General features: G+C 43.9%; 1 protein-coding gene across 1 annotated transcript; it reads left to right on the forward strand.

The window, feature by feature from the left end:
* The first annotated feature begins 12,329 nt into the window (after nucleotides 1–12,329).
* Nucleotides 12,330–89,361, forward strand: LOC126259258 (proton-coupled amino acid transporter-like protein CG1139). The gene is made up of 10 exons (XM_049955893.1): nucleotides 12,330–12,437; nucleotides 39,198–39,304; nucleotides 62,900–63,033; nucleotides 69,620–69,763; nucleotides 69,910–70,182; nucleotides 80,134–80,218; nucleotides 80,512–80,784; nucleotides 81,289–81,467; nucleotides 84,410–84,585; nucleotides 85,382–89,361. Exons 2-10 carry the CDS (start codon nucleotides 39,242–39,244, stop codon nucleotides 85,627–85,629), a joined length of 1,575 nt encoding a protein of 524 aa, XP_049811850.1. The 5' UTR covers nucleotides 12,330–12,437; nucleotides 39,198–39,241; the 3' UTR covers nucleotides 85,630–89,361.
* The last annotated feature ends 54,818 nt before the right edge of the window (nucleotides 89,362–144,179 follow it).

The raw sequence follows: 144,179 nt of genomic DNA on the forward strand, positions 1-144,179 counted from the left end.
GGGACTGATGACCACATCAGTTGAGTCCCATAGTGCTCAGAGCCATTTGAACCATTTTTTGCCGCCTTCTGACGTCAGGTTCAAATGGTTCAAATGGCTCTGAGCACTATGGGACTCAACTGCTGAGGTCATTAGTCCCCTAGAACTTAGAACTAGTTAAACCTAACTAACCTAAGGACATCACAAACATCCATGCCCGAGGCAGGATTCGAACCTGCGACCGTAGCGGTCTTGCGGTTCCAGACTGCAGTCTGACGTCAGGCATCAAACGATAATAGTCTACGGTTACTGTTACAGCACTCCTCTCCTAGAAATCCCTGAGCACTTTAAGAGCGCTGTAGGAGGAGGAAAGAGTAACGTTTAACGTCTGGTGGACGCCGAAGTCATTAGAGACGAATCCCAGACTCCGATGTGACTCACATAGTTGAGGCAATCACCTATGGCGTTTACGTTACGCAGTTTGTGGACACAGCGAAAACTTTACATAACTGTATAACAGTAGCCTGAGTACGACTGCAATGACTTAACCACTGTGGCACCTAGCTCAATTACATTTATATATACGTATTGGTTGAAAGTTATGAAATCTCAGTCTTGTTCTTGTTTCATGCGTCTCATTCAGTGGAGAGGGAAAGCCCTAAAACCACTGTAGCCAGTACATGTTTCGAACAAACCAACTATTGAAAGAAAAGTGTGATAAGCGCTGAAGCTGAAATTCATCCGCTGAGAAAATTTTTTAGCTAATCAGCGGAAGGTGCAATACTCTTAGTAATTTCCTCGCGCTATGAATTCTGAAAAAAATATTTATTTGCAAACTAAGTGCTCGTTACTTGCTATGTTGTTCTTCATAGCACTACTTGGGATTTAGGTCGAAGATGGATACCTTTGTCTCTTGTGTACTAGCCGACAAGCCCGCCATTGCCAGTCTATCCAGTTTGCCAATTTTCTATTAGAAACGAAAAAAAAGAACGGCGTCTGTAGTGTGATATCGAAAAAAAATATTATTCCCATGTATTCCTAAAGCCACCTTTGAAATTACGAAAACGTTTCTGTACGCTGGGCGTAGATGCTTCGCGTGTCTGCAACGCGGTTTTGTAAACGTCTCTGTTAAGTCTGTAGACGGCTGTTTGTTTTCACCTACAGCCGTTTGCGCTTCGAAGTTCGAATCTGTCAAAAGCGCTGTCATATGTCAGAGATTTCCTTTTAAGGTGACTCGACTATAGCAGTAAAGGTTGAATGTATTAAAACTTCATGCATGATGTGGCATTTTATCACGCATCTCAGAGTTTATGACGTCATATCTCTTGGACCGTGTGCCGTTCAGTTTAAGCACATTCAGCGGCATATGAACGTACTTCCTGAAGAATGTTTAGTGCATAGAGTCATTACCAAACAAGTAATGACTATGAACGTTATGGTCACTGCGGCACGTTTTCACGCTTCTCAATATTTATGATCCCGGCATTTGTGTGGAGCGACTTAGGGGAGTAACGGAGAACCTAAGTCTAGATGGCTTGACGAGGATTTGAACCAACATCATAAATGATAAAATTTTGTAGGTACAAGCAGTCTGCAAAATTTTGCTGCGAATATAGTTAGTAACACAGAAGTAATACATTTAACCGTAATACAAGTTCGGCAGTTTCTCACGCATCTCACTGGTTATGATGTCATATCTCGTGAATTGTGATAGACAGATGGTTCTTACCTCCAGAGCGATAGTTGCGTTATAGGAAGGGGTATGTGGACCAAGTTTAGTGGAAATTGTCTAGGGTTTAGGAGGAGTTGTGGAACTTACAAACATTCATACATCCATTTTCACAATATGTACGCGACGGAGCCGTTTTCAAACTAACCATCCCGGCATTTGTGTGGAGCGATTTAGGAGAATAACGGAGAACCTAAGTCTAGATGGCTGAACGAGGATTTGAACCAACGTCCTCCCGAATGCGACTCTTGTTTGCTAACAACAGCGCTACCGCACTCGGTAGTTTATTCAGTCAGACTAATGACGGCACAAAATGCAGTAAGAATTGAAGTCCGAAAGCAGAGAAGCGTGCCTAAACTCAGTTTCCGAGTGGACAATCGACGAAAAAGTCAAAGTCCTATACTAGAAACAGCTGATTTCGTATATTAACTGCCCAACTAAAGATGCTCAAGTCCCAAAAGTATCTCGAAACAGATTAAAGGTTCTTCGAGAACAATCGTGAACCAAAATTCGGCACTGAAGCTCACTGATTTCTAGTAGGCCCGACTGTGGTCGAAATTTTCTAAAGTATGTTGTTACAGATCATCGAAGAACTTGGAAAAAATTTTCTCAGTATGACAGCACTCCAGCAAACTCCTATGAGTGTTAGAAATCAACGAATATGTTTTATCAACGAAACTTGTGGCCATAAGTCGCCCAGAACACCACACAAACTAGAGTCACAGGTACCTGGCGAACCGCGCGTCTCGTTGCATCGCCGGTACAAAAGTCTCAAAGCACTGTTGGAACAATTGTGATTACGTCTGAAAACACTGTAATGAAGTTGAATCTGTGTCATGTGTGAAACTATCAAAGACATATACTTCTGTTTATAGACAATGAGCAATCACTGCAATAAGCGTGAATGATGGTACTTTCCCACACGAAAACTAGGATGGTTGCTTCCACAAATTCAAATACCGGGTGATAAAAACGTCAGTATAAATTTGAAAACTTAATAAACCACGGAATAACGTAGACAGAGAGGTAAAAATTGACACACATGCTTGGAATGACATCGGGTTTTACTAGAACAAAATAAATAAATAAATAAATAAAATAAAAAAATAAAAAAACAAAGTTCACAAAATGTCCGAAAGATGGCGCTGGACAGCAAAAAGTCAGTGACTGTGCATGACAATCGTGTATAAAAGGAGCTGTAGTGAGAGAGAGAATCTGATGCGCCAGCAGTCGCAGCAAGTTGACATTACCTGAAACGGCGCTTTTAGTGAAGCTGTATTATCAGAATCGGGAATGTGCTAGTTCAGCGTTACGATTCAATTGCCATAGGAAGGGGATTCGAACGGGTAAAAGGTCCGTTGACTAATGCAGCTGTGCCGAGAATGATTTCTAAGTTCGAAGCCACGGGTTGTTTAGAGGATAGACCCCGTAGTGGCCTACCGAGCACAATGCGTAATGCTGCTGAGACAGTTCAGGGAGAAATGGAGACTGTAGCGGGTTCGTCTATGAACGGGGAAGTCAGCGCTCGTGCAGTCGCACGTCGCACCGGCATTCCATACACTACTGTTTGGTTGGCACTTACGCGTAACCTCCGATGCTATCCGCACAAAATCCATCGGAATCATGAACTGTTACCTGGTGATTTAGTGAAGCGGAGGGCATTTGCGGTGTGGGCGTTTCAAAAGATGGCGGAAGATGACGATTGGTTGAGTAACGTGTTGTGGACCGACGAAGCTCATTTCACGCTCCGAGGGTCTGTCGACGCCCACAACTGCAGAATATGAGCTACCGAAAATCCTAGAACTGTCGTGGAAACTCCATTGCACGACGAGAAAGTCACGTTATGGGTTGGATTTACCACATCTACCGTTATCGGTCCTTTTTTCTTCGAGGAAATGAGTGATTCTGGTTTTGTAACTGCTACCATAACGGGTGAAAGGTACGCCGATATGTTACAGAATCGCATCATCCCCAGCCTGGCTGATAAACACCTGCTGGAACGTACGATGTTTATGCAGGATGGCGCTCCACCCCATATTGCTAGACGCGTGAAAGATGTCTTGCGCGCGTCGTTTGGTGATGATCGTGTGCTCAGCAGTCACTTTCGTCATGCTTGGCCTCCCAGGTCCCCTGACCTCATTCCGTGCGATTATTGGCTTTGGGGTCACCTGAAGTCGCAAGTGTATCGTGATCGACCGACATCTCTAGGTATGCTGAAAGACAACATCCGACGCCAATGCCTCACCATAACCCTGGACACGCTTTACAGTGCTGTTCACAACATTATTCGTCGACTACAGTTATTGTTGAGGAATGATGGAGGACATATTGAGCATTTCCTGTAAAGAACATCATCTTTGCTTTGTCTTACTTTGTTATGCTAATTATTGCTATTCTGATCAGATGAAGCGCCATCTATCGGATATTTTTTGAACTTTTGTATTTTTTTGTTTCTAATAAAACCCCATGTCATTCCAAGCATGTGTGTCAATTTGTACCTCTCTATCTACATTATTCCGTGATTTATCCAGTTTTCAAATCCATACTGACTTTTTGATCACCCGGTTGATTCTTTCTCTCTGTATTGTCGAAATGAGCTAATGTTGCATTTCACATCTTGATTTCGAGCCGATAAGAGACTGTTAACCTTGTTCCATCTTCCCCCCATTCCTCATAACATCTACAGTTATACTCCGCAAGTCTTCTTTTTTGTGATGCGCAACAGCTCTCTCTGATGAGCATCTTCCTCAAACTCTTGTATTTAATAAACAAAACTGTGACAAAAAGCGCTGTTTCTCTGTGGATTTTCTCTACGATCCTGCCTGGATAGGGTCCAAGATTGACTACAAGTACTGAAGAATGGGCTAAACAGGAGTTACAGGGCCTTTTTGCAATGAATATCCGTCTGGCAACTGCCCGTCGTGCAACTTCTTTTATATGGTCTTTCCACCAAATGTCGTTCGGATTAAGTAGTCTCTCGTATTTTACAGTTTTTAATATTTTCATTGGTTTATCGAGAAATTTGTGGTCTGCCGTGTGTCTTTCTGCAACACCTTCCATATTGACGTTCAACTGCCAAACATTTATCCTCTGCAGATGCTCCTGCAAAACATTGTCCGCGAACAGTCTTCTGATTATGTTCTGTATGGGACACGGCATTGAGCTCAAGTATGTTACCGATTGTAATTCTTTTGAGGCTCTTTGGCGTATCAACGTGCATAACCAATATGTGGTAATGACGTGTCTGATTCTGCGAAGATGTAGAAAGTGCGGGAATAGTGGAAAACCAGTTAGTATACTGCAAGAAATAGGTGTACAGGGAAAATCCGGTGCTGGGCGACGACCACCACAATCCGTTCGTTGTCCCACTTACGAGAAAAGTAATGCAGGGGTCAACAATAAACAGAGACGATGAAGACGACATGTTGTAGGTGTCCCTACGGCCAGAAGTAGAGACTTAACGGAGTCTTACTGAGATCACTGTGCTATGATGCGCGGCTTTCTCTCACGGGTAGAACCCAGTGCGCAATATTGTGACGAAATGTGTTCCGTATGGCACTAACGGAATTTTCTTTTGTAATAGCAATGTAAACGTACCTTTGGAAGGGGGATACTCTCTGGGTAAGCTAGAAATAAGAACGTTATGATGGTTCTTTTATAGTTTTTACGGTTATCCGGTTTCCTCAGCAAATTTCTAAATTGGCATTTTTTGTCTCCGACAATGGCATTTTAAATACAATGTTATTACTTTGTTTCCAGAGCCGCTGGGAATAGTTTTGGTGTTACAGAAGCTCCTTGCTTGACCCCTCTTTCCTTGTCTCACAGCCTCACTATTTATCAGTGGACAAAAAAAGATTACGCACATTAACCGTACTGAAAACGTAATCTCCTCCAACGGCTACGGGACGTTTCGTTGATATTACAACACAACCTACCCTCTGCCACACGTTTGCGATGATTTGCAGGGCATACATGTAAATTAGTCTGCCTCTCAGAGTCAACGACAGTAGATCCAGATGGATATTACAAGTACCTCCATTTGAGGCACCGTTACAGCGAAGGAGTAATTGAGGATGAGAAGACCATTCAAAGAAGAACTGCACATTACGTCACGCGGAATCGTTCTGGCAGCGCAATAGCGTCATTAAGATGGTTAACCCAAACGCAATTCCAGACGCAATAAGAGAAGTATTGTGTAGCGTAGAGAGGAGTAGGTTGAAATACCCAAAGCATACGTTTCAGTGAGAGTCAAGCAACCAATTACTTGTGAAAATTTTATTTGCCCGGCTCTGAGGATATTGCTAATGACGGAAGACAATTTTTTTTCATTTCTTCTCTTTTGCTTACTAATTTACTCTGTAAGTATATCTCCGACGGTTTAGAATATTTTAGTTTTGTTCTATAGTACGAAATATATATTTTTTGCTTTATTTATACTCCTATATGAATTTCTTTTTAATTGAATATGCAGAAATTTCAGCGTATGTCTCATCTTCTTCCACATTTGTGAAATGCGCTGTGTAATACTATACGTAATAGGCAAAACTGTTATATGAATTACGATGGGAGAGCGATATCGATAGTTGCAGTCGAACGGTGTCAGTCAAATGATGTGCTGTGGTGATAGAGGCGTGTACGTTCCGTAATCGTGCGAGACAGAAACACATCAAAATTTATGGCTGCGTTCTTATTTTGCGGTCACAGTTACAATCTAATTTCGACGTGAATGTCTTGAAAGAAAACGTAGGACTGAATACTGCGAACTTTTTGAAGTACTATAAAGAGCAACGACAATGTAGCCGCGAATGGACAGTGATTGTCGTGGTTAGAACGGAACTGTTTGCACTTAACTGAGTTCCACGAATGAATGAACTTTAAAATACTGATCTCAACGAGCTGCCGCACGCGTTGAAACATTGACTATCGCCGCGGAAGCTTTCAAACTCGTTAATACGTGAGAAGGGTGAATTCATGATGCTAAAAGCGGATGGGCCGTAGTTTCGCGATCGGCGAGTCAAACTGAATTTTATACTATTTTAAAATTATTTACGGGACATTGATCACAGAATCGTGTGTGTAAGGAACGTCGTAATCCCACTCATTTGAACTTGGATGTGAACAGAAATAACAACGTGTAACTGTCCTAAGAGCAAAGAAGTGATACGGAGTATAACATTACCACCTGGGGAATCATACTCCCAGCAATAGAACGAATCCGAGGCAGTTTTATGACTGATGGGGCTATAAAACTTATGCCTCCAGCATCAACCAGCCGCCGTTGACGTTAAATAGCAACGAGCACAGATAAGATGCAACGCCAAGCATTCTGCCTTTATAAAGAGCCAAAGCGTCTCGTGTAGTTTCCACTATAATTTCTTTCTCATTTGTGACAAATTTTTCAAAATAATTTTCTTCCTTAAAAATAAAATTAATTTCAATGAAGTTTATTTTGAAATGTGTTAACATTGTTGATTCCACGATTAACATCAGTCAGTTTCATTTTCTATTATTGGTGCATAGGTCTGTAGAGTTTTTTCATAAGTCTAATAAACACAATAGATACAAATAACAGACTTTCGTCATCAATAACACATTCTTCTTCAAATTTACAAACTTTGCTAACGCTGGGGTAACTTTTCGATTCCGGGGAATGGAGAAATCATACGGTTTTGAGGCGAAGAACTCGTCGAGCCATAAACAGAGCGCGCATTTTCATTCGGAAAGGATGCCCATTGAAGGTTCTTCGACAGACGGTGGAAAAGATGAAAATCTGAGGGCGCAATACCAGGTGAATAAGATGGGGGTGGAATGACTTCCCAACCCTGTTCCTGTAGTGTTCTTTGTCAGTCTAGCAGCTGAAAGCAGCTACGTATCATCGATACGCTGTGCCCACCATGCGGAGCAATCCGTCGATTCGTCCATCCAGCTTCCTGCAAGACCACAATGCGACCCTGTTCAAATGTCTGAAGCTGTTCAAGAGGTGTACATAGTCGTCGATGGAGCATGTTTGTATCCTAGAATGAAGGTTGCTAGCACTGTCCACCTCTAAACTTAGCACAGCTACTGCCTGCAGAGCCAAAACAGTGGGTGCACGGAGAGGCCTCACACCGATGATCGTGCTAAATGAACCACTAATACTACAGCCCCACGTGCCACAGAGTACATTCCTTGAGGGTCTTGCATATCTTCTGACAGTGTGTTTGTTTAAAACAGTCTGCAGTCGACTGTTATTTCAGTAGAGCTGTGCTACCCCATTTTATCCTTAATCCACCATCGCTTCATATCTACATCCTTGTGGTCGTAGAGACACGAATTAAGCCTATAGTAGAAAATGAATGGCTCTGAGCACTATGGGACTCAACTGCTGAGGTCAGTAGTCCCCTAGAACTTAGAACTAGTTAAACCTAACTAACCTAAGGACATCACAAACATCCATGCCCGAGGCAGGATTCGAACCTGCGACCGTAGCGGTCTTGCGGTTCCAGACTGCAGCGCCTTTAACCGCACGGCCACTTCGGCCGGCTAGTAGAAAATGAGTCTGATACTCTAGGGACGGCGACGGCCGGAAGTAGGGTAGTAGGCACTCGTATCCAAACCATACAGTGGAACACGGTTCCACTTTTCCACAAACCGCCTATAACCATAGTGGCCAGTGTCGCTAATCCGCCGTGCGGGTATCCCAGTCTGGCCCACCTCCTTGTCTAGAAAGCTAGTGGGCTGCGTATTACGCGAGTCCCATAAAACAATGTAGTCAAGCTTATGTAATAAAAGGATATAATCCAGCCCACAGCTGCCAGTGCGTCAGCTATAGTCTTCTCATTTTCTACAAATTGCGAATATAACAGGAGAAGACTGTGGAGATATGCGACGTACAAGGAGGTGACAAAAGTCATGGGATACCACCTAATATCCTGTCAGGCCTCCTTTTTCCCGGCTTAGTGCAGCAAGACAAAGTGGCATCGACTCAACAAGTCACTGGAAGTCACTTGCAAAAATAATGAGCCATGCTGCCTCTATAGCCGTCCATAATTACGAACGTGTTGCCGGTGCAGGATTCTGTGCACGAACTGAGCTTTCGATTATGTCTCATAAATGTTCGATTGGGATGCATGTCGGACAATCTGGGAGGCCAAATCATTCGCCTGAAGCGTCTAAAACGTCCTTCAAACCAATCGCGAACAACTGTAGTCCAGTGGCATGGAACTTTGTGATCTGTAAAAATTTCATCGATGTTTGGGAACATTAAGTCCATGAATAGCTGCAAATGGTCTCTAAGCAGCCGAAAATAACCGTTACCAGTCAGTGATCGGTTCCGTTGGATCACAAGGCCCAGTCCTTAGCATGTAAACAGAGCCCACGCTATTACAAAGCCACCACTAGCGTGCACAGTGCCTTGCTGACAACTTGGGTAAACAGGAGTAATATCCGGCGTTCCCCAAGGAAGTGTTATAGGCCCTCCATTGTTCCTGATCTGTATTAACGACATAGGAGGCAATCTTAGTAGCCGTCTTAGATTGTTTGCAGATGATGCTGTCACTTACCGTCTTGTAAAGTCATCAGATGACCAAAACGACTTGCAAAATGATTTAGATAAGGTATCTGTATGGTGCGAAAAGTGGCAGTTGGCCCTGAATAAGGAAAAGTGTGAAGTTATTCACATGAGTACTAAAATAAATCAGCTAAATTTCGATTACGCGATAAGTCACACAAATCTGAAGGCTGTAAATTCAACTAAATATTTCGGGATTACAATTACAGATAACCTAAACTGGAACGATCACATAGATAATATTGTTGGTATAGCAAACCAAAGACTACGATTCATAGGCAGAACACTTAGAAGGTGCAACAGGTCTGCCAAAGAGACTGCTTACACCACGCTTGTCTGCCCTATTCTGGAGTACTGCTGTGCGGTGTGGGATCCGCATCAGGTGGGACTGACGGATGACATCGAAAAAGTACAAAGAAGGGCAGCTCGTTTTGTACTATCGCGAAATAGGGGAGATAGTGTCACAGATATGATACGTGAGTTGGAGTGGCAATTATTAAAACAAAGGCGTTTTTCGTTGCGACGGGATCTTCTCATGAAATTTCAATTACCAGTTTTCTTCTCCCGTTGCGAAAACATTCTGATTTGCACCCACCTACATAGAAAGAAATGATCATCACGATAAAATAAGATAAATCAGGGCTCGCACAGAAAAATTTAAGTGCTCGTTTTTCCCGCGTGCCGTTCGAGAGTGGAATGATAGAGAGACTGCATGAAGGTGGTTCATTGAACCCTCTGCAAGGCACTTTATTGTGAATAGCAGAGTAATCACATAGATGTAGATGTAGATGGCTTCGTGGGGTCTGCACCATACTCGATGCATACCATCAGCTCTTACCATCTGAAACAGAGACTCATCTGACAACGCCACTGTTTTCCAATCGTTTAGGGTCCAACCGACATGGTCACGAGCCTAGAAAAAGGCGCTGCAGTCTATGTCGTGCTGTTGGCAAAGGCACTCGCGTCGATTTTCTGCTGCCATAACGCCAAATTTCGTTGCACTGTCCTAACGGATACGTTCGTCGTACGTCCAATATCGATTTCTCGGTTATGACACCCAGTCGCTCCCGGTCGTTAAGTGTAGGCTGTAGGCCACTGCGTTGTCCGTGGTGAGAGGCAATGCCTAAATTCTGGTGTTTCGGCACACTCTTAACTCCGTGGATCTCGGAATATTGAATTCCCTAACGATTTCCGAAAATCTGTTAATTCCCATCGTGCAGCAATAATCACGTCGGAAATCTTTTCGCCTTTTCATCTGAGAACAAATGACAGCTCCGCTTATTCATTGCCCCTTTATACGCTGTGTATGCAATGCTACCGCTAGCTGTATATGTGCATATCGCTATCCGCCTCAGTGTTACACTCCTGGCCATTAAAATTGCTACACCACGAAGATGACGTGCTACAGACGCGAAATTTAACCGACAGGAAGAAGATGCTGTGATATGCAAATGATTAGCTTTTCAGAGCATTCACACAAGGTTGGCGCCGGTGGCGACACCTACAACGTGCTGACACGAGGAAAGCTTCCAACAGATTCCTCATACAAACAGCAGTTGACCGGCGTTGCCTGGTGAAACGTTGTTGTGATGCCTCGTGTAAGGAGGAGAAATGCGTACCATCACGTTTCCGACTTTGATAAAGGTCGGCTTGTAGTCTATCGCGATTGCGGTTTATCATCGCGACATTGCTGCTCGCGTTGGTATAGATCCAATGACTGTTAGCTGAATATGGAATCAGTGGGTTCAGGAGGGTGATACGGAACGCCGTGCTGGATCCCAGCGGCCTCGTATCACTAGCAGTCGAGATGACACGCATCTTATCCGCATGGCTGTAGCGGATCGTGCAGCCACGTCTCGATCCCTGAGTCAACAGATGGGGACGTTTGCAAGACAACAGCCATCTGCACGAACAGTTCGACGACGTTTGCAGCGGCATGCACTATCAGCTCGGAGACCATGGCTGCGGTTACTCATGACGCTGCATCAGAGAGAAGAGCGCCTGCGACGGTGTACTCAACGACGAACCTGGGTACACGAATGGCAAAACGTAATTTTTTCGGATGAATCCAGGTTCTGTTTACAGCCTCGTGATGGTCGCATCTGTGTTTGGCGACATCGCGGTGAACGCACATTGGAAGCGTGTATTCGTCATCGCCAAACTGGCGTGATGGTATGGGGTGCCATTGGTTACACGTCTCGGTCACCTGTTGTTCGCACTGACGGCACTTTGAACAACGGACGTTACATTTCAGATGTGTTACGACCCGTAGCTCTACCCTTCATTCGATCCCTGCGAAACCCTACATTTCAGCAGGATAATGCACTCAGATCTCTCACCAACTGAAAACATCTGGTCAATGGTGGCCGAGCAACTGGCTCGTCACAATACTCTTGATGAACTGTGGTATCGTGTTGAAGCTGCATAGGCAGCTGTACCTGTACACGCCATCCAGGCTCTGTTTGACTCAATGCCCAGGCGTATCAAGGCCGCTATTACGGCCAGAGGTGGATATTCTGGATGTATGCACCCAAATTCCTTGAAAATGTAATCACATGTCAGTTCTAGTATAATGTATTTGTCCAATAAATACCCGTTTATCATCTGCATTTCTTCTTGGTGTGGCAATTTTAATGGTCAGTAGTGTCAGTAGTGTATAAAGCATCAGCTTGCTTTCGCAGTACACGTACAAACGTCGCGAATTACTGCCGGCCTTCATGTTGTGGTGAGTCTTTGCGAACGTGTGTGATCGGTCATTGAAAGAGGTACTTCTACGTAGAGAAACGAACACACAACGAATGGTTTTCGCCGGCCGTGACCCTAGTTAATCCCGCGACCCCCGCGCAGTCAGGAAGCGAGCATCCGCAGCCTTGGCGAAGCGCAGGAAACTGCGAAAGCGGAAAGTTCCTCGCGGTGACTCTTCCAGGTAGAGAGCCACCTCGCGCGCCAGAGACGCGGGCGATCGCCGGCCACCGCGTCACGGGCGATATCGCAGGTGGTGGGGGGTGGGTGGGCGCGTAAGGTAGCCGCCGCGCTTAATAGCGGCGACGGACGCTGGCCGGCACAGTCCCGCTCTCCGCCGCGACGCCTGCACATCCGGAGGACGTGACCCAAGTGCTTACTTATCACTACCGGCGCTGCCATTCATCCAGGACCAGTCAGCCACGGGAGCGGCAGCAGGTGAGTCGGGGAACGCGAGGAGATCCCTGCACCGGTACCGTATCCAGGGGAATCTGTGTACGTGAGTCCAGTGCCAACAATGTGACTCATTACAGCGGAGTGAGGGTGCTCCCCGAAAACTGTGGGAAGAAGTCGGGTAAGGCATTCGGTCACAATGCCAGAAATACAAAATAGAGGAAAGGAAATTCGCTTCTTGTACGTGACTGTGATTCCCCTGTAGCCCGTTTTATGAACGTAACGAGTGAACTAAAATTAATTATAAAAACTTGATCTTCCAAATTGGATATCTTTTAAGTTCTAGTTCCATAAAAGCAGTATTTACCAGCGAGCATTAAGTATCTGAGACCGTACGGTTTGTCTAGCGTAATGGTCATAAATTATATAAATAAACCTTCCTCATGAATCGGTCTATTAAAGGAAATCGGTCTGTTAAAGGAAATGAGGAGGTATTGAATAGAATTGGGGAGAAGAGGAGTTTGTGGCACAACTTGACAAGAAGAAGGGACCAGTTGGTAGGACATGTTCTGAGGCAGCAAGGGATCACAAATTTAATATTGGGGGGTAAAAACTGTAGAGGGAGACCAAGAGATGAATACAATAAGCAGATTCAGAAGGACGTAGGTTGCAGTAAGTACTGGGAGATGAAGAAGCTTGCACAGGATAGAGTAGCATGGAGAGCTGAATCAAAGAAGTCTCAGGACTGAAGACCACAACAACAACAACAAAGGAAGTTCTATCAAAATCCCTACAGAACTTCCTGAGATTAGCGTCCACATACGGACTTAAAAACGCGAAGGGGGATTCTAATTTATAGTACGTGTAGATTATCCCAATACATGTGTGGCTGCAGCCATGCTATCCAGCCCGGTCCAATCAATGTTGTACAACAGGAGCAATAATTAAGGTATCCAATAAAAATGAGAACCTACTGAAAAATGGCACGATCAGTTTAAACATGTTTCGATAACGGATTCCCTAAAAATGTACATGTTTTTCTGGCATGCACACGTGAACACCTTGCTGTAACTGTTTCTGCAAGAATGTAATTTCACAGAACCAGAATCTAAAATTATATTTAAACTAAAACTTAGTTCTTTTACTAAAACTTGTGTTGCTTATAGCTCTGATTATTAGTTCGTGTTCTAGTCAGGCAACCTGTGACATGGAGGTAAGGGTCTGATTGTGAAATATTAGTAAAATATAAAATTTGACTCAACCAGATAAAACACTTTATGTTTCGAGAGCACGGTCTCGTCTGCACCTAAAACATAAAAGAATCATTTTTAAAGTGAATACATTGATAACTTAAAACACAAAACTTTCTCGAATCAATGACAAAACGGGTTTTGCGACATCTGTTCCATTATCATTAATTGTACTGCATACCTCAATTGTTATTTTATTTTTTCGTAAAACAATTCATTAGCTTTGGCTAGGCAGTGTGCCACGATTTCTTCTGATATTATTCTCTTCGTGCATATGTTCTTCACGTGGAGAGGAAGCGACTACAACGTTGCAAATGTCTACTACCAATAGCACTCGAATCTTTTAAGTACTACCTTCATAGAAACAGTATTTACTAGCGACGGGCAGCATTAAGTATCGCAGGCCGTAGGATTTGCCTGGCGTAGTGGTCATAAATTATATAAACAAACCTCTCTCGTGAATCAATCTATCAAAGGAAGCCGTATCAAAATCCCAAGAGTACTGCCTGAGATTAGCGTTCATATACAGACAGAAAACGCGAAGGGGGACTTTAATTTATAATACGTATAGATGACATCAATACACGTGTGCCGCTGCCGTGCTGTCCAGGCAAGTCTAATCAGTGTCGTACAAATCGTTCAAATGGCTCTGAGCACTATGGGACTTGACTTCTGACGTCATCAGTCCCCTAGAACTTAGAACTACTTAAATCTAACTAACCTAAGGACACCACACACATCCATGCCCGAGGCAGGATTCGAACCTGCGACCGTAGCGAATGTCGTACAAAATGAGTATTAATTAAGGTATCCAATAAAAATAAGAATGTACTGTAAAATGGTACAATCGGTTGAAACCTGTTTGGATGAAGAATTCGCTAAAAATATATGTTTTTTCGTGGCATGAACACGTGTACACATTTCTGTAACTGTTTCTACAACAACGTAATTTCAGAGAACCAAAATCTAAAACGACGTTTAAACTACAAATACGTTTTGTACTAAAAATTGTGTTGTCTATAGCTATTATTATTAGTTCATGGTTTAGTCCGGCATTCTGGGACCTGCACAAGTGTAAATAGCAATTTATTTACAACTGAGAGAGTGTAATAAAACAGAACAAAAGTCAACAGTGTAGACTGCCACAGAAAAAAATAATTGCGACTACCGAAAGCAACGGTGTATTGGCCAATGCTCATGACTCATTTACGAGAGGATTGGGTTCAGATCCTCGTAAGATAACCCTCATTTCTATTTGCAATGATTTTCGTGTGAATGTAGATATCATTCTTTGAACAGGGAAGGTAAACGGCTAATTCCTTCATTCTGTCTTTTCAGGGCCAGAGCTTCACTCGAATGATCTCTACGAAGATCGTTAAAGAAATTCCTTTTGAAATAATTGCAGAATGCATCCGTTCATATATAAAGCCTAATTACTGCGTATCGCGTTATTTAAGCCGCTGAAATTTGTACTTTTCCTATAAGTAACCGAGCAAGGTGGTAAAGTGGTTACGACTCTGGATTCGTACTCGGAACGCGGTGGTTCAGTTTCCATTTCAGTCACTCAGATTTACTGCAGGTTTCATGCGAGCCCTGTTTAATCGCATAAGCCAAATGCAGAGATTTCAGAACGGACATCGCTGATATTGTGCCAACCCAAGCTTTAGCTCGGTCGCTAATGACGATGTGGTCGGCGCAATAATTTGGAATAACAGAACGCCTGTTATTTTAATCTGATTAAATTTATTCATTTGCTACGCATTTTTATGATAGCCTTCGTACTTCAAGATTACAAATGTAAATACCTCTCTGATAAACGTGGATACTGAATGCATGTATTTAGCCGTCCCTCTAGTTGCACTTTCACTTTAACTAGCAGCAGAATTCCAGATACAAAAATGGTTCAAATGGCTCTGAGTACTATGCGACTTAATTTAGAACTAATTAAACCTAACTAACCTAAGGACATCACACACATCTATGCCCGAGGCAGGATTCGAACCTGCGAACGTAGCGGTCGTGCGGTTCCAGACTGAAGCGCCTAGAACCGCTGGGCCACAGCGGCCGGCGATTCCAGATACAAAAAGTGACTGTCAATGGCAGTCGATTTATACGTCAGGTTCACTGGTGCTGAGAAGATGCAAGACTATACAATCTTGGGACGTCAGGAGTCAGTTGTGCTGCAACATACATGGGTGAAAAGGACACAAAGACGTTACTTGCTTTTATGAATAGGTACTGCAAGCTGCTAATCATTACAAATATTCAAAACCAGAGCTACTATACACAGCAAACAAAACAGTATCGAGGAAATTAAAAAGAAATAACTGAGAAATAGACGGGAAGGAAGGTCCCGTTGAATAGTACAGCGTTATTCAGAGCCTGCAGTTACTTATGGTGGCTCTTCAGAACGTGGGCCGCGGACCCTTGCACAGCGAAGTATCGTCGCCTGCTGCGAGTGCTCCAGAATGTCTTGAGATCTGCACGTATCCTTGGCTGTGTGATACTCCCCAGAATACATTTTCATTCCATTCCTGATTTAGACACGCAGAAATAAAGTACTCACATGACATCAAATAATCTGCTGCTATATTTGGTGGTAGGACTAATTATGCAACATGACCACTGCCGCTATCCTATCATCAATCAGAGTTCTTCTTCTTTGACACTACATTCTTCGATAGTAGGGCAAAGAAGCCTGAAAAGACGTGGAGAAGCCGACTCTCCTATCGCGGTAAACCCTAAAAGAAATCCAGATTATCCAGGATGAAGGTTAGGCATGAGGCCAATAATCACACAGTAAAAAAAGTTATGTTACGTAGCTACAACATGAACCAACTATGTTTAAAGCCGCAAGGGTCTACTGAAAAATGTGCAAGCACTCCACCTTACCGGAACCACACAAGAAAATAATTTATGCGTTAAAATGAAAAAAAAAAAAACAAGGAAAGTGAAGATGAATCACAAAGTAAAGAAATGTAGCTACTCAATGACGAGCAATCGTAGATCACGATGTAGTCCGCATTTAACGTTCGGTCAACACCTTCTGAACGTTTGTCGTTATGTTCACATAAGACATAATAATTTGCTTTAAACGTCTCGCAAACCAAGATCGAGGTCACTGGAAACGGAACACTTGCTTGGAATGAATGAGGATAGTGGCACCAATAGGCATTGTCTTGTAAAAGCCGGCCGGTGTAGCCGAGCGGTTCTAGGCGCTACAGTATGGAACCGCGCGACCGATACGGTAGCAGGTTCGAATCCTGCCTCGGGTATGGATGTGTGTGATGTCCTTAGCTTAGTTAGGTTTAAGTAGTTCTAAGTTCTAGGGGACTGATGACCTCAGAAGCTAAGTCCCATAGTGCTCAGAGCCACTTGAACCATTTTGTCTTGTAAGGAACTGTATCAACATTTTCCTCAAATGAGATGGGAAGTCCGTTGCACACCTAAATTATTGTTTTGAATACTGCTCCTCACTATCAAGATACAAGCCACATGTGGCTAGGTTCACACAGAGTCATAGACCATATATAGTGAACATAAGAGAATCTATTCGCAGATGATGCCACCTGAACTGGCGATTTCGAAAACCACTGGATAATTTCACGAAATTTCTTTACAACTAATGCGAACTGTGCTAAATGGCTCTGAGCACTATGGGACTCAACTGCTGTGGTCATAAGTCCCCTAGAACTTAGAACTACTTAAACCTAACTAACCTAAGGACAGCACACAACACCCAGCCATCACGAGGCAGAGAAAATCCCTGACCCCGCCGGGAATCGAACCCGGGAACCCGGGCGTGGGAAGCGAGAACGCTACAGCACGACCACGAGATGCGGGCGCGAACTGTGCTGTTCTCGTCACAAGTGTACTGTCCAAACCGTTCACTTATCCTCTCGTGAGCCTTCCATAGCATTAGCCTGATCATTGCACTATTAACATATTTTACACAGTCCAATGTTTGTTAAGTACAAGTATTAAGAAAGTGCAGAGTAAACAGCTATTGATAGTAGGGACTTTCGTTGATCCTTCAAAGCCTCGAATATATCGCCGTCTCTTATCTGTGCAATAGATTGTAAGTACTGTGAAATTAAGCTGGGAATAAAACGCAGAGCTAAATCGCTGGGAAAGCGTGCCTAACAGCCATGCTTCCGTTTCATTCAGTCGCTCTCATGATTTGAATTTCACATCTGCGGGTTAATTTATTCTAATAGCCGTGGTGCTACAGTTCTCACACGAAAAAATTACAACTGTATTTCCACTCGTTTACATCTACTTGTTTTTCTGTTACTTTGAGCAATGTTTGCGAACTAATCTTAATGACTAGTACTGACGAAATTAGACTACGCTGCACAGAATAAATTGGCTAGGTGATAAACCAGCTAAGAGCTAAACAGGAAATCTGGCTGGACGATGGCTGGAAGGTATACAGTCGCAATATCAGAAGAAGAAGTGAAATTTATGCGGCTGCACGCCTGAAATTTATGGAACAATCATTGCGCCGCGAAAATATGAAGATGCACACAGGAAATCTTAAGATTGGAAGTTTTATTACTGGCTCGCCCCCCTTTGTTTTAAAACGTGTTTCTTTTCTCGAAGTCATTAAGCAAGTAAGTAGAAAGCATCAAGGGGCGTCGTTAATCTTGCATCTCACGCTAAACTGTAGATGTGTTTAATATAACTGTCTATGTGATTCATTACCTCAAACTTCAAAACTGTCCGCCGAACCAGGACTCAAACCCGGAGAAGAGGAACGAGTGACAACTTAGTAGTAGGTCCGCGAAGCAGGCTCAAACAGTGCAACTGCAACCCTAGAACTTAGAACTACCTAAACCTAACTAACCTAAGGACACCACACACAGCCATGCCCGAGGCAGGACTCGAACCTGCGACGGTAGCGGTCGCGCAGTTCCAGACTGTAGCGCCTAGAACCGCTCGGCCACCCCGGCCGGCATGAATTGTAGTCCTAGGGATTTAAACCGCCATACAAATGTTATAGCACAGAATGGATACATAGAAGCACATAGAGAACATTATTAATAGTTGTTTCGTGCCTCCCACGTAATGATTTTTTAAGATGGTCAACATTAATATTTCATATACGAAGGGGTTTCAGCGTGTGCCTTGTTGTGGTCTCAAGAAGCTGCGTCCAAAATTTATCATAGTGTTCCCAGAATGAGTTTTCACTCTGCTGTGGAGTATATGCTGGTTTGAAACTTCCTGGTACATTAAAACTATATGCCAGACCGAGACTCAAATCTGGGACTTTTGTGTTTGAGTCCCGACCCGGCACAGGGTTTCAATCCGCCAGCTTTCAAATCAGCGCACAGTGAAAATTCGCTCTGGGAACAGTCGCCTAGGATGTGGCTGAGCAACGCCTCCGAAATATCCGTTCTTCCAGGAGTGTTAACCCCGGAAGGTGCTGAAGAACTTCAGTGAAGTTTGGGAGATTGGATATGAGTTAGTGACGGATGCAAAGGTCCTAAGTTCGAGTCATGGTCCGGCACACAGTTTTAATCTGGCAGAAAGTTTCCAAGAGTGCAGACTCAAGTTTCGGCCCAATCGGCACGGGCAGTGCCTTAGATTTACACAAAGTACGCTATTTGATTCGTTGAAAAATATGAGGCAGTATTATACAGTGTAAACAAATTCTGCACACAACACGTCAGGAGCTCGCAGTGGAAAATACCAGAAGTAGTTCCTCAACGCACTTAAAAGCATATAATGCTTTCAACTATTATGTACTCATAATTGTTTTTAAATACTGCTGAAAATACTTGAAAATCTGAGTGAAATTGTGTGGCTCAGCTGTATTTAATAGTTCTGTCGAGTATTGCTTCCTTTAATAACAACGAGAATTAATACTGGAAATGTTTTTCATTCATCACGCTCTACGTGGTACTTAAACATAGCTTTCGCAACTACATATATACTCCGAAGCCACCGTTCGGCGCGCGGCGGAGGGTACCCCGTACCATTAGTAGTCATTTCCTTTGCTTCTCCACTCGTAAATAGAACTAAGTAAAAAGCGACTGTCTCTATGGCTCCATACGAGCTCTAATCCCTCTAAACATATCTTCGTGGTCCTTATGCGAAATGCACGTTAGCGGCAGTAGATTCGTTTTGCAGTCAGCCTTAAATACCGGTTCTCTAAATTTTCTCAACAGCGATAATCGAAAAGAACGTCTCCTTTTCTCCAGTCATTCCCATATGAGGTCCCGAAGCATCTCTGTAACACTCGCTTGATGATCGAATCTACTTTCTTTCTTTCGCTTACGCCATAGTCCCGCAGCGATCGCAGGGTCGGCGTGGTTAGAATGGATTTGGCAAGGTTAGTTTTAGGGGTGGCCGGATGCCTTCCTGCCACCACCCCGTACCCCCAGGGATGGAACAGTGTACCCCAGCTGTCTGCATCTAGTGTAAATCGTGAAATAGTGCGAACGTGTTTCAGATGTCTGTGACGCGTTAACTAAGGTGGAACGTGGGGACCAGCCCGGTATTCACCTAGCGGGATGTCGAAAAACCGCCTAAAAACCACATCCAGGCTGGCCGGCACACCGGCCCTCGTCATTAATCCGCCGGGCGGATTCGACCCGGGGCCGGTGCGCCTGCCCGAGTCCAGGAAGGAGCACGTTAGCGCTCTTTTTTTTTTTTTTTTTTTAATGAAACAGAAGAAAAAAAGTGCTAGAGGAGGAATCGAACACGAGACCTCTGGTGTAAGAATCCGAGCCCTAAACACCTTTTTTTTATTATTATTTTTTTTTGGTAAGTGCTCTACCAACTTGTTTTTTTCCGCTGCCAACCTTTTATATATATATATATATATATATATATATATATATATATATATATATATATATATATATATATATATATATATGGACAAAAGGCGTCTTTCAGTTACAACAAACAAAATTAGAAAATTACAGCCGTAGCAACAACAGAACAAGAGTTCCTTCTAAACTATGAAAAAGAAATTGAAACTAATAGTGTGAAGATAGATAATAACGAAAGAAAAATTTAACCAAATCCCGCACGCCATTCCATGTGCATGGCCCCTCGGCGTACAGATTCCATGTTCCAAATTGTTACAACATTTCGCGGCGTGTGGAGCCCCATGTCGGCGGTCATCGTCTGCCCGGTACTCCCCAACTGTGAGGGGGGTTGTCGAAGACACTGCGCAAATAGTTCGCAAATAGCTGTCGGTATCGGGGTGTACACTCAAGTGTGCTATGACTGTCCTGGAGAAATTGCCAGTAATCAAGCACCATCTTCTCATCATCGCCAAAGAGGTAGTATATGGACATGCCTTTAAACCATGTGAGAGCGTGAGTCTTCGCAGGTGGGAAATAAGTATCCTCTGGACAAAGGAGGAGCCGTGGCTCAATTGTGCGAGGCGCGATACGTAGGTAGCAGGCGAGGATCTTCTGCACTAGCAGCCATACCTCTAACGCCGATCCACATGTTAAACGGTGTTCGTCAGTATCCACGAGGTGGCAACGTGGGCAAAGGGGGGAATCCGTCATCCCAATAGCGTGCAGCCGTTGTCGTGTTACAACCTTCCCGTTCACCACCTTGTACCACGCGGCTCGTACCCGCGTGGGGAGGAACGGCTTCTGGACCGCTCTCCACACCGCCGGCCATAGGGTCGTAGGGCTCTTCCTCTCAATCACATTCCGAGGTATGGACCTTAGCAGCAGTCTGTAAACGTCTCTCGCCTTGGGAGTGCGAGTGTTGGGAAGGTCTGGGTGCACGTAACTATATTCAAGAATAAATGCCGAGAGGTGCGAGAGTGAAGGTGTAATGTGCGCAACCGTGACAGGTGGCAGAAGAGACGCCGGCAGCAATTCCTCTAACAGACGTCCCGTAAGGGAAGCATCTTTGTGGGTCCACAATTTCATCATTGTGCACAAGTATAACGCTGTAGATCTTGCTCGTACATTTATAAGTCCCAGTCCGCCATCACGCGGAGGGAGGGTGAGTGTTTCGTAGCGGACTTTGAATAGGTGTCCGGCGGTAAGGTAATATCCAAACGCTGCTTGCAGTCTGTGTGCCATCGCTGTCGATATCGGTAGGACCTGGGCCATGTGGATCATCTTAGTCGCCACGTGAAGGTTGAGGTATTCCACACGCTGTAGGAGGTCCATCCGCCGAAGTAAGTTCCGGCGAACTTCTGTGCGTATGGCCTGTAGTAATCGTGCATAGTTCATTGCAGCCGTGCGGCGCACATCCTGTGTAAATGTTATGCCCAGGAACCGGATCTTGTGAACTAGTGGGAGTGGGGCTAAAGCGTCCTCCTGTAGACCTCTCCCAATCGGCATCGCTGCCGACTTGGCCACATTCATGAGGCTGCCCGCTGCCAATCCATAGCGATTGATCCATTGTATCACCGATCGTACCTCGTCACCAGATCGGACAAGTAATAGAAGGTCATCGGCATATATCCTGCAGTGAAAGGTGTGATCCCTCAATGACATTCCCGAGAGCCTGTTTTTCAACCCTCCGACAAGTGGTTCGAGTGCGATCGCGTAAAGGATCATGGAGAGTGGGCATCCTTGGCGAACTGACCGTCGGATCGGAAAGGGACCCGCAATCCGTCCATTCACCAGTACACGGGATGCAGCTCCACGGAAAAGGCGCTGAAAGATGTCGAGAAAGTCAGGCGGGAAGCCCATACGGGCCATAACGGAGAGAAGGAACTTGTGGCGAACTCTGTCGAAGGCATGGTCGAAATCAATGGAGATCAGAGCGGCTCGAAGGCGACAGGATGTGGCGATGGCTATTAAATCCCTGCATTCGCTGGTTGCCGTTTGCATGTTGGTCACTCCGCCCTGTGTCGTTTGCTCCATTGAGAGGAGTAGGGGCAGAACCTGCTTTATGCGGCTGGCGAGTAGTCGGGCGAAGAGTTTATAGTCCGAGTTGAGCATTGTAATGGGCCTGTAGTCCTCGACCGTCCGACCTCTGGAAGGCTTGTGTATCGGTATAAGGAGACCTTCCACGAATGCAGGTGGCACGTGGGAACCGGGGGTCATCAGTTCTTGGTACATGCTGATCCATCGGGGCATCATTAGATCGCGGAAAGTCCGATAAAACTCGAGCGGCAGTCCGTCTGGCCCGGGAGATTTGTTGAGTGCTCCCTTGTTAAGCGCGTCCTCGATGTCGTCCCGTGTAATTCCACCTAAACAGCGTCGCCGCTGCTGCATTGTCGAGGGTGTGCGACACGTGCTGCAGTATGTCGTGATCGTCCGCTTCCTCTTCCTCTGTATTCACCTCGTCGTAAAACTGGCGATAGTGATCTGCAAAGGCTTCTGTAACCGCGGCCTGAGTCAGTACGACCCTACCACCCGGCAATACGAGGTCCGTGATCAGCTGCTGTCGGCGTCGGCGGCTGTCGAGCACGATGTGATGCATAGACGGGTTTTCTCCTTCCGCTCGGTCGTGACGTCGCGATCGCACGACGACCCCCTCCAAACGTTTCCTCGTAAGAGACAATATTTGACCTTTAATTCGGCGGCTTGCCATTTGTCGGTTTGGAGATGGTGGTTGGCCGTCGAGTTCGCGAAGCATCGTGTAATAAAAGTCCAATGTGTGACGACGCCAAGCTGCGATATCTTTACCGAATTGAGTTAGCACACGCCGAAACGCTGGTTTTGCACAGTCCACCCACCATGCTAGAGTCGAAGGATATCGGGGAAGACGACGTTCGCAATCCAGCCATGTGTTGGCGATAATTCGACGGCATTCCGGGTCTTGAAGATGTGCCACATTCAGCTTCCAGGGTCCTCGGCTGCGCCATATTCGCTGCTGTTGTAGAGTGAGTGTGCATATGAAAGCGCTATGATCGGAGAAGGCAAGCGGCCAACGTTCGGCGTCCAATACTCCCGGCGCTAGAGCTCGTGAGACATAAATGCGGTCGAGGCGACTGGCCGAGTGACTAGTAAGGTATGTCGGCCCGGGACGATCACCGTGCACTGTCTCCCACGTGTCAGTGAGAAGCAGATCACGAACCAGGAGCCGAAGTTCTTGACAAGTCGAGAAGCGTGGGACTTGGTCTTTGGGGTGGAGCACACAGTTAAAGTCGCCGCCGAAGATATTGATCGTAGCGGCTGATGAAGAGGGGGGCGATATCCTCCGAGTAGAACAGCGATCGTTCGCGGCGTTGGTCAGTTCCTGATGGAGCGTAGATGTTAATGATGCGTGTGCCCAGTGCTGTGATCGCCAGCCCCCTTCCTGACGGAAGGTAAGTCACTTCTTCGATGGCAATTCCGTCGCGCACTAGGATTGCCGTACCGCTGCCATTCCGGTCCGCCGGTGACATATGTGTCACGTAACCGTAGAAAACGGGGAGGGCCGCTATATACACTTCTTGCAACAGGGCAATGTCAACATCCGAAGAACGAAGCATCTCACGCAGCAACTGGATCTTCACTGCCGTTCGTATCGTGTTGAGGTTAAGCGTGGCGATACGATATGCTTGTTGCCGAACCGCAGGTGTTAAGTTATCCATGAAGACTGGAATTGCCTATGGCGCTTCTGACTCTATTGACACCTCCGCATCCCCACAAACCTCACCTGCCGTCCTTTCTAGAGAGCCGGCGCCAATGGCGTGGGCCCTGTTGGCGTAACTTGCATGGTTTCGTTGTCGTCGCGGTCATCCGCCCACGTCGGGGAACTCAATGCAAGATCTGCTTCCCTAGCGTCCTCAGGACTCGGCCTGGGTGCTTGCACTCCAGAAGGTGGTGGGCAGCATCTGTCCTGCATATCGGCATCCGATGTTGCCACTGTAGGTATAAGTGGTTTGTCCTCAGTTCCGTTCGGTGGTGCCACACTGCAGCAAATGGCGGCTGCCTCTGTGGTAGCGTCGTCATTGAAGGTGGAGTCTTCGTCCTCTGGAGGCTGCGTCGCATCCCGTTCGGAAGTTGCTCTACGCCTCCGCTTCCGCCGCTTCGGGGAGCGTTGCTTCCTGGAGTGTCCTTCTGTGTCAGACGACGGCAAAGATTCCCGACGTTCCGGCACAAAGGCAGCTGTAGGCACAATAAGCGAGTCTACGGCCATGCTATCGTCATGTGTGTTGTTATCCGTCGACGGGGGCGGCGGCATCGGAATTGAATCCGGAGCTTGTGGAACGGGTGTGTCGTCATCGCCCTGTATTGGAGGATGGAGCCGCGACCCAACAGTGGATGTCGGCAGTCGTGGTGAAGTGGTAGCTGTCGTGAGGGCTGCTGCATAAGTCACGGGAAGCAGCGTCAGCTGCGATGGCGGGTCTGCGTCAGCCGGCGGCAGTTGCGTGATTCGACGTTGGAGACATTCTGATCTAAGGTGTCCCTCCTTCCCACAACCAGAGCAGGTCTTTGGTTGCCCATCGTAGATGACGATGGCACGGCAGCCACCGATAGTCAGATATGAAGGTACATGTCTTTTAAGTTCTATTCGGACCTGGCGGACTCCATTCAGCACAGGATATGTCTGGAATTGCGTCCATTTTTCCGCAATATGATCACGGACCGTGCCGTAGGGGCGCAGCGCTGTCACGACGTCCTCCGCCGGTAATTCGAAAGGAAGTTCGAAAATTCTGATCGTGCGAAGTCCCATGCCAGAATAATCGACGTGTACAGTCCCCACATTGCCATCAGCATGGCAGAAACGGAGGCCCTGTTTCGTGTCCCGAAGGATCCGTTCACATGTTGCGTCGTTGATGATCTTGACATATACGATACTACTCACAATGGACAAGTGAATGCCGAGAATGTCGGTCGCCGGGATTTTAACTTCTTCTCGTAGAAATCGTTCGACTTCGAGTGCTTTGGGCCGTGCAAATTCGTTGCGGAACGTAAATTTGAGCGTCGATTTTCTGTATTGGTGCGCCATGGTGATCTATATGTTGAGTACGGCACGCGCGAAACGGCCGAGTACGATGTAAACAACACAAGCGCTCGCTCCGCGGCAGGAACACAAACAGCGCGTCCTCACCGCAGCACAGCCAAAGGCCAACTGCTCTCGGCTACCCTGGCGGGTTGCTTGATGATCGAATCTACCGGTAAGAAACCTAACAGAACGAGTCTGAAGTGCTCCAGGGTAGTGTTCTAATCCGGCCTGGCGGGGATCACAAACGCTAGAGCTGTACTCAAGAAGCAGTAACGCTAGTGCCCTATATGCGGTCTGCCTTACAGGTGAACCACACTTTCCTAAAATTCTCCCAATAAATCGAGGTCGAACATTCGCCTTCCCTACCACTATCCTTACATGCTTATTCCATCACCTAAAGCATCGCTGTAGCTTTGTGCTCCTGTCACATTACAGTTCTTGTAAAGAATACGAATATTGATGAATTCTTGGGCTATCAACCAAGTGGTGGCGTCGTCTTGTCGCAACGTTTCAATGAGTTTCGTACCCATCATCATCATCATCATCATCATCTTCGCTAGAAGGTGATGGATACTAAACTCATTGAAACGTTGCGACAAGACGACGCCACCACTCGGCTGATAACCGGAGAGGAATTCATCAGTGGAATAAGCCGAGAAAAACTGCAATCGCATAGAATACGAATGTGTCCATAGAGTTCAAAACGGCTCTGAGTACTATGGGACTTAACATCGATGGTCATCAGTCCCCTAGAACTTAGAACTACTTAAACCTAACTAACCTAAGGACAGCACACAACACCCAGTCATCACGAGGCAGAGAAAATCCCTGACCCCGCCGGGAATCGAACCCGGGCGTGGGAAGCGAGAACGCTACCGCACGACTACGGGCTGCGGACCCTTAGAGTTAGAATCAGTCTTACTTTCCACTGTCTTTCTGACTAGCGGACGTGATGTGTTGACGTGACGAAGCTACAGCAACTGCAATATCTTTGCGTTACACGAGAAGGAATGCAGGGCAATAAATTTTCCGGTGTAGAACATTACAAGAAAACGAGTAAAGGTTAAAGTTTACTTCCCGTCGACGTAGAGGTCATCAGAGACGGGAACGAGGCTGGGTACCACGGAATTAGCTCGTCGTAAGTATTCCACAGCCGTACGGTGAGACTCGGTCTGCTGATAAATGCTGTTATACGGCGTCGTTACCAAAGAAGTGAGGGACACGTCCTTCGTACCGCGCGTCAGAGCTGAGCCGCGAGGTGCCGCATCCGCAATATCAATCAGCTGCGGGTCACACACTCGGAGTTCACCGCGAGGTCTGCCTATTGTTGCTTCCGCTACAGTATAGCCTTGGAGAGCGAGGACGCGGACAGGAAGCACAGGGATGCACCGATGCGTGACAGGCCATCGACGGGGTCATCTGGGCCCGTCGAAACAGCGGTCCGCTGTCTTCAGGGTTACAGGTGGAGCGTGTCCAGCGGAGCGACGACAATGGGTGGTCGAGGCTGCGTCAAGCGTTCTTGTAAATGAGAGTGTTTATTACGCACTTTCCTCAAGAGGTCGCAGTATACTATACCACAACAAAGCACTCCGTCTTAAGGGCCACGAGTGGCCTACCGGGACCATCCGACCGCCGTGTCATCCTCAGTGGAGGGTGCGGATAGGGGGGCGTGGGATCAGCACACCGCTCTCCCGGTCGTTATGATGGTACTCTTGACCGAAGCCACTACTATTCGGTCGAGTAGCTCCTCAATTGGCATCACGAGGCTGAGTGCACCACGAAAAATGGCAACAGCGCATGCCGGCCTGGATGGTCACCCATCCAAGTGCCGACCACGCCCGACAGCGCTTAACTTCGGTGATCCCACGGGAACCGGTGTTGGAGGACTAATTTCGAGGTGTCTGCTTTTCATCCGCTGTTCCAAACAGCCCCTGATATTCCCTATGGGTTTAATATCGGATGTTTTAGCAAGCCAGTCTAGATGCGAGAGGGTGACAGAGTAGACTTTTGTCATCTTGGAGGACGTTTGTGTGAACGACGCAATCATCATGAAATAGCAGATGAAAGGACAATACTTGAACACCGAGAATGTTGAACATTCTTCTTCATATTCTCGGTAACCTGAATGTGTTCAAGGCATGTTACGGAAAACACCCCACAACATCGAGGAACCTTTGGTCTCAGCACCATCCTCCACACACGCCTCATTGGGCTGACAATGTACTTCATCGATAGCATCATTTCAAAAAGGCAAATTTACACCTCACAGGACCACACTCCGTCCGAACAGGTCTCGGAAGACCCAACGGTACCGACCGACCGCCGTGTCACCCTCAGACGATAAGCGTCCCTCGATGTGTGCATGGAAGGGCATGAGGATCGGACCACATTACGTGCCTCCATTCAGCTACTGCCCAGTTTCTGTGTTGTTTGGCCCACGGTAAAGGTGCAGCTTTATGTGTTGTGCGAACAACGACCTCATGCGAGGCATCTGATTCCAAATGCGTATTCCGAACGTCTTTCGCAGTCTTCAGCTGCAAAAAGGTTAGATGCCCCCATTTCTGTCGGGTTTGAAAACGACTGTCATTGAAAAGGCACCCGTCTCGGGCCCTTGTCGTTTAGGATCTTCTTTCGGCGGCTGTTACTGGTACATTCCTTGTAGAACTGTCGGACAGTCCATGTTGATATTCCAACTAATCGGGTAATTTAAATCACATTGTGGTAATAAGTACGTCCAAACAGGACAGTTCCTTTGTGCCATTCTGTCACGACTCCATGTCAACTCATATTACTGCGGCCGAGCCCATACAGCCGACTGCTACGCAGACAAGACAACTCTTCACTACCTTGAGTGATTACCTTGTACCAATTCTACAGCGTTCAAAACTACCAGTGTGCTCTTTTATTAGGTTGAGTAACATTTTTTCGGTGAGTTTACTTAGTCTTGTCCACATTAACGTTTCCCCCTCCTCTACTCAGACACTTGTCCATGTAGTGTTGCCATTTTAACACGATGTCCTGGAAACCTTCTATTGGATTTCAGTGCCCGTTACGAATTCACTGGACTCGCATTCAGGAGGACGACGGTTCAATCCCGTCTCCGGCCATCCTGATTTAGGTTTTCCGTGATTTCCCTAAATCGCTACAGGCAAATGCCGGGATGGTTCCTTTAAAAGGGCACGGCCGATTTCCTTTCCTCACCCGAGCTTGCGCTCCGTTTCTAATGTCCTCGTTGTCGACGGGACGTTAAAACACTAATCTCCTCCTCTCCGTTACGAATTCTGTTTAATGTCTTGAACGATGTTAAATGGCCTTCTTTCTCGACCGAAAGAAGAACAACTCAACTGGAGCAATGTCGGCCAAAGAAATGCAATGTCGTGTGACGAGGGCCTCCCGTCGGGTAGACCGTTCGCCTGGTGCAAGTCTTTCGATTTGACGCCACTTCGGCGACTTGCGCGTCGATGGGGATGAAATGATGATGATTAGGACAACACAACACCCAGTTCCTGAGCGGAGAAAATCTCCGACCCAGCCGGGAATCGAACCCGGGCCCTTTGGATTGACACTCTGTCGCGCTGACCACTCAGCTACCGTGGGCGGACTGTCGGCCAAAAATTTAGCGGAGGAAAGAAGGGAAAGGGGGAGGGGAGGGGAGGGGGAGAGCTGAAAAGTCACAAGATTTTTGCCACAAATCCCACGACTTTACAGAGTTAAACAAGCTGGCACGTTATCATTATTAAAGATACATGAGTTATCTTGCAATAACTGTGGCCTACGTCTGCGAATTTTCTGGTACAACCTCTTCAAAACTCTTACATTTAACATCTTGCTACAAACGAGATCTACATTTGTGAATTTACTGGTTCATCCTTTTAAAAACACTTTATCTAATGACGATTGATCATTTGACCTTTAGGGAAAAATTTGAAATGCAAAATTTCACTGCTTTCGAAAAAAGGACTGTTGTGCTATTTTTGAAGTGAAAGTCTTTCTTGCCAGCCACTGAAAAAATGGACCTCTTTCCGAATATCAAAGCTGTAAATTCATTTCTCGTCTCCTGCGATGATGTTATTTCATACATTTTTGGTCAACGTCATGTTGTTAGAGGAGTTACTAGCAAACAGTGCACTGAAGAAACTTGCCTCTCCGCGACATCAACAACTTTACGTTAGTCCGTAGGTCGTTGAGAAGGCGCATTGAGTTGTGCATTCAGGAAAATGAGCACTTGTTTGAACACCCCACTGAAGTGAACATTTAGCCATCAGAACACCCATCTGAGCACAGCCAACTATGTACAGTATGTTGCACCCACTACAAAAAGTTTTAATGTTTCTAGCTCTCTAACCAAAATTTATAGAAATCTGAATTAAACTGATGTATACACAGTTTTTTTTAACTCTTCAGCTGCATGATAGATAAAATGTTCTATTTAGTCAGCTGCATGATAGAAAAAAATGTTCTATATATATATATATATATATATATATATATATATATATTAATTCTTTGACTCACTGGGGTAGCCGAGAGCGCTAACGCGCTGCTTCCTGGACTCGGGTAGGCGCGCTAGCCCCGGATCGAATCCGCCTGGCGGATTAACGACGAGGGCCGGTGTGCCAGCCAGCCTGGATGTGGTTTTTAGGCGGTTTTCCACATCCCGCTAGGTGAATACCGGGCTGGTCCCCACGTTCCGCCTCTTTTACACGCGTCGCATTCATCTGAAACACGTTCGCACTATTTCACGATTTACACTAGACGCAGACAGTTGGGGTACACTGATCCTGTCCTGGGGGGTACGGTGTGGCAGCAGGTAGGGCATCTGGCCATCTCTAACACTGCCAAATCCGTTGTAACCACGCCAACCCTGCGATCGCTGTGGGACTATGGCGTAAGCGAAAGCGTTTATATAACTCTTTGCTGAACTCTTCGAAAATAATTATGTAAACTATTTTAAATACTCCCCAAAAAGAGTAACTTTTCTTACGTTTACCTATGTAAATAATACTCCTTTCACTTGTTATTTTTTTAGTTACAAATAAAAACATTTTATCAGAAATACACTTTATATATGTATATGATTGAAAGTGATGTTTAGGACAACGAAGTTTTGAAGATATTGTAAGTAGCTTCACCAGTATCACGTGTAGGTGCAAACTAATAGGTTTATTTGAAACTTTTATTTTAAAGGTGATTTTTCGGGACAGTATTTTATAGCATTAATTACACACAAAATCTGCTAGATTATTACATTCCTATTGTTATCTTGTATCTGAGTAAGAAGCATGTTTGCTTATAGTTGCAATATTCTCTTGAACTGAAATACCTTTTTGTATAGATATTGATTTGAGTCTTTTCTTCTTTTTTTTTTTTACAAAAAATGCAGTTGCTAATAGTGATACTAATAACCCAAGTCATGTATCTTAATGATTTCATTTCGTTTCATTTTTCAAGTATTGGTAATTCATTAAAAAATGTAGGGCCCGATGGTCGAGTGGTAAAGCGGTTGCTTGGAAAGCGATTGGTTGCGGGATCCTATCCCGGTCAGATAACGGAAATTTTCACTCTACTTTTAATCTAGCCTTCACTTCTCAAAGATATGAGTATTCGCCAGGAAGGGCACGTGATTCAGATTCCATCTTAAACTGTACGTTCACTGTGTCCAGTTCGATAACTGAAGTAAATTAGGGACACGCAAGGACCGAAGTAGCGTCCTATTGAAAGACATGCACCCGCCCCTGACCCACACTCAATGAAATACACTGATCAGCCAGATAATTATGACCACATTCCTATTTGCCAATATGTCCACCTTTGGCACGGATAACAGCGGCGATGCATCATGGCACGGAAGCAATGAAGCCTTAGCAGATCGATGGAGCGAGTTAGCACCACATCTACACACACAAGTCAACTAATTCCCGTTAATTCCGGAAAGAGGGACGTCAGAAGTGACGCCATACTCAGTCACATCCCAGATGTGTTCGATCGGGTTCGGATCTGGCGAGTGCGGGGGCCAGGACATCAACTATAACTCGCCACTGTTTTCCACGAATCACTCCATCGCACTCCTGGCCTTGTGACATGGAGCATTGTCTTGTTGAAAAATGCCACTGCCGTCGCGAAACATGATCGTCATGAAGGGGTGTATGTGGTCTGTAACCAGTGTATGATACTTCTCGGCCGTCATGGCGTCTTACACGAGCTCTATTGGACCCATAGATCCCCACTTAAACGTTCCCCAGAGCGCAGTAGCACCGCCGCCAGCTTGTCTCCGTCCCGAAGTGCAGGCATCAAGGAACTGTTCAGCTGGGAGACGACGGATTAGCGCCCTCCCATCGGCATGATGAAGAAGATATGGAGATTCGCCAGCCATGCATTCGGGAGGACGACGGTTTAATCCTGCGTCCGGCCATCCTGATTTAGGTTTTCCGTGATTTCCCTAGATCGCTCCAGCAAATGCCGGGATGGTTCCTTTGAAAGGGCACGGCCGACTTCCTTCCCCGTCCTTCCCTAATCCGATGAGACCGATGACCTCGCTGTCTGGTCTCCTTCCCTAAAATCAAGCCAAGACAAGCCAACCATTAAACGCTCTGCCGCTGCACCAATCTGCAGTGCTATGGTCAAGTGCCAGCCGGGGTGACCGAGCGGTTCTAAGCGCTACAGTCTGGAACCGCGCGACCGCTACAGTCGCAGGTTCTAATCCTGCCTCGGGCATGGATGTGTGTGACGTCCTTAGGTTAGTTATGTTTAAGTATCTCTAAGTTCTAGGGGACTGATGACCTCACATGTTAAGTCCCATAATGCTCAGAGCCATTTGAACCATTTTTTCGATGGTCAAGTGCCCATTTCTGTCGTACGTGCCTATTTATAAAATGCATATTTGACCATCAGCTGATTTCAATTTTAAACCCAAATATCAACCGGTTTCAGTCATGGACCATCTTCACGGATAAGGGTTAAAATGGTTTAAGCCACCACAATACATTGTTCATTAGTTAATAATTAAAATTAAAAGCAGCTTACAGTCAAATACGCTTTTAATACATTATTTGACGGCTGTTGACAGCCACCTTCAAAATGGTTCAAATGGCTCTGAGCACTATGGGACTTAACTTCTAAGGTCATCAGTCCCCTAGGACTTAGAACTACTTAAACCTAACTAACCTACGGACAACACACACATCCATGCCCGAGGCAGGATTCGAACTTGCGACCGTAGCGGCCGCGCGGTTCCAGACTGTAGCGCCTTTAACCGCTTGGCCACCACGGCCGGCGACAGCCACCTTCCAGAAAAGTACTTACCTATGTCGTGATGTTAACATTGGCACATGGGTCGTCAGCTGTGGAGGCCCTTCGTTAGCAGTGTTCGGTGCTCTGTGTGTTCAGCACACTTCTACTCTGCGTACCATTAAAGTCTGATGTTAGTTCCGTCACAGTTCGACGCCTGTCCTGTTTTACCAGTCTGTCCAGCCTACGACGCCCGACATCTGTAATGAGTGACTGCCCAGCCCCACGACATCTGGACGTGGTTTCACCTTGGTTCCGCCAAGTGTTGAAGACACTCACCACAGCACCCCTAGAACACCCGACACGTCACGGAGTTTCGGAAATTCTTGTGCCGAACATTCGGGCCATCATAGTCTGCTCTCCGTCAGACTCAGATAGACCGGGCGCCTCCCCCATTCTACACACGGACAGCACGCTTATTTACTTACATGCAGCGTGCGTGTGCCTGATAAGCAGTCATTCCTTGCCAAGTTCAAATGGTTCAAATGGCTCTGAGCACTATGGGACTAAACATCGGAGGTCATCAGTCCCCTAGAACGTAGAACTACTTAAACCTAACCTAAGGACATCACACACACCCATGCCCGAGGCAGGATTCGAACCTGCGACCGCAGCGTTCGCGCGGTTCCAGACTGAAGCGCCTAGAACCGCTCGGCCACCCCTGCCGGCTCCTTGCCAAGTGACGCTGGTATTGCCTGGACGGGTTTGTGTCGATAGGGGGTCTGTGGTCATAATGCTCTGGCTGATCAGTGTATATTGTATACTAAAATTTTCTACAGTTGAATAATACGCCTTAAAGGCTGCGTTAAACGCTTTTAATTCGTAACTTTTCCTGAAATGCAGTGCTTGCGCATTAATTATCACAAAATTTCCACCGGTAGGGTGCGCGCTCCAAAGGATCGCCTTAGGAACCTACATGTCCGAAATACGGCCTAGCTTCTTTCCATTAATTGAGAGCATAACAGTTCTCCTGTAGAGCATTTCCGTTGGCTGAAAATGTAACATTTCTCCAGCAGAATACTCAACTGATTAAAAAGAAACGCACAGAAGGATTAGGCTCTTTTCTCGATAAACAGCATCTGTGGGAGAGCATACAACTGCCGGCGCAGTGCAAGAGGGAGCCTCTCTTGTGACGGACTCTCGATGCAGGCCGGTTACGTACGAAGCGATTCGCAGCGAGCGGCCGGGCACCGGCTGACCTCGGAGAGCTGGCCCCAGCCAGTCCGTTCCGCCAGCAGAAAGCCGACCGCCGTACCGCCATTCTGCGCGCTGCTTTCTGCGCTCGCCAGGACAGTGTCGAATGTCCTGCGCCTATCGCTTTTCACGTGACTTAATTCTGATGCAACGGGAACACACGAGGCCGTAGCGTATTCCGCAGCAGCTGATGATCGGCAGCTGGAGCATCGAGGCCTAACGTGGTGGGGCGCTTAGTCCATGACCAGTGGCATCTGGACTTACGAACATCGTCACTCAGCTGATGAACAGACAAAAAACGGAGACCTATAGTGTTTAAGTCTTTTATTTACAGTTGAGAGAATATTTTGCAAATCTTAATACTGACCTCGCCGTTAGCCATTGCATATAAAATACAGGGTGACAAACCGGTTTCCAAAGTATTCTTTTGTTAAGTTTCCCTTTAATCAGAGAGAATGACATAAATATAGATTTTGTGAGCTAAAGGAAAGGCAGACCACGTCCAGGTCTTGTGAGAATCCTCACAATGTTTTGAATTCCCAATACAGAGAAATTGCTGTTAACAAAGACAGAAAATAACTGCCATTCATAAAAAAATAACACAGTTGTACAACAGTTTACTATTTTTCGCACATGCCCCAAATTGTGTTTGGTAAGAGTGAGGTTCAAGTCTCTGTCCTGCTATCATCGGGATTTAGATTTTTCCAAAATTACGTGCGGTGAGTACGATAAATACAAGACTTTTGTATTTTTAAATAGCAGTTAATTTAAACAGGAATGAATAAAATAGGAACAAATCAGATTAAGCACATTTCTATCATAGTCACAATGCAATGGCTGTGATGCTGAGACATGTCGAATGTCGTCAAGTCTGTCACACATCTTTACACTAACACTAGCTCTTTAAATATTTGTCTGGAACGCGCCGCTCCAGAATATAATAAAAACATAATTGCGTAGGCTTCAGTGGCCAGTCAGTCGACATAAAAATTTTCTGGGTTTGGTACCGCGTCATAATGTAAAAACTACTGCTGCTATAGAACAGCCAACGTTTCGGCCACGATTGCAGCGGCCTTCTTCTGGGTTTAATGGTGCGTTCTAGCTATGCAGTGTCCTTTATATTTTGTTGTTAGTGTTCACTGCGCATGCCATTACGTCATAATTTTAAAAAGGTAGTTGGTTTATTGGTCACTTAAGGAAGTAGGAGGAGAGAGAACTTTGCCGGCCGAAGTGGACGTGCGGTTAAAGGCGCTGCAGTCTGGAACCGCAAGACCGTTACGGTCGCAGGTTCGAATCCTGCCTCGGGCATGGATGTTTGTGATGTCCTTACGTTAGTTAGGTTTAACTAGTTCTAAGTTCTAGGGGACTAATGACCTCAGCAGTTGAGTCCCATAGTGCTCAGAGCCATTTGAACCATTTTTTTTTTGAGGGAACTTTATTTTTAATAGGTTATTGCGGTGGAGGGAGAACGTAACCTCTGTTGTCCATTGGCTCTTGTGCTATGTGCCATGATTGGTGGCCACCGTCGAATGAGAAGTCTGCTGCTGCTTACCAACTGCTGGACGTCGGCCGCACAGCGGCAGTTATTCGCCGGTAGTGCTAGTGCCCCGTGTTGACAGTGCGGTCTGTTGGGCTCTGATTGCTGGCAGCCAAGATGGGGCAAACCTGAGTCCACCCTCCCTGTTCATGTTGTTAGGGTGTTTGAGTATTACTCAAGTATTTAAGTATTACTCAAACACCCTAACAACATGAACAGGGAGGATGCACTCAGGTTTGCCCCATCTTGGCTGCCAGCAATCAGAGCCCAACAGACCGCACTGTCAACACGGGGCACGAGCACTAACGGCGAGTAACTGCCGCCGCGCGGCCGACGTCCAGCAGTTGGTAAACAGCAGCCAACTTCTCATTCGACGGTGGCCACCAATCATAGCACATAACACAAGAGCCAATGGACAACAGAGGTCACGTTCTCCCTCCACCGCAATAACCTATTAAAAATAAAGTTCCCTCTCCTCCTTCTTCCTTAAGTGACCAATAAACCAACTACCTTTTTAAAATTATGACGTAATGGCATGCGCAGTGAACACTACAACAAAATATAAAGGACACTGCATAGCTAGAACGCACCATTAGACCCGGAAGAAGGCCGCTGCAACCGTGGCCGAAACGTTGGCTGTTCTATAGCAGCAGTAGTTTTTACATTATGACGCTGTACCAAGCCCAGAAAACTTTTATGTCGATAATAAAAACAGTTTAAATTCCTCCGTTCTTACCAAGGCTATCTCAGGTCGGGCGAATTCCGAAACTAGAAATCCCGTCACGACCCAATCTCCCGGTTGGGAATCCGTTTATCCCACTCTCATTTCGTTGAAGTTTGATTAAAGAGAACCAAACTATACAATCCGTCGAATCTTGAGAAAGCCTGCTACTTTTCTGTAGAGAAATAAAACGCATAAAAAAGGATTAAACGAGAAACTTTACTGGTTCTAAAAATGAGCTCATTTCTAGATAGAGCAATCTAGTTCTATCTTGCGTTATAGTAACAATAATGTGAAAACATGAATTCCTGTCTGTGCTTTATTACGACAAACAACAGAATAGAAAGGCTATTTCTGCAGTTGACGCAGACTATCTGTTAGATTCTAGGAATGTTAAAACTACATAAAAACCTACTGAGCAGTCATGACAGAAAAAAATAAAATAAAATCAACAAACAACTGTGCAATCTATAGCGTTCGTGGAGGTATATGAACGGAGACTAATTTCCGCAGTACAAAGCGAATTAACGTTTTCAGAATAACAAACTAAACCAGATGAAAATACAAAATGGGAATGTCAACATAAGCGCAGATTATCAACAGTTTCTTTTTTTTAAGGATCCCATTCAGACCACCATTATTTAATCGGTTTGTTGGTGAAACAATGAAGACAGTCAAAAGAATCTGTGGGGACGAGGGTAAAGTGGTATTGCTGTTCCCTCTGATAGCTAAGAAGACTTTGGAGAAATCTGAAATGCAACGTTTAGAGTGCAGGTTTAGAGACGAATAAATGAATGGCAAAAGAAATGAGGAGGAGAAATGAGTACACTATTAACTGAGGAACGTAAATGCTGATGATCGTATTTCATACAAAGTACTCCTCTGTCATTAGGTACAAGCTGGTGCTTCGTCTACAATGTAAGCTGCCGTTAGTCGACCCGCAACAGCACCCGCTGTGTTCAGATCTTTCGCCAAGCTGCGGTCTTTTCACTTCGACACACTTCTCTGTGTATCCCTAGGCAACTTGGAACAGCAACTTTCTCCTACTGAACGAAAGTGTTTACCTGTTTCCCGTTTCACTGTATAAACATTCTCTAGAGTATCAATACAGTTTATCAGCGTGACTGTTGTACGTAAACTCTAGCTCACAAATTACCTTTAAACGACTATAATAGCAGCACACAGACAAAAATCAGTGATTTTCAGATCACTGGTAGATGTCCACTACAGCCGCTTGAGAGTCGACCAAATTTGATAGCTGTGTTCAGCCGTTAAGGCGAAGTGATAGGTCACGTTACAGTTTAGTGAAAACAGATACGAGAAAATAAAAGAGTTACTTGGATTCGCATTGAAGACACTTTCTTACTGTCAACTAGGATCTAACATCACCATTCAGTTGAATAAAATCGAACTGTTTTCGCTTTCCGTTATTACAGACTGCCACGGGAGACTTCACCCGAGAGAAAACGATGCTCGAACCAGAATCTATCGGTTCGAATCTTAGTGGTGGAATCGACTGCATATTATCAGTGTTTGAGTGATAGACGAAGAAGAGGCTGTGACGTACGGCTTTTGATCACCAGACAGCTTGCCAATGGCACGGCTAAATCTGATATCCTTCCACACCGCCGAGCCTGGCGGTGCAGTGGTAAAACAGATGACTCTCATTCAGGACGACAGCGAGTCATACCACAACAACGGATTTAGGTTTTCGATTATCTCCGTAAATCTCTTATAGCAAACGCCGGTATGGTTCCTTTGATAAGGAAATCCCCATACCGACCTTGTGATTCGTCTCTAATGGCGTCATCGTCGACGGGACGTTTAACACTAACCTTCCTTCCTTCTCCCACAGTGACTCGAACACAAAAACAGTGTTACTTTCTACATCAACATATACCTCAAAAGGCCGCAAGCCACCTGACGGTGTGAGGCAGAGGGTACTCTGGTACCAATAACTGATCCTCCGTTTTTCATTAACGAATGGCGCACGGGAATAACGACTGTCGGTAAGCCTTTGTCTTAGCTCTATTTTCTCGACTTTTTTCGTTGTCGTCATTTCGAGAGACACGCATGGGAGGAAGTGATATGTTGACCGACTCTTCCCGAAAAGTACGCTCTCGAAATTTCAATAGCAATAGTGGTAAGAGGAAGCTTGCCTGTCATTTACCACGAGGCAAAAGTGGAATCTTGCGGATGCAAATACCTTGCTCCACGAAGGGAACCATGGTGTAACAACTGGGATATACGTTGGATGTATCGGACCACGCGTGGAAATATCTAGTATCAGCGTTCCCTTTGAGGGTACGGTGAGCCCCTTGACAGACCACACAGCAGTTACCCACAGATGTGTCTGAAACTACCTTATGCCTTGTTTTCAGGATAATGTGGCGTTCTTAGTCAGTGTGAAATGTGCGGCAGAGTGCCCGAATCAAATGTCCTTGGCGGTTAATCATTAAATGCGGTGATCGATCATCCAGATGTGGACAGTAAGACCAGCGGTATCCTTGGTGCTATTCGGGAGCAATAAATTAGTAGCGGATTTCCATCTCGTATTCGCTTTTATTTATAAAATCTCTAGCTGTTACCTGCTGCTGCACTAGCATATAAGTAGTTTTTTTATGATGAGCGGCGGTGAGTAGGTAAGTAAAAAATAGAGATTCTGACAATTCCAAGGAGTTAAGGAACTCTGTAGTGTATGAAATGACTTTTTCAGTGGCCATAATATTATCGACAGACCAATATTCTACATTATGTGCTTCTAAAAATTCTAAAATTATTAAATAGCGTATAACTGAGAAGAAAGAAAATTTAGCACAAATTTTATGATATTTATGTGTGGAATAATTCAGCTGCCATCATGTGCCTGCGTATTCGGGTAACCATAACTCGCGATCTTTGCGTCGGCAGGGACAGGTGGAACTGAAGCGTGATGTCTCGTGTTTCAGAAAAGATACCAGAAGCGGCACTTCTCGGCAGCGGCCACCACAACATGAGCCACGACAACCCAGCCTTCTCGGAGCATCCGTCGCACACCGATGCCGCCGATGCCTTGGTGAGTACTCGACATGTTGTGACTGAACAGAGCGCAAAACTTTAAGGTGGTTGCCCCACACACTCAACACCAACGCAAGTCAGAAAATCCTTCGTTTTTTTATATTTAATAAAACAACGTTTTAGAAAGTTTCCAAGTCAGAAATTCGTAACAAACGTTACCTTGTCTCTACACACACACACACACACACACACACACACACACACACACACACACACGAACTCGTCAGATCGTGGACGGTAGCACACTTTCAAATACCTGCGAACAATAGCGAATGGTTTTTGCATTGATGTAGCGTCTCTGCATTAGCAAGGTCTTCTGCCAATTAGAAAAAAGGCAATTTTTTTTCCTGGCCTGTGAATGTCAATTATGGACTGAGGTCAAGGAGAACGTGCAGGCCTTGGAACTGGTCGTCTTTCACCTACCTATTTGTCACAGCAGATACCATCCAATGCATCTCCAAGAAATGTGACTGAAGTGAGACGGTACCCCATCGTGCATAGACGACTTGCTTTCTCTCATCATCTCGCATTAACTCTAGGACAAAGTTCAGAATAAAGTCATCGTATACAGTCACTCTAAAACGTGCTGGAAGAGCATGTGTCTCTACGAGGCAGCCAGATGCAATTCAACATCGAGTTGCTGCTGGTCTCTATCCTGAAACGTACCATGAGATCTTCATCCGCTTAAGAAATGTTAGTTTTCAATATTGTCTGTTAAATCGCATCCAACAGTTGCCTCGTCTATGAAGAAGACTAAAAACACAGACTAAATATTGAAAAAGTGAAATTTTCCACTCTACAGCGGAGTTTGCGCTGATATGAAACTCCCTCGCGAATTAAAACGGCGCGCCGGACCGGGACTCGAACCCGAGACCTTTGCCTTTTGCGGGCGGAAGTACAGCTGTGAGGACGGGTAGTGAGTCGTCCCTGGAGAGCTCAGCTGGTAGAGCACTTGGCTGCGAAAGGCAAAGGTTACGGATTCAGGTTCCGGTGTGGCACACAGTTTTAATCTGTCAGGAAGTTTTAACGGATTCAACGGTGACCGGCAGCTGTAAAACGTTGCTCAAATTCGTTACGATACGGATACATGAACTGCGCGTGAAGTGCCGTCCATACAGTTATTATAAGAAGTATTACGTGTTACTGTGAATCCCGAAGACGTAGGAGGTTTGATTCGTCCCTCGGGCATGGGTGTGTGTGTTGTCCATAGCGTAAGTTAGTTTAAGTAGTGTGTAGGCTTAGGGACTTATGACCTCAGTAGTTTGGTCCCATAAGACCTTACCACAAATTTCCAGTTTTCCAATCCCGAAGAATGGTTTCTTCTTAGTTTGGTGTACAAAGAGTTACTGGTCTAACTCGATCCATCATTTTTCAAGTTACGGATCTCGTTTCACGAATAAAGTTTTGACATTCGGCTGTATTCTGTCTCTGAATGTAGCCTTACAGCGTAGGAGTCCATTACTGTTCATGGGGCCGTATACAAAAATCAGATCTGTCCCCCGCAATTTAAACAGAACACATATTAGGTGTCTCACTACTACAACAACTATTACCACACACACCGAGCGAGGTGGCGCAGTGGTTAGCACACTGGACTCGCATTCGGGAGGACGACGGTTCAATCCCGCCTCCGGCCATCCTGATTTAGGTTTTCCGTGATTTCCCTAAATCGCTTCAGGCAAATGCCGGGATGGTTCCTTTGAAAGGGCACGGCCGATTTCCTTCCCCATCCTTCCTTCACCCGAGCTTGCGCGCTCCGTCTCTAATGACCTCGTTGTCGACGGGACGTTAAAACACTAATCTCCTCCTCCTCCTATTACCACACACGTGGAACGGTCAAGGCAGACTAACCTCAATAGCAAAATATCGCCATCGAAACTTCTATGAGTGCGTCAGCAGAGTGAATTGCAATAAATTGAAGACTTGTTGCTCAGCAGGCTGGGTATGTTTGAAGAAATTCGTTGTGATGTGATTAACGGCAAAGGCTGTCTACATCTACATGGATACTCTGCAAATCACATTTAAGTGCCTGGCAGAGGGTTCATCGAACCACCTTTACAATTCTCTATTATTCCAATCTCGTATACGAGCGGAAAGAATGAACACGTATATCTTTCCGTACGAGCTCTGATTTCCCTTATTTTATCGTGGTGATCGTTCCTCCCTATGTAGGTCGGTGTCAACAAAATATTATCGCATTCGGAGGAGAAAGTTGGTGATTGGAATGTCGTGAGAAGATTCCGTCGCAACGAAAGACACCTTTCTTTTAACGATTTCCAGCCCAAATCCTGTATCATTTCTGTGACACTCTCTCCCATATTTCGCGATAATACAAAACGTGCTGCCTTTCTTCGAACTTTTTCGATGTACTCCGTCAGTCCTATCTGTCCAAGCTGAATGTTTCTTACTTTCGACAAATTTGTACTGAACACTGGGCCGTCGTTAGTGACAGAATCAGAACATTTAAATATCATTTGGTTCTGCCGCTGGAGGTGGGAGCAACGCTCGGATTTCGTTTCCACGTGCAGGTGGGTTATCACCCGCCATTTGCGTTTAAGATCAGCTGCAAGCATACACTATTTCATTGTATCTTTTGAACTTTGTCTGGTTGTAGGGGTTCCCTCTCCTCATGATCTCTGAATAAGAACAAAACAATTCATCCCCTAGTTTCTAGTGCACAGAGATATGTCCTGAAAATGTAGCACCTTAGAGTTATACAAGGAAGATGCAGCACTTTCTTGTTCGTATCCGGGAAGGAGCCTGCAGCTGTTCGATTCATCTTTAAATGCAGCATTCTTTGAGCGAAGTTTCCGTTTAAATTTGAATCACGAGAAACGTTACACGTCACAATGTGACAGACCGACAACGTGGAAGCAGAGTGCGAACCTTCCCACCTCATTGTTCACATAGTCACGTCAGGCACAGAGGTTCTGCCGATACGGCGGCGGTTTGTTTTGGTAAACAGACGTCACTAAGACCATTGGCATTCAACGTATGGAAGCACAGTTCTTAATGACAGAGCCTCGCACGTGCGTTTAGCCCACCTGTCGTGACAATACGCTACTGCGGAGAACAAGTTTCAATCCTTCTCCTACGCCATCGTCTTTTTTCTTTTGGCACATTAGCACAGTGTAGTACAACGTACTCGAAAAGCCAGCTGGCCAAAACATAGCAGTTCAACTGTCATATAACCTTAATTACGTTCCTTCGGCTGCCGATTGTCAGATACTGAAATCGAGACTACTGAAATCGAAACCTGTGTGAGCTTCTTACCGCTGTGACCTATAAACGCGTAATATGTCCATTGTCATTCAGGAAATCTACTTACCGTCTTTAGAATAACGCATTTAACAAGTAATGTACTAAATACAATTAAATTTTTAGATCAACTGTCTGGTTGTATGCGTGGGTGCATGTGTGTCTGTGTGTAAGGGGGGGGGGGCGTTCTCTCTCTCTCTCTGTGTGTGTTTTGTAGAGGCTGTTAGCTATAAAGGCGTTAGCAACTTTATTAACTTAATTCTTAGGAAGCGTAACCTGTTTATTGTTCCTTTGTGAGGCATCTTTATTAACTGCAGTGAATGTTCAAAGACCATCAAAGTGTTTCCCTTATGGGACGTTTAGTTTTTAGTAGATAGATGCTATTGTCCTGCTCTACCAGCTGCGTCCACTCCCTTGTTCAGCATCCATAATTTGTACCTGTTAGCTGAATCCAGTGCCTTAAAGCAAGTGTTTTCTCGCTCAACAACTAGCTGTAACAGGCGGTCAAACTTACTCCACAATAGTCTATATTCTATTTGTTGATGTTCTGCTGTTTATGAATGCAACTAAAAGATTGTAGGAATGCAGTTCAAGGTGGGAGTTAATGTTTTGGTACAGAAATGGGTCCCTGCAAAACATGCTTCGTTGTTAAAGGTTTCTGGACCCTGTCAGTACCTTTTACCGCCCTTATTTCATACGTCACAGATATCGGTATTTATCTTTCCATACATATTGTGTAATTATCATATCAGACAATGCAGTTTAAGTCATCTGTAATCGCGAGCCATACTTTTGACTGATCACTAAGACTTTCCCGGAGGTGGGCAATATGAAGTATCAGATTCAAGGAGGAAATCAGCTGTCCTGATGCCGACCGATAGTGTTTTCTTGTTTCCTCATGCTGGACCAGAAAACATGACTCCATTGAAGCTGTCTCTTTGGAAATAGCCAATGCAAACGCACCGCCATTAAAAAGAAAAATAGGCCGCTGATGTGAGTTGTTTCTTAGATTCTCTGAGAGGAATTTTCCAAGCCTACATTTATATTTTCAACTCTCCTATAAAAATATCTAAAAGTATAAAATAAATTACTAATCTCCATTAACTGTTCGTTTCGAAAGGAACTTTTCATGGCTCTCACAAAATACCCAACGACAAACAAACAAATTGTTGCCGTCCTTGCTCAAAATAACCCTTACGAGAAACAATGCGAATACGGGGTAATTTTGCTAATTGGGGACAAACAGCAGGAAACGATCCGAACAACAAACAAACAAATGTGTTGCCACTGTTGCTCACAGTAATCCTTAAAAGAAACACCTAAGTCCAACAACATATACACTGGATAATTTGCTAATTCGGGCCGAACAGCGGGAAACAACCGTTGAGAGGATAAGGAGCAAAACAGGTCATATGGGCACATGGTTGAAAATTCGTTCCAAGGGAGATACAGGGTGAAAATTATTGAACTATACAAAGTAAAATCGTCATAACTCCTGAACGGTTTGCGTAACGACGTTCAAACTGCACAGCTGGCCGCAGGACGCGATGGGAATTAGTACGCGCATGTGCACGTGCCTTGTTATCGTCGACCAATTGCACGTGAAAATGTCACGGTACAAAAAAATGGCTCTGAGCACTATGGGACTCAAATGCTGTGGTCATAAGTCCCCTAGAACTTAGAACTACTTAAACCTAACTAACCTAAGGACAACACACACATCCATGCCCGAGGCAGGATTCGAACCTGCGACCGTAGCGGTCGCGCGGTTCCAGACTGTAGCGCCAGAACCGCTCGGCCAACAACGGCCGGCGTCACGGTACAGCGGCATGCCTGACCGTATAGCGCCTGTGAAGCCTACTATGCGACCAGTAACAGCCCAACTGCGGCTTAAAGGAAGTTTGCGATCGAGTTCAAGCTGAAGACAACAGATCCAAGTGTGCTAACAATCGAGAATTTGATTCGCAAGTTTGAGAGGAGGGATAGTGTTCGTGATGAAAGTATTGGCAATGTCGGTCACCCAAAAAGGGTGAAAACGCCTGAAAACATCGACAAGACACGCGCTGTGTTTCAAACCAGCCGCAGGAAATCTATCAGACAAACTGCACAACACATGGGAATCAACCGGGAGACAATGCGACAAACTGTTGTTAAAGACTTGCATCTATTCCCATACAAAATCCAAACCCATCGATCATTAAGTCGCAGGGCCGTGGAACAGCGGGTTTGTTTCGCCAGCACTATTATCCACAGAATTGACATACAGGATTTTGATGTGAATATGGCTTGTTTTAGCGACAAAGCCCACTTTCATTTGGATGGGTCCGTCAGTAAGCAAAACTGGCGCATTTGGGGGACTGACAATCCGTATTTCGAGATCGAGAAGTCTCTTCACCCTCAACGGGTGACTCTGTGGTGTGCAATGTCCAGTCACAGAGTAATCGGTGCGATATTCCTTGTTGGCACGGTGACTGCCGAATGGTACGGGAAGATTTAAGAAGATGATTTCATCCCCTTTATCCAAAATGATCCTGATTTCGACAAGATGTGGTTCATGCAAGACGGAGCTCGACCCCATCGAAGCAGGAGAGTGTTTGATGTCCTGGTGGAGCACTTTGGGGACCGCATTCTGGCTCTGGAGTACCCAGAGCCCACTGACATGGGCCTCTATTGACTACCATATTCTCCGGATCTGGACACATGTGACTCCTTTTTGTGCGGCTATATTATAGAAAATATGTACAGCAATATTCCAAAACCACTGCTGAGCTGGAAACAGCCATTGAGAAGGTCATCGACAGCATCGATCTCAGAATTTCGCTATTCGTCTGCGCCACATCATCGCCAATGATGGCAGGTTTATCGAACATGTCACAACCTAAATCCGAATATCTGTAGTGACGTTTACATGTTGGATAAAGTGTGTGCGCGCCGTTGTGTGTAACTAATTTATGGTTTTTTTTTTTACAGTTTTATAATTGTCATCCTGTACATTCATTTGAAGGTGGTAATAAAAAATCTTTGACAGTTTAGATTTCAATAACTGAAAGCACATTAGAGGAAACATCAGGGAACTGGGAATGTTCTTTCTGTACTATTGTTTTAGTTTCACATTCAAGCGAGCAGTAAGCTGGAGCACCATAGCAGGCCGCTGTGGCCGAGCGGTTCTAGGCGCTTCAGTCTGGAACCGCGCTGCTGCTACGGTCGCAGTTTCGAATCCTGCCTCGGGCATGGATGCGTGTGATGTCCTTAGGTTAGTTAGGTTTAAGTAGTTCTAAGTCTAGGGGACTGATGACCTCAGATGTTAAGTCCCATAGTGCTTCGAGCCATGTGAACCATTTCTGGAGCGCCATGCGGTAGCCACGTCACCCTTCGTACAACCAAAAGCACGCTTTCCAGCAGGGGAGGCAGTGTCACCCTGGAAAGTGCATAAATGCCTCGTCTGTGAGGCGTTGTGGAAGGATGACTGGTCCCATGAGATACGAGGGCTATGCCGAAAGTTTTTAGCAGAATGTGTGAAAAATAAATTCATTTGCAAAAAAACGTTTACAGCTTTTCAAAATACTCTCCATTAGCATGTATACATTTTTTCCATTCTCTGAAACCACTTAGAAAATGTGTCACTCCAAGCTTCTTTTGGGATGTCATTTAGTGCACTCTCGTACGCTGCAAAGGCCTCTTCATCTGATGAAAACTGCTGCCCTCGAATTTTTTCCTTAGTCTTAGGGAACATAAAGAAGCCACAGGGGGCCAGGTCAGGTGAATAGGGGGGCTGGGGTAACACTCGCACTTTTTTCTTCTCCAGAGAGTCCATCGTTCTGGCAGCCCTGCGCGCAGATGCATTGTCGTGATGCAGCAGAAGGTGCCCACTCTTGGACTTTGGATGCTGTGATTTCCATGTGGCGATGACTTTTGGAAGACAATCGTTCACGTACCAGTCAGCATTGACTGTACGACGTGTGTTCAAGGTCACAGAGGTGAGATGCCCAATATTTGTGAAAAAAGTTGCTACCATCTTTTTTCCAGAGCTCAGACTTCGTCGAACTTTTGTAGGTGGTTCCTCCCCTGGATAGCACCACACAGATGACTGTCTCTTCGTTTCAAAGTCATAATGGTAGACCCACGTTTCATCACCTGTGACGATATTGTAGGTGTCTTGGGACTTCCCTCCATTGAATTTTTCGAGCATGAAATCACACCAGTCCACTCTCGCCTCCTTTGGGTTTCTGTCAGGGAATGTGGCACCCAACGGGCACATCTCTTAGTAAGGCCTAAGTGACTATGAACGATGGTCTGTGCTGCTGTTGATCCAATATTTAGGGTCCCTTCAATGTCGCAAAATGTAAGATGTGGATCTTCTTTGATCATTTTCCTCACAGCATCAATGTTTTCAGGAGTCACAGCTGTTGCTGGCAGACTGGGACGAGGTTCATCTTCAATTGACTGCCGACCCCTCGAAAACTCGCGAAACCAATTTTCAACTGTTGCCCTAGAAGGGGAAGCTTCACCAAAAACACGCAGCAAAGAAGAATGGCATTCTTCGGCACTTAAACCCTTTTTAATAATCGTAAAAAATCATGGCGCGAAAGTCGCGGCGCGACAGCTCCATCCTGCATCATCTCTGACTCGGCACTGCCTGTGATTTCTTACCGCTCTGTGGGGGGATCACCGCTAGCCAGGGGCTGCACGCGCAGGTCCCAAGGTCGAAAAACATCGCTCTTTCGAATGAAAACAACCCCATTCTCTTCCGTCTTACGGTTTACGGAATGCTAAAAACTTTCGGCTTAGCCCTCGTAGCCGCCAATAATCCTCGGCCACAAACCGAGGTTGGTGGGTTGATTTGGGGTAGGGGACCAAACAGCGAAGTGATCGGTCCCGTCGGGTTAGGGAAGGATGGGGAAGGAAGTCGGCCGTGCCGGCCGGAATGGCCAAGCGGTTCTAGGCGCTACAGTCTGGAACCGCGCGACCGCTGCGGTCGCAGGTTCGAATCCTGCCTCGGGCATGGATGTGTGTGATGTCCTTAGGTAAGTTAGGTTTAAGTAGTTCTAAGTTCTAGGGGACTGATGACCAAAGTAGTAAAGCCCCATAGTGCTCAGAGCCATTTAAGAGATTTGAAGTCGGCCGTGCTCTTTCAAAGGAACCATCCCGGCATTGGCCTGAATCGATTTAGGGGAACTAGGGAAAACCTAAATCAGGATGGCTCGACGCGAGTTTGAACCGTCGTCCTCCCGAATGCGAGTTCAGTGTGCTAAACAAATTGAGGATTGAAACTTCCTGGCAGATTAAAACTGTGTGCCCGACCGAGACTCGAACTCGGGACCTTTGCCTTTCGCGGGCAAGTGCTCTACCATCTGAGCTACCGAAGCACGACTCACGGCCGGTACTCACAGCTTTACTTCTGCCAGTATCTTGTCTCCTACCTTCCAAACTTTACAGAAGCTCTCCTGCGAACCATGCAGAACTAGCACTCCTGAAAGAAAGGATATTGCGGAGACATGGCTTAGCCATAGCAGAAGCAAAGCTGTGAGTACCGGCCGTGAGTCGTGCTTCGGTAGCTCAGATGGTTGAGCACTTGCCCGCGAAAGGCAAAGGTGCCGAGTTCGAATCTCGGTCGGGCACACAGTTTTAATCTGCCAGGAAGTTTCAAATGAGCGCACACTCCGCTTCAGAGTGAAAATCTCATTCTGGAAACATCCCCCAGGCTGTGGCTAAGCTATGTCTCCGCAATATCCTTTCTTTCAGGAGTGCTAGTTCTGCAAGGTTCGCAGGAGAGCTTCTGTAAAGTTTGGAAGGTAGGAGACAAGATACTGGCAGAAGTAAAGCTGTGAGTACCGGCCGTGAGTCGTGCTTCGGTAGCTCAGATGGTAGAGCACTTGCCCGCGAAAGGCAAAGGTCCCGAGTTCGAGTCTCGGTCGGGCACACAGTTTTAATCTGCCAGGAAGTTTCATATCAGCGCACACTCCGCTGCAGAGTGAAAATCTCATTCTGGAAATTGAGGATTAATCGGCGCAGATGGTTCACTGCCACCAGACCATGGGGATTTGCTATAGCCCACAGGGGGTATTGTGAAAGCTGATGCTACCACCTGTCCTAAAGGTAGCGTCGTCTGTCAACAGGATGGGGTCGTGCTGGCCTGTGCGAGACGAACCAGCGACAATGCAGTCGCCGAGGAGGCATGTTCGTAGGTAATTCGGCCTCCATGCATTGTAAGTGTTAGGGGTAGTGGCAGCTGTCGTCAAGAATGTTCCACACTGTCGTTCGAGTTACGCCATGCTGATTAATATCACTAGAACAATGTGCTAGAACAATATGACGCAACATCACCACTTGAGTCGTCTGTGTAAGCAATGCGGTATTCAGAACACTAAAACTAAAACTTTAGTGATTGCTTACTGGAGAAAGGATAGAATCTGAACCAAAATCTTCGTGAGCAGAACAATTTTAGAATAAGTATAATCTTTGAAATTTTCAGCCTCTCATATTGGTATGCTAAGTAATATAATACAGTATACCTTAAACGGGAACCTTTTGTAAAATATGAAGTGCAGATATGAAGTTTATGTTAGGTATAAGAGTTTACTCAGGAAAGGACAACAGACGAATCAAACTCGTGTGAACGAGGTCAATGTAAAATAAGTAAACCTTCTAGTACAGTGTTTTCAGACATCTACGATGAAGCAGTCGAATTGTGTTCATCCAAAAGAATGGCTCGGGTGATAGTGCTGTTTTCACTAAATAAAGCTGCTTCCACAGTTTCGATACAGCAGAGAACTTGCCTCGTACGAGAAGAATATCTTCTCCTGTGAGCCTGACTTTCTGACTTACGCCTTTCCTGGCGACGATCTTTTGTTATATCGTAGTGATTAATATTTTCATACGAGGCCTGCGACACGGCAAGATATCGCTAAAACATTGCCTTGGACACCAGTACCAACATCGATCATCTTGAAGGTGATCACTTTACTGCATGGATTGGCTCTCTCACACATCCATAGCTGACGTTCACCTCTCACGTCTATAACAGCCGATTCTCCACTTTTCCGACGCTAATTATTTCAGCAGAGCCACGTGTTTATTTGCAGCTCAATCATATTACCGACAACACAAATCAGTAATAAGCGCAGAAGTAGCCTATCTCTCATTATATCAGTCTGTCATGTGTATCAGGCTGTGTGCTGGTGACGTCAGATGATTGAGTTAGTCATAACGACGCGACATGTTTGTGGGCGATACGTGAACTAGCCGGCCGAAGTGGCCGTGCGGTTAAAGGCGCTGCAGTCTGGAACCGCAAGACCGCTACGGTCGCAGGTTCGAATCCTGCCTCGGGCATGGATGTTTGTGATGTCCTTAGGTTAGTTAGGTTTAACTAGTTCTAAGTTCTAGGGGACTAATGACCTCAGCAGTTGAGTCCCATAGTGCTCAGAGCCATTTGAACCATTTGATACGTGAACTGTTCCAGTGACTGAAGGACAATACAACAGTGTATGCAAAATCGATGTCAGAATTCGATGTTTTGATCAGAAAACTAAGCAGGAGGCAACGCAAAGCACTGAAAATAGCCATCAAACGTTTCAATCAAAATGTCAAGTACTTTATCCACCCTGGGCAACTGTATTTCTATTTGCCGGAATAATCAGCAACCAGATGCACATCAGAAATTTTATTCCTTTCCCGGTTTCAGGCACCTAGTGCTCTTCGTCAGAAGTTTATAATTATCACTTTCTTTGCGAGTGTAAAAAATAAGTAGAAGTGTCCACGACTGCTACGGTCGCACGTTCGAATCCTGCTCGGGCATGGATGTGTGTCATGTCCTTAGGTTAGTTAGGTTTAAGTAGTTCTAAGTTCTAGGGGACTGATGACCACAGATGTTAAGTCCCATAGTGCTCAGAGCCATTTTTTAAGTAGACATGTGTAGCATAATGATGTGGCTATCCACATAACCACAGCAGTTTGCTGCATACATGTTCATACTTTTGACGTTAGCAAAGAATGGCATAGTTAAACCATTACCAGAAACTGGCAAGGGAATAAAACTTCTTTTGTGTAACTAACTGCTGATTATTTCAACAAATAAAATATTGACAATGCAGAAGTAAAATGAACTATTTTAGTTTTAAAAAGATAAATGTTAGGAAAAATTAAACTAAATCTGCATTCTCATTAAAAAATTGTCGCTCTGGTATGTAAACAAAAATACAGGGAGTGGTTTAATGTACAACGGAAATAGTGCTGCAGTCAACTTTCATCGAAAAACTTGGGCGTAGATTTTAATTCATAGAAGAGAATACTGCACGCAAAGGGGCATACTTTCTTTCGGAACCGTTTACACTCGGCACGTTGTTACAAGTAGATGCAGCTGAAAAAGTAGATTCTATCTTCACAGATTTTCGGCATGTGCTATTAGCGACTAACACCCAAATCACAAGCTTACGCAATGTCTTCACCGGTATGCGATCGGCTCGAAAGATGTTTCACTAATAAAACCCATTACGATATACAGAAAGGGGACTGTTCAGCAGAAGCTAAAGCAACATCAGATGTGTTCCAACGAATAGGACCGTTAATTTTCACAAGTGATTTATCAGACAGCGTTTACGCAGCACAACCACATTTCGCAATGACGATGCTGTTTTCTACAGTAAACTCTAGTCGCTACATGACCGTAAGGAAATGCACAATGACTTGCCACTGTTTCCACTTGCGTCAAGAATGGCTGCTCTCTTTAAATGTGGATAAATTCAAGATATACTCACAACAAAAAGAATTCACGGGTATGCGACAGTAAGTCAAGTGAAAACTTCTGGGTCGGCCCAGGTGGCCGAGCAGTTCTAGGCGCTACAGCCTGGAACTGCGCGACCGCTACGGTCGCAGGTTCGAATCCTGCCCCGGGCATGGATGTGTGTGATGTCCTTAGGTTAGTTAGGTTTAAATAGCTCTAAGTTCTAGGGGACTGATGACCTCAGAAATTGAGTCCCATAGTGCTCAGAGCAATTTGAACCATTTTTTGAAAACTTCTGGAATCTTTCAAATAGAATGGCGAGTGACAGTCAGGTTGATATCCCACCATTGTCTGGGGCGTGTCTGTCCACTTCTTCGCCGGTCCTCACGGCTCGATTCGAAACGCGATCATCACTGAAGACAATTCGACTCGAGTCAATGAGATTCTAGGCCCAAAACGAGCCTGGATACGCATCGGACAGCGGTGGGACACCAACCCGACTGTCACCCGCCATACGGCCCGACACTCAAGAGTGATGGTCTGGGATGTCATTTCTTTTCCCAGCAGGATCCCTTTGGTTATCACCCGCGGCAACTCGGCGGTACTTAGTACGACAACGATATTCAACGCCCCGTCTTGTTGCCCTTGATAACAAGCCATCCTGGGCTTACATTCCAGCAAGATAATGCCCACCCTCACACAGCGAGAGTTTCTACTGCTTGTCTTCGTACATGCCAAACGCTACCTTGACAAGCAACGTCGCCGTCCAATTGGGAAAGTATGGAGTATGATAATCAGGGCCGTCCTACCACCTCGGGATTTTGACGATCTAGCGCGCCTGTTGTACAGAATCTGACACGATTTCCCTCAAGACATCCAACAACTTTATCAGTGCCAAGCCGAACAACTGCTTGCACAATGGCCAGAGGTGGACCAACACATTACTGACTTGCTCGATCTGGGAAGCTCTTTCTTTTGAATAAATCATCAAATTTTTCTGAAATTGTTATCATTTGTTTTGTTTGTTCATCATATCTACCGATTACCGACCCATTTGGACAGTTAGTTCGTAGTGCGTCGTTTTCTTAACGAGCATAGTGGTAGTATAACAGAGAGTAGGGTGCACGAAGATGCACTGAGTCAGTCTGGAAGCTCAACATCGCTCGCGTGTCCGTGGTCGAGGACTCTCGGAAGTTAGCAGGTGCAGTCGCGAGCGTCTGACCGCCAAGGGCGAGCGCGTGCAGCGGCGGCTAGCGGAACTGCCGTGACGGCCACTGCGCGTGCGTAACTTACTCACTCGTTACGCCGTTGGCGTGCGGCGTGCAACGTCCGGCGCGAGGTCCGCTCGCTCTCAACGGTGAAAGTCGGCGCCGGTGAACGGCCAACGGAGGCTGCCCGTGCTGCAGCGCACGCCTCCGAGACTCACACGCGAGTGCGTCACACATGACACGCTTCCCCGGCCTGAGGTCGCCAAATAACGCTGACTCACACCTCTAATGAAACTGGACCGAATGTTGATATAGTGGAAGAGACGTTCATTCTAGGTGGGTGTCATGCTCCGTCTGGTCACACAAAGGCGAAGAGACCGTATGCTTAACGGGATCCTTATGATTTAGGCTTTACCAGGGGACGTGTGCGAAACTTGAGCACTTTTATATTAGGTTGGTGCATAAATTCGTAGCGTTTTTATTTTCCTTGTTGGTATTCCGATTTCTATGGATTTATTTATCGATTTCATTTTTTATTTGTAGTTCACTGTTGCTGTTTGAGTTTACATATTATCATTTTGTCGTTTGGAGATAGTAAGTGGCGTTGTGGACGCTAGAAAATGGAATGCCATGTGGAGAAATTGGAGCATTTTCGACACATTCTTCTGTTTGAGGTTAACAGAAGGGTGACAGCAGCGGAGGCAGCCAGATAGATCTCTGCCATGTGTAGGAATAATGCCACTGGACAGTGCATGGGACATTAGCTACTCTCCGCGTTCAGGAAGACCTTAGGCGTTTGATGAAGGTCGGTTAAACAATGATCCACGTAAGTGTACTCGAGAACTGGCAAATGTGATGAAATGTGATCATTCCACTACCGTACGACATTTGCATGCATTGGGAAAGGTTCAAAAAATGTGTGTATGGGTACCGCATGCCCTAAGCCAAAATTACAAATATCACGGGGTGGTCATGTGTAAATCTCTGATTGCTCGTCATCTCTTGGCTCGTCACAACACCGACCATTCCTATTCTGTGTCGTTACTGGTGACGAGAAATGGCGTCTTTATGCTAACACAAGTCTGCAGCTCGTGGTCTCGCGGTAGCGTTCACAGTTCCCGGGCACGGGGTCCCGCTTTCAAAAATGGTTCAAATGGCTCTGAGCACTATGGGAGTTAACTTCTGAGGTTACCAGTCTCCTAGAACTTAGAACTACTTAAACCTAACTAACCTAAGGACATCACACACATCCATGCCTGAGGCAGGATTCGAACCTTCGACCGTAGTGGTCGCGCGGTTCCAGACTGAAGCGCCTAGAACCCATCGGCTACACCGGCCGGAGGTTCCTGGTTCGATTCCCGGCGGGGTAAGGGATTTTCACCCGCCCCGAGATGACTGAGTGTCGTCGTCGTCGTCGTCATCATCATCAGTCATCCTCATTACAGTCGGAGGAAGGCAAGGGCAAACCACCGCCATTAGGACCTTGCCTAACAAGACGGTGCGGGTCTCCCGCATCGTTCCTCTACGCTCTGTCAAGAAGCATGGGACTTCATTTCAGTTTTCCATGCTAACATAAGGAAAAGAAAGCCATGGCTGAGCCCAAACAAAGCATCAATTTCCTGTACAAAGACCTGTGCGCATCCACAGAAGATAATGCAGAAGATAATGTTATGCATCTGATGGAACAGCGACGTTGTGTTGTCCTAAGAATTGTTTCCCTGAGATGTTACCAACACTGCTGACATTTATTGTCAAGAACAGACGTCTTGCAGACGCTGTCCAAGAACAACCACCGGGAAGACTGCGTGAAGTGACGCTGCTCCACGGTAACGCACGCCCACATTCAGCTAGACTGACGAAAAACACTATACAGGAATTGAGTTGGGAAATCATTCCGCACCCACGTTATCCACCTCATCTTGTGCCCTCAGATCTACACCTTTTCCGCTCTCTATCAAAAAACCTACAAGGAACTTCCTTTCCGGATGAAAACGCGATCCGAACGTGGCTTGACGAGTTCTTCGCCCCAAAACAGCGTAATTTCTACAGTCGCGGGACCGAAAAATACCCCAGCAGTAGCAGAGTGTTGTAAATAGTGAAGAATTTATTAAAATAATGGAAAACGGCTACGAAGTTATGCACCATACAATAGTTTTATGTAATGACAATATTTGGAGTACGTGCAGCCGTTGAGATAAGAGTAGTTGTGACTATGAAGAGGAAACATCTTTAAAAATGAACCGAATGACGTGAAATAATAATCATGAATTTATGATGCGGCCTTGTTTATACATTTCTCTGTGACAAAAAATGTGTGTTTGTGTGCGGAATGTTTGCCCGGCTTATACGACGGACAGAGATGACTGACCGTATAATCTATAATTTTAATTCGACAAATATTTACAATTACAGCAAGCGCGTCAGGCCGTAGTGGCAATAGGTGAATCACAAATCAAGGCGACACTGACGAATATGTTTGCCGTTTGGAAAGTGTATTTGTTTAGAAAAGTGACCTTATCGAGCGAAGTGCCGCAGTGGTTAACAATTGGGAGGACTATCCTGATTTAGGCTTCCCGTGATTTCGCTGAATCGCTTCAGGCAAATACCGGTATGATTCCTGTGAAAGGGCACCGCCGAGTTCTTTCCCAATACTTCCCTAACCTCGCTGTTTGGTCCACTCCTCCGAAATCAACTAACCAACCGAAAGTGTACTTTTACGATAATTGACTACCGCAGTGGTCATTGTTATTACATGTGACAATGCTGTGTACAAATTATCCACTTAATAAGTAGTCTAAAATAGATAAAAATGTCAGAACCCAGTTAATAAAACCTTTCTAACGAAACATCATTAATTCTTATACGATTAGTTTGTGTTGAGACAGAGGGATGTTGACTTGAGAAATAATAAATATTGGTTTTTCAGATCACTTTAACCGGATGCAGGAATGTTTCGTTTAGGGTGGCTGCAACCGATTCCTCAATTTTCCAGCCTAGTGTTCAGTCTCTAATGACCCCGTCGCCGGTGAGAATATAAACTCTAATTCTTTTCTTCATCACCGTTATCTGAATTATGGATAACTTTTAACAGTTTTTTACACGTTCATCTAGTAAGCCACTACGCACAAGTTGAAGTTTGACTCCTAATGTTGACCTCTTATTCGATTAACAGGACCTGCATGCTACATCCCACTTGCTGCCTAAATCAGATGTTGCAAGTTCTCTTAAAACTGTGAAGAAGTAAAACTAGTCTTCCACGTCCTGTCGATGATGAAATCATTAGTGAAGGACTAAAATCTTGAATTTAGGACGGATGGGGGAAGAAAATCACCGCTACCTTTCGAAAATAAACATCTTGGCATTGGTAAAGCCTAACGAGGATTATCCGATCTCTAACCTCAAAGTATACTATATGAATGGTGTCTATTCTTTCGGACGTGTCTGAAAAAACAGACACCATGCATTCAGCCTCGTATAATTGATTCGCCTCGATGGGCAACGGATCCACCACATTCAGTGCGGACGCACAATTACGTCCGACCTCCTGTGGGAATCACTAAGTAGTGAGCATGGGGGAAATGGACACGGACTACAGATAGATACTGCTAGGTGGGAACATTGGCCGGCCGAGATACTCTGCGTAGTTGCGATAAACTCTGTGTCCGGATGATGCTGTGGTTAACGCAGCTGCCTAGTAAGCCGGAGGTACCGGGTTCGAATACTGACCCGGCACAGATCTTCACTTGTCGCCGCTGATGGCGCACGAGGTTATGATGCAGCTGATATCGGTAATCCTTTTTCTTTCCTTTCCTTTATCCTTCGTTCCTCCTTCAAGTTACAGAAAGTGATGTTGACGCCTGTCGTGAGGCAAAACAGCTGAGATGTTAAGCCAATGATGTAGAGCTCTCTTTGTTTCGATCACAAGATAAATATTACTTATTGTACGTAACAACAACTAGGTTCTATAAGGTTACAGTGTGCGATCAAACTGAATTTTCGGGGGAAAACACTTCGCATGCAAGGGCAGATAAACACGTAATAAATAATTTACCACTGTGTTTTCTTTCTCTGGTTTTGCGCATCTTGGCGTTTCCGTTGTTGGTATATACCGGGTGATCAAAAAATCAGTATAAATTTGAAAACTTAATAAACCACGGAATAATGTAGATAGAGAGGTAAAAATTGACACACATGCTTGGAATGACAGCCGGCCAGTGTGGCCGAATGGTTGAGTTTGGAACCACGCGACCGCTACGGTCGCAGGTTCGAATCCTGCCTCGGGCTTGGATGTGTCTGATGTCCTTCGGTTAGTTAGGTTTAGGTAGTTCTAAGTTCTAGGTGACTGATGACCTGAGATGTTAAGTCCCATAGTGCTCAGAGCCATTTGAACCATTTTTTGGAATGCCATGGGGTATAATTAGAACACAAAAAAAACCATATTGCTAGACGCGCGTCGTTTGGTGATGATCGTCTGCTCAACCGCCACTTTCGTCAGGCTTGGCCTCCCAGGTCCACAGACCTCAGTCCGTGCGATTATTGGCTTTGGGGTTACCTGAAGTCGCAAGTGTATCGTGATCGACCGACATCTCTAGGGACGCTGAAAGACAACATCCGACGCCAATGCCTCACCATAACTCCGGACATGCTTTACAGTGCTGTTCACAACATTATTCCTCGACTACAGCTATTGTTGAGGAATGATGGTGGACATATTGAGCATTTCCTGTAAAGAACATCATCTTTGCTTTGTCTTACTTTGTTATGCTAATTATTGCTATTCTGACCAGATGAAGCGGCATCTGTCGGACATTTTTTGAACTTTTGTATTTTTTTGTTCTAATAAAATCCCATGTCATTCCAAGCATGTGTGTCAATTTGTACCTCTCTATCTACATTATTCCGTGATTTATTCTGTTTTCAAATTTATATTGACTTTTTGATCACCCGGTATACCGCTGGACCTTGAGCGCAAAATGGAGGTAAATGGAACTATCAATACTAAACTAGCGTAGAGCTCTGGATACGCTACAGATCAGCCTGTCATGACAACGAAGATTCCGCCTACGAGACGAAATTATTAATCATATTCCAGATTTAGGAGAGGAGATGGTGGGCGGAGAAAGGGGGAGGAAGAGACAGACTGAGAGGGAGGGAAGGGAGGAGATGGACAGAGGGATGAGGAAGGAGGAAATGGACTAATAGAAGATTGGAATACATACATAGCTGGGTAACACCAAGTACTTAGCTAGTATGTCAATACATGAAACGCCTGTACGCGGCAAAAGTAGAAAATCTAGAAAGGGTCAACCATATACCGCCAGTAATTCGTATAATTTTGTAACCGTAATCAAGAGTCTTATTTCATACGAAATCACTAACGGCATTTCAATGTAGAAGGCGCAAGTGGCCTATACATACGTTTATATATACACTATGTGAGCAAAAGTATCCGGACACCCCCAAAAATTACGTTTTTCATAATAGGTGCATTGTGCTGCCACCTACGCCAGGTACTCCATCTCAGCGACCTCTGTAGTCATTAGACATCGTGAGAGAGCAGAATGGGGGGCTCCGCGGAACTGACGGACTTCGAACGTGGTCAGGTGATTGGATGTCACTTGTGTCATACGTCTGCACGCGAGATTTCCACACTCCGAAACATCCATAGGTCTACTTTCCGATGTGATAGTGAAGTGGAAACGTGAAGGGACATGTCTAGCACAAAACCGTACAGGCCGACCTCGTCTGTTGACTGACGGAGACTGCCGACAGTTGAAGAGGGTCGTAATGTGTAATAGGCAGAGATCTATCCAGACCATCACACAGAAATTCCAAACTGCATCAGGATCCACTGCAAGTACTATGACAGTTAGGCGGGAGGTGACAAAACTTGAATTTCATGGTCGAGCGGCTGCTCATAAGCCACACATCACGCCGGTAAATGCCATACGACCCCTCGTTTGGTGTAAGGAGCATTGGACGACTGAACAGTGGAAAAACGTTGTGTGGAGTGACAAATCACGGTACACAATGTGCTGATCCGATGGCAGGGTGTGGGTATGGCGAATTCCCGGTGAACGCCATCTGCCAGCGTGTGTAGTGCCAACAGCAAAATTCGGAAGCGATGGTGTTGTGGTGTGGTCGCGTTTTTTATGTAGGGGGCTTGCACCCCTTGTTGTTTTGCGTGGCACTATCACAGCAAAGGTCTACATTGATGTTTTAAGCACCTTCTTGCTTCCCACTGTTGAAGAGCAATTCGGGGATGGCGATTGCATTTTTCAACACGATCGAGCAATTGTTCATAATACATGGCCTGTGGCGCGGAGTGGTTGCACGACAATAACATCCCTGTAATGGACTGACCTGCACAGAGTCCTGACCTGAATCCTACAGAACACCTTTGGGATGTTTCGGAACGCCGACTTCGTGCCAGGCCTCACCGACCGACATCGATACCTCTCCTCAGTGCAGCACTCCGTGTACAATGGGCTGTCATTCCAAAAGAAACCTTCCAGCACCTGATTGAACGTATGCCTGCGAGAGTGGAAGCTGTCATCAAGGCTAAGGGTGGGACAATACCATATTGAATTCCAGCATTACCGATGGAAGGTACCACGAGCTTGTAAGTCATTTTGAGCCAGGTGTCCGGATACTTTTGATCACATAGTGTATCTGAATGACAGAGACGTCAATATACGGAAAAAGTAGAATGTGGAGCAAGGGTATTCCACAAAATGCGATTAATTCGTATGTTAGTAGCATAGAGACGTATTTAGATAACTGCTGTCCTTTGGCTGCTCCCGTATTGACACAAACACACATTTCCAACATCTGTACCGCGAACAAGCGCAGCATGTGGTTGGCCACTTGTAAAGTTTAGCCTCGGCTTTCGCCTTAAGTAACTTGTAAAATCACGGAAAACCTAAATCTTGTTGACGGGACGAGAATTTGAGCTACCGTCCACTCTAATGCGATTCCAGTGTCTCACTACTACGCCGCCGGCCTGAGTGGTCGAGCTGTTCTAGCCGCTACAGTCTGGAACCGCCCGACCGCTGCGGTCGCAGGTTCGAATCCTGCGTCGGGCGTGGATGTGTGTGATGTCCTTAGGTGAGTAAGGTTTAAATAGCTCTAAGTTCTAGGGGACTGATGACCTCAGAAGTTAAGTCCCATAGTGCTCAGAGCCAACTACTACGCCACCTCGCTCAGTGTTAATAATGTAAACGAACCATTTAATACTGTGTCTTATCGTTAACATCTGTGTATACTCTCTATTATGAACCCCTCCTAGTTCAGCAAATTTATATTTTATATTGTTTGATTTGGGTAATGCCTTGAATTCATGTTAAATATTTTTAAACAATTCATTGACCGTGTCGCCTCTTTTCATGGGCGAGGGAATCACTGAAGTAGTATCCTTTTCACCTATTTATTGTAGCTTCGAGAACGAAAATTTAACGCGGCTGCGAGCATGCGCTTTTCATACGACGGTAGGTAGGTCTTATAATGGAATTTCTTTTATTTCTGTGAATGATCATAAAACGTTTAGTCCTTAGACTACCGGTTTCGGTCACGGATGGCCATCTTCAGATCTGCAGTAAAACATCGCAAACAGATTTTACTTTAATTGATTTCCGCCAAATAGCATCAAACAGGTTATGTCGCTTGCAGTGGCGGTTAACTATTAATAGTGGAGGTCTTTAAACAGGTGCTTAATACAATGAGCTGATGGACTTATTTGGTGCCGTCTCCATCTCCGTAAAGAGGGAGAAAACTAGAGCACCTACTAGTAAATTTAAAATAACACGTATGTACATGGATTTAGTTACGCTGGAAGCGCAAAATAAAACTGCGATACTACATCACATCCCTTCCCGGTGCTTAGTAAGCTGCGAAGTGCAAATACAATTTGTTACGAACGTGTTAACAATTAGTACGGAAGGTTGCCTGGCTTTACAGCCGAGCAAGTGTGGAATGGAAATTAAGGTTCAACTTTCTGTCATAACTATCTTGGCGACGAAAGGCGAAAGAAATCCGTATTGACCTTAATGATCAAAGCCTGCTTAAATCCAGCTCTAGAGACGGGAAAACCTCTCTCGGAGGACGAATTATGACATTACTCCTTCCGAGTAATGCTCCAGATCTCCATGTGTAATGAGAACGTACAGAACTGAATAGCGTCATTTTCAATACAAAGATTAAATGTTCTTACTGTAAGATTAAGTGAAGAAAAATTGTTCTCCCGATGTTTCACTCCCTGTTAGTGAGTTGCCGAACACAACGAATGTGTCACGAAATTCTTTTTTCAGTACATGGTGAATTCCATTGTTACATATTCATCCCCGACGAAAACCCATATTTACCCAGTGTGCTCTATTGTTTTCAAGTTTTTAATAATTTTGAAGCGGTTAACAACAGGAACCTCTGCTCAAAACCCCATATTTACGCAGGGGGTTCCGATACTGTGATTGTTGAAATACGTATGATCTATGACATCATAGTCCCTACACGGGTAGATAGCGTCACATGTCGCTGCTGGCTAGTTTATTCTGTTCCTTTCCACTTCCCACACGGCACAAATTTTTGATTTGTGTCGCATCTATATTGTGTTCGTAAAAATTGACACACATGCTTGGAATGACATGGGGTTTTATTAGAACAAAAAAAAAAAAAAAAACAAAGTGCACAAAATGTCCGATAGATGGCGTTGGACAGCAGGTAACTGCTACCGTGACCGGTGAGAGGTACTCCGATATGTTACAGAATCGCATCAACCCCAGCCTGGCTGATAAGCACCTGCTGGAACGTACGATGTTTATGTAGGATCGCGCTCCACCCCATATTGCTAGACGCTTAAAGATCTCTGGCGCGCGTCGTTTGGTGACAATCGTGTGCTCAGCCGCCACTTTCCCAGGTCCCCAGACCTGAGTCCGTGCGATTATTGGCTTTGGGGTTACCTGAAGTCGCAAGTGTATCGTGATCGACCAACATCTCTAGGGATGCTGAAAGACAACATCACCGAGCGAGGTGGCGCAGTGGTTAGACACTGGACTCGCATTCGGGAGGACGACGGTTCAATCCCGCGTCCGGCCATCCCGATTTAGGTTTTCCGTGATTTCCCTAAATCGCTCCAGGCAAATGCCGGGATGGTTCCTTTCAAAGCGCACGGCCGACTTCCTTCCCCGTCCTTCCCTAATCCGATGAGACCGATGACCTCGCTGTTTGGTCTCCTTCCCGAAAACCAACAAAGACAACATCCGACGACAATGTCTCACCATAACTCCGGACATGTTTTACAGTGCTACTCACAACATTATTCCTCGACTACAGCTATTGTTGAGGAATTATGGTGGACATATTGAGCATTTCCTGTAAAGAACATCATCTTTGCTTTGTCTTACTTTGTTTTGCTAATTATTGCTATTCTGATCAGATGAAGTGTCATCTGTCGGACATTTTTTAACTTTTGTATTTTTTTTTTTTGTTCTAATAATATCCCATGTCATTTCAAGCATGTGTGTCAGTTTGTACCTCTCTATCTACATTATTCCGTGATTTATTCAGTTTTCAAATTTATGCTGACTTTTTGATCACCCTGTGCATACCACACAAATACACGTGTAATGTATAAAGAGGAAAACTTGTTACCGAGATTCTCGAAAAGTTTTTGACCGATTTACTATGAATTTTTACACGACTGTCTAACAAACTTTCGGACATAGGCTGTACATTTTTGTAATAAGTAAAGGGGAAGCGTAGTGACCACAAATCTCGAGAAGTTCTTGACCGATTTACGTCCAATTTTTACATGATGTTTTAATGATCATTTGGATGGACATACGCTATATTTTTTTGTAATATATATATATATATATATATATATATATATATATATATATATATATATATATATAAAGAGAGAGGGGGGAGGGGGACAGATAGAGGGGAGAGGAAGTTATGCACAGAGGGCTGGGGGAGAGAGAGGGGTGATGAGAAGATGGACAGAGAGACGGGGAGCAAGGTTTTAGGATGTATATGCAACAACCATACATTTTTAGCCATGGCGTAGCATTGCCGGGTTTGCTACTTTTAAATAAACGTAGTAGCATATTTCTTGTAAACAGCTGACATGTAGCGAGACAATACTTAAAGTAACAATACCCAAGAGTTCGTACCTGCAAATACAAATACCGCTGCCAGGCCATGTAAACACAAGACGAGCGGCGGCGCCACAGTCTTGTTGATCGACTTGCAACCGCTGCAGCGTCGCCGGAAGGAAGTAGTTGCGAAGTTCTGCGCGAGATATCGCGAGTTCCCGCTTGGTGAGCGGCTTCCTTCCCGCCAGATACTGTAGTACGCTCGGTGGAGGCAGATTAGCATGGTACTCACAGCTGTTGGTCTTGGTCGGCAGGGCACGACGACATCGTCTTACGGCACCAGCCAGCACACCGTCGTCAACGTGAACGACCTCAAAGGCGCCGCCTGCAATGGCAACGCCGCCAAGACGCCGCAGCAGCAACAGGCACTGCCTCCCGCCTACAACAGGTGAGTTAAATAAATATTATACGCTTATGCAAGTGGTGATCCCGCTATTCATCTTCAGCTAGAAGATCCTCTATCTGTCCAGTACTTGTAGAGACGACAGAAATTATTATACTGTTTGTGAGTGCCTTACATGTTAGAGCTTTTTTTTCCATTCTTGGCTTTATTTACAAACTAGCTGAGAAACCTGGCATTGACCGGGTATTTTTTTCCAATTTTTTATTAGAAGTGGAAACCAAAACTGAGCTGTTCGTAGTGTAATATTGAAGACGTTCCATTTGTTTTCATGAAATCACCCTTGAATTATGAAACAGTCGTACAAAGAAACGTGCAAAGCTTACAAATGTGTAAGTGCACCTGCTTCGCGTGTCTACAATGCGATTTTGTAAACGTCTATACGGCAACACCTCTTCATAACTCTTATAGTTGGCTATTGTTTTCGCCTACAGCCGTTGGCGATTAGCTGTTGGAAGCTGTCAAAAGCACTGTCAGGTTTCAGGGATTTCCTTAAGTGGCCTGTGTTGTAGGAGTGTCTTAAATAGTAAAGAACGAATGATTTAAAACTTCATGCATGGCGCGGCAGTTTTTCACTCATCTCAAATCTCAGGAACTATGATAGGTAGGTGGTTCTTATCCGACAGATTGTCAGACAGTAAGGAATACATGTACACTGACAGTTTCTGCCCAGTGGACGGATCGTATCAAGCATTAAAATTGCTAATATGTGTAGTCAAACTTTCCACAGAAACAGCTGGTCACTGTAGAGACTGTACACTTCAGACCAACTCACACCGCCTCATAAGCATGTCATAAAGATGCTTGAAACTACATTATACGGACAACCGTGGACGTTCACATTTAGCGTTGCGACTGGATTTTCTTGTGAAAAGCCTTAATGTGAATCCTCCACCTTTACGAACAGGAAGGCGACTTTCTTAGTTATGTAACACCAACGGGTCTGGAAACTATAACGAATAGGTATGAATATCGGAAGAGATTTCAGTTAAGACTCTACATCAGATATTTTTCAGCATAACTTGTTGATTTGGAGTTAACCGTAACTGACTACATGCTTTCCTCTCTCTTTGTCAAGAGTCCTCTGCAGTTCTTTACTCGAGGAAACGCCATGGCTTTGAGGCGGGAGACAATGTTAAGAGTTCGCATCCATGGAAAACGAAGAAGGCGTTGTTAAACGTAATTCTTTGGACTCGGCCAGACAGTTCAGGCAGAGCAGAATGAATTTTAGCTATGACTGCAGATTCAGAGGTCCGGTTTCAGTTTTTGTCTCCCTCTTTAACTTCTAACGATAGTTAGAAAAATTAAAATTGGCTCCGGGGTTGGAAGCCCACTTTAACTATAGGTTCCGATGTAAAGGTGTAGGTCTGCTCAAATGTAGAATGGCAAGGGCATACACATCAAACAGCAAAATGTCTAGTAAATCAGTGGTTTTTAAACCAACCTTCGTGTTGGCAGTTTTATCTTTCCTGCCCAAATACTTCAATTTTGATTCAGTTAGCAGAGATCCAAAGGGAATCATTAACCATTGATCGTGCCTCGCTTTTTCTTTTTAAATATTACTTGAGGCAAACATGATCGTGTGATTTTATTGTCCCGTGGTGTGGAATTAGCTGACAACGTAATTACTGCGGGACTTTCTACAAGAGATATATTTTAAATCGGCCGCCAGATTTTTGTTGCATACGTTTGAAAATCATTAATATTTTCCGTCCTGTTTCAAACACATGGGAATTCAGCTGTGAAAATAACAATTGTTAAATTGACAGTTAAAGGCACGTAATCAGTAGTTATGTCTAAGACACTCTAGACTCACTGCAAGCAGTAACAAAATCTTTTTTTGGAAATTAAGCGAAAAATTACTTTGTTCGCATCTAACCAACCATACTTCACATTGTACCTGATACAGTAGTGTGGATACGTACTTTTCGCCTCTCACAGCTAGAGTAACATAAAATAAACATTTTCCTTATTTTTGATAGAACAGAATTCCAACACGTGGATCCACCCCTAAGCGTTGAGCGGCAACACATTGCTTTCCGCTAAAAACAGTCATGAGACAGTGTCTTTAACTTACTATCGCTGTTCTCGATTTCTAGGAAGCACCACCCTTACTTCAGGATCACTGAAGTCAGAGGCACGCACCCCCCCTTCCCCTCCCACCTTCCCCTCCCACCTTCCCCTTCCCCCTTCCCCTCCCCCCATCCCCCCATCCCCCTCACCCCCTCCCCCTCCCCCAACCCCACACCCCCTCACCCCCTCCCCCAACCCCACACCCCCACCCCACACACCCCACCCCCCACCCTCCCTCTCACGCCCCACACCCTCCCTCTCACACCCCCCACCCCACACCCTCCCTCTCATGCCCCCACCCCACCCCACACCCTCGCTCTCACGCCCCCACCCCACCCCACACCCTCGCTCTCACACCCCCCACCCCACCCCACACCCTCGCTCTCACACCCCCCACCCCATCCCACCCCACACCCTCGCTCTCACACCCCCCACCCCACCCCACACCCTCCCTCTCTCACCCCCCCCCCCACTCCACACCCTCCCTCTCTCACCCCCCCCCACTCCATACCCTCCCTCTCTCACCCCCCCCACTCCACACCCTCCCTCTCTCACCCCCCCACCCCACTCCACACCCTCCCTCTCTCACCCCCCACTCCAAACCCTCGCTCTCACGCCCCCCACCCCACCCCACACCCTCGCTCTCACGCCCCCCCCCACCCCACACCCTCGCTCTCACGCCCCCCCCCACCCCACACCCTCGCTCTCACGCCCCCCACCCCACCCCACCCCACACCCTCGCTCTCACGCCCCCCACCCCACCCCACACCCTCGCTCTCACGCCCCCCACCCCACCCCACACCCTCGCTCTCACGCCCCCCACCCCACCCCACACCCTCGCTCTCACATCCCCCACCCCACCCCACACCCTCGCTCTCACGCCCCCCACCCCACCCCACACCCTCGCTCTCACGCCCCCCACCCCACCCCACACCCTCGCTCTCACGCCCCCCACCCCACCCCACACCCTCGCTCTCACGCCCCCCACCCCACCCCACACCCTCCCTCTCTCACCCCCCACTCCAAACCCTCGCTCTCACGCCCCCCACCCCACCCCACACCCTCGCTCTCACGCCCCCCACCCCACCCCACACCCTCGCTCTCACGCCCCCCACCCCACCCCACACCCTCGCTCTCACGCCCCCCACCCCACCCCACACCCTCGCTCTCACGCCCCCCACCCCACCCCACACCCTCGCTCTCACGCCCCCCCACCCCACCCCACACCCTCGCTCTCACGCCCCCCCACCCCACCCCACACCCTCGCTCTCACGCCCCCCCACCCCACCCCACACCCTCGCTCTCACGCCCCCCCACCCCACCCCACACCCTCGCTCTCACACCCCCCACCCCACCCCACACCCTCCCTCTCTCACCCCCCACTCCAAACCCTCGCTCTCACGCCCCCCACCCCACCCCACACCCTCGCTCTCACGCCCCCCACCCCACCCCACACCCTCGCTCTCACGCCCCCCACCCCACTCCACACCCTCGCTCTCACGCCCCCCACCCCACCCCACACCCTCGCTCTCACGCCCCCCACCCCACCCCACACCCTCGCTCTCACGCCCCCCACCCCACCCCACACCCTCGCTCTCACGCCCCCCACCCCACCCCACACCCTCGCTCTCACACCCCCCACCCCACCCCACACCCTCCCTCTCTCACCCCCCACTCCAAACCCTCGCTCTCACGCCCCCCACCCCACCCCACACCCTCGCTCTCACGCCCCCCACCCCACCCCACACCCTCGCTCTCACGCCCCCCACCCCACCCCACACCCTCGCTCTCACGCCCCCCACCCCACCCCACACCCTCGTTCTCACGCCCCCCACCCCACCCCACACCCTCGTTCTCACGCCCCCCACCCCACCCCACACCCTCCCTCTCACACCCCCCACCCCACCCCACTCCACACCCTCCCTCTCACCCCCCCCCACACTCCACACCCTCCCTCTCTCACCCCCCACCCCACCCCACACCCTCCCTCTCTCACCCCCCACCCCACACCACACCACACCACACCACACCCTCCCTCTCTCACCCCCCACCCCACCCCACCCCACCCCACCCCACCCCACCCCACACCCTCCCTCTCTCACCCCCCCCCACACCCTCCCTCTCCATCTCCCCCCCACTCCCTCTCCCCCCTCCCCCGTCACCCTCCTACGGTTTAGTTCTCCTCATAAGGCTGAGGTTGAAAGAGGTAGATATATAATCTCTTCAATTAACTGTATGTTAGATACGTCCAGTCCACATTCACGCAGAATAAATGCCATCAGAGGTAACAATAAATAAAATAATCTTAGGAAGGCTTCTGTTGTTTAGAAGATGCTGCACTTGACATAATTCATTATAGGTATCTTAACATGTCAGGAACCAGTCACACGTCTTGCGTTTAAAGTTCTGCTTGTAATGAGTTCACAGAAAAACAATTTTCACGTTGTGAACTAGAATGGGTCACTTCTGGTCATCTCGTATACTATCATAGGGGAACTCATTATCTGAATATATTACTGCTAGCTTCGGAAACGCAGAAGCGCGACAGTTTACACAGCCTATCTACATGTAGGATGTGCAGTCTTAAGTTCAAATATCCGTCAATTTAAACAATTATGATAGTGAGGTGGTGGAGTGGTACAATGCTGAATTCTTGTTGGAGAAGAGTGTGGTGCAAAGTCCCGGCCGACCGTCCAGATTTAGATTTTCCGTGACCACTTAAGGCGGAAACTTGGTTTGGTTGCATTGAAAGCGTATGGTTTTCTTCCCCAGTCCGCACTTTTGTCCAACCTCTAATAACTTTGTCGTCAACGGGACACAAAGCCCCAATCTCACATCGCTCCTTCGGAATTCTACTGGCTTCCATAACAAGCGGATTCGGGAGGACGACGTTTCAATTCCTCGTCCGGCCATCCTGATTTAGGTTTTCCGTGATTTCCCTAAATCGCTCCAGGCAAATGCCGGGATGGTTCCTTTCAAAGTGCACGGCCGACTTCCTTCCCTAATCCGATGAGACCGATGACCTCGCTGTCTGGTCTCCTTCCCCAAACCAACCAACCAATCCATAACAAGCATGTGACAGGTGTAGTGTTCGGAATGCATAATGCCAGACTTACATTAAGTAGCTCAGCAACCATTATAAACGTCTAACCTGCATAGTGTTCGAAAATCCATATGCTGTGGTTCAAAGTATTGTTTACTTCAGATGCTATTTTTATTGAAGAATTTTACGTTTTTTTATCTAGACGCGCGCACGCCAGGAAGCATCAGCGAACTTGTTTTCTCCAAGAAAAGTTGTTCCCTAGGAAGTGATCATGTATAGAGTGATTCAAAATCTTTGCATCGAACGTCTATGGGTGATCTATCACATCATATGAACCACCTTTTCTTTTTCGCTAATGCTTCTTGTTGACTGGATGCCTTTTAATAATGGTTATGCCCCTGTGAAGTCAAGGAGTAGGCTCTCTGCAGCATGCATATCGTTTGTGTATTTCTTACGGAAATCCCGTGTGGCTAGCGCCTCCCGTCGGGTAGATCGGCCGCCTAGTGCAAGTCTTTAGAGTTGACGCCACTTCGGCGACTTGCGTGTCGATGGGGATGAAATGATAAGGACAACACATCCAGTGCCTGAGAGGTGATCTCCGACCCAGCCGGGGGAATCGAACCCGGGCCGTTATGTATGACATTCCGTCGCGCTGACCACTCAGCTACCAGGGGCGGACTGTATTTCCTATAATCCAGTAGTTTCCTTCGTGGGAGAGGGGCTCATGATTGGTTTCTAAAATACTTTCCCGCATAGTCAGTCTTAAGGTTTCCTTGCGGAAAATCACTAGCAATTTACTGCCGTAGACAGTACACAGCTGCAGCACACTCGGTTAGTATACATTGCTACTTCCGTGAAATCTCGTCCCAGGACCAGCAGAGTCAATAAAAAGGGCGGGTAGGATGCATCACTGGGAAGTGTTGGTAAACAATAATTTGCTAAACTGCTACTCCTGTTCATGCTAAATGATTTATTTATTAGTAGTTTTCTCCATTCTCAAGAATCTCGTTTTCTTTTGCAAGTATTTTTCTACTTTCTTGCTACTTGCTATCCTTAATTTTCCATTTTGTCACCTTCATCTGCCTTGTTTTCCACACACCTCGTCCTCAAATTCATCCTTGTTTTACGTATATCATTTACGTTGTCATTCTCTCTGTTCACTTATGTTGACTCTGGTTATTTGTTCACCTTCCCCCTCACCTTCCCCCTTACCTTCCTACTGCCCTTCAGTACATATTGCTGTCAATTTTCTAATCTTGCCTAATTCGTTTTTGTCCCTTTTACTGCAGATGTTCTTCAAACTTTGAATGTCACTTCCTCTAGTAGTCCTTTCTCCACACTTTGTGGTACTTCTCCAATTCTCTCTTTGCCAGAAACGTATTCTAACCATCTTCCAGTATGTGAAACATACAGGGCCTACATCATATATTAATTCAAATTAGCTGTTGTTTGTTACAGTATCAGCAGCAAGGAAGCAGAAGCTGCAGGATATGGAGCTAGTACAGGCATCTTCACTGTGGGGGATGCTTTGTCACGGAAGGCGAGTGCAGCGCAGCAAGAGTACAAACCACATTTAGAGCGTGACGTCGAAAAGCCTATCACGTAAGTATCTCTGTAGCATACGTGTCTTGTCTTGACTTCTGTTAATTGTATTTTATATAATTATCCCCATTAAGATGCAGCAATGCAGTGGTGATACTGGTACCTTACACTTAACATACTTTTTTCTGGCCTGATTCTGTTAACAGAAACATGGAGACGTTGCTACACCTACTGAAGGGCAGCCTAGGAACAGGCATCTTGGCAATGCCAAATGCCTTCATGCATGCAGGATATGCTGTGGGTATAGTTGGAACATTTGTCATTGGGGTGCTGTGCACCTACTGTATCCATCTCCTGGTGAAGGCACAATATGAGCTCTGCAGGCGGCGCCGTATACCCAGCCTAGGCTACCAGGAAACTGCAATGGCTGCTCTTGAGGAGGGACCTCGCTTCCTTAGACCTCTAGCTCCATACACTGGGTAAGACAGCTGTGCCACAGTTACTCACCATTTCATACTTAAAGTCGGATTTTAAGACAAAAGTGACCTCATGGAAAATTGCTGCAAGCATCCAGAAGCACTTCATTGAATTTTCCATTATTTTTATAGTGCTAGAGTTCGTGTTCAAAGCCGCTTCTCTCTGGATTAATTGAAAGTGCAACTGCTGCTATTCAGTTTGTCATGGAATGGGTGAGCAGGCAGTTCAGTTGTAGCATTCATTTTTTTTGCCCCAGTTAAAGGAATTTCCCAATCTTCCTCAATAGCTACATGCTTCTCAACTTTTCTTCTAAAAACTAACTCACATTAGTATGTATGTTCCTCTTACACAATCTAAAACGAGACAGTCTATGTCCAATGATCAAGTATAGTGTTTGAATATTTTCACAGTATGTTAAATATTGTGCAGCCCCATAGTGTTGTCTGAAATTTTGCCATTATTCAGCTGGGCATCATCGCATTATCCTTCACTTCTCCATGTTTTGTGAGCTTAGGTCAGGTGACGAAAGGCCAGAACACTTTCCGTCTACTGAAATTAGATCAGCAATACATCATTTTAATTTAGTCAGATGACATACTAGGTGCAGTTAAGCATGAGATATATTGCTAGTGCAAACATTGAATGCTGTCCTTCCTTGGGATATGTGTGTGTGTAAAATTTGATTGGTACGTCAAAACACTACAGGTTTTTTCTAATAGATTAATAGATTATATAGATATCTTTTCATACAGTTAATAAGTATGTGATTAATTCATTTCTCACATTTATTTCTGGATGTTAACTCACTGCCTCATTTCCCATTTGTCATAGAATATTGTCAATTAAATATCAAAAATTTGTTAATAGTTAATATCTATAGAACCTGGATTATAGTCAAATTGCTCATTATGTATTTCACTTCTGAAAACACATTTTTAACATTATACCTTCATTTACACACTTCAGATTTTGTGCTAGTCTTGATAATGTTTTATAAATTTTTCTCAGAAAAAAATCAACCTTCAAAAAGTTAAGGTGCAAGTAGAATCAAGAAAGAAATGTTATTTGTATATCGTCTTGGGAAGTATGTTCACAAAATGTATAAGACTACATACCCCGAGACTAACACACTAGCATACAAAAACACCACTATCCCTCTTACACAACCCTGCTTTTACATTTACCACCTCATAGCATTGTGTGATTTCATTGACCTCAGAAATATTACCAGTTGTCTATATATAGGAAAGGTTAAGATTTCTTTAATATGAACACATTTCTTACCAGATCGGCACCTCTGAATCAAAATATCCTGATGGTAGTGACTAACGGGACACTCTCACTCTGTTTGAACAATTGCATCTGGGGATTTCAAATTTGCTGCCTGTTCGACACCCCCCTGCGGGTTCGGGGGTTAGAATAGGCCCGCGGTATTCCTGCCTGTCGTAAGAGGCGACTAAAAGGAGTCTCACACGTTTCGGCCTTCTGTTTTGGTCCCCTGTTGGGTTTGACCTCCATATTTCAAAATTCTTCCGAAGAGCGAGCCGATTGGGGAAGGGCGCCTTACTTGGTGCCTTGTGTCCATGTTGTGTTCCGAACTTTCGCCATCTTATTCGTCGTTGCGTTGCAGTCCTGCCCGCTTTCCATCGCTTGGGCATGGATACGCTCCTGCGTACACTCTGCCAACCACTGTGCAGGGCCATTTTCTGCACTGACGGCGACCATGGACCACTTGTCACCTAACATCCAGCACGGTAGCCAGTCCGTTGTGGTGGGGCCGCCATGTACCCTCTTGGTTGTAGCCCCCTGACAACACAGGGATCGCTCTACTGATGCCTGCGCCGTTCACTCCCCACGTATGCCAAGGAGTAGATGCCCATCTCCTTGGGGCATCGGGACTCCCGGCAATGGCCATCCTGCCAGGTGGCCTTTGCTGTGGCTGGGTGGCGCCCGTGGGGAGGGCCCTTGGTCGGAGTAGGTGGCATCAGGGTGGATGACACGCAATGAAGCGTGGCACTTCTTCTCTTGCTGGTGGCCAGCCACCAGCAGTCTCTAAGCGTTCGAGGGCCCATTTCAAAGGTAACGTTTATGACCCCAAATCGTTCCCCTCCCTCGCCACACCATGGGAGGAACGAAAGGCATTAAATGCAAGTGAGCAGTATTCGCCCCGATATCTTGTCTGTACCAGAGCTGATGGGGAATCTTTTATATCCGTGAAGCCTCAGTTCTTTGTAGAGCATTTAGAGGACAAGTTTGGGGAGGTGGAGGGCTTGTCCAAGATGCGGTCCGGATCGGTGTTGATAAAAACGGCATCCTCCGCCCAGTCGCGGGCCTTGCTCGCTTGTTCTAAGCTGGGGGATGTCTCCGTCACTATCGCGCCCCATAAAAGTCTGAACATGGTCCAGGGCATTATCTTCCACAGGGATCTCCTTTTACAGTCCGATGACGAGCTGCGCGCCAACTTAGAGCGCCGAGGTGTCCATTTCGTCCGGCGCGTCCACCGGGGTCCGAGGGATCGTCAAGTTGCCACCGGTGCCTTCATCTTGGCCTTCGAGGGTGACACGTTACCTGAGAAGGTCAAGGTGATGGTGTACCGTTGTGATGTCAAGCCGTATATCCCTCCCCCGATGCGGTGCTTCAAGTGTTGGAAGTTCGGCCACATGTATTCACGCTGTGCTTCCGACCTCGTCTGTCGCGATTGCGGTCGACCATCCCATCCTGATCATCCCTGTGCCCCGCCTCCGATCTGTGTGAACTGTGGTGCGCACCATCCGCCTTGCTCGCCAGACTGTCCGATTCTGCAGAAGGAGCGGAAGATCATGGAAATAAAGACGCTCGACCGCCTGACGTACACTGAAGCGAAGCGGAAATATGATCGGCTTCACCCAGTGCGAATGACAGCTTCTTATGCCGCAACTGTCACTCCTACAATTCCATCCGCTCCCGTCAGCTCTCAGAGTCGAAGTCCCACACCTGCCCCCTTGATGGTGGGGGGCACTAAACCTCCCGTTGCTCCTGCTCCATCTACTTCAGGAGCAACACCCCCCCAACCATCGGGGACATCAGTCCCCCCTTCCCAGCCGGAGAAGCGTAAGACTTCTTCGGCTACTCTCGTGCGGAAGGGGTCCCTTGGGGACCTCCCTTCACAAGTTCCGACCGGTTCCAAAGCCGACAGCCGCAAGTGGCTCAAACAACCGTCGGTCCCTGGTCGTCGGGACACACGGTCGTCGTCTGTCCCTGAGACTGACCCAGTGACGCCCTCCCAGCCTGAACCACCAAAGGCACAGCGCGAGAAGCAGAAGAAGAAGAAACTCCCCAAGGCCACCGACAATGCGGTGGCACCCATTCCACCACTTCCTACAAGCTCTGCGTCGGAGGATGAGGTGGAGATTCTGGCGTCCGCTGAGGACATGGATCTCGCCAGTCCCTCGGACGCACTGGCTGGCTGTTCTCCAGGTGGTGACTCAGTAGCAGCAGGGGCCTCGGAGGCGTAATCTGCCTCCCCAGTCCCTCCCGCCTTTCCCATCCATGGCTAATACCACCCTCCAGTGGAACTGCAGCGGTTTCTTCCACCATCTAGCTGAGCTCCGCCAACTTATCAGCCTTCATCCTTTCCTTTGCATTGCTCTGCAGGAAACTTGGTTTCCAGCACTGCGAACCCCCGCCCTCCGTGGCTATCGGGGTTATTTTAAGAACCGGGCAGCTTATGAAAGGGTGTCTGGTGGCGTCTGCATATATGTCCTTAACTCTCTACACAGCGAGTTTGTACCTCTACAAACAGCTTTCGAGGCTGTCGCTGTTCGGGTGTGGACGCCACAGGCTGTTACCGTCTGCAGTATTTACCTACCACCGGATGGTGCTGTCGCACAGCATGTCCTGGCTGCTCTGATAGCACAACTGCCGCCACCTTTCTTGTTGCTGGGCGATTTCAATGCCCACAACCCTCTATGGGGTGGGACTGTCTCCGATGACCGCGGTCGTGCCGTGGAGCATTTGTTGGCTCAGCTCGACCTTAGCCTCCTGAACACCGGTGCTCCCACACATTTCAGTGTGGCCCACGGCTCGTTCTCGGCCATCGATCTCTCTCTTTGCAGCCCCGGCCTTGTCCCATCTCTCCACTGGAGAGTGCATCCTGACCTGTGTGGTAGTGACCATTTTCCCATCTATTTGTCACTGCCCCAGTGTCATTCTTCTGGGCGCCCGCCCCGCTGGGCTCTCCACAGGGCTGACTGGCCGAGTTTCACTTCCGCGGCAACCGTTGTGTCTCCCCCGCAGGGTGACATTGACGATGTGGTCCGTGACTTAACCACGTCCATCATTTCGGCGGCCGAGGCTGCCATCCCCCGCTCTTCTGGACTCCCTCGGAGGAAGGCTGTACCCTGGTGGTCGCCGGAGATTGCTGAAGCTCTTCGCGACCGTCGGCGGGCCCTCCAGCGTCATCGGCGGCACCCGTCTCTCGAGACCCTCATCGCCTTTAAGAGGCTCCGTGCCTTCGCCCGTCGTCTTATTGCACGGCGTAAACAGGAGTGCTGGGAGCGGTATGTTTCATCCTTGGACTCTCGTGTCTCCCCCTCGCTCGTGTGGTCCCGGATACGGCGGATTTATGGACACCAGACCCCTATGGGTGTCGCTGGGATCTCCTTGGACGGCGCTGTCTGCACGGACGCTGCCGCCATTGCTGAACACCTTGCTGCGCACTTTGCTCAGAGCTCTGCGACTGCAACTTATCCCCCCGCCTTTCGCTCTCTAAAGGAGCGAGCCGAGCGGACGCCGTTATCGTTCCACACGCGTCGTTCTGAGAAATACAATGCTCCCTTCAGCGAGCGGGAATTCCTTGCTGCCCTCGCCGACTGCCCTGATACAGCACCAGGACCAGACGGTATACACGCGCAGATGCTGAAGCATCTTTCCAGGGACTGCCAGCGACACGTCCTCACCATCTTTAACCGCATTTGGAGCGAGGGCGTGTTCCCGTCGCAATGGCGTGAGGGTCTTATTGTCCCCATCTTGAAGCCCGATGCGGACCCACTGGCGGTGGACAGCTATCGTCCCATTACCCTCACCAACGTTTTGTGCAAATTGCTCGAACGTATGGTGGGGCGGCGTTTGTGTTGGGTCCTTGAATCGCGCGGTCTCCTCGCTCCATCCCAGGGTGGCTTCCGTCGGGGCCGGTCTGCAGCGGACAATTTGGTGCGGCTGGAATCTGCTATCCGTACGGCCTTTGCCCGACGTCAGCATCTCGTTGCCGTATTCTTCGATCTGCGGAAGGCGTATGACACCACATGGAGGCATCACATCCTTGCTACGTTGCATGAGTGGGGTCTTCGTGGTCGACTCCCGGCTTTTCTTCAGACCTTTCTATTGCACCGCTCTTTCCGGGTACAAGTCGGTGCCGCCTCTAGTTCATCCTATACACAGGAGAATGGGGTCCCGCAGGGCTCGGTGTTGAGCGTCTCGTTATTTCTAGTGGCCATTAATGGTCTGGCTGCAGCCGTGGGGTCGTCGGTGTCTCCTTCTTTGTATGCCGACGACTTCTGCATCTCATTTAGCTCCACGACTACGGGGGTCGCCGAACGCAGGCTGCAAGTAGCCGTACGCAAGGCAGAATCGTGGGCTCTGACTCACGGTTTTCAGTTCTCTGCAGCCAAGACTCGAGTTATGCACTTCTGCAGGCGTCGGACGGTCCACCCTCATCCTGAACTTTACCTTGACGGCCACCTGCTTGAAGTGGTGGACACTTGCCGCTTCTTAGGACTCGTGTTTGATGCCCGGCTCACATGGGTTCCTCATATTACTCAGCTGAAGCAAAAGTGCTGGCGGCATCTCAACGCCCTCCGCTGCCTCAGCCACACATCTTGGGGTGCGGATCGCTGCACGCTGTTGCGACTGTACAAAGCCCTTGTGCAGTCCAGGCTTGATTATGGGAGCCTGGCCTATGGGTCTGCATCACCCTCAGTGTTGAAGTTGTTAGACCCCATACATCACTGTGGGGTTCGGCTTGCAACTGGCGCATTTCGTACGAGCCCCGTGGATAGTCTACTGGTGGAGGCCGGGGTTCCCCCGCTGCGGATTCGCCGCCATCGACTGCTCGCCGACTATGCTGTCCACGTTCATTGCTCGCCGGGCCATCCCCATCGTCGCCTGCTTTTCCCTGTCTCGGTCCTCCACCTGCCCGAACGGCGACCTCGGTCTGGGCTTTCCATAGCTGTCCGTGTCCAGTCCCTGCTGTCCGAACTGGGATCATTCCCTCTTCTGCCTCCCTTCCGGGTCCGTGCACCTACGGCTCCCTGGTGCTTGTCCCGTCCGTCCGTCCGTCCGTCTGGACTTGGCACAGGGACCCAAGGACTCGGTTCCGCCTGTGGCCCTCCGTCGCCATTTTCTTGCGCTCCTCGCCTCATTTTCGGACTGTGAGCCTGTCTACACCGATGGTTCCCTGGTTGATGGTCGCACTGCCTACGCTTTTGCTCATGCTGCCCACGTTGAACAGCGCTCCTTGCCGGCTGGCTGCAGTATTTTTACTGCAGAGCTGGTGGCCATGTTACGCGCTCTTGAGCATATGCGTTCCTGCTCAGGTACGTCCCTTGTCATCTGCAGTGACTCCCTGAGCAGCCTCCAGGCCATCGACCGCTGCTATCCCTCATGTCCTCTGGTGTCCTCTATTCGGGAGTCTGTTTCCACCATTACCCGCTCTGGACGTTCGGTGGTCTTTGTTTGGACGCCGGGTCACGTTGGCATCCCAGGGAACGAACGTGTCGACAGGTTGGCCAAAGGGGCGATCGACGCCCCAGTTTTGGAGATCGGCCTTACGGCTCGCGACCAGCAGCTGGTCTTGCGCCGTAAGGTGCTTGGGATGTGGGCTGCTGAGTGGCGTGGCATGACAGCCCCGAATAAACTGCGGGCTGTCAAGGCGACGACCGATGTGTGGCGTTCCTCCCTGCGGGCTTCTCGCAGGGACTCGGTGGTCCTGTGTCGGCTGCGCATCGGCCATACATACCTGACGCACGGCCATCTGTTGCGTCAGGAGGATCCCCCTCTGTGTTGGTGTGGGTCCCGGCTGATGGTCGGCCACATTTTGCTGGAGTGTCCTCGACTGCGCACACTCCGGCAATCTTTTAATCTCCCGGGCACTTTGGCTTTGGTTTTATCTGACGATGCCTCCATGGCTGACAATGTTTTACATTTTATCCGTGGTAGTCCTTTTTATGGTTCGATTTAGGGTGGTCCTGCACCTTCCCATTCTGTGTCTTTTGTCCTCGCGTCTCTTTACATTTGTTGCTGTTTTGGTGTATAGTCTGCTGGTTGACTCTTTCCCTTTTTTTTGTCTCGCGGTCAGTCAACCAGTTTCCAGCCATCTTCTTTTCTTCTGTATGTTAGTGTCTGGTGTCTGTCTGTCCTCTTCTTGTCTGTAGTGTTCGTTGTTGCATTTGTGTTCTTGTAGTGCCTGTGGGGAGTCTCCTTCCCTCTAGGGTTTTACCTGCTTCGTGACCCTGTCTCGCCTGTTTTTGGAATGGGGGACTGATGACCTTAGCTGTTTAGTCCCCCTTAAACATCCCAACAACCAACCAACCTGTTCGACAGATCATCCTAAATTCACTCATACAAATAAGCAAATCTATCTTTGGCAGTAAGTGTATTCACATGAGTGTGACTCCTAAGATCCATGAAGAGATTTCTGCAATGGCTTGTCGTGGACTTCACATAATATTCTTAATGCACTCTGCTACAATACATCTTACAATAGGTTCACAGCAAACAAACACATTACTGTTCCCATAGCGTCTGCATTGGAAATACAGCTTCCAGAAGTTACCCACACTTAATTAGTAGGCAAGTATGTGTTTTGTGAACTATGATAAACATGAGGCCTCAGCTGATCATTTGTAGCTAATTCACAGATATCTTGTGCAGACATAGTAGCTATTCTGATTGATACTGCCCTAATATACAAACAGGTCTGTCAAATTATCATCTGTTGGTTGTTTACTATATATTATATAATTTTTCATTCACTGAAATTTTTTTACATACATCTGTCTTCAGTATTCTGACTGGTTAGAGTTGCATCATGATTCTCTGTGCCAAGTTCATCATCTTGTAGAAGGCCTTAAATTTCTTCTGCCTCTCCAGCTAGTACCATGAAAGTTACTGGTGCCGGCCGGAGTGGCCGAGCGGTTAAAGGCGCTACAGTCTGGAACCGCACGACCGCTACGGTCGCAGGTTCGAATCCTGCCTCGGGCATGGATGTGTGTGTTGTCCTTAGGTTAGTTAGGTTTAAGTAGTTCTAAGTTCTAGGGGACTTATGACCACAGCAGTTGAGTCCCATAGTGCTCAGAGCCATTTGAACCATTTGAAAGTTACTGACCGATGCATTAAAACATGTTCTATCACAGTGGCCATTATTCTTGTTAGTGTTTCCCACAAATTCCTTTCCTTGTTAATTCTGTGGTAACTCTCCCCTCCCCTCCCCTTCTAGTTCATTGTACCACCCAACTTACTTTCAGGCTACCTTCTGTAACACCACACCTTTACTACTCGTTTTTTTGTTCTTTCCTAGTTTTCTTAAAGTCCACTATTCACTTCCATACAACTGCTGTATTCCAAGAATAGATCACTACTAATTTATTGCAGAAACGAAACCTCTATTTGATATTGCCGAATTCTTTCGATCAGGAGTAGTTGCTTTGCATGTGGTACTCTGCTCTTTATTTCCACCTCTCTTCATATTTTGTGTGTTGTGTTGCTACCTTGCCTGAGATGCAGTCTGAAATTTTGACAAGTTGATTGAAAATCTTATTTCTACAACTCTTCATTCCTGTTGCTATTGCTTAAACTGTATTTTCAGCTCAGCAGACCATTCATTTTATTCAACAGGTCCTATAATTGTAGCTCAATTTCACTGAAAATATCAATGATGTCAGCAGATCTTACTATTGGTATATTTTAACCCTGCATTGTAATCCTACTTCCAAAAATTTCTGTTAATTCTTCCATTGCTTCTTCAATACACATATTGTGTATTAACTCTCATTGTCTATAGCTTATACTTATTCTGCAAATCACAATTTCGTGCAACATTTTACACTGACACACACTTTTTCATTGTTGGCAAATCCTAGAAAGTTTTTTTCCCCCTCCAAGTCTTGTCCCCTTTGTCAAGTACAACATCAAAACTGAATCTTGTGTCTTGAAGTTTTCTAACATAAAACTGATTGCCATGTGATAGATATTCAGTTTTCTTTCCAACTCTTCTATTATTCTTGTGACCAACTTGCATACATTATGTATCAGTTATATTGTGTGACAGTTCTCACATTTATCTGTCCTTCTGTTACTGATATAGTGAGGATCATATTTCTCCAAAAGTCTGATGGGGTGTCTCCTATATCATACATTCTACACAGTAATTTGATTAATCATTTGGTTGTTCCAATTCTTCCAGAAATTCCAAAGGAATATGTTCTTATCAACTTTGATTTTCATGATTAGGAATCTTACAAAGTCTGAAAACTTCAGCTGCAATGTGTATCTTCATATCTTTCATTCAAACTGTAGACTGTAAATCACCTAGGTACCACATCTTGAATGTTAAATGTCTACAAAACGTTTAGGATATTATAAGGCTCCAACAATCTTCAGACAGTATCAAAAAATTCTGTAATGCTATCATCCAGTCTACATACCAGACACAATGTCCAAATCTGGTGTAGATGAGAGTAGACTTACTTGTCTGTTGTATAACCTGGGTGTTACCATGTTCTGCTGTCATTTGTTTAAAGTTTAAAATCACAAAATCTTGATATTTATGCATACTTAATGTCAAAATGTACTTAACTGGGAAAGGTTTGTTATCTTGAATCAAAATTGTTTTAAAATTTTTGAATTAATAAAGTAACAATATTTTTGTTCAATTTCAAAAACAATTTCATTTTTCTAACATTCTGTAATTTTTGCAGGCACATTGTGAATGTCTTCTTGCTGATCTACCAGCTGGGAACTTGTTGTGTGTATGTTGTATTTGTCAGCAGTAATATAAAATCAGTAAGTATAACAATAGTAATGAGAAGTTTTCGTTCTCTTTAATGTCATATCAACAACAATATCAATTTTAATGAATACTTTGTAAATAATTCATACTTCATTGATAATATTGACTAGTAGGAACATAATTACTTTCATTGAAGTCGCCAATAGTGGTCTGGGAAGGACCATCTTTCCAAGATAAAGTGAATAATACTCCACTACCTATCCTTACATCAGGGCTTTAGCACTATTTATGTGATTAATATAGTACATAATCTTCTAATTCAGATATATTATTATCATCATTATAGGTGGTTGATGAATACTACAGTGGGCTGGATTTAAGGATGTACATGCTGATTTTGCTGCTGCCGTTGATATTGATCAACATGGTTCGCAACCTGAAACTTCTGGCACCATTCACAACACTAGCCAATTTACTCACTCTGATAGGCTTTGGCATCACACTGTATTACCTGGTAAACAGTGCTCCTACACTTGCAGACAAGGAGCCTTTTGGGACTCTTAAGGGTTTACCCCTCTTCTTTGGAACTGTGCTTTTTGCATTAGAAGCAATAGGTGTTGTAAGTATCTAACACACTACATAAAAATAGGTTAAATGTGACTCATTAAGCTAAGTGATCAGTGATATTAAAGAATAAATGCAGGCCTTAAATAAGAGTAACTTCTGAAGTATGGTGCTAATTCATGTTCACACAGATTTTGAATCTAACATGAAATAATTTCTAATGGAAAACCCCTATACCACAGGTGAATATATAATTAAACAGGAGGCATGTGTGGGCTATTACAAAAAGTTTTAGTTCATTGTTAAATATTTTTTATTTGTAAGATAAGTAGTGATAGACAAACGTTAATTTCAATAACTTTATGCAGCAATACATTCAGTGAAAAAGGCTTAACTGGGGCTACACTTTCTCATCAGATAATTAGAAGCAAAAAACTTCATTTCAAGTTATTAAAGCTCTTCAAGATTTTGTTTCTTGATACTAAAACTACACACTCATAAGTCAGTTTTATCACTCCTGTGTATTTAATTCTACAAAATATTTTTAAAATTGTTGCAGATTCTGCCCTTGGAGAACAGCATGAAGACACCAAAGAGTTTTGGTGGATCACTGGGTGTACTTAATAGAGCCATGGTTGTCATCATAACTTTGTATATTGGAATTGGATTTTTTGGTTACATGAAATATGGCAGTGGTGTGAAAGGGAGCATAACACTTAACCTCCCTAATGAAGAGATGTAAGTGTCTAGAAGTTATGCAGGTGTATCTTAAACTTGATGTTCAATACTATTTTGTCTAATAATAAGAGCAGCATTAGATCTGTGACTGTGTCTGCTAAAATATCTTGGGACAAATTACATTATTTGGGATCTATTCCTAATTTGAATTAATTGCCATTAATTTGAGCCCTCACTAATAAAGGCATGCCCACGAGAGTTGTGGATTTGGGAATATATAAGTAGGTGTTTGCTGTCCGAGGTTGCATCTCCACAGCTTAATTTGCTTAAATGAGGTGATATTTAAACAACTTTGTGAATGACACACTCACACTCAGTGATTTTGATTTGTTGTTTGCTCCTAATTTTGATAAGTCAGAGGTAATGATCCAGACTATATGGGGTACCCTTGTCCTCCAAGTTGGGGATTGTGTGTGGGCACTGTAAAAAAGAAAATGGTTACAAATGCCTAGAAATAGTCTCAGATTTGGTATGGATCAACAAAGGAAATAACTCCAGAAAGTTGAAGATTAGTGCTTCAGTGTCAAGGAAAATCACACACTGAAATTTGGTGCTGGGAATTTAAGGTAACTCTGCATACCTGGAACGGTGAAGCTGCTGAATGAAGAACTGAGTAGGCACAGGCTAGAGACAGTGGCACTGCAAGAGATGAGATGGCTTGGAGCAGGATGCACAAATAAAAGATCTACAGCTACTTCTGTAGTGGAAATAGACGACGACGACATCATGTGGTATGAAAATGTTCCTAGGTGGTGCCAATGACAAAGTAGGGAAACAGGTGTTTCTGAGACAGGGCATTGACCCCTGAAAATGTTCCTAGGTGGTGCCAATGACAAAGTAGGGAAACAGGTGTTTCTGAGACAGGGCATTGACCCCCCCCCCCTTGTCAACACAATTCCTCCAACAACAGAATGGGACTAGTCAATCTGTCAACTTCAAAAATCCAAGGATTATGAGGAGCTACTTCCCTCGCAAAAACATTTCTAAGATCGCCTAGAAATAATCCAACCAGAACACACAGAACCAAATGGGTCACATATCGGTGGATACTAGATGTAAAGGTTTGTTGGTAATGTAAAATCTCGGAGGTGTGGAAATAGGATCAATCCACTGCTGGCAGCTATTCATGAAAGAACAGGAATGCAAAAACTGCAGGAGAAGAGATGCAGACCAGCAAATATACACAGATCTACTGAAATAAGATTACATTACGGACAGATACTCAATTGAAATTCAAAACAGGTTTGCTGCCCTGGAAGAAGAGGGAGATTATGTAGACAGACTATGGTCCTAGCTCAAAATCAAAGTTGGGCATGCTAAAATGTTACAGCTGACAAGCAAGATGAAAGAATACCATTGGGATACATGGAGGCAGATAGAGCAAAATTCTTCAAACAGAAAAGTGAGAGCATGCAAACTGCAAGATGTCATTTGCAGAAGAGGATTGAACAGTAGACAATACAAGTGACTTTTACAGGACATATTCTTCAAGAAAGGATATTATGCAAGGGTTGATACGTTCAAAGATCAAAGAGGACAAATGATAGTAGATCAAATGAAAACTATGGAGGAATGGAATTCTATTTTGAAAATCTGAATGTGGATGGCACAATCAACAGTGGTGTGACAGCAGCATGGTAGTAATAGTGTGTAGTAATGTTACAGGGTAAACTGCAAATGGGTAATGCAGCAACCCTCTGGCCTATGCAGATGATGCAGCTTCGTAACATAGAATGAGCAAGATCTGGTTTATATGGCCAGTGTGTTAATGGAAGAGGCAATGAGAGCAGGCCTGAAGATGAATATGAATAAGACCAAATGTTGTGAGGAGAGAGGACAATGACAGACCTCTGGATGTAGCTGGTAAAATCTTTGAAATGAAATGGCAAGAGTTCAAATATTTTGGGGCAAAACTTGGTGAAAGGGATTAGATAGACCAGGAAATGGTGGCAGTAATTCATGCAGGAAACAGATCTTTAGAGGTCCACAAAGATTAGGCTCTACAGGACAGTAACATAACCTGTTATCCTATACAGAGCAGAGACCTTGACTGTGACAGAACAGATAGAAAGAAAACCCCTGACATTTGAGAATGCTATTCTGAGACCGATGTCTGGGGCAATGAAGGATGGAGATGACTGGAGAAAAAGGAAAAACCACAAATTGCAGCAGTTGTACATAGCACTGAACTTCGTGGCTGTGATTAGAAAAGACTGAAGTGATTTGGACAGAACATGTAATGCATCAAAAGGCCAGATCACCAGACACGTAGTGGAAGAAGACATCAGAGGCCTGATATAAACAACTTCAAATCAATGCACTGAAAAAGTATCTTGGTGCATCAGTGTTCCCACCTTCACTCTAAGCAAAACCACTGCAGCATCCAAATGATATTAAGTCCTTACCTTGATTTAGGTGCACCATTCATTTAAAAATGGGTATAAAAGCAATGTTTAGCAGACATACGAAGAGGTTACATTTCTACAATAATATTAAGCTTCATACTTATTCATAATATTCCAGTCACATCTGATTTTGGGATTCTCACTGTATTTCCCTTCTCATACAGAGGTACAGAGATAAGGAATACTTAGCACTTAAAGTTTGATACTTCATCAATGTACATAAAACTGGCTAATATAAATTCTTAGCTTATGATGAAAAAACATCAGTTTTTCTTCCTTAAACAAAATCACTTTCTTGACAATGACTTGCTAAATAGTCTTTGAAAATAACATAGGCCTTTACAGATCAATTGCTTGGCTACTGCTCTTCTGGAAAATGGCAATATATGCTTGTGACTAAAAAGTTTAATAATGTAACTTTGGCACAGATGCTTGCTTTTGAATCTCTTGTTTTAGTTCCCCCATTAATAAATTTCACTAGAAGTACAGAAAGAACAACTCACTGTAAATTAACCCTGGATTAAATTTTGTTTGCAGACTTGCACAGTGTGTGAAGATAATGTTGGCTATCTCGATTTTTATAACTCACAGCTTACAGAACTATGTGGCCATAGATATAACATGGAATGGCTACTTGAGTGAAAAGCTTGAGAAACATCCTCATAAAGTTATTTTTGAATACCTTGTCCGTGTTTCCCTGGTCATTGTTACATGTAAGTATAAATGTCTTTAACAGCATATTGTAGACTAAATGCAAAACGTGGTCAATGTACAATTACACTAATGGTTGAACAAAATGTCACACAGAAACTATCCATACTCAAGAGTCTAACTTTTGACTGGGGGAGGGGAGGGGGGCGGGGGAAGGGAGGAAAATGCAGTAAGTTGATAATTGTGTGATAGCATCAATGCAAATAAGGGAGGGTGCTCAGTGGAAATGTGATAATCGGCAGCAGTTAGACAAATTATAAGCCATCTGGTGGTGAGAGCCAAGCATATTCATTAAAATGTTCCTGCATGTGGAGTCATGAGGTATGCTGATATTGAATAGAGACTCAAAATACCTTGCTTGTTCAGTAGAAGCAAACAATAGTGTTGTTTTTAGGATGTATCCTGCCACAAATCAAAATATTGTACTATAATAACTTCTGCCTGCAACTGTTCTTTGTAAAAGGTTCATGCACATCACTTCAATACAGAATTCGAATACAGATATCATAACTTCATTGTTAGGTCATTATTACAACTATCTACATCAAACATGTTACTACTGCGTAACATATGACATTTGAATCAATAAATTCATTCATCATATACTGGATAGCCAACTGGCCAGTCATAGAAGTAGATGTATGAAATGGCTTTCCATTGGTGGCTCTTGGTATATTTTCTGAGTGGTATACGTGTGTGTGTGTGTGTGTGTGTGTGTGTGTGTGTGTGTGTGTGTGTGTGTGTGTGTGTGTGTGTTATATCTGTTATTAAAATGATAAAAATTGTTCTTTTTTGCAGTCCTGTTGGCTGTTGCAATTCCAAATCTGGAGCTGTTTATATCTCTGTTTGGTGCCCTCTGTCTGTCAGCACTTGGAATTGCTTTCCCTGCAATAATACAAAGCTGTACATTTTGGAACAAAGAAACCACTCAACTCAAGTTCGTCTTAATGGTTATGAAGAATAGTTTCCTAGTCCTGTTTGCAGCACTGGGTCTTATTGTTGGAACATATATATCAATTTCAGATATAATTAAGGAGTTCAGCTAAGATAGTATTGTAATGAGTCCTACAAACTTGTTGGTACACCAGTTTTAGGCTTCCAAAGTTTGGAGGGATGAGCACCATTGTTCATAACTTCTCTCTTGTAAACCTGATACTGCCAGAAATTCTGTTGCCCCTAAACATGGCTGTTACATTACAAACTCCTATAGAGCTGTAGTATGTTTTAGCTGAGCACATTTAGATGCAGTACCAGTTCTCAAATAAGAATGAAGGGGAAAAAAGGCAGCAGTTAAAGGATGTAAAATAATGGAAAGCTCTGTTCAGATGTGTTACAAAACACTGCAGGAGCTCTAGTCTCGACTATTGTTTAGTTAGGGCAGTATTACCGGACCATGATATTATTGCACTTAGTCTGCCATAGCAAGAAACATGTGATGACAATACAATAAAGTCTAGTGGTGACTAATGGAAGTGAATCACACTGAGTGATTTAAAGACCTTTGTGCATATGATATAAAGTGGTTCAGCATGTCCTCATGAAATATGAGAATCAACAATAAGCCAAATGAAGTGCCCTCACTTCCATGTGCAATAATATTGTGGTCTACCAATAAAACTGGTTGGCATTTTAGTTGCCTGTAGCATGGCTACATGAAAATGATTGAAAACTGTTGATTACCACAATTGCAAGAGTAGGAACGTTTTTGCTAAAGTTAATGTGAAAAATTTGTGAAACAATGTTGAACAATACTAATTAGTTACCTGTCATTCTTCAGCAACAGTTACTTCTGTAACTGCAACAGATTTATGCAGTAAAAATACTCTCAACAAAGAGGGCTAGGGAGGGGAGGGGGAGGATTGGGGAAGAGTAGAGAGAAGAAAAGCTTTGATACAAAATATTTATCATCATAGCCTTCAAAATTTAAATCTCACTGAGTACATAGTCCAAACTTTGTATTACTCCTGACTAGTTCATAAATAGTGATGCGCCACTTGAGTACGATAGAATGTTTGGATATAAATGTAAGCAGTTTACAGTGAAATAATTTTTACCAGAAATGATTAAATTAATTGTAAATGCTGTGGAAGTGATTTCTGTTAATGTTGCTAGAAGTTCAAGCAGTCTTCAGAAATAATGTTCACTCAAATGAAAGGAACTAGTGTTCGTTAGTATAGTGGAAAAGAGCTTTCCATTATTAACAAAAAAATGGGAAGCTGTGATAGGAATAAATGTTAGTTGATAACATTACCACAACAAAGTAGCACAATAAAAAGTACATCTGGTGCAGAATGCAAAAATAGCATCATATATAAAATGTCCGTAATATTTGACAAAATGGAATAAATTGTTCTTGTATAAGAGTTCTAGATGCAATGCAGCCACTTTTAAGAATTACCTGCTTTTTCCTAAGATAAATGCTCTATGAATGCCTTAAAACATTTCTTAGAGCTGAAAGAAAATGTCTACGAGGTCATAAATGAAAGTCCAAAAATAAATTTTAAGTACAGCAAGAGTTAAGATAGTTAATTTACTTTGAATTTTCCTAAAATTTATGTGCGGGTATTTTTGGGCACATCCAGTTGCAAATAACTTGGTGATAATTTGCCTAGTTTTCCAGACAAATATCATTGGTCGCAAATAGTTCAAACTAAGGTGACAGAACTATTTTCCAGAAATGGAAATCAATCTGTTTTCAGATCACAGTAATGTTAATGGTGCTCAGTTGTAGATGTGAAAATTTTGTATATTAGTGTATATCTTGTAAATAATGTTTTGTTATTTATTAATGTGCTGTGCTACTTTCTAAGTAACCTTATTTAAAAATAAGGGATTTTTAAATTGTATAAAGTGTTGTGAAAGACTGAAAATGTTTTTCTCAATTCTACTGTGCCTCATTCTCAAAACTGTTGAAATCAGCTGTGAAAGCACTACCTAATGCAAGAAGCATCAGCTCAACACAGTTCTGACCCTTCAAAGAGACTTACTTTGAACTTTATAGCATGTTAACAGTTGGTCTCACAATGGCGGCTATATTTTTTAAGAAATGATGTTGTTAATTATCTATTTTCCCATGGAGTTAGTATTACAGCCTACATTGTTCAAACATCATGAATCTGAACTGTTATTCTGAGGCAAAGATGACTCATTGTGGTAAACATTAAAATTTTATTTGCGATTGCAGGCTTTGTCAGCGTATTTCAGCTATGAAATCTTCACGGGTTATCAGCTGAGTGGCATTGTCTTCTAGTCACAACATTTCAATGTATTGCATATTAGTCATCTACAGGTGAAGATGACGTTTGCTAGAAGATGATGGACACGCAATCCATTGAAACGTTGGGACTAGAAGAAGACACCACTCGGCTGATAACCCATGAAGATTTCATAATTAAAATTTAGGATGCTTCAATAATTCACTGCAACTATTTAGCAACTGAAAGTAAATGTGATGTTTTATTTCTGTGTGGTTAATGTGATAAGAAATGAATCTGTGCAATTATCTTTAATAAGTTGTGTTAAGACATGTCATCATATCGGAACTGTTCATTGCTACCACAAATGTAGGTAATGAATATTAACCAAATTCATCATTTGAGGCACATAAATTATTACTGATGATCAGATTTTGATGAAATTTTTGCAGCAAATCAAGTCCACCACCTTAAGAGTCTTACCCCAGTTCCTAGATCTATATACTAAGTTTCTAACACTTAGAGCTTGAAATTATGTAAACATTGCTTTCAAAATAAGAAAGTGACTTCAGTTGAGAGTTGTGGAAGCCTGTGGAATAATATGGCCAAAAGAAATATCAGCAGCAAGCCTACAGACAGATACAATTGGCATATGCAGCCTCCCTTCCACAAATATATTTTACACTGCACTGATACTGTTAAACAGTAACATCTGTTGCATCACTCAGTGGTTACATTTGTGCTCATAAAGGGCACAATATTAGAGCTTACATGGACAACAGAACTGTTGACCAGCAACAGTGCAGTATTGCTGGGAAGTCATTATCATACATACACTTTCTTATTTTGACTGAGATAGTGGAATGTTACGTTGTTTCATAAGAACAGTGCATTAGTTCCATGCATATTTGGCCATTAAATGAAGTAGCTATTATATATTTATATTCTATTTTTATATGAGATTTTTGTGTATAAAAATAGATGACCAATTTGTAATATTAATAAACTACACTCAGTGTTTTATATTAAAATACGTGAGTGTTGTACCTGCAAAATCTAGTGAAATATCTTCAAATTATTTACTTTTGCATTCATTCGTACTGTAGCTTTATGGCTGAGGTCATGTCACCATTTTTATATTAAACTGCCAAAGTGATATTAATTTATTTCAGAGGCTTTGTCAGTAAATCTAATGTTTCCACTTCAAACAATTCTGTTCACTTTATACCAACATGTTCTTTACATTAAGGACTGCTATTCTTGCATAAAAAGGTCTTCTGCAAGCAAAACATACCTGCTACAATCTTAGAAAATCTGGTTTTAGTCTGTTATATATATATATTTTTAACTTGTATAAATTTCACCAACCCCAAATCTTGAAATATCAGTCATCGACGCTGTGAGAATTACTAAAGAAAATCATGTTGGTGTTATTAGAACAACACATGTACATTGGCATTATCTCCACAAATCTGAGTCATTTTTCAGTGTGTTGTTAATTATCTGTGAAGTATTAATTTACTTGTTGTGATGTAAATAAATGTTTTCATAAGAAATGAAAATTAAAATAATTTATGAAAGATACCATTTGTTCTTGGCATCTGTTTTAGATCCAGCCAGTTTACATGATACAAAAAATATTTTCAATGAAAATGATATTTTTGAAAATGTAATTGGGAAGATTAACAAAATCAACTCAAGTGGGGGCAAGAGGAAACCTCCATAAAGGCTAAGTACATGTGCAAGCTGTAGGAACTAATATCTCCTTCTGGCAGAAGATTTGAAGGGAAAGGAGAAGCAGTGAAGGAAAATAACTGGGGGTGTTTAGGAAATCGGCAGTTCTGAAGAGTCGCACTGAACCCCAGGTTAGGGGAGACTTACTGGATGGTAGGAGGAAAGACGAACTCTCCCCATTTCCTAAATCCTTCCAAGCCTTTCCCTTCATCCCTCCACTTCAGCCCTTCTCCCAGGAGCCACCTGGCTTTCAAAGCTTTCACATTTACTTAACCTTCAAAGGCAACAGTAGAACCATACTGATCAAAGTGGCACTCTCATCATTTCAAGAAAACTAGGGAAATGCATTTGTTTTTTTTTTTTAGGAAACATTTACAGTGTAATACTTAACGATATGTTAGAATAAATGTTTTATTGAAATCTTTTTATTAGAAGACACGAAGTTTGGTTTCTACATTAAACAAAACACCTGCATCACTCTGGTACAAATAAATTACATTTGTTTCACATCAACACAATGCTCTAAGGAGGTAATCAAACTTGATCATCTCCAAATCCAGAGGATAGCATGTTTTCATTACCCCTTCATCTTATGGGTGCATGTGGAATTGATAGAATGGATGATTAACTGTGCAGGTATGTAATTTTGAAGGCTTAGCAGAAACACCTGCAAATCTGTTTCATTAAGTCTGAGGTCAATCAGTGTAATATGTAAGGCTTGAAAACCTTGAATTTAATTTTCTGTATTTGTGATATCTTTGTATCCTCTCCTAAACGAGTTTGACGAACTTTGTAGTGATGTGATAGGTTTCCAAAGTCCAGAAACTTGTCTGTCATGTCTTGGTGTAGGAAAAGTTCACACTTCTGACAGCCACAAACAAGGCCAATCCATGCCTGATGTGTGAAGATTTCTATCAGTTTCTTTTGCTCTCAACTTATGAAAGAGAAAACTGTCATTTCTTAAGTATGGCCAGTCATGAAGAAGTACACAATATTTTTGAGATGGGAAAATTTTTCGACCAGGAACATAAAGAAATGAGGTTACAAAGTTTTAAACAATGGAAAATCCAGGATGGAATGTAAGGATATTATGAAAAGGAAAGTTGCCACTCACCATATAGCGGAGATGCTGAGTCACATAAGTACAACAAAAAGACTGTCACAATATAAGCTTTTGGCCATCAAGGCACTTCAGTTGCCAATCTGATATGATCATCTTTCTGGGTTATTGAAATTAAGCAGATTTCTAGGTCTTCCTTTTTTTTTTTTTTTTCCTACTTCAAATGTATTGTGCGTTTACATGTACAGGTATCTGTTTTAGGCACACAAAAGTGAAAATTGAACTGTGGTGAAAAGTTCTTTGTGGACATGATTTTTTTAGTATTGGCTTTTCCTCTCACTTTTTTCTTTCAATAGTTCATACATTTTGTTAATGGACAGATTGACTGACAAATATCAGCATGAAGACTTCCCTTCTCCATACTGGCTCCTGTATTTGGGGAAGATTTCAATATAGACTCCGATTCTGTCAGTTTCCCCTCGGAGATCTTGTTTGTTTTTTTTCCCCTTTGTTAGTGTTATGTATTCCAGACATTTTTTAAAATTCAGAGTGCATCATCATTTCTTTCATTGCTTACTTGGACCACACCTAGAAAGTAATTTTACTGGTCACATAAGGTGAACTGTCTCATCACCACATTTCTATGAATAGGTGTCCAATTAGAATGTCTTTGCTTAGGTCATTTGGGTACTACAGTTTTTACAACATTATATAATAGTCATTTGTGTGTCCTTTGAAGGTAGCTGGTAATACATGCTAGGTATCATTCCCTGATTTTATGCAGGAACATGCTCACTGCATTTAAAGCAGCAATTACATTCTAGAGGCATGAATATATTTGCTGGCACAGTGTTACTTACCTTTTACATTGCGATCTGTACTACTTAGCTATTTTTGTCCTCTTATATGTTCGTCAGCCTCTTCACTGTCCACGTCTTTCCCTAAATTACCTATCAAACCACAGGAAGATTGGCCAGTCTCTTGAAAAATATCTGAAAGTAATAAAATCTCTGGCAAAAGCTCAGCCCTGAGACAGGTACAGTATGCTAAGATACTAGCTGCTAAATCAGTCAGTCAAATTTCAAGCAAAGTTGTTCTAGACAAAAGTTAGTCATTCAGGTTCCATTATATGATTACTCTTTGTAAATATGCTCACCTCCATCATCTGTTTTGATGAGAGACTCAATCACCTTATGTTGGGGGTGGTAGGATGAATGATCAGTGGAGAAATCGTCATTACTTTCAGAATTGCTTGATGGACTTGCTAATGTACTGTCCATGGTACAGCATCTATTTCTGTTGTTCATTTCACTGACATGCTGTTCCAATGATGGAAGTATCCATACAAAGAATAACAATGTTACACTTCTGTGAAGCAAGGAGTATATAGTGTGCAGGTAAAACTGTTGAATCCAAGGAACAATGTTCAAACTGAGAAACTAAAGGACATGAACCAGCTGACCTTGACATAAAATAACTTTTGTTGCCAGCTGAAAAACTTACTGTACAGTCGGTTGAATGAAATGTATTCTATCAGTCATAAAAAAATACCCATTTTGACATTAATGTAACAAGTTACATGAACTCCAGACTATAAGTCGCAATCATCATATTTTCCGCATGTATCATTTAAGCTTTCACACTAAATTAGTCATAACTTGGAGCCATAACAATCCAAGTATGGTTTTTCCCTTTGGGGTTCAGAGTCATAATGACATATCTGCAAAATTGACCATTTTGGTATCGTTTTACCACTGTCTTAATGTTAAAGCTGGGAAATTGGTGAATGAAAATAGTCTAAGAACCATGAAGTATCATGATTATCGGCAATGTGGATTGGTGGTGGCACTGATGTTCCTACTGTTTCAAAATTTCTTTTGGCTTCATCTCTAAAGATGCATTTTGTAGATAAGTTGTTATCATTCTAAATCCGCAACAGGGGTCATAATGTCAGGATGTATTTTTAAAAGTAAAAGCAATAGCAAAACGGGAGATTGAAACATTCTTCCAGAAGATCATGGTTTCTGCACTTTGCTCAGTGTGGCACAAAAATTTGTTTTCTCCCATGCATTCATGCATAAAGCTCTAGAAATGTTTCTGTTGTTAATATTAATACCATTGGACGCAGATTCCACACTACTCACGGGCTGCACTTAAATGGCCTTGGAATGCAACTTGTTACATTAAAGCTAATGGAAATTATTCAGAGACTGCAATACTTACCAACAACATCATCATCAGTGGCACCTGTATCATCATCACAGAAAGTATCTCTAGGAGTGACTAATGCAGAATCAGATACAGTAACATAAAGTGCAGCAGAAGTACCTAAAGAAGCACTACTAACAGAAGTAGAATCAACAGCAGCGTCAGAACAACCACGTTCAGTAACAGCAGAAGTAACTCCTCCAGCATTAGAACCAGCTCCTACAGCAGTAACACCATCTCCCTCACCAGCAGTAGCAGCACAAACTACTTCACCAGCAATAGCAGAAGCAACTCCTCCAGCAGTAGAACCAGTTCCTATAGCAGCAGCACCATCTCCCACACCAGCAATAGCAGAACCAAATCCTTTACCAGTAATAGCAGAAACAACTCCTCCACCAGCAGCAACTAAACCAACTTCACCAACAGCGAAAACAGTACCAGCTCCTCCTCCATCACCTTCAAGAGTAGCAGAAAAGAATAGACTTGATTTGGGAAAACTTGTGGACAGTAAAGTGAAACAAACTTCCAACCGTGTTTCAAACAGACCCAAAAAAATTACCAAAGAGAAATGAAGATTTTTTTATGGTTTATCCCAAGGAAGTCCAACTGCCACCTAACTAGATTCCAGGGCTGAAAAAACAATTAAATGTTCTCCATTGCCCCATAATACTGTACTCCTCCCCTCCTGTGACAGTAACTCTATCTTATTTCTGCACTTAAATGTCAGGTCTCTGAAAAATAAAGCTGATGAGCTTGGTATACTATTAAAAAGTAACAAAAGAATGATTTTATGTATAAACGAACATTGGTTAAAGGAAGAGGATATAAAACTGTATGTACCATCAGGTTTCAGATTAGCTACATACTTCTGCAGACCCAGTGAATCCTATGGGGTTTCATCCATATATATTAGCAATGATCTAGACTTAAAGTTTTCTGTTCTTGAAGTTAGTGACCTATGCATTAAAGGTGTTTTTGAAGCAGCTGCTTTTATTATACCTAGTATACAGCTCATAACTGTGCCTTTATATCACACTCCTGAAAGTAATGTAGAACAATTTATAGAACGTTTAGAAAAACTTATGATCAGTATACAAAAATATACTAAATACAAAATTTTAATCTTTGGGGATCTATATATAGACATTAGGAAAATGACAGCCAGAAATGTTAATTTAGTAAACATGTTAAGATCCTATAATCTCTTTTGTGCTAATGAAAGTCCTACAAGGCACTCCTCCTGTCTTGACAATCTAATAACAAATGTATACAAATGTGATCTTGAGCTAGGCTTATTTAATGTCGATTACCTGTCAGACCATAGAGGTATATGGGTGAAATTAATTACTAAAAAACCAAAAGAAGACGAGGAACAAACTCAGTGTGTCAGACTATCTACAGATACAAATATTAGCAAGTATAGAGAAGAACTTAAGTTTATAGATTGGAATACTGTTATACATTCCTCCAGAAGTGTTGATGAAGCCTTCAGCATATTCCTCAAAATCATTTCTGAAATCTTCCACACATACTGTCCACTGGTTAAAAAACAAAAAAACAAAAAAGTTAGGAAACCTAGCCACTCAACTTTACAGAAGTGGTTTTCACCCAATTACAAAAACTGAGACTATTGGTAATTACTTGTCACGATAAGGTCGAAAAGGGAGCAGTAGATAAAGAAACTTACAAAAACCTGAAAAGAAAATATAGATCTGAAATTAAAATAGCCAAGTGTAAGGCAAATGGTGATTTCATTAAAAAATCACACAATAAATGTAAGGCTGCATGGAAAGTAATAAAAGCAGAGCTATGTATGGATATAAACTACAAAGACAACACAAATGCTGCTAACGTCACTGCTGATGATTTCAATCACTTTTTTGTCAACTCTGCCAATCTTAGCCTTCCAACCCACAGCAGCCTGAATTCCAATTCAACACATACACCTATTTCTCACCCCATATCTGGCAGAAATTTTCAACAAAACATTACAAACATAGTGTCAGCTTGTAAATGGAGAGAAGTACAAGTAACTGATATAATTAAAGCAACCTCTAAATTAGGATACTCTAGATCTGAAGATGTGTATGGCCTGTCAAACTACGTAATTAAAAAAGTTGTAGATCTCATAACATATCCTCTTTGCATACTGATAAACTGGATGCTCTCGAGTGGACACTTTCCAGAATGTCTCAAAAAAACAGTTGTCATACCATTATACAAAAAGGGTGACAAGTCCTGTATCAATAATTATAGACCAATTTCACTTGTGCCTATTCTCTCAAAAATAATAGAACATTGCATACTGCAGCAAATATGCATACACCTATCAGACAATAATATATTAAATGATTCTCAGTATGGATTCAGGTCAAACTTATCAACAGTCAAAGCAGTTGAAAACCTTATCTCTTTTGTACTAAGCGCATTTGAGTCAGAATTATCTGCTGAAGCCATTCTAATTGACTTGAGTAAGGCTTTCGTTTCAGTTAACCGCAAATTATTATTAGATAAACTGTGTTGCTATGGAATCAAACACTTGGAACTCTCACTAATTGAATCATACCTCAGCAATAGAAAACAAATATTAAAGCATAATGACCAACAGTCACAGACTTTAAGTATAAAACGAGGTGTTCCTCAGGGCTCAGTGCTTGGCCCTCTACTATTTATATTGTTTGTAAATGACTTTCCAAATAACTTACCCTGTAAATCTATCCTCTATGCTGATGACACAACATTAGCTAATTTTGGAAAGGATATAAACATATTGAAGGAGGAAAGTGAAGAGTGTCTCAAAATATCTAATATCTGGTTTAAAGCTAATGACTTATCTATGAACCATGAAAATACTGTCAAGATAATCTTCAGTTTATCAAACAGTAACATGGAGCTATCATCTGTTAAACTACTAGGAATACACATTGACTCAAAATTAACTTGGGACACACATACAGATTATGTATGTCGAAAGCTATCACGAGTTATCTACCTACTAGCCAAACTACACACACGTGTTACACAAGATTTATTGCTTCAGTCATACTATGCCTTCTTTCATTGCCATCTACAATATGGCATTCTTTTATGGGGTAACTCTCCAGGAGCCAAAATACTTTTCACTTGGCAGAAGAAAGCAATTAGACGTTTTTACAGAATCACTGACAACAAGACCTCATGTAGACCTTATTTTAGAGACTTAAAAATTCTCACAGTCCCATCTCTTTACATATATTGTTGCCTATTAAACATAAAAGAAAACTTAAACCACTACACTATAAGGAAATCAGTTCATCAACACAATACTCGACAAACAAATATGATTGATATACCCACAACCAGGCTTAAGAAAACCCAATCTAGCTATGAATACATAGGCATAAAATTATTCAACACTTTACCCGTACAGGCTCAATTGGTTTCAATAGATATTTTCAAAACTAAAACCAAAGTGTGGATGAAGAAAAATACTTTCTACAGTGTAGAAGAATTTCAGAATAGTTGTAAAGATTATCTAATTTATTCATAAAGTAAGGCTTACTGTTATGTATAGTTATGGATGTAGAGGCAGCTAGCTATAAGCTAATAGGGTACAACACTGTCTTTTTTTCCCCATGTAATATTTTTGTTATATGAAACATAATGTACAAATAGCTATAATACTTCTGACAACATTGATTGCATGTTAATGCTGAGACATTATGGCTTACTGTTATGTATGGCTCTAGGTGTAGAGGCTGTTGTAAGCTAATAGTTTACAACATTGCTATATTTTTACTATGTAATATTTTGGTATGTAAAACATAATGTACAAATAGCTGTAACTCTTCTGACGACATCGATTGCATGTTAGTGCTGAAAGATGGATAAAATAAATAAATAAATACAGAAAAAAAGTTACTTTCATCAGTATGGTTCTCCTGTCCTCATGTATGCTTTCTCCTGTTGCCATTTGGCAGGCAGAGTTTTTTCGATAGAAAGAAAGAAATATGTTTTCTACTCAATAAAGAAACAAATTTGAATAAATGTCTCAAAGCTTATTATACTGCAGTAAGGATTCCAAAAGCACAAATAGTGTGTGGAGCAAGCTGTAAACAAATGAACAAAGAATCATAAACTGCTCCACAGATTGTTTTTTACATGGATGAAAATAATTCATTATGTGATTCAGCTGAAATTTGTTCTCCATAATCCATGTGGGTGTATCACTGTAAATATTTTTACCATTTTACATTTGTTTTCAATACCTAAAAGACAAACTCTCAACAGAACATAGCAGATACAATTGGTACACTGTTTATCATGGTACTCGGGATTGGGAGTTTCATTAAATTTTATACATGCAGTGATTAATCAAAAAACAAAAAACAAAAAAATACTAAATACTGCAATATCATTTACTATGTTAAATATTGTGGGCTAGTACGAGACTCGGAAATAACCCAATACCATGATAACATATGTACAGACATCAGTTATTCTGAAGTACGCACAAAATAATATTTTATACACAGCGTGTGAATAACCGCCTTCCAACACATAGTTTGTGTGAGCGCTGCTATTATGGAGAGAAAATATGCGTGCTTTTATGCAAACTGTAATGATTAATTTGTTTCTCATGGGCTACTGGTCATTTATGTACCAACTTTCACAAAGAAACTGAGATATTTTTTATGCTTAATAAATGGAATATTTTTATGTATTTACTAATCATTATCTGCAAGGCAAAAACTAAGGAGAATCTCATCTGCCATTAAGTGGACAATCTCAAACATACTGAACTCACTCAGTATGCAAACATTAATGAATGGAATTTGTCTTACTTTACTAGCTTTGAAACAATAAAAAACATCAAAATAGAGAAGTCTCCCGCATTTACAGTTAATATTACAGACTGAATTTCTAACTAAAAAATATCGTCAGTGTAATGGCCGACCAAATGCTGCTAGGGAAAGAGAGCTCCCCACAACACGAAGTTCTGAAATAGTTATTAATTACAATTAATGGTGGCTATTATGGGAGGTGCTCACTACTCCAATAACCAACACTTTCTAATAACAATTGGACATATATTCTGATAACTTAAAGACAGACTTACATTAAATATTAGACTATAATACAATGGCGGCCTTCCACTAGACAAAAACAAGCTAGGAACCAAAGTCTAACCAAAAAAAAATTATCTCTGTTCTTCCTCATATATGTTACACAGATACTTTAAACAAAAGGCTATTTGTTAAATGCATCACTTTTTGTGAGTTTTACTGACAATAAACAACACTCTGTAATATTTGATATTCATCGCACGCACGGATGCAGTCTTTCAATAATTTATAGTTTGTCACTATCTTTTCACACACAAAAAACCCTTTTAATTTTTCTGGAATTGTCCATTTATGTGACGTTCCATCACATGTTCCATTCTTATACCATGTCCTTTAGCAATGCTATGAAACAATGCACAATTTTATGTAAATAATTGCATCTGTAAGTGAAATATAATTATTCTCCATGACCCTCTTGTTGAGGAGACTTGGGTGGCTCAACAATTCAGACCAGACAAGTATTCAGTCACTGATGAGTGTTTTTCAGTAGTTGGATACAACATTCTGATTGACTGATCTGGACTTGTAATATTAGTCAACATTACTCTGCTGTTTTTCTACTGTAGTACATCTGAAAGCAAAGGGAAATGATAGCAGTTACATTCCTCCAGGATTCACAGCTTTACTGCGTTGTCTATTCTATGGGTTACAGTATGGAATGTTAGATCCCTTAATAGTGGTGGTACCCTGGAGAACTTGAAAAGTGAAATGTATAGTTTGGATACAGCAGCAATTAGTGAAGTGTGGTGGTAGGATGAACAGGATTTCTGGTAATGTGCGTAGAAGGATATTAAACCAAATTAAAATATGGGTAATTCAGGTGTAGGCCTAATCCTGAACAAGAAAATGAACAATATAGTACAAATTTGTTGTAATAAAGAGAGAAAAATGTACCACAAGTATACGTGCCTATTAGCTCCACAAATGTTGATGAGATTGGAAGCAATGTGTGATGAGATGAAACAAGATGTTCAGTACATGAATAGAGATTAAAATTTGTGCTGAGTTTGTGCAATTCAATAGCATAGAAAGGAACAGGGGCTGAGGGGAAAGAATGAGAGGGGACACTGTCCAGTACAATTCTGCATTGAGCACAATCTAATCAATGTAAACCATTTCCTTAAGAACCACAACCCTGAATGTGATCCAGAAAACGATGTCTCTTTAATACACAATGTGACTGGAGTTGGCCACTAGTTATCGAGAGAGGAGGATGTGCTGGTATAAAAAGAGGCAGGGAGTGATGCATTGCCAGTTGCGAAGCGGTAAACACACCCAGACAGCTGATCAAATACACCACTTCTAGGATTGGGGAATGACCCTTTCATGGCTCGAATATGCCTTGCGAATTAGTGATGAGGGCTGGTGAGTTGATAAGCCTGGAAGCTGTTGTCAGGTTTCCTGAATCCAGATAGGTAAATACCAGGCTGATGCTCCAACAGATACACTCTAAACAAACATGTAGAAAAACGTTCTCACACTTGCACATAATTTTTACCCTAGAAACAGAGAGATGGGGTACATTGATTCTGCCCAGGGTGGGAGTAGTGATGTTAGGAAGAGCATCCACTGTCACTAACATTGCCACAACCCTATACAACAATGTCAATCCTGTAGAGAAACGGGAAAGGTGAGGAAGAAGTAAAGAAGTAACAACAGCAACACGGTATGGCCAGAAGAACTCAGTGACTTTAAATGTGGACTAATCACTGGATGTCACTTGAGCAAAAAATCAATAACGAACATCTCAACATTTCTAGAGCTGCTCAAATCGACTGTTGGTGATGCCATTGTGAGGTGGAAACAAGAGGAACAACCACATCTAAAATAAGACTTGGCAGATCTCATGTAGGCTTACTGAAAGGCAGGGACTTCCATGCATTGCGGAAGGTGGTTGTAAAAGTAGTACGAAATCAGCAGAAGGAATCACTCGTGAGTTCCAAAGTGTTACCAGAAGTCCATCTAACACAATGACTGTTCACAGAGAGTTAAAATGAATGGGATACAATGGTCAAGCAGCTCCTCATAAGCCACCCTTTTCCACAGTCACTGCTAAGAGACGCTTTAAGTGGCTGACTGTAAGCAAGTGATAAGGAGTGATGATTGATACTGTACCCTGTGACAATCTGATGGAATGGTTCGGGTTTGGCAAATGCCTGGAGAACATTACCTCCCATCAGGTTTAGTGCCAACGTTGGAGTACGGTGGGGGTGGAGTTACGGTACGGGTGTGTTTTTCGTGGTTATGGTGTGGTCCCATTAGTGCATTTACGAATGAGCTAAATGGAACACATTTTAGAGGCATTGTGTGCTGCATATGGTTGAGCAACATTACAGAGACGATGACTGTTTGCATCAGCAAGACAGTGCATCCTTCCATAAATCAGCATCTATGAGGTAATGGTTCACGGACAATAACAATCCCGAAATAGACTAGCTTTCCCGGAGTTCCGACTTGAACACCATGGAAGATATTTGCTATGAGTTACAATGTTGACGTACCTTCAGACCCCTAGTCAACATTACTACCTACTCTGGTTTCAATTCATGTGGAAGACTGGACTTCCATTAATCCAAAACCATACAAACACCTCAAAAAGTCTTCCCATCATAGACCAACACATCACAAAGGCAAAGGTAGACACATCTCATGTTGATGTCAACTAACAGATGTCCGGATACTTTTGACCAGACAGTCTACCGCCATCTCATGAGGAGACTGCATTGGTTCAAAAACTAGTTAATGTTACAGTAAATCATAATAAATCATTCATATTCAAAAAGTGACTGTTTGAATATCATACCTATGTAAACAGCCAATTTAAATCACATTTGCAGTTCGTCATCCCCAATGGATGTAACGAATTTATTAATTATCGTTAGTACGACAATTCCTGTTAACGCAAAGCCTTTGTACAAACATGAAGATTTTCACACAAATGGACACACCTGAAAGGTGAAGTTGATTGTTAGAAGACGCCAGTGCGTGGCAGCTTAACGTTATAGGTTAGTCCTTCCAGAACTGCAGCAGGAGACAGGTTGACCATAAAAAGCGATGTCACTTTGGTCTACTGACCATTTTTTTTTAGATCGAAGGGTTTAAAAAGTACCAAAAGGGACCAATGGCCACCAACTTTTGCACCACTATGAAGAAGTCAACATCCGTTTCAAGTACAGTCGGCCTCTTGACCCTATGAACCAGTTTAGGCGCCGTGTTGCAGCAGTGTTCCTGGGTGCTGGAGCTTCAGAGAATAGGGAAAGCTGTCTGTTTTCGAGGGGCAAACTATTCAAGCAACCTTTTGCTTGCTCGTCGTGGCAACTCGATTAGTAAATATTACGGTGAAAGCTATTCCAATTGAAACTATCTACGATACTTCCTGCCTTTCTTACGCTGAATCCTAATGATGAATATACACAGGAGTTAGCACTTACATTTTATGGAAAATGGAAACAAGCTTAATTATGGATCTGCGTACATGGTGTAAGAGGAGCTGTGGCGTTGTAAACCAACTGTGACGAGTTCATGACTGTATTTGGAGAGAGTTACCGTTATTTTACTCCATCGCCAATACGCATTTCGTTTGAAACAAATATCTCGAAACCACGGTGTAGAATTGTAAGTCCCGGGTCATTTATTTTACTTACATTAGCGGGCTACATCTACATTTATACTCCGCAAGCCACCCAACGGTGTGTGGCGGAGGGAACTTTACGTGCCACTGTCATTACCTCCCTTTCCTGTTCCAGTCGCGTATGGTTCGCGGGAAGAACGACTACCGGAAAGCCTCCGTGCGCGCTCGAATCTCACTAATTTTACATTCGTGATCTCCTCGGGAGGTATAAGTAGGGAGAAGCAATATATTCGATACCTCATCCAGAAACGCACCCTCTCGAAACCTGGACAGCAAGCTACACCGCGATGCAGAGCGCCTCTCTTACAGAGTCTGCCACTTGAGTTTGCTAAACATCTCCGTAACACTTACCAAATAACCCTGTGACGAAACGCGCCGCTCTTCTTTGGATCTTCTCCATCTCCTCTGTCAACCCGACATCACTTTTGTCTATGTTAAGGGTCAGTTGCCACTCCCTGCACCAAGTGCCTATCCGCTGCAGATCCTGCATTTCGCTGCAATTTTCTAATGCTGCAACTTCTCTGTATACTACGGCATCATCCGCGAAAAGCCTCATGGGACTTCCGACACTATCTACTAGGTCATTTAGATATATTGTGAAAAGCAATGGTCCCATAACACTCCCCTGTGGCACGCCAGAAGTTACTTTAACGTCTGTAGACGTCTTTCCATTGAGAACAACATGCTGTGTTCTGTTTGCTAAAAACTCTTCAATCCAGCCACAGAGCTGGTTGGATATTCCGTAGGCTCTTACTTTGTTTATCAGGCGACAGTGCGGAACTGTATAGAACGCCTTCCGGAAGTCAAGGAAAATGGCATCCACCTGGGAGCCTGTATCTAATATTTTCTGGGTCTCATGAACAAATAAAGCGAGTTGGGTCTCACACGATCGCTGTTTGCGGAATTCATGTTGATTCCTACAGAGTAGATTCTGGGTTTCCAGAAATGACATGATACGCGAGCAAAACAACATGGTCTAACATTCTACAACAGATCGATGTCAGAGATATAGGCCTATAGTTTTGCGCATCTGCTCGACAACCCTTCTAGAAAACTGGAACTACCTGTGCCCTTTTCCAATCATTTGGAACCTTCCGTTCCTCTAGAGACTTGCGGTACACGGCTGTTAGAAGGGGGGGCAAGTTCTTTCGCGCACTCTGTGTAGAATCGAAATCAGGTAATAAATAATAAACATTCTGCTGCTGTCATGGTGTCATTTGACAGAATCTCTCTCGTTTATCTGCATTTCATCGTGTGTTATAATAATTTGCGAGTGATTTTCTCTTGTTGACCCAACAGTGACTGCCGGACCGGCAACTCGCCTTTGCCACTCATTTCAGTGTTATCAAATTCATTAAGTGAGCATCCTGAAGTGTAACTGATGGTTTCTATTAAACATACTGTACATTTGAGCCTGTCTATAGGTTAAAATGGCTCTGAGCACTGTGGGACTTAACTACGCGCGGTTCCAGACTGTAGCGCCTAGAACCGCTCGGCCATCCCGGCCGGCTGCTCATCTATGGTTCGCAACACGTTGTGGGTGTCGCCACCAGCGCCAACCTTGTGTGAATGCTCTGATAAGCTAATCATTTGCATATCACAGCATCTTCTTCCTGTCGGTTAAATTTCGCGTCTGTAACACGTCATCTTCGTGGTGTAGCTTGATACAAATCACAGTGATTGAGCGGGGGGTCATGGTTAATTACCCCTACAAGTGTGAGAGGAACTGATGCCCGGGCCACGGTCGGGACAGTTAACTGGAATGGAAATGTTCATTTTAGCAAGGATATACACTTGCAGTCACTTTAAAGTGACGACCTGTAAAACCCAGAATAACCGCCTTTTGCAGTGCGGACCACTGCACGACGTGTAGGAAGAAAGTCAGTGAAGTTCTGGAAGGTACCGATACGAGTGTAGAGCCATGACGTCTCCGATTCTGTGGCGAGCTGCACTAGTTTTCCCGGTCGAGGATCCATGGCTTGAGCAGCCCGATCGAGCTGGTCTGGCAGATTCTTGATTGGGTTTAAATCGGAGGAGTTTGGTTGCCAGGGAAGTACGGTGAACTCATCGTGGTGCTCTTCGAACCACGCACGTACACTGCTTGCTGTGTGACACGTGGCATAGTCTTGGCGGTGGATGCCTTTGCGTCGAGTATAAACAAACAGAATGTAGGAGATGATGTGATCCCCAAGGACAGAAGCATAGTTGTGCTGATCCGTTGTACACTACTGGCCATTAAAATTGCTACACCAAGAGGAAATGCAGATGATAAACGGGTATTCATTGGACAAATATATTATACTAGAACTGACATGTGATTACATTTTCACGCAATTTGGGTGCACAGATCCTGAGACATCAGTACCCAGAACAGCCACCTCTGGCCGTAATAACGGCCTTGATACGCCTGGGCATTGAGTCAAACAGAGCTTGGATGGCGTGTACAGGTTCAGCTGCCCATGCAGCTTCAACACGATACCACAGTTCATCAAGAATAGTGACTGGCGTATTGCGACGAGCCAATTGCTCGGCCACCATTGACCATACGTTTGCAATTGGTGAGAGATCTGGAGAAGTTCCTGTATCCAAAAAGGCGCGTACAGGACCTGCAACATGCGGTCGTGCATTATCCTGCTGAAATGTAGGGTTTCACAGGGATCGAATGAAGGGTAGAGCCACGGGTCGTAACACATCTGAAATGTAATGTCCACTGTTCAATGTGCCGTCAATGCGAACAAGAGGTGACCGAGACGTGTAACCAATGGCACCCCATACCATCACCCCGGGTGATACGCCAGTATGGCGATGACGAATACACGCTTCCAATGTGCGTTCACCGCGATGTCGCCAAACACGGATGCGACCATCATGATGCTGTAAACAGAACCTGGATTCATCCGAAAAAATGACGTTTTGTCATTCGTGCACCCAGGTTCGTCGTTGAGTACACCATCGCAGGCGCTCCTGTCTGTGATCCAGCGTCTAGGGTAACCGCAGCCACGGTCTCCGAGCTGATAGTCCATGCTGCTGCAAACGTCGTCGAACTGTTCGTGCAGATAGTTGTTGTCTTGCAAACGTCCCAATCTGTTGACACAGGGATCGAGACGTGGCTGCACGATCCGCTACAGCCATGCGGATAAGATGCCTGTCATCTCGACTGCTAGTGATACGAGGGCGTTGGGATCCAGCACGGCGTTCCGTATTACTCTCCTGAACCCACCGACTCCATATTCTGCTAACAGTCATTGGATCTCGACCAACGCGAGCAGCAATGTCGCGATACGATAAACCGCAATCGCGATAGGCTACAATCCGACGTTTATCAAAGTCGGAAACGTGATGGTAGGCATTTCTCCTCCTTATACGAGGCATCACAACAACGTTTCACCTGGCAACGCCGCTCAACTGCTGTTAGTGTATGAGAAATCGGTTGGAAACTTTCCTTATGTCAGCACGTTGTGGGTGTCGCCACCAGCGCCAACCTTGTGTGAATGCTCTGAAAAGCTAATCATTTGCATATCACAGCATCTTCTTCCTGTCGCTTAAATTTCGCGTCTGTAGCACGTCATCTTCGTGGTGTAGAAATTTTAATGGCCAGTAGTGTACTTTCCAGAATGACGAGATCACCAGAGGCTATGTTAGAACAACATTCCCCAGATTATAGCGCTGCCTCCCCCGGCCTGGACCCTTCGTCTGATTGCTGCAGGTTGTTTGCTTTCAGTTTGATGAGGCATAAGACGTGATTCATCCGAAAAGATCATCTGTCGCCACTCACTGGACGCCCAGTCTCGGTATTCATGTGCAAATTCCAGCCATTGCCGTGAATGAACAGCAGTCAGCATGGGTGCATGAACCAGGCGCCTACTGTCGAAGTCCACACGCAGCAACGTTCGTTGAACGATCGTTGGGGAGAGACTGTTGTTAGCCCCTTGTTTCATCTTGGTGGTCAGTTACTCAACAATTGCATTCGCCCGTAGACATCTCCGCAACCCTCATTCACCCGTGTCATCTATGACCTATAGTGACCGCAGTTGCCTCGGCGCCATATTTGAACCGCAGGTTTTTGCCATGCACAGTATACTTTAACCACGGCAGCACGCGAACAATTTACAAACTTAACCCGTTTAGGATATTTTTCAGCCTTGGCTCGAAAGCCAATGGTCATGTCCTTTTGGATGTTAGATAAATCGCTCCGTTTCCGCATTACGACGACATCACTGTTATCCGTGCCACTCTCACATGCTTTATACACCCTCCACTGCTAATGTGGCATTCGCAGTCTGTGAGTATACAGGGTGATCCATTGATCGTGACCGGGCCAAACATCTCACGAAATAAGCGTCAAACGAAAAAACTACAAAGAACGACATTCGTCTAGTTTGAAGGGGGAAACCAGATGGCGCTATGATTGGTCCGCTAGATGGCGCTGCCATAGGTCAAACTGGTGTCAACTGCGTTTTTTTTAAATAGGAACCCCCATTTTTATTACATAATCGTGTAGTATGTAAAGAAATATGAATGTTTTAGTTGGCCCACTTTTTTCGCTTTGTGATAGATGGCACTGTAATAGTCACAAACATATGGTTCACAGTTTTAGACGAACAGTTGGTAACAGGTAGGTTTTTCAAATTAAAATAAAGAAAGTAGGAACGTTTGAACATTTTATTTCGGTTGTTCCAATGTGATACATGTACCTTTGTGAACTTATCATTTCTGAGAACGCATGCTGTTACAGCGTGGTTACCTGTAAATACCACATTAATGCAATAAATGCTCGAAATGATGTCCGTCAACCTCAATACGAGTAATGACATTCCTCTCAACAGCAAGTAGTTCGCCTTCCGTTATGTTCGTACATGCATTGACAATGCGCTGACGCATGTTGTCAGGCGTTGTCGGTGGATCACGATAGCAAATATCCTTCAACTTTCCCCGCAGAAAGAAATCCGGGGAAGTCAGACCCGGTGAACATGCGACGACCAATCCACCTGTCATGAAATAGGCTATTCAATACCGCTTCAACTGCATGCGAGCTATGTGCCGGACATCCATCATGTTGGAAGTACATCGCTGTTCTGTCATGCAGTGAAACATCTTGTAGTAACATCGGTAGAACATTACGTAGGAAATCAGCATACATTGCACCTTTTAGATTGCCATCGATAATATGGGGGCCAATTATCCTTCCTCCCATAATGCCGCACCATACATTAACCCACCAAGGTCGCTGATGTTCCACTTGTCGCAGCCTTCGTGGATTTTCCGTTGCCCAGTAGTGCATATTATGCCAGTTTACGTTACTGCTGTTGGTGAATGACGCTTCGTCGCTAAATAGAACGCCTGCAAAAAATCTGTCATCGACCCGTAATTTCTCTTGTACCAGTGGCAGAACTGTACACGACTTTCAAAGTCGTCGCTATGCAATTCCTGGTGCATAGAAATATGGTACGGGTGCAATCGATATTGATGTAGCATTCTCAACACCGACGTTTTTAAGATTCCCAATTCTCGGGAAAAAAACACCTACTTGGTCATCATCATTTGTTGCAGGTCGTGGTTGACGTTTGACATGTGGCTGAATACTTCCTGTTTCCTTAAATAACGTAACTATCCGGCGAACGGTCCGGACACTTAGATGATGTCTTCCAGGATACCGAGCAGCATACATAGCACATGCCCGTTGGGCATTTTGATCACAATGGCCATACATCAACATGATATCGACCTTTTCCGCAATTGGTAAACGGTCCATTGTAACACGCGTAATGTATCACTGGCGTAATGTTACGTAATACCACGTACTTATACGTTTGTAACTATTACAGCGCCATCTATCACAAAGCGAAATAGTGGTCCAACTAAAACATTCATATTTATTTACGTACTACACTAATATGTAATAAAAAATGAGGTTCCTATTTAAAAAAACGCAGTTGATATCCGTTTGACCTATGGCAGCGCCATCTAGCGGGCCAACCATAGCGCCATCTGGTTTCCCGCTTCAAGCTACACGAATTTCGTTCTTTGTAGTTTTTTCGTTTGATGCTTATATCGTGAGATATTTGGCCCGGTCACTATCAATGGACCACCCTGTATAATGCATGCTGACGTCGAGTGTAGGGGCTGGTCACATTAAAGTGACCGAACCGTTTATGAAAACTGCATCCAGTGAGGTATGGACCCAACGAGAAATCGGTGAAATTTCCACCCAGTTTACCCGGAAACTGATTACTAAGTCACGGTGTACCTACACTCCGAGTCCTCGTTCATCCGAACCCTACTCCCCAGTAGAGTGCTTTGCGGCCGTACTATCCTACTGCTGAAAGTAGAGCAATAGCGCCACCAATTGTCTACATAACGTTCTACGATATTCCCTCTTACACACACACACACACACACATACACACACACAAGGCACTGGTTCTACTTGTTTTAACGTTTATATCTTTATTTTCCTTTTTTATGATGTATACTCCGTCCTAATATAAAAAACTGCTATGCATAGTCACCTTAGTATTTTTTATTTATGTTACGTAAGTAATTATGTTACGCAAATAACATTGATTGCTCCGTTGTTTTAAAGTGTATCTTACCTAACAGACAGTTTTATAGTTCATGTATCATCTACTTCGTAATAACGTCATTGATATACACAATTAGTACATAATTGTCGCACCGCTGCAAAGATCTGCCAGAGATATTGTCAATGGTGTTGGGAAACAGGTGAAATCGCAGGACTCGGTAGAATCCCTACCAGAGACTACATCAGATTTCCGTCCGAATTACCCTCTCAGTCTCTCTCTTAGTCACTGTCTATCATAGATCCCTCGAACGAGGAACGGCACCCAGTGGCGGGAACAAACCCCACGTCACACCCATCCACAAAAAGCGTGAACCACAAAACTAACGTCCAGCATCCTTGAGCACCATTTGTTGTAGAATCATAGAACATGTTCTGAGCTCAAACATAATAAGGTATCTCTAAGAGAATGACCTCCTCCGCCCCGAAGAGCATGGGTACTGGAAATATCTATCATAATGAAACCCAACTCGTAGTTTTATCGCACAACATCCCGAAAGTCATGGATTAAGGCAGTCAGGTATAGGTCTAATTAAAACCAAGATATTACTCTGGTTTCCGAGAAAACTTGAAGCTTGATGCTTTTGTGAGACGTTTGACCCAATGGTTTTGAACTGGTAAATCATAAACGTTCATAACAGATCGTCGTATTGTGCACAAAGCACATCGTAAACTCTTCACATCCGAGAACAAGCAATGGGCACCGCAACATTCTGTATCATCCCCCATCAATGGCCGGAGACTAGCAGCAGCTGCACTAAGGAATTGCCGTCACATGCGAAGGCTGCGTTTCGAGTGGCGCTGTGACCGGGAAGCACGGGTTCCTGATGAATGACGCCGCGTTTACTTTAGCAATGATGCTCGGTTCTTCACCACCCCGGATCGCCATCGTCGGCGAGTATGGCGGCGACCTGCTACAAGTCTTCTTCCAATGTTTAGGAGAGACACAGTTGTGTTATTCCTGGCATCATAGTGTGGGGAACAATTGGGTATGACTTCAGATCAGATGTGGCAGTGACTGAGGGAACGGTGACAGCACAACGGTACGTCACAAACGTTTTGCTTCCTGTTGTGTTACGTCTCAAACAACAGTACCGTGATTCCACTTTTGAATGGGACAATGCCTTTCCAACCACAGCACGTGTCGTTGTGAAGTGTCTGCGCGAGGTTGAGGCAGTGGCGGATTTATACAGGGTGTTACAAAAAGGTACGGCCAAACTTTCAGGAAACATTCCTCACACACAAATAAAGAAAATATGTTATGTGGACATGTGTCCGGAAACGCTTAATTTCCATGTTAGAGCTCATTTTAGTTTCGTCAGTATGTACTGTACTTCCTCGATTCACCGCCATGATTTCATACGGGATACTCTACCTGTGCTGCTAGAACATGTGCCTTTACAAGTACGACACAACATATGGTTCATGCACGATGGAGCTCCTGCACATTTCAGTCGAAGTGTTCGTACGCTTCTCAACAACAGATTCGGTGACCGATGGATTGGTAGAGGCGGACCAATTGCATGGCCTCCACGCTCTCCTGACCTCAACCTTCTTGACTTTTATTTATGGTGGCATTTGAAAGCTCTTGTCTACGCAACCCCGGTACCAAATGTAGAGACTCTTCGTGCTCGTATAGTGGACGGCTGTGATACAATACGCCATTCTCCAGGGCTGCATCTGCGCATCAGGGATTCCATGCGACGGAGGGTGGATGCATGTATCCTCGCTAACGGAGGACATTTTGAACATTTCCTGTAACAAAGTGTTTGAAATCACGCTGGTACGTTCTGTTGCTGTGTGTTTCCATTCCATGATTAATGTGATTTGAAGAGAAGTAATAAAATGAGCTTTAACATGGAAAGTAAGCGTTTCCGGACACATGTCCGCATAACATATTTTCTTTCTTTGTGTGTGAGGAATGTTTCCTGAAAGTTTGGCCGTACCTTTTTGTAACACCCTGTGTGTAGGTCCACTAGGCATGGGCGTAGGGGCGGCACCTTATGGGGGGAGGCATTTTTTCCTCTGTACTCATTTAAACCTTTTATGTTTTAAAATAACTGCGCTTACAAACGAGAAAATTTTTTAATATTTTAAACAACTTGCTAGTTTCAATAAGCCTTAAGAACGAAATTCGACAATACACGCTTGGAAATACACATAGTTTACTTGGTGACTGCATGTAAATTTAACATTTGGTTTCTGTCTGGTATCATCTTCATGATTGTTCAGAATATTTTGAAGTAAGCTGTCAGGATGGCAGTCTACAATACAGTGTTTGAAACGTTATTATTCCGAGAATGTTGTTGGCTTCTACTTAACCCTACCATATTTTCCCCGTGAAAATACCGGGATCCCTGAAAAGCTGTGATAAACTGATCAGTAGTTTCTTAAATACTATAAAATGTGTGGGCCTCAGTATGTAAAACCTGACCCTACTTAAATTTCTTGCAGAAATTACGGGGAAGTATCAAGTCAACCCCCCATTACCGTAATTAATGTGGAAGCTCTGTGGTCTTCAGTATCTGAGCTTTGATTTAATGATACTCGTTTGACAAAACATGTTGATACTGGGAATGTCTTACATTTTTAAATACATGTTTATACGAAAAGAACATAAGCAGAATAATGTGTGAAATACACTTCACGAGAGTTTAAAAATTTTATTTATTTATTTACTTAGTTACTTTTTTGGCGAAAACAGAAGACGAAACCAACTTTCATTTGTCTCATTTATTGTGCTGCAGCCTGTACGATATCAAAGTTCCCACTCTGTGCATAGAATAGTACGTGGCATTGCAAATTTTATTTTAAGCTTCTGAACTAAGCTTTTTTTCTTCGAGGATAGGTTATTTTTATTTTATGTTAAACAAAAGGTGCATTTGCGTGTAGACATAACAGCAGTGTTCACACAAATAGTTCTGTCGATAAATACGTAAAAGCTTTGTTAATACCGTTAGAAAGAGCTGTGATGAGAGCAGTAGCTGCAGTATAAAACTGAAGGTATTGTGTACACTTAAATGGTTCAAATGGCTCTGAGCACTATGGGACTTAACATCCGTGGTCATCAGTCCCCTAGAACTTAGAACTACTTAAACCTAACTAATCTAATGACATCACACACATCCATGCCCGAGGCAGGATTCGAACCTGCGACCGCAGCGGTCACGTGGTTCCAGACTGAAACGCCTAGAACCGCACGGCCACACCGGCCGGCGGTGTACACTTATGATACAGCATCTAGTTACACAGAACCTAATGCTTTGCACGTTAACTATTAGATTATGAAACAAATTTGATTTTTCTACACTATTCTGTAAAATTATGTAATAGCAAATCCAGTTCTGTGTTTGTTCGTATGTATTTAGTTATTAGTTCGTGCACCGAAATCTCTTTTTTCATTTTCATTTCTTACGCTTTCCTATAGGTTCACGTATTAATTCCGAACGTGTTTTTTTATCTGCTACACATTCAAGTTATTAGATCGTAAAACGACAGATTAATTTTAATTTTGAACGCATCTCTGTAAAAGTACGTATTAATTTCTAATGTATGACATGTTCGCTTCAATTTTTAGATCGTAACACAACTTTTTTATTTTAATTTTCAACTGTTTCGTGTAAAATAACATATTAAAAGTAGATGTATAACAAAAATCTGTTGTCTCCTATACGCTCTGCTGAATTTTTAGGCCACGAAAGAAAACTTATTTTCCTTGTGTTCGTTTCTGTTGTCTTCTGACAGAAGAATGTGTTAACACAATGCAGTTTTCTTTCATCCGCTGCACTACACCAAGTACAGTTCAGGAACCATATTACATTATGACTGAGCTCGACAGAACAACGAATACCAGAGTACGGAAACAGCTCACAGCGCTCCCACCCAAAACGGCAATTGTGAAGTGATCGGGTAATAGTTATTATTTAAAACATGTTTTTTTTGGGGGTGGGGGGGCATACAATATAGTGTGCCCAGGGGCGCAAAATTTTTAAATCCGCCACTGGGTTGAGGTAGTAGTCTAGTAGCCAGCAAGATGCCCAGATCTGTCCCCGACGGAACACGTGTGGACCAGTTCGGACGTGAACTCAGTCACAGCGCCGGTATCCTTGCATATCAAGGACCAGTTACAATACTTGTAACCTAGCTTGCCCCAGGAGCGGATACAAAAGCTCTATGACACTCTTCTCAACCGAACCAATGCGCTTATCGAAGCCAGAGGTGATGGAACATCGTACTAAGTGGACTCATACTGCCAAGTTCTTTGTGAATGTGACTCTGTTTCGTAATCATTGAAATAACATCACATGCCCCCTCAACCCGTGAAGTCTTTTCCTTTCCTCCTTCCGTGTAGGGCAGTTTAAACAAAAAAATATATCTGATGTGTTATTCTGGTCTGGTTCTGTGGAGATTATCGGTGTAAGCGCTAGGAATCAACTGGAGGTGGTGTACTGCCTGTTGGAGATGAACGTTTTCGAGCGCAGTGGTCGGATTTCACAATCATTGTTAGATGAATTAGTTAGGTACAGGTCATTAATTGCTAGTTCTTCTAACGCTGACACAATTCACTACGTCTCACGTGTCAAATCGGAGATGACCTTTATGAACACACTTTTGTGCTAAAAACGCATATTATATATTCCTGACACTGTGCCACAATGGAGGCGATTTAAAAAAACTCAGAAGAAAAACTTCAAAAAGCAAAAATCGCTAGTAACGCATTTATTTCGATAAACGGTTTCGTTAAGACTACGTTACCATCTTCGGATCTGCAGTGGATTACCAAGTTGACGGGGGTAATATGTTTACAAATCAGGTATAACAATCGACAAAATTAATTTTTCATACACTTGGAAAAGTAACATACTTTATGCTGTACAAATTCACACAGTCTCCTCCATCTGTGCTATGCTTCGTGCCACGTCACGAATATGCTTCTGAAAATCATGAAAATCACAGGATATCGTCATGTCATATTTAAAATAAACAACATGTACAAATGCTAGCGTAGTAGGCCGAATACAAGTGGTTATCCTCGCATAACAGCTGATTACAGACTATGACGCGAAGTAAACATAATAATTATTACATAAGCCCATCAGCTGACATTGTGGCAGTACAAATTGGAATCGTTTTCGGTAAAGCAAAGGTTTGAATATACAGTACCTGGTAATTGTTAATATGCTTATTGAAAAAAGAGCTATTCGAAAAACCACAATCCAAGTCAGAAACGATAGTGAACTTAAACCAACAAATTTTTATAATAAGTTTTTTCGGAATTCTTAAAAGTCACGTAGTCCTGTAAGTAATAATGACAAATATTCTTTATATTACTATATCGTCCACAGGTAAAACAGGCACCAAACCGTCAAATATGTGTTTGAGACAGTAATATACTAAGTATAGGCAACGCCTGTATAACATAATAAGTCTCTGGCGCAGTTGTTAGATCGGTTACTGCTACTACAATGACAGTTTATCAATATTTATGTTAATTTAAACGTGATGTTATACTCGACGCACGAGCCATGGGACACAGCATCTCAAAGAGAGCGATGGTGTGGGGATTTTGCCGTACGAGTACCGTGAATATTAGGAATCCGGTGAAACATCAAATCTCCAACATCGTTTCGGCCGGAAAAGAATCCTGCAAGAACGGGACCAACGACGACTGAAGAGAATCCTTGAACGTGACAGAAGTGCAACCCTTCCGCAAATTGCTGCAGATTTCAATGCTGGGCCATCAACAAATGTCACTGCGCTAACCATTCAACGAAACATCATCGGTTTGGGCTTTCGGAGCTGGAGGCCTATTCGTGTACGCTTGACAATTGCACGAGCCGGCCGCTGTGACCGGGCGGTTCTATGCGCTTCAGTCCGGAACCGCGCTGCTGCTACGGTCGCAGGTTCGAATCCTGCCTCGGGCATAGATGTGTGCGATGTCCTTAGGTTAGATAGGTTTAAGTAGTTCTTAGTCTAGGGGACTGATGACCTCAGAGGTTAGGTCTCATAGTGCTCAGCGCCGTTTGACAACTGCACGACACAAAGCTTTACGCCTCGTCTGGGCCCGTCAACACCGACACTGTACTGTTGATGACTGGAAACATGTTGCCTGGTCGGACGAGTCTTGTCTCAAATTGTATCGAGCGGATGGACGTGCACGAGTATGGAGATAATCTTATGAATCCAAGGACACTGCATGTCAGCAGGAACTGTTCAGTCTGGTGGATGCTCTGTAATGGTGTGGGGCTTGTGCAATTGGAGTGATATGGGACACCTGATACGTCTAGATATGACTCTGACAGGTGACACCTATGTAATCATCCTGTCTGGTCACCTGCATCCATTCATGTCCACTGTGCATTCCGACGGACTTCAGCAATTCCAGCAGGACAATACGACACCCCACACGCCCAGAATTGCTACAGAGTGGCTCCATGTACATTGTTCTGCGTTTAAACACTTCCATTGGCCACCAAACTCCCCAGACATGAAAATTATTGAGAATATCTGGGATGCCTTGCAATGTGGTGTTCAGAAGAAATCTCCACCCCTTCGTACTCTTACGGATTTATGGACAGCCCTACTGGATTCATGGTGTCAATTCCCTCCAGCTCTACTTCAGACATTAGCCTAGTCCATGTCACGTCATGTTGTGGCACTTCCGCGTGCTCGCGAGGGCCCTACGCGATATTAGGCAGGTGTTCCAGTTTCTTTGTTCAAAAATGTTCAAATGTGTGTGAAATCTTATGGGACTTAACTGCTAAGGTCATCAGTCCCTAAGCTTAAACACTACTTAACCTAAATTATCCTAAGGACAAACATACACACCCATGCCCGAGGGAGGACTCGAACCTCCGCCGGAGGCAGCCGCACAGTCCATGACTGCAGCGCCTGAGACCGCTCGGCTAATCCCGCGCGCCCCAGTTTCTTTGGCTGTTCAGTGTATATCAGTGTATTACACAACTATCAATAGAGTATGATGTCTAGATAAATCGTACGTGTCACTCGACATCTAGGTGAATTTATTTTATGGCTAGACATCGAATGGCCATTTTAATTTACTTCTTAGGTGTGGTATAAGTTCACAGTAAGTTAACAAGACCACTTTCTATACAAAGTAATTTTGTTACATCTAAAATTTGTTGCTCGATCTCTAGGTACAGCGTTCTGTGTCGCTTGCTGTGTAGATGAATTTATTTTATGGCTTTTCATCGAACGGGGCCTTTAACTTTTTTATTTACATCGTAGATACAGTGTAAGTTCACAGAGAACATAGTGTTTATATTAATATAAGACAAATATAGATTACCAAGAGATGGAGCACTGTTGTAGTTCTCAGGCACATACTCACTTCTAGTTTCTACGATGTAATTAAATGACAATTTCTGTTTGTATTTTCTTCACATACCTCACGAAAGGTTAATATTTCTATAACGTACTTATCCGTATATCGTATAGTGATTCCACCTAGACATTGAGAACCACTATATGACAGCAGTTTAACTTAAAAATGGTAATACAATCTTAAACGTATTTACATAAATTAAGTTGGCATATTTTCTCGTGCATGGCGTATATGATATTGAAAATAGTCTTAAATTAGGTTACAGAGAGATACATGCGTTAAGTACGCTTGTCAAGCTCGCATGTCATGGGCGCAAATAATATTTGAACAGGATGTGTTATACATAACTGGATATTCATTAAACAATTTGTAGATTCAGCATGTTGCACAATTGCTGCATCTGTTTTATGGCATCCTCAGATTGAGTTTAAGGGAAATACCTCTCCACCTAAAACACTTAACAGTCGATTATACCACGATGAGACTACATTAAGGTGTAATTAATTATGTCTTTCATTTCCATTCATGGACACGTAAGTACACAGAATAAGTAGTATAGTTTGAATTGCTCATGTGTCCTTACTACTGCATTCACCTAGACCTCAGCAAACGATGATACGACGCGCTAATACGCTTCTTATACAGCGTCACGTACTCTGTAAGCAGTACGTTGTCTGAATATCCTGACAGATACTAATGTATTACGTTTTTGATATTTATACTTACCTATCATAGGAGATGAGATCAATTTATGTAATTTAATAATATAGTACTTTATTACAAGATTCTGGATTTTTCTTTATTGATGCTAGTATAAATATGTAATGTTTCTTTTATACATTTCATAATAATATGGAACTTATAAATGTGTGCTCTGAAAACAATGTTTGTTATACATATTATGATTTAACAAGTGATACAATTATTTCTTGTAACGTACTGAGACGTTGATCAAATAATTATAGGCAAAGGTGGAAAAATGGGGCCCTGCTGGTATTATGGGCCTCTTACATATTTGGAAGTACAGGCCACGAATTCTAGCGGAGAGCACATGAACTACTAGAACTAGTTGCCAAATTCGACTGAAGAGTGTACAGACGTAGTAGTTGTCATGGTTTGTGAGTAGTTGTGCTGTGAATTTTTTCGCTGTCATCAAAAGTTTGAAAGGTTAGTGTTTGTATTGTATGTTAACCGGTGACCTAGAAACGACGGAGAGGCTCCGTCCCCGACGCAGCCGCAGTGGTCCACAACCCCACCACGACTACCGCTGTCCACTTCACCCCTCCACCACCCCACACCGAACCCAGGGTTATTGTGCGGTTCGGCCCCCGGTGGACGCCCAGGGAACGTCTCACACCAGAGGAGTGTAACCCCTATATTTGCGTGGTAGAGTAATGGTGGTGTACGCGTACGTGGAGAACTTGTTTCCACAGCAATCGCCGACATAGTGTAACTGAGGCGGAATAAGGGGAACCAGCCCGCACTCGACGAGGCAGATGGAAAACCGCCAAAAAACCATCCGCTGGGCGGATTCGTGCCGGGGACCAGGCGCTCCCTCCCACCCGGAAAGCCTTACGTTAGACCGCACGGCCAACCGGGCGGGCAGGTTAGTGGTTACGTGAATAAAACTCAAATTTCTAACATGTTATTAGTAAACATAAGGTAAGGTACGTATTTGGCTTGTTGTTGGGCTGCCGTTTTACATTAATTAACGTCGGTTGCGAACCAAACTAACCGTAGGCAAAATCGTTTTTCACAAGATGGCGAGGGTGGATATATGGGCCCCTTTTGCTGCTGGTATTATGGGCCCCGTAAAATCAATCAGATTTTATGGGACTATTTACAAATATTACTACTCTTTATGTTTCAGATGCCTCGAAGACATCTTGTACCCCACAAAAAATTGAAATGGCAATCGTGGGACAAAGCAAATATGGCAAATGCTATTGTAGCTGAAATGATAATTAAATGGACACCCTAGCTGCAAAGAGGCGTTGAAATACTTCATTAGGGACATGTTGAAAATGTGTGCCCTGACCGGGACTCCAGCCCGGGATCTCCTGCTTACATGGCAGACGTTCTATCCATCTGAGCCACCGAGGGCACAGAGGATAGTGCGCCTGCAGGGACTTGTCCTTTGCACGCTCCCCGTGAGACCCACATTCCCAACATTTCCACACCACTACATTCGTAGTGCGACTAATAGATGTTTGCCCATCATACTCATTACTCGTGGCAGATTAATCTACCAAGTCCCGTACGAGTTCGGGTATAGCGTGTGCGTTCGTACAAGAAGGTCAATGGCCGGGAAGTCATATTTTAACTATATATGACGGTAGTATCTGTTCCCGAAAGAACAGTTATCGCTGATGACCATGCAGCTTTGCTAGAATGAAATGATAACCAAACGGACGCTCTAGCTGCAAAGAGGAGGCGTTGAAATACTTCATTGGGGACATGTTGAAAATGTGTGCCCCAGCCGGGACTCGAACCCGGGATCTCCTGCTGGTCATCAACGGTAACTGTTGTTTCGGGAACAGATACTACCGTCATATATAGTTAAAATATGGTTTCCCGGCCAGTGACCTTCTTGTGCGAACGCACACGCTATACCCTAACTCGTATAGGACTTGGTAGATTAATCTTCCACGAGTAATGAGTATGATGGGCAAACATCTATTAGGCGCACTACAAATGTAGTGGTGTGGACGTGTTGGGAATGTGGGTCTCACGGGGAGCGTGCAATGGATAAGTCCCTGCAGGCGCAATGTCTTCTGTGCTCTCGGTGGCTCAGATGGATAGAACGTCTGCCATGTAAGCAGGAGATCCCGGGTTGGAGTCCCGGTCAGGGAACACATTTTCAACATCTCCCCAACGAAGTATTTCAACACCTCTTTGCAGCTAGGGTGTCCATTTAATTATCATTTCATTCTAGCAAAGCTGCATGGTCATCAACGGTAACCGTTCTTTCGGGAACAGATACTACCGTCATATATAGCTATTGTAGCTATTAAAGAGAAAAATGGGGTTGAAAAAAGCGGTGAAAGTGTACTCTGTCCCTTGTTCTACGAACCAAAGGCTTTCACGAATCGATAAACCAGACGAAGAAATAGTTAATATTAAATTGGGCCGTCCACCGGTTTTAACACAGGGACTTGAGGACGAACTGGTTAAATATCTTCTCATTATGGAATCCAAATTCTACGGCCTTACAAGAAATGACGTCAGGCGCATGGCCTACCAGCTTTGCACAAGAGATAAAGTCCCTCATCCATTTGTAAAGGGCGATGTTGCTGGTCGAGCTTGGTTTGACCATTTTATGTCACGGCACAAAAATATTCTGTCTATTTTGAAGCCATCCGCAACTTCGATTTCACGTGCTAATGGGTTTAATAAACAAGCTGTCGACAATTTATTCAATTTACAAGCTGAGTTCAGTAACTACAAATATCCTGAGGACCGTCTGGGGGACCGGCCCGCCACCTGAGTAGGAGTGGGTCCTTGGCCGAGAGGTGGAAACTCGGGCAAGTAGGCGGCGAAGGGCGAGAGGTGCATCCGCCTCTCCGGAGTGCGGGGTGCACTTGCCGAGGAGCGTCGCGTGAAATCGTCGATGACGGATTCACCGAGAGGGACCAGTGCACTGGAGACGGTGCGCTGAACCCAGCAGCTCGAGAGAGTCCTTGACCTAAAAGTGGCTACACCAGAAACGGGTGGTACGAGTGTGCCTTCACGGATTTCTTTGATGCCTGAACCCACTCCTCAGGACGAGCTGGGACAGGCAGCTCATGAAAATGTATTGCAGAGACACTCTAGAATCACGCTGCTCTTGGAGCAGAATATAAAGAATGGTAAGATCAGTCAAGCGGCATTAACAACTATCAAGAACGAGCTGGCGGCCCGGGCCATCGCCAATGCCAAGCTCGAGGGCCGCGTAGAAGAACTAGAAAAAGAAAACGAAAGGCTGAGAAAGCAACCGAGCAAGATCTGGGCGGGAGTGGTCGCACAAGCGCCACATAAACCGCAAACAACGAAAGACACTATTGCACGTGTAACAAAACGGTCAGACACAACGGTCTCTCTAAGGACCCTGCCTGGCCATTATACTAGTGTTAAAAAGATCCAGGAACTGTTAACGACCACGATCAATCCCGTTAAAGACAAAATTAAAATAAACGAAGTAAAACCGAGTAAAAATTCAGTAATTGTTGAGGTTGCCTCAGAAGAGGATAAAGAGAAGCTATTAAATAGCACCAAACTAAACTCGGTGGTCAAATGTGAGCCACCAATAAAAAGAAACCCCCTAGTAATTTTATACGATGTCCCAACTATCATGACCAATGAGGAACTATATGAAACTATAAGGGCTCAGAACTTTGGACTTGAAAGATGAGGAATTTAAAGAAAGCTTCAAGTTGAGATTCAAAACGGGGCCTCTGGACCGTGATGTGGTCCATCACGTTGCTGAGGTCTCTGCTCACATGTGGAAAAGAATCACTGCAATGGGCAAACTATATACTGGTTTCCACGCGGTCAACACTAGAGACTTAAGGTACCACGTTGCCACAACTGTGGAGACATTGACCACGTTTTGAAGCACTGTACCAGGGGTCGACCTGCTCGAAATGTGGTGAAGATGGTCATGTCAGGAAAGATTGCAAGGCTGCAGCAGTCTGCATCCCTTGCAAAAGATGGGGCAAGAGACCTTGCGGAGCCACCGGACGCAACTGCCCCACCTACGGGTTATTAGAACAAAGGTTAATATCAAGAAAAGATTATGGCTGATTGTGCTAAGGCTAACAGGATGCCTAAGACAAAATCCCCGAGCAAAAGGAGGAGGGATGACTTGAAGGCAAGTGCTTTCAAGCAATTCTTGAGGTCGCTTACGGACGCCACCGTTGAAACCACCGACACGAGCACTCAAACTGACTCTCTCACAATAGACAGGGGGACCCAAACGGAGCTCCCTTTCACAGCTACAACTCCCTCCTCCCCAAGCCGGGAGACGAGGCCGACTAAAGATCAACGGCAACGGCTTCCTGTAACAGAGGCTGTGGCAATCTCAAAGACAGAAGAGAATAGAACTCAGCAGAAACCAGTTCAAGAAAACACAGTAACCAGTTCTAGCGAAAAACTCACCACATCAGATCCTGTTGTCAGATTATCACCAGTTGACCCAGTCAGAGTCTATCCCAACATTGAATTCACTATGCAATTAGCGAGACTAGAGCAGCCGACTACCCTGACCACTGCCTGAAGACACATGGTCCGGGTGGGACACGAAAATGGTAGGAAAGTCACCTTCTCGGTAATGGAGGCAGTGGACGGGATACAGCTCAAGTCAGTGAATCTCCCCACCGACTTCACAGCCCTGCGAGACTTACTTAAGAAAGTCTTTGAAAGACGAGGAGAAAAATTCGACCTTGACGACATCTATAAACAAGCAGGTTTGCCAAATGGACGTATTACGTTTGACTGTAGCAATACCTGGCCAAATGACAGAATTCATACGTACTTTCCATAAATGACGAAAATTACCATTGGCCAACTCAACACAGCAGACTGGTGATGCAGGAGCTACGTAAGGAGGTGGAGGAGAGGAGACTGGATGTGCTCTGCCTGCAGGAGCCGTACTCCCACACTGGGAAAATAGCTTTCGCAGCTGCGACTTGGCAAATTGTAAGTAGAGGAGAGGATCCAAGAGCGGCAATTGTAATAACCAATAGACTCCTGAGGGCTACAACATTGTCACAATTCACAACTAGCCACTGCAACGTCGTGGAACTGCAGTCTCCAACGGGAGCGATCATTATCATCAACGTGTACTTTCAGTACGGAGACGATATCGAGAGACATCTGGGACATCTGACCACAGTGATCACGGCGTTGCAGGGCGGAGTGTAATAATAACTGCTGATATTAATCCCAAATTCCCCCTATGATACAGCGGCACCAGGGACTCAAATGGAGAGAAGGCAGAAGAGGTCATCATGCCCTTGCAACTAGTAGTGGCCAACAAGCCAGGCAACCCTCCGACCTATGTGGCGGGAGGTGGTCAAGGAACAAATATTGATGTGGCCCTGGTCAAGCCAAATGCAGTCAACCTCATTCAGCATTGGAGGGTAGAAGAGAACGCCACCACTAGCGACCACAATCTCATTACCTTCACCATAGGAGACAAAGAGAGCCGCTGGGCCATGGGGTGGGAGGTGCAATACAACTACAAACGAGCCGACTGGGAACGACTAGCAAGGGAGTGCGACATTCCTGCATTGCCAGAAGGTGACAGACACCAGGACACTGACGTGGACAAAAGAGCTGAGGAACTGGTGAGCGTGATAACTCGAGCGGTGAAAGCTGCCGTACCTACTAGGAGGAAGGCCATGGCGGCCTCTCCGTCACCATGGTCAGCCGAACTGGAGGAGATGCGCCGGTCTGTCAGAAGGCTTAGGAGGCACTACCAGCGCAGTGTCGTCTGGCTGGAAAGACAAAGGTGGTTGCAGCTGTACCGGGAAGCTAAAGACAGGTTTCAAAAAGAAGTGAGATCCAAAAGCTGGGAACACTTTGTCCTAAATCAGCTAGCCTTGGACCCATGGGGTGTCCCCTATAAGCTAGTCCGTGAAAAAATCCCTGGAGCTGTCGACCGTCAGGCACGGGGGCGGGATGACGGAGTATTGGCAGGAGACTGCCGAGGTCCTTCTCCAGTCCCTTCTGCCTGACGACACTGTGGGTGGGGAGACCGATGAACAACAACAGCTGCTCAATGACAACAACAATGAATACTAAAATGCCTTGGCAGTCTACCCCTTCTCTGAAGAGGAGGTGGCTGCCCGTATAAAATCTCTAAAGAGAGGGAAAGCTCCCAGGCCGGACGGCATTGTGGCTGAGGTGGTGCAATTCCTGGCCCCTCAGATAGTTGTGCCACTAACTCACCTTTATAACGAATGCCTTAGGCAGAGAACGTTCCCACGAATTTGAAAAACAGAAAATGTGGTGGTAATCAAGAAGGGACCCGACAAAGATCCAGCAGAAACGAAGTCTTATAGACCAATCTGCCTGCTCGACCTGCTTGGGAAGATCTTAGAAAGACTGCTGGCTGCACACCGAGTGCTGTGCGGGATGAGCAGCAGGCCGTTCGGCTTCAGGCCTGGGCGGTCGGCATGTGATGCAATCGCCCTGGCGGCCGAGGTCTGTGGCTCTACCCTCTACAAGTACGTTGTCGGCATCATGGTAGACGTAAGTGGCGCCTTTGACAGCCTGTGGTGGCCTTCGCTCTTCTCCTGTTTACGGGAGAAGGAGTGTCCAGGGCCGCTATATGGGTGTCTGAGGAGCTATTGCGAGGATCGGGAGGTCTGGCTATCTTCCCCTAGCACAAGAGTGAGAAAAACTATAACTAAAGGATGTCCCCAGGGCTCCGTCCTAGGTCCCCAGTCCTGGGACATCCATATGGAGCCATTACTAGACAAATTACAGCAAAGTGATGTAGTGCTAGAGGTGATAGCCTACGCAGATGACCTCCTCCTACTGGTCGGCGGCCGTAGCCGAGAAGATATAGAGCCCAAGATAGAAAGTGCTATAGAGGTACTACAACTTTGGTGCCGAAGTACAAAGATGAAAATTTCACCAGGCAAGTCCATCTACCTTCTTCTTAAAGGACAGTTAATTCGTAACCCGACAGTCAGGATTGAGGGCTCACCAGTCCTCCGGCGACGAGAGACTCGATACCTTGGAATCATCATTGGTGAAAGGTGGTCCTTCAGAAAACACATTGACACCGTAACTCAGGGAGCCCTTCAAGTACTCAATAACCTCATTTCCATTGGACACAAAAGATTTCATCTCCCACCACATCTCATCAAATTATACCACAATAGTATACTCACATCAATAGTGGGTTACGGCTCGGGAGTCTGGGCACACAGACTTACGACGGTGGTACCTGCCATGACAGTGAGAAGAGTCCAGAGGAACATGTTAGTGAGATCAGTGGGGGCACGCAGGACTAAGCCGGGAGGAGCCCTGTTAGTCATACTGGGGCTGCCCCCTGGACATCAAAATTCGGGAACAGGCCGCTTGGTACTGGGCCAAGAAGGGGAACATAGAGAAAACAGAAGAGATTTTAGGCATCAGGGCTGGGAACAGGGTTGAGATCAGATTAAGAGGAGACCAGTTATGGCAAGAATCCTGGGATGCTGAAGAAACCGGACGTAGAACTTTTGATCTTTTTCCGGATATTAGGGAACGGATGGGAATGACATACTTCGAACCAACCCGGGGACTATTCCACTTTCTCACTGGTCATGGACCTTACCCGACATATTTATGTCGATTCGGGAAAAAGGCTACACCCGCGTGCGACTGTGGTGTTCCGGAGAGTACTCCTGACCATGTCGTTTACGAGTGCCCCCTTTTCAATGATGTAGCTTCAATGTTACGTGACCAACTGCCACACCACGACACATACAGCTTACATAGACAACACGACACCTTTCAGACCATCAACAAATTGGCAAACGTGGTATCGCAAAAAGTTTTAAAGGAATATCTGAGAGACCTGAACTAGCAAGAATATGAGAAATATCTAAACGCCTATAGAGTCTGGTACCCTATTCCCACACCGCCTGAGCGCGGACAGGCCGACTTCTACAGTCCTACAGTCTGGAAATCCGCCGCGTTCGGGACTTAGGGGGAGTGGGGTGCAACATTACCGATCATGGACAAGCACCGAACTTGACTTAAGGTTAGGATTAGTTGTAGGACTTAGATTTCGGTACTATTTCTAGGAACCTGCAGCGAATAACATCTTGGCCTGCCCTGTGTCAGAGGCACGCTCATTGGGTTTAGCTCAATGAGCAAGGCTCTATAAGTAGGTTTATACTTTTGACTGACACATATGTAACGCTGAAGGCATTAGTAACTAGTTAATAGATAGGTTAATTAAGAAATTTACATACAATCAAAATCAACTAACTCTGCCCATTGCAATTATCCCGTAGCTCACTTTACTAACTAGTAACTTATATATAACTTAGGATTTAGCGGCAATTGTAACCATTGTATCATTATCTGGACCCACTAATCTTATAAGGTAGTGGGTTAAAATTGTATAATTATTAAGATTTGGAAACAAAGATTTTTTTAAAAAAATCCTGCGGACAGAGTTTTTAATGTAGACGAGTCAGGCCTTAGTGTCATTCAAAGCAAAATTTCTCGTGTCATCGGCCTGAGGCAAGTTGGTGCATGATCTGCAGCTGAAAGAGGATTACTTGTAACGTGTGTGTTCTGCATGAGCGCGTCTGGTACTTTCGTCCCACCAATGCTAATTTTCCCCAGGAAAAATATGACGGATACACTGATGAAAGGGGCTCCGCCTGGCTCTATAGTAAGGTGTCATCCCTCTAGTTGGATTCAGAGCAACCTTTTCACTGATTGGTTAATCCATTTTATCTATTAAAGCCATCAAATCATGACCCTATTTTGCTTATTTTAGATGGTCACCATACCCACACAAAAAATATTGACGTAATTGACATAGCTCGTGAACACCACGTTACAATAGTTAGCTTGCCTCCGCACACTACACACAAGCTGCAACCACTAGATAGGAGCTGCATGGGACCCATTAAGAATCATTATAGTGACTACATAAGGCAATGGATGCTGTACAACAATAGGCCTCTTGGACCACACGATATTGCTGAGCTAATTGGGAATGCATTCCTGAAATTTCAAACAGCTGCAATAGCCATTTCAGGGTTCAGAGTCACATGAATTTTTCCTGTAAATCGCAAAGTGTTTAATGATGTTGACTTTGCTCCCTCTGAAGATACTGACGTTCAAAGTCTGACTATAGATGCTCTGAAAGCCAGCAAAGGGCGAACTCCTAAGGACAAGCCTTCAAGTCAATCAGCTCAATGCATTCATCCTGGCACATCATCGACATTAACTACACCATCTGAAAGAGACTTGGCAGAAGCTGGGCCCTCAGGGTGCTCTTCCCAACAACGTTTTGGTCATGTTTCTCCCAAAGACGTATTGCCGATACCAAGATCAAAAAGAAAATTGACAAACAAAGGCCCTAAACCCATTACTTGTGCTGTTGTAACTTCTTCTTCTTATAAACGTGCACTAGAAGAGGCAGAAGAAAAGAAAAATAAGAAAACTAAGAAGAAGCAAGACGGAAAAGAAAAGAGCAGTACAATGAAGAACGGCGGCAATGAGAAACAACCAAATTCTAGAACAAGTAGGAGAAATAAGTTAGTGTATGAGCATGAATAAGATGAAGAAGGTGAAGAGGCAAGCGTAGGTTTTGATTCGGGAGAATCCCTCCCAGACACTGAAGTAGGTGTTTCTGTCCCTAATGTTGACGACACTGTATGTCTATTTTATGAAGGATTTTTTTCAAAGGACACAAAAGGTGAACTTTGGGTCCAGTGTATAGCCTGTGAGCTGTGGGCTCACAACGAATGCGCTGGATGCGAAAAGATGCTTATGTGTGTAACTATTGTAAATACACTAGGCGTAGGCTGTGAAAATCATCCCACCAGTAGACTAATTAACAATGTTCAGAGTGGATCTTTCTTTCATTATACACAAAAATTAAATAAAATTATTTTTTTCAAATTTTTGTTTCTTTTTATTTCAAACTACCTTGGGGTCCATATTATCAGCACCAATTCTTGACGCAACAAAATGCAGACTATCAGGAAAATAATAAAATTTTGTTTTATATATTAAAAAGTTGAACCAAAACATGTCGTAAATATTGCAGGACATGCTAGGGAAATGTTTTATGTAAATTTCAGGTGATTATACTAAAAATAAAAGGTGTTATATGAAAAAAAAAACCAAAGTGGGGGTCCATTTATTCACCTTTAGCTCTACTATTGGTTGTTGAACTAATGCTGGAACTCAACATCTGTTCATTACTAGATTGTCTTCCTTAGCGACAGTAGTGCATGTATTGGATTACCATGCAGATTTGCTTCCGATCGGTATCTATATTTTGTTAAGCAATATACCTAGACATCAAGCAACAAATTTTACATTTATCGAAATTAATCGGACACTACAGGTTCTCTTACTGCAGTGGTCTTATCCATATTTTACGAGCTTATACTGTATTTATTATGTAAATTAAAATGGTTCACGCCCCCATTCGATGTCTAGGCATAAAATAAATTCACCTAGACATCGAGGGACATATTACGATGTATCTAGCCATCATACTCTATTAATAATCGTGTAATAGGTCTATATAAGATACCATAATAAGTGTATACGTTGCGATTTCTACGTATGAGATCTGAATACTTAGTAGATTCCGTTTCTGAGTTTGTGTATCCAAACACAAATTTGACAATTTGGAATATGTTTTGTCGATGCATGGTATAGAGTATGGAGAATGTATGGCTTGACTGATTACTAGATTACGTCATAAACCATAAACTGATTTCATAAACCAATTTTACACTTTAACAGAACCGCAACGCTAGGAAACAACGGCAACTCCTGAAGATAAGCAACGCTACGTAGCCATCCTCCACCAAACAAACGTGTCAACAATGTGGAAAAAAAGGAACTCCAAGATTGGCCTCTACAATTACTTAAGATCCCACAGAAACTGAGTTCCGAAGAAGACAACTGCTCTCGTCAGTGAGTGATAGCCCGTCATCATCAAAACTTTTTGGAAAAAATTATTGTTTTGAGATTACTGTGATTTTTGATTTGGCTTATGCTTTGTGTATAATTAACGGTTTTTTGAGTAGCTCTTTTTTCAGTTAGCATTTTAACAATTAATTTGTACTGTATATTTATGCCTCTGATTTAAACAAAACGGTTGCAGTTTGTACTACCGCGGTGCCAAGTGGTGAGCTTATCGAATAATTATTGTTTTTACTCAGCATCTCAGTGTGAAGTCAGCTGTTGTGTGAGGATGACCACTTGTATTCAGCTCACTGTTCTTATGTTTGTAAATATTGTTCATTATATATTTGGCATGCCGATATCAAGTGATTTTTATGAACTTCATATGCATATTCGTGATGCGACACGATACAAAGCACGGATGGAGGAAATTATATGACCTTTTAGAGCATAAGGTATGTTGCTTTTCCTAGCGTATGGACAATAGATTTTGTACATTGCTATACTTGTAAATATATTTCGCTGTCGCCGGCCGGAGTGGTTCTAGGCGCTACAGTCTGGAACCGCGCGACGGCTACGGTCGCAGGTTCGAATCCTGCCTCGGGCATGGATGTGTGTGATGTCCTTAGGTTAGTTAGGTTTAAGTAGTTCTAAGTTCTAGGGGACTGATGACCTCAGAAGTTAAGTCCCATAGTGCTCAGAAGCATTTGAACCATTTATTATGCTGTCAATTTACTTCTGTCCATCGCAGATCCGAAGATGGTAGTATAGTCTTAACGAAACCGGTTATCGAAATAAATGCTTCACTAGCGATCTTGGCTTTTTGAAGTTTTTATTCTGAGTTTAAAAGAGCGTAAATTCCGTTCGCAGCCGCGACCGTGATTTCGAGCGACGCCGAGGCCTCTCTGAGGACGAGTCGAGGGACGCTTCAAGTTCTACCGAGAAATATTTCGTACTGAAGGCAATGGTGTGCTAACAAGTTTCTCCTCCCGCTGCTATCAGATGGTAGTGATGAAACACTGACTACGAAAACAATGGACGTCGTGTTGGGCAGGCTCTCGCTCAGTGCGCATGTAGAATGCCAACTGCGCCAATGACGTCACCAGCTGTGATGCCGTTAGTCGACATTGCCACCGAACGCCTCCGGCTAGCTGGCGTCAATGGGAAATACTCCGTGCCGCTGTTCCTTTGTCTACTTTTGATGCAGGCAGAACTCGGAGGGAATTCCTAATTGTGACCAACCTTATTTAGGTTGACTTCCTGCCCGTTCTATGATGTAGTAAATCGAATACTTAAATTTTGAGCAATCGCTACATCTGTTTGTGACGAAATGTAAAGATTTTACTTAAATGATCTTTAAGATAAGGTAAAATTGTGCAAAGGACTGTCGTACTGACGAAGAACCGTGATTTGTTTGTATTGGGATGAACACAAGGAGGTCTTGATTGGCGGATACAATTCTACTAATACGTCGCATTAATACCACAAACACCTGGTTAGTTGAATTACACACAAATAGAATCACAACATTTTCAAGCATTGGAAAATATTTGCTTAAATGTGGGAAAAGTCAAAGATAACAATAAGATGTATGTTATGCGAATACTGCAAGAAATATCCAAAAATTGTGACGCAGGTAAGAAAATACGTCGCTTAATAGAATTGGTTGTCGTATGTAACCATTATTGTTGAAAATAATTTAACAACAAAACTAGTTTCCAAGACTGAACAGTTGTTTGAAGTTAATGAAAAAGATTTAAAGAATAGTGGAGCAAACAGTATGTGAGTTAGGATGTGACAATTAGAAGTCGTACAACTGATGAAGAATTATAAAATTATGTGGAGAGAAAGAGAGAGAGAGAGAGGGGGGGGGGAGAAAGCGAGAGTTTAAACAAGTCAAAACTATGTGCAGAGGAAGTCTTTTGGTAGTCAGAATGTTCAGTGCAAACTTACTGTTCAGGCTGTTCAGTTCAAAGCACTTATCTGACGTAGTTGACGAGGCGTTGTCCGATGTCAACGAACAGTATGTCATAATCCATTGGCGACGTTCGTACTTGATACTGTAACCGAGCGAGGTGGCGCAGTGGTTAGACACTGGACTCGCATTCGGGAGGACGACGGTTCAATCCCGCGTCCGGCCATCCTGATTTAGGTTTTCCGTGATTTCCCTAAATCGCTCCAGGCAAATGCCGGGATGGTTCCTTTCAAAGGGCACGGCCGACTTCCTTCCCTGTCCTTCCCTAATCCGATGAGACCGATGACCTCGCTGTCTGGTCTCCTTCCCCAACACAACCAACCAACTTGATACTGTAAACTTTGAGATGTCACGACGAGGTAAAAATGTTTTTTCTTTGTCGGAGACTACAGTCGTTCTTTGTGGCGAAGAACTAATGTGCTCGGGGGAATAATAATCTGTTTACTAGTATCGCAAAAGACTAAATTGCATCCTTAAACATTATGTTGCATTACTCACTTAAGTAGCCTGTGTTGAACATCACCAAGCAAAACAGTCCACATGACACGTCGTTTAATTCACACTCTGACCGTGTCCTACCACAAAGCAATTCCGCTGCGACTGGCAGATAATAAACAGCGCGCAAGCCACATTTAAGTGTCTCATCAACAGGTGATTACACGACGCAAAATACTTCACTTGAAAATTCCTTTAGTTACAGTCCTTATGCAGAGTTGCGCATATTAATTCAGCTGCAACTTGTAATAACAACCGCCACACAAAATTTGTGTAAGCGTTAGATTCACAATTCATTGCATTGCAGGAAATAATTCTTTTGAAAAGCCTATTTTACCTCACTATCAGTATGTCAATGTCCACTTGTTAATTCAGCTGCAGGCAGTAACAGCAACTGATGTGCGAAACGCAAGTAATGGCTACCAGTGCACCAAAAACATACAAGAACCTAACTCACAGTTCATGACAACAGCGGTTGTTTACAAATTCTATTCTGACTGCTTTATTACCGATTCACATAGCGACCTATCGATATAATTATTACGAAGCTTAACTCTCTCGCAAAATATTACATAATTTACAGTCCTTCAAACTTTTCAGACTAATATACGTTTTTATGCCCATAGAAATATTTTGCTCAAAAGTAACGTGTTATTAAACGTGCAGGCACACAACAGCACAAAATGAAAAATAACAATTTCATAGATGGCAGTTACAGAACTTATATAGAGGGGAAGAATATGGCGTACGCTACTGTAATTCTATCTTCGATGTGAAAGAAACATTAAAAAACCAGAAAAATACATTTTTGTCGGTTTATGGCAGTACCACCAGTCAACGCATACTGTGAGATCTCCAGAGTCTATGCCGTGTTGAGATACCTCACATCAGTTAATGAGCGAGGTGGCGCAGTGGTTAGCAGACTGAACTCGCCTTCGGGAGGGCGACGGTTCAATCCCGCGTCCGGCCATCCTGATTTAGGTTTTCCGTGATTTCCCTAAATCACTCTAGGCAAATGCCGGGATGGTTCCGTCGAAAGGGCACGGCCGACTTCCTTGCCTAATCCGATGAGACCGATGACGTCGCTATTTGGTGTCTTTCCCCAAAGAACCCAACTCACACTAGTAGCAATTCGGTAAATTTGAGAACTGTACTTGTTTCTCTTTTGTTTTGAGTGAACAACTTTATCCATCTTTATCTTTCTATCGTTTTCCATTATTACGAGAGGCCGATTTCTCATGTTTCTGACGTTTCGATTACTCTCAAGGACTCTTCAACTAACGAAATCATCGCAGAGTCCAATTCAGAACACATTTTACTGTATTGCAGCTGTTTTGTTCATTCAGAATGGTTCGAGGTCAACTGCCATTATGGTCTCATTTCTGAATACTTCCTGCCGGTTGTTCAAAGCATATAATAAGTCACTATTACACTGTTCATAGAAAACAATCACAAAAAATAAAAAGCGCTGGTTTTCACTTAGATAATCTACTTTGTTTTATTACATATTTTGAAGCGAAAATAAAATTTTTAAGAGACAAAGTAAAATAAAAAGGAAAGATGCGGTAAGGGAGTAATAGTTCCACAACAAATTTGGATGAGTAATCAAATGGTTCAAATGGCTTTGAGCACTATGGGACTTAACTTCTGAGGTCATCAGTCCCCTAGAACTTAGAACTACTTAAACCTAACTAACCTAAGGACATCACACACATCAATGCCCGAGGTAGGATTCGAACCTACGCCCGTAGCGGTCGCGCGGTTCCAGATTGTAGCGCCTAGAACTGCTCGGCCACTCAGGCCGGCGGATGAGTAATTCCATCCGGATATATTACAAGGTATGTTTCAACAATTAACTAACAATACTTAGAGATGGCAGCGATCCCCTTTTGAACACAAACAATATACAAATAGCCCCTTCAGACACGCAAAAGAAACAAGGGAAAGCATAAAATGATATATACGCAGACGTGAATCGGAGCATTTTGGACTACCATTAGATCGATGAACACAGCCTCCAATAACTACAGCAGCAAAATTAAATTCATCGTCCTCACCCTAACTAGTAAGAAATTTTCATGATATGTGACGCAAATTGTAGCCTTAATACTTGCTGACGAAGACGGAAACAGAACATACCAAAACTAAAATCGAAAAGTTCGTTATCAAATAATCGTTCACAAAGGGAACTAGATGAATGCTACCACTGTTAAATTTTTTATCATTCTAATGATGAGTGAGAGTGATAACAGTATAACTGGTTTGAAAAGAAGCTGAAATCCTATGATTGACGAAGAGCTTGTGGAAACTAGTACATCATTTGTAAAAAAGTAGCTCCATTCTTGACAATATTTTATAGCACACCTCTGCGCGAGAGAACTGTTTTAGCCACTGACAGAGTACAGGTACCGCCGATCTAAAAAAAATAAAAATAAAATAAAGGGCAACAGAATGGATCCAGAAAGTACTGTCTCATATCACTTATCTACACATGCAGTACGTTTCTATCACCCGTTCTGAATTCAAACAGAACGACCTACCTTGTACAAAATGACATATCTGATGGTAAGAACAAAGTTACAAAAATACCGATCGTGGGAAATTGGGTTCGTTAAGGTACGCTTATGCTATAGCGCTCGATTCCGATTCGAATATTGATTTCACAAGCATGTGGTGCTACAGAAGAATGCTGAAGATAAGGTGGGTAGATCACGTAACTAATGAGGAGGTGTTGAATAGGATTGGGGAGAAGAGAAGTTTGTGGCACAACTTGACTAGAAGAAGGGATCGGTTGGTAGGACATGTTTTGAGGCATCAAGGGATCACAAATTTAGCATTGGAGGGCAGCGTGGAGGGTAAAAATCGTAGAGGGAGACCAAGAGATCAATACACTAAGCAGATTCAGAAGGATGTAGGTTGCAGTAGGTACTGGGAGATGAAGAAGCTTGCACAGGATAGAGTAGCATGGAGAGCTGCATCAAACCAGTCTCAGGACTGAAGACCACAACAACAAGCAGTATTTGGACGGATACTACTGGTTCCTCTCTTTTTGTTATAGCCCTTATCTCGCATTTACCTAAATTTAAAGAGAGCTACCATTCACAACATCGATTGGAAATTCAGTCCAATTCGTTTTGCATTTCCTTGTAGTAGTACAACGATGAAACTTCTTTGCAGACAATAGTATTGGCAGCGAAAGTCTGTCATTGCTGGTAACAGTATCTAATAAATCGCTTACGAGTATTGAGAACATCAGTGGTTCTATCATTGGGGCTCATCTAATATTACTTTCGTTTTGTACCTACGCTGACCTTAAAAATGTCAAAACTACCATGGAAGGCAAACCATCAAACCCTTTCCACCTGAATGAAATTGCGACTTGACAGACCAGGAAACACACTTTCTGTCTGCAAGAAGACTGTAAATTTATACTGTTCTTGGAATATAATGTGTACATGACTATTGCTAAAAATATACTGGTGGTGAAAGAAATTCCTATCGCCAGTATTTGGTCAGCGAGGAAGGGATGATCTGTGACCTGCAGTTTTCAGTCACACGACTTTGCGTCACTGACGTGGGCTGAATCATAGAAGTTACCAAAGTGTGTCATGACAATTCCGTCTGTCGTCTTGTACGTTAAATTCGGAGACCCCTTTCGTGCAGTTCGAGGTCTCACCCTCTCCCTTCTCTGTTTCACCGTCCTCAGCAACACAAACGTGATAGTAACCTTTACACACACCCATCAGAGTCACCTACGCACAAGATATGCACGGTGTCCATAACTAAAGTTCCACTTTCACTGCTCAGGAAGCCGGCCGGAGTGGCGGAGCGGTTCTAGGCGCTACAGTCTGGAACCGCGCTACCGCTACCATCGCAGGTTCGAATACTGCCTCGGGCATGGATGTGTGTGATGTCCTTAGGTTAGTTAGGTTTAATTAGTTCTAAGTTCTAGGGGACTGATGACCTCAGAAGTTAAGTCCGATAGTGCTGAGAGCCATTTGAACCATTTGAACTGCTCAGGACGTCGTCAGATTAGAACAGCAATTTACTGACGCAAGGGGAAGCGTCATGTAACAAAAAGAAATGATAATTTGACCAACAGATGGCGTTGTAAGCGTCAGAATATGCACATCGACAGAAGCACGGCACACGGCTATTCCTCAGTTTGCTTCCGCGACGCCCAATATGGCTGTCTCCATGAAGGGTCGCGTACTGCTGGTAAAGCTCTTTTGACTGTGCACAAATAACCCTGCAGAAGTTCCGGTCACTCAAGGTTATGAAGAGAGGTATCGGTCTGATTTCTGCTGAAGGTCTGAAGAAAGTGAATACAAAATTCGAAAAGACAGGTTCGCTTTACGTGGAATGTGGCAGAATGACGAAAACAGTTGATCCGACGTCTGTCGAAGGTGGTAAGCATGCAGTGCACGGGAAATTGCTCGAATGCTGGACATGGCTGCGAGCACGGTGCATGAAACCCTAGGAAACATCCTGCATTGCTGTCCATACAAAATCACCCATGTTCAGGAGTTGCTTCCTGCTGACATGCCAGTACGACAACGTTCGCTCTGGAATTTCTTTTTAGCTACAAAGTAGACAATGAATGGCCATTGAACATTCTGTGACACACGAAGCCAATTTTCATCTACAAGGACATGTCAATACGCGAAGTGCAGAATATGGTTCAAATGGCTCTGAGCACTATGGGACTTAACATCTGAGCTCATCAGTCCCCTAGAACTTAGAACTACTTAAACCTAACTAACCTAAGGACATCACACACATCCATGCCCGAGGCAGGATTCGAACCTGCGACCGTAGCGGTCGCGCGGTTCCAGACTGAAGCGCCTAGAACTGCTCGGTCACAACGGCCGGCGCAGAGTATGGGAAACCCACATGCACATCAACCGGTACCAGTTCATTCTGCAAAGGTGACTGTGGGTACGGGATGACTGCGTCGTTTATCGTAGAGCCGTACTTTTTCGAGGAGATGAGTCCTGCTCGTCCTGTTACCCGTGTCTGGTGAAAGCTATGAGTCTTTTGCGCACCGACGTCGTTCCAACTCTTCAGCAGCATGGATGTGTGGGTAGGATAATTTTTATGCAAGATTGCGCTCCCCCGCACACTGCACGTACAGTGAAGCGGCTCCTGCAGAAGCACTTCGGAAATGAGACAATCAGCCGCCATGTCCCTACGGCCTGGCCGTCCAGATAACCTGCTCTTAATCCGTGTGACTTCTGGCTGTAAGGTTAACTGAAAGATGTTGTGTTAAGTACTCCAGTTACGAACGTAGCTGAAGTGAAGAAGAACTATGTGATCTACTGAATGGAATGAACAATCTAATGAGTTCAGAATGTGGATTGAAAGTAAGTCAAAAAAGACGAAAGTAATGAGAAGTAACAGAAATGAGAACCGCGAGAAACTTAACATCAGAGTTGATGGTCACGAAGAAGATGAAGTTAAGGAATTCTGCTACGTAGGCAGTAAAATAACCAATGGCGGACATCAAAAACAGACCAGCAACGGCAAAAAGGACATTCCTGGCCAACAGAAGTCTACTAATCTCAAATGTAGGCCTTAGTTTGAGGAAGAAATTTCTGAGAATGTGCGTCTGTAGCACAGCATTGTATGGTGTAACTAACTTGTTGCTACGGGTTCTGTGAAGAATCGGAGAGGAAAGGAATATGTCGAAAACATCGACAAGGAGATGGGTCAGGATGATAGGACATGTGTTAAGACATGAGGGAATGACTTCCATGGTACTAGAGGGAGCTGCAGAGGGCAAAAACTGTAGAGGAAGATAGGGACTGGAATACATCCAGCAAATAACTAAGGACGTAGGTTACAAGTGCTACTGTGAGATGAAGAGATAGGCACAGGGGAGGAATTCGTGGCGGGCCGCACCAAACCAGTTAGAAGCCTGACAAAAAAAAAAAAAAAAAAGGAAAAATAGAGTACGACGTTGCGTAATGATGTAGAACGTGTCAGCTTAACATACTTTTCTTTACACAATATATGTGTTTTATCCTACCTCGTATCTAAAAATTTATCTTTCTTCCTCTCTCTCTTTTTCTTTTTTCTTTTTTGCTACTTCATATCCAGAAATTTATCTGTTGAGTAGGAGAAGGTGTCATTCAGAAATCCTTTTAATTTTTTTAAAAATGCTGGTTGACTTATCTGTCAGACTTTCAATGCTATTTGGAAAATGACCAAATATTTTTGTGGCAGCAGAACTCACTCCTTTCTGTGTCAAAGTCAGATACAACGTCGAGTATTGAAGAGCGTTTCTTCTGGTGCTGAAGCTATGCACTTTGCTATTATTTTTGAATTGGGATCGGTTATTAATAACAAATTTTATAAGTGATTGTGAAGATACTGTGAATATCCCAAGTTACTTAAAAAAATATCTACAAGGTCATCTTGGGTGGGCTACGGTTTTTATTCTGATTAAATGCTTTTGTGCAATGAATACTTTTTCTTTTAATGACGAATTACCCCAAAATGTGATGCCATATGAAAGTGGTGAATGAAAAGAGGTATAGTAGGCTAATTTACTGATACGTTTATCACTAAAATTTTCAATAACCCTAAAAGCACAAGTATCTGTACTGTTAGTTTCAACTTTCTGCATTCTTCCACTTAAATAAGAATTAAACCATTAGTGCATTGTCTCACTCATACCACAATACTTAAACTTATCTAGAGGAATTTCATGATTCACACAGTCGAAAGCCTTTGAGAGACCACAGAAAGTCCCAGTGGGCGATGTTCGGTTATTCATAGCATGTAATATTTGATCATTGAAAGCATATAACCATTTTCTGTTGAAAAGCCTTACTGAAAACCAAACTGACGACCGAGCGAGGTGGCGCAGTGGTTAGACACTGGACTCGCATTCGGGAGGACGACGGTTCAATCCCGCGTCCGGCCATCCTGATTTAGGTTTTCCGTGATTTCCCTCAATCGCTCCAGGCAAATGCCGGGATGGTTCCTTTCAAAGGGCACGGCCGACTTCCTTCCCTGTCCTTCCCTAATCCGATGAGACCGATGACCTCGCTGTCTGGTCTCCTTCCCCAACACAACCAACCAACCAAACTGACGTTTTGTTTGTACTTCATTTTTACAAATATGTGAAGCTATACTTGAATATGTTAGTTTTTCAAGAATTTTAGACAAATCTGTCGGAAGTGAGTTTGGTTGGTAGTTATTAGCATCAGACCTATCCCCTTTTTTATGCAATGGTTTAACAATAGCATTTCTTCAGTCTATCCAGAAAAATTCCCTGTTTCAATGGGCTAGTACATATGTGGCTGAGTATCCTGCTTATCTGTTGGGAACAAGCTTTTAGTTCTCTGTTGGAAATGCCATCAGTTCCATGCGAGCTTTTACTTTTGAATGAATTTATTATTTTCCATTTCAGTAGGAGAGGTGAGTTGAATTTCAGTTTCATCAAATTGCATAAGTACTGCCTCTTCCACTTACAGCCTTGCATTTTCTGATGAATAACTGGATCCTAATGAACAACTTGATCCTATTATATCTATGACACTTAAAAATGATTATTAAAAATATCTTCTACTTCTGACTTCCTGTGAACAAACTTTTCATTGAGGTTGATAGAAACATTGTCTTCCTGTGTTCTCAGCTGACCTGTTTCCCTTTCAACAATACTCCAAATTGTTTTAATTTTATTATCAGAGGTGCTAATGTCAGACAATGCACATACTTCTGTACTTTTTAATAAGTATTCTTAATACAGTGCTGTAGTTTTATAATGGTTGACTGTTTCTGAATCATTACTCATTGTAACTATAAGATATATTTCCCTTTTCTGTTTACAAGATTTTTTTTATTCTTTAGGATGGTTTTTACAATTATGTTTCACTGGTTCCTTAACGAAATTGTTTTCAAATATACTCACAATGGTATCATGAAATAGGTTAAATATTAAATTAACGTCAGCTTTCCTGTACACCTCATCCCAGTCTAGCTGTTGCAAGCTCTCTCTATAATTTGCAGACGTTAACTGAATGCACTGCTTTTTCAAAAAGACTGCTTTGTACTACTGTATGGAGCTATCATATACAGTGACTAGCTTTGCACTGTGATCAGAAAGACCATTCTTAACAGGAAAATTTTTTGTTTGATTGAATTTATCTTGGTCTGTAAAAATATTATCGCTCATTGTGCTGCTTTCCTGTACTAGCCGAGAAGGATAATCAGTAACTGATGTCAGATTGAAATAACCAAGTAAAGCTTCATGGTCAAGATTTCTATAAGAATCTATCAACATTGAACTCCCTACAAACAATAATCTGCTTCCCTCTATCTGACAACAGAACAAAAGATCCAATCGGGAACTATACAAACCTACAATTATAAAAGCACCATCATTTGGTTGAAGCTCAGAGGAGCATGCTTCTATATGGCGCTCTACGCAATTTTTTTTAGTTTCTAAATTTTTCACACTGTGATAAGTTTTAACATATATGGCAACTCCACCTCTACCCATAGTGCATATGCTGAAAGCTTATATCGACCTACATTTACCTTTTCCATATCTGTGACTATATCATGTTCAGATAGGCATAGTACATCTAGTCCACCCTCAGTTTACAAATCTTCTAAACAAACAAGAAGCTCATCTACTTTGTTTTTTAATCCCCTGATATTCTAATGCAATAGACTAACATTATTTTTCACTTTCCTTTTATGAGATCTTGTGATATACTGCCATTATTTTTTACTGTATTTTTATGAGAATTTTGTGACATTTTAACATCTCTAGTACCTGCCTGTCTGCCATGCCTTGTGAACTCTCACCTTCCAGTAGCATCAACAGGAACCTGACCAGTGCCTGACCAAGTAGCCACCCAAAGCAGCTGATCTGACACCATACACAATAATAATAATAATAATAATAATAATAATAATAATAATAATACTGACCGACTTCCTAAGAAAGACAAAATCGTAGGCAACTTTATGTATAAAATTTCTTGTCGCCATCTTAGAGGCCTTCAGGATAAAACTATTTGAATAGTATCTTACTTAAAGGTATACAAAAATCATTCTTCTCCGTGTTATATACTTTTTGTCCAAAACAATTACTGCTATTTGCTGCGCAGTTGTGAAGATATTCTCAGAGTGCATTTTTTTTTTTTTTTTGCTTCTGTTAGACATGTAAAAAGTGTAAACCAAATATCCAATAGCTCACTTCAACTAGAGAGAATACCGGGATACGGTAGGCTGCATCGTTTATTGTATAGTTGTTGTAGAAATTTCCTTGCCTTTCTACTCATGTCTTCAACATACTTTTTAGCGTAAAGGATTTTAATTCCTTTGATGACAATACATACAACTTTCTGACAACGATATTGACATTGCTTATGGCCTTATCTGAACAAAACCCTGTTACTGACCGAAGTGTAATGTTCTGCGAATACATAGAAAGATAGATCCCTTATCATTTAGCTACAATGTAGCAGGTCAGCAACTGGAAGCAGTTAATTCCATAAATTATCTGGGAGTAGGCATTAGGAGTGATTTAAAATGAAATGATCATATAAAGTTGATCGTTGGTAAAGCAGATGCCAGACTGAGATCCACTGGAAGAATCCTAAGGAAATGCACTCCGAAAACAAAGGAAGTAGGTTACAGTACGCTAGTTCGCCCGCTGCTTGAATACTGCTCAGCAGTGTGGGATCCGTGCCAGATAGGGTTGACAGAGGAGATAGAGAAGATCCAACGGAGAGCAGCGCGCTTCGTTACAGGATCATTTAGTAATCGCGAAAGCGTTACGGAGATGATAGATAAACTCCAGTGGAAGACTCTGCAGGAGAGACGCTCAGTAACTCGGTACGGGCTTTTGTTGAAGTTTCGAGAACATACCTTCACCGAGGAGTCAAGCAGTATATTGCTCCCTCCTACGTATATCTCGCGATGGGACCATGAGGATAAAATCAGAGAGATTAGAGCCCACACAGAAGCATACCGACAATCCTTCTTTCCACGAACAATACGAGACTGGATAGAAGGGAGAACCGATAGAGGTAGTCAAGGTACCCTCCGTCACACACCACCAGGTGGCTTGCGGAGTATTGATGTAGATGTAGATGAAGGACGCACATCTTGAATTTCATGTCTAATCTGGATTGATGATCCTGTCATTTCAAGCAGTTCAACTTAAACCTTCCAGCTTAATAACATGTAATAGATGACCCGCTTCATTCATATCTCCTTCCTTGAACAAAGTCTCAGTTACCGTGCAAGTTGTTACCATCCAGCGCTTTTTTACGATCTACTGATAAGGACCAATAATGATACTCGATCTTGAGTGTTTATTGGAGATGAGTAATTATTTTGACAGTGTATATTAACTATCAAAGGAGACATGGACACCAATGTCTTTGGCTGCTTTCGCTACGAGATATTCGCCATAAAAATCGGCTGCAATTACTTTTTGTACCGTAATCAGTCCAGTGTTTACGTAAACTTGTTGATTTGTAAACTTGTTGATTTCGAACAGAACAAAACGTCCTAATCATAGTACCGGCAGTCCAGTCAACTGGAAAACGACGAGATAATATTTCAAGGACATTGGCTTATTTTCTGAGCACGATAAGAAATCACCATCAGAGAGAGCATTCATGATTACTAAGGTAACTGTAGATTTCGAAATGTGGTCGTAAGTTGTAATAGAAAGATCGCTACGTGACTGTCATCCCACAACGTCACGCAGAACTACATTAGAAACATAAGTTTAACATAACGAAGAAAGGAGAACATATTTGTTGAGTAGGATTAAGGTAGGGTCGCAGATAATTATAAAGCTTAATGAAAATACATTTCACGCACAGCAGTGTCCAAACCATGTATTTAGAAAGACCCTGAAGCTGAAAACATAAGCTTTGGAAAACAATGACGATTATGAAGTCCCACACTCCGTGACGGAGCGTAGGGGACGATGCGGGAGACCCGCACAGCTTTACTAGGCAAGGTCCTAGTGGAGGTGGTTTGCCATTGCCTTCCTCCGACCATGATGGGGATGAATGATGACGATGAAGACGACACAACAACACCCAGTCATCTCGAGGCAGGAAAAATCCCTGACTCCGCCGGGAATCGAACCCAAGACCCCGTGCTCGGGAAGCCAGAACGCTACCGCGAGACCACGAGCAGCCGACTGTAAAGCAATGAGCAAAAAAAAAGGGTCAGGAAAAATTCTTCCACCATACTGGTACAAATACTGATAGATACTATATTTATAATACACTTTTGACGATTCGTAATGGAATACACTCTTTTTGAATTGTGAAATTATTAACGGATAAAATACAGAGAGCGGAAGATTGTTTACAACTTTTACAGAAATCAGAGATCTATAAATTTGTAGTAAATGAAGGGGAGATAGCATTTGAGGAAGGAGTGAGACAGGGAAGGGATTGTTGAGAGTGTAAGGGGAAGAGATGGCTGAAAGATGGAACATAGAAAGAAAAGAAACTTGAAGGCAATATTATGGAAAGCGAAGAAATTAATGAAGATGAGATTGAGGCTAGGATTACGAAAGGACACTGAAAGACCTATGTGCAACATAACAACTGAAATATACTTCAATTTAATTTCACAATTTTGTGATTGGTTTCAGCGATTTGTGTAAGGTTTCAGCGATTTGTGTAAAGGTTATCTACCAGCCAATCGCAGTTCTTTATCGAGCTCCGCGTGATCTATGCCTTTCTTGTTTTGTAGGTACTTGTAGGCAGCACTGGCTGGCTGCCAGTCTGTGACTCCTTCAGTTTTTCAATCACTAAATTATTTCATTAAAGACGTGCATAACCTTCCCTCAGAGCTACCAACAACCTTGGAGAAGCAACCATGATAAAACTGTTCCAACTGGAATCTAAGGTAAAACTGACAGGCCAAATACCATCAGACTTCAAAAATAATGTAATAATCGTAATACCAAATAATGCAGGTCCTGACGGCAGTATTTCCGGAAAGTAATTTTAATAAGTCATTGTTCTATATTCCAACACGAATTATCTACAGAGGAATGGGACGAGTGATAGAAAGCCGACCTGGAAGATGATCATTTTGATTTTCGGATAAATGTAGCAGCACACAAAGCAATACTGACCATTCAGCTTAAATTAAAAGACAGATTAAAGAATTAAAAACCTACATTTATAGTATTTGTAGATTCTGACGAAGCCGATTCGAACGAACTCTTAGAAATCCTGAAGTTATCAGAAGTAAAATACAGGAAGTAAAATCGTATGTTCACTCTAAAACACTTTCCAAAGCGTCTCCAGACACGTCTTCGCTGGCCATCAGCGCTCATTTCGAAGTACGACTCATCCATGAAGACAATTCTACTCCAGTCAGTGAGATTCCAGACAGATGGCGTGTCTGGAGAGGGCAGCGCTGGGATACCAACCTGACTGTCGTTCGCCATACGGCCCGACAACCGGGAGTGTTGGTCTGCGGTTCTATTTCTTTTCATATCAGGATCCCTTTGGTTGTCATCCGCAGCTGTTACAGCACAGCGGCACGTCGACGACCATCTACGCCCCGTTTTGTTGCTCTTCAAAGAAAGCCACCCTGGGCTTACGTTTCAGCAAGATAATGCCCGAACGCACACGGCGAGAGTATCTACTGTTGTCTTTGTGCCAAAATCTACCTTGGCCAGCAAGATCACGGGGATCTCTCCTCAACTGGGAGCATTATGGGCAAGTCCTACAACCATCTCGGAATTTTGACGATCTAACGCGGCAATTAGACAGAATTTGACACGATATCAATCAGGAGGCCACGCAACGACCTTGTCAATGGATGCCAAGCCGAATAAAATGCCCCATCGAATAACTGCTTACATAAGGGCCAGAGGTGGACCACCGCATTACTGAGCTGCCCAGTATGAGAATCTCTTTCTCTTGAAATTTGGAAAGTTGTGGTAAGATCCTATGGGACCAAACTGCTAAGGTCATCGGCTCCTAAGCTTACACACTACTTAATCTAACTTAAACCAACTTACGCTAAGGACAACACACACACACCCATGCCCGAGGGAGGACTCGAACCTCCGACGGGGCGAGCCCCGTGAACCGCGACAAGGCGCTCAAGACCACACGGCTACTCCGCGCGGCACTTTCTCTTCAATAAATTATCAAATTTTTCTGAAATTGTAATCATTTTTTGTCTGTACATGTACATTATATCTACCGACTTCCGTCACATTCGGATAATTCCTTAGTGGTGGTCTTTTTTTTTTTTTTTTTTTTTTTTTTTTGTCTCATAGAGTACAGCACGTACGGAAACCAGGCGGCATTCATAAAGATTTGAAGGACACGAAAGAGACGCAGTAATAGGGAAAAGAGTGAGACAGATTTGTAGATTTTCCCCCAACGTATTCAATCCGTGCACTGGGCAAACAGTACAGGAAACATAGAAGAAATTTAAAGATGGAATTACAGTTCTTGGAGAAGAAATAAAAACTTTTAAGGAAAGCTGACGATCTGCTGATTCTGTCAGATACGGCAAAGGACTCGCTAGATCAGTTGAATTGAACGGAGTATTTCTTGAAACGAGGTTATAAGATAAACAGTGACAAACGTAAAACGAGGGTATTTGAGTGTAGTCGAATTAAATCAGGCGATTCAGAGAGAATTAGATCAGGGGAGGAGACGCTAAGAGTGGTTTGCGAGTTTCACCATTTGGGAAGAAAAATAACACGATGTTCGATGTAAAGAGAAAAATACAGACAGGCAACAGAAAGAAAATACTTTTTTGGAGAATAGGAATTGTTAATGTCACATTTACAGTTAGGTGTCAGGAAGCCCTTTCTGAAAGCAATTGTCTGTAGTGTAGTCTTACTTGAAAATCAACTGTTAACGAGAAACATTACAGACGAGAAGAGGATAATGCAAAAAAAATTATATATATATATATGCTGCCCTCCACCCTGTCCATGGAGATTAAGCAATTAGCTGACTGTGTTCTTTAAATTTCTTATTCTTTAGAACACAATCACACATGCATTTCTTAATAGCACAACGCCGTTATGATGGCTAGAAGGGACATGCAACTAAGATAAAATGAATTGAATGAGAGGGGAAATGAGCTTACGGCAAAACTTGAGAAAGAGGAGGGATATTTTTAGGACACATTCTAAGGCGTCAAAGAATAAATCATTTGGTAATGGAGGTAAGCGTACTGGGTAAAATTTACTCGTATAGAGGGACACTACACTAAGCAGATTCAAATTAGGGTAAGTTGCAGAGATGATAAGATTATACAGCACCTGCGAAGCAATGCTCCTATCGAAGCACAAAAAGGCGAAAATACTGCTGTTGAAAAAACTCTGACTGAAAAGTGGGATACCAGCTGCCATCTCTACAATCATCAGTACCTTTAAGACTTTTCCCAAAAAATTGTCATATGACATATTCGCACTCTTTTTAACGTGGAACTCACATCTCACTCACACTAGCTTCCCCAACTGTAACTCACTCACACCCACTAGTCCATCCTTTAATTCGCTCATACCATCCACTGCCACATGTTCATTCTCACTCACTCATTCAGCCCAACTCATTGTCATTATCTCTTTGTGTCTCCCTGTCACTGTCTC

This window comes from Schistocerca nitens, chromosome 5 (assembly GCF_023898315.1).
Source record: "Schistocerca nitens isolate TAMUIC-IGC-003100 chromosome 5, iqSchNite1.1, whole genome shotgun sequence".
NCBI classification, from domain to species: Eukaryota; Metazoa; Arthropoda; class Insecta; order Orthoptera; family Acrididae; genus Schistocerca; species Schistocerca nitens.

Coding starts and splice junctions, on each gene's coding strand:
- LOC126259258 (XM_049955893.1), top strand. CDS start 39,242: ATGAGCCACGACAACCCAGCCTTCTCGGAGCATCCGTCGCACACCGAT. Junction 39,305..62,899: donor CCGATGCCGCCGATGCCTTG/GTGAGTACTCGA, acceptor CTTGGTCGGCAG/GGCACGACGACATCGTCTTA. Junction 80,219..80,511: donor TCAGCAGTAATATAAAATCA/GTAAGTATAACA, acceptor TCATCATTATAG/GTGGTTGATGAATACTACAG.